The 117,973-nt window shown below is 36.8% G+C and overlaps 4 protein-coding genes across 8 annotated transcripts; 3 read left to right on the forward strand and 1 right to left on the reverse strand.

The window, feature by feature from the left end:
• Positions 1-13,798: 13,798 nt before the first annotated feature.
• Positions 13,799-14,587, forward strand: LOC129235632 (uncharacterized). Of its 2 annotated transcripts, none has more exons than XM_054869577.1 (3): positions 13,799-13,919; positions 13,982-14,104; positions 14,190-14,587. In XM_054869577.1, exons 2-3 carry the CDS (start codon positions 14,020-14,022, stop codon positions 14,408-14,410), a joined length of 306 nt encoding a protein of 101 aa, XP_054725552.1. In that variant the 5' UTR covers positions 13,799-13,919; positions 13,982-14,019; the 3' UTR covers positions 14,411-14,587. The 2 variants fall into 2 exon arrangements, with proteins under 2 accessions (XP_054725552.1, XP_054725553.1); XM_054869578.1 differs by having other exon boundaries at positions 14,017-14,104.
• Positions 14,588-18,570: 3,983 nt separating this feature from the next.
• LOC129235854 (mitogen-activated protein kinase kinase kinase 4) lies at positions 18,571-69,975 on the reverse strand. Of its 4 annotated transcripts, none has more exons than XM_054869906.1 (15): positions 49,160-49,420; positions 47,695-47,902; positions 30,919-31,125; positions 27,693-28,200; positions 26,390-26,627; positions 26,049-26,322; positions 25,748-25,984; positions 25,539-25,679; positions 22,801-23,329; positions 21,293-22,738; positions 21,041-21,232; positions 19,612-19,900; positions 19,392-19,498; positions 19,136-19,315; positions 18,571-19,075 (listed from the first exon to the last, which is right to left on the reverse strand). In XM_054869906.1, the coding sequence occupies exons 2-15, from the start codon at positions 47,706-47,708 to the stop codon at positions 18,989-18,991; spliced, it is 4,449 nt and encodes a 1,482-aa protein (XP_054725881.1). In that variant the 5' UTR covers positions 47,709-47,902; positions 49,160-49,420; the 3' UTR covers positions 18,571-18,988. The 4 variants fall into 4 exon arrangements, with proteins under 4 accessions (XP_054725881.1, XP_054725882.1, XP_054725880.1 ...); XM_054869907.1 differs by lacking the exon at positions 49,160-49,420 and adding an exon at positions 48,742-48,913; XM_054869905.1 differs by lacking the exons at positions 47,695-47,902; positions 49,160-49,420 and adding an exon at positions 69,538-69,975.
• A 5,155-nt stretch (positions 69,976-75,130) lies between these two features.
• LOC129236916 (homeobox protein rough) lies at positions 75,131-97,776 on the forward strand. The gene is made up of 4 exons (XM_054871220.1): positions 75,131-75,462; positions 75,606-75,748; positions 93,250-93,484; positions 97,290-97,776. Exons 1-4 carry the CDS (start codon positions 75,131-75,133, stop codon positions 97,765-97,767), a joined length of 1,188 nt encoding a protein of 395 aa, XP_054727195.1. The 3' UTR covers positions 97,768-97,776.
• A 7,415-nt stretch (positions 97,777-105,191) lies between these two features.
• On the forward strand, positions 105,192-110,540 carry LOC129235856 (ribonucleoprotein RB97D). Its single transcript, XM_054869909.1, has 6 exons — positions 105,192-105,383; positions 105,446-105,678; positions 107,882-108,126; positions 108,183-108,803; positions 108,865-109,050; positions 109,459-110,540. Exons 1-5 carry the CDS (start codon positions 105,294-105,296, stop codon positions 109,014-109,016), a joined length of 1,341 nt encoding a protein of 446 aa, XP_054725884.1. The 5' UTR covers positions 105,192-105,293; the 3' UTR covers positions 109,017-109,050; positions 109,459-110,540.
• Positions 110,541-117,973: the final 7,433 nt, after the last annotated feature.

Raw genomic sequence — 117,973 nt, forward strand, 5'->3', positions numbered from 1 at the left:
CTTACGCAGAATCTTTCTCTCGAACACTCAAAGCGTCGCTTCATCGGATGTTGTCATCGTCCAAGCTTCTGCACCATACGTCAGGACGGGCATGATGAGAGCCTTGTAGAGTGTTAGTTTTGTTCGTCGAAAGAGGACTTTATTGCTCAGTTGCCTACTTAGTCCAAAGTAGCACTTGTTGGCAAGAGAGATTCTACGTTGGATTTCAAGGCTGACATTGTTATAGGTGTTAATGCTGGTTCCCAAATACACGAAGTCTTTTACAACCTCAAAATTATAACTGTCTACAGTGACGTGGGTGCCGATACGCGAGTGCGCCGACTGTTTGTTTGAAGACAGGAGGTACTTCGTTTTGTCCTCGTTCACCACCAGACCCATTCGCTTTGCCTCTTTATCCAGTTTGGAGAAGGCAGAACTAACAGCGCGGTTGTTAAGGCCGATGATATCGATATCATCGGCATACGCCAACAATTGTACGCTCTTATAAAATATTGTGCCTGAGCGATTAAGTTCTGCGGCTCGTACGATGCTCTCCAACATCAGGTTAAAGAAGTCACACGACAGTGAGTCACCCTGTCTGAAACCTCGTTTGGTATCAAACGGCTCGGAGAGGTCCTTCCCAATTCTGACGGCGCTGCTGGTGTTGAGCAACGTCATCTTACATAGCCGTATTAGTTTTGCGGGGATACCAAATTCAGACAAAGCGGCATACAGGTAACTCCTTTCTGTACTGTCGAATGCAGCTTTGAAGTCGACGAAAAGATGGTGTGTGTCGATTCTCCTTTCGCGGGTCTTTTCCAAGATTTGGCGTATTGAGAATATTTGGCCGATGGTAGACTTTCCAGGTCTGAAGCCACACTGATAAGGTCCAATCAGTTGGTTGACGGTGAGCTTCAGCCTTTCACACAATACGCTCGCTAGAACCTTATAGGCGATATTTAGAAGACTAATCCCGCGGTAATTGGCACAAATTGCAGGATCGCCCTTCTTATGGATTGGGCAGAGCACACTTAAATTCCAATCGGCAGGCATGCTTTCATCCGACCATATTTTGCATAGGAGCTGATGCATGCACCTTACCAGCTCCTCGCCGCCATGTTTGAATAGCTCAGCCGGCAATCCGTCGGCGCCCGCGGCTTTGTTGTTCTTTAGCCGTGATATTGCTATTCTCACCTCGTCATGATCGGGTAGCGGAATGACAATTCCGTCCTCAACTATTGGGGTGTCGGGATCTTCACTTTCTCGGTGACATGCGCAGCTGTCACTGTTTAATAGGTTCGAGAAGTGTTCCCTCCATAATTTAAGATTGCTCTGTACGTCAGTCACCAGTTCGCCGTCTTTGTTCTTACAGGAAAACGCCCCGGTCTTGAAACCTTCTGTAAGCCGCCGAGTTTTCTGGTAGAATTTTCGGGCGTTGTTCCTATTGGCCAGCATCTCAAGCTCCTCGCACTCACGTATTTCGGCCTCTCGTTTCTTCTGTCGGATAATACGTCTCTCTTCCTTTTTCAGCTCTCTGTAGCGATCCCACATGGCTCGCGTTGCGCCCGATCGCAGCGTGGCTCTATAGGCGGCATCTTTTCTTTCTGCGGCAGCATGACACTCCTCGTCGTACCAATTGTTTTTTCGGGCTCGCCGGAATCCGATTTCTTCTTCGGCGGCGGTACGTAGGGAACGAGAAATGTTGCTCCATTGCTCGCGTATGCCGATTTGTTGGGCAGTGCTTTCGGAGAGCAGGAGTGAGAGTCGAGTGGCGAATCTTCTGGCTGTCTGTTGTGATTGCAGCTTTTCGATGTCGAACATTCTTTGCGTAGGTAAATGCACGTTTTTTGCTGCACAGAGGCGGGTGCGCAGTTTGGCTGCAACAAGGTAATGATCCGAGTCGATGTTGGGTCCTCGGATCGTACGTACATCTAATACACTAGAAGCGTGTCTTCCATCTATCACAACATGATCGATCTGGTTTCGCGTTTTTCGATCAGGAGACAGCCAGGTAGCTTGGTGTATTTTCTTATGCTGGAATCTGGTGCTGCAGACTACCATGTTTCGGGCCCCGGCGAAGTCGATCAGCCTCTGTCCGTTACCGGATGTTTCGTTGTGCAGGCTGAATTTTCCGACTGTGGGACCAAAAATTCCCTCCTTGCCCACCCTGGCGTTGAAGTCGCCAAGCACGATTTTTATGTCGTGGCGGGGGCAGCGCTCATAGGAACGTTCCAGGCGCTCATAGAAGGAATCTTTGGTCGCATCGTCCTTCTCTTCCGTCGGGGCGTGGGCGCAAATTAGCGATATGTTGAAAAATCTGGCTTTGATGCGGATTGTTGCGAGACGCTCGTCCACCGGAGTGAACGACAGTACTTGGCGACGAAGTCTCTCTCCCACAACAAATCCGACACCGAATTTGCGCTCCTTTACATGGCAGCTGTAGTAGACGTCGTAAGGTCCTATGGTTTTCTTTCCTTGCCCCGTCCATCGCATCTCTTGGATGGCAGTGATGTCAGCCTTTACTCTCACGAGGACATCAACCAGCCGGGCAGAGGCACCTTCCCCATTAAGGGACCGGACATTCCAGGTGCATGCCCTCAAATCATATTCCTTATTTCGTTTGCAGGGGTCGTCATCAGTAAAGGCAGTTCTCATCCGAGGCTTTTTTAATCTTTTCATTGGGGGGGATTTTTAAGTGGCGGGTCCCAAACCCAGCGCACAACCAGCTATCCTGGAATGTTTCGCCTTCTCACGTTAGCTCACTCCCGAACGGGTGTTCGGAAGCTAACCAGAGGATACGTGGGCTAATCCCGGACGTTGTGAGCTGCTTGAACCATATGTAGAAGAATCGTCCTGGCCACTCCCAAGTGAATGGCGATCAGTAACTTTCCCCACTTGCGTGGACTTCTACACATGGAACCATGCTCTCTGCTTAGCTACATAAATTATGTCTATTCCCTTAACTCCATAGTGAAGCATACGACCACACGGATAGGGCTATGCCGATATTAGTGAGCCAGACACTATATTTACATATATGTTTTGAGAGAAAATCGCTCGTGCTTGAGTAATAAAACTTTAGGAAAGGTAAAGAACTAATTAAAATTGTATAAATACGAAAACTGAAAAATGTGTTAAAAAAATTGAAAAACAACTGTAAAAACAACAACTATAAACCTATAGTCAATTATATTGTATGGACAAGTTATAGAAAAATATATATATACATAGATATATTTTGAACTGCATGTTTTGCACAAATCGTTTAAACGCTTGTCAGCACAAAAGTGTAGCAATGTTTTGGAGGAATACCACATACTTGCATATGAAAAAATGGAAGTATCCAAATTAAATGCAAAAAGTATTTAGACTCCAAAAATGAATTTACTTTGGTTAGGCAATGCGTTGGAGTTATTTAAGAAGTGAAGAGGGGAGAAGAGAAGAGAATGTGAAGACATACATACATGCGTACATATAAACATGTTTTCTACTCTCTACTTTCATTTTACTATTGTTATCTTGTACTTATAAGTACATACATATATCTTTGTTGATGAAAAAATTTTTATTATATACAAATATATCTACAGATTTATATTATATATGAATGTTACACTTATATGTACATCCAAAAAACGAATTTAATAATACATACGCATATTGTATGGAACTCTAACAGTTTGGATTCTACATAAAAATCTGTGAAAAAATGCCACTAGAGAATAGCTCTGTAGTCAATTTCGAGATGAGAATAAAAAAGACCTAAAACCAAAATAATTTCTGAAATACCATGATTCAATAATTAAAAGGCTTTGTAAAGTTTCAGAACTGATTTCGGAAGCTACTTAATCCATTAATACAATTTGGAAGTAAGGGAAGAAGTGATGTTTATAATTTTGTAAAATATACATTTTTTAAAAATTAGTTCAATAATTCACTCAGTTTTATTTAGATTTACTTTTTTTTACATGTGGTCGCATTGCCCGCTATTGCAGTTGTTGTTGATATTCTACTGCTAGCGTTAAGAAGAGTTGAGAGAAGAACATTTAATATTCTTGCATTAACTTAAAAGGAGCAGAAAAACAAAAAGAAACAAACACCAAACTTAAAAATGTTCGCATTTTGGGTATAAAAAAGCACTAAATTTATTGTGAAGAGCAATTGGCTGGCAACACTGCACAACTTGGCGAACGTGACGTCGCGCACTCTCTGATGGGCGCAATCTTGTTTCTATCAGTCTTGGGTTACATCAGACAAACAACTGATTCTTTCAAATTCACTAAGAGCCGGTTAACGGTCTAATATTGGCCGCACCTTATAATAGTAATTTTATGTTATTTTATTAATGATACTCAATAATTTCCATTCTCGTAAATTTGTGATGTGTCAACCCAAGTGAATGTAGGTTCATTGCACGAACAATCGGTCAAATTGAGTTTTCGTAGTATGTATCCGGCAATGTACTCAGGGCGAACAGAGAGTCGTCGGAAACCATGATTCAATTATTAAAGGTTTGCTTACTAGTGACATTCGATTTTTGACACTCCCTTACAAAAGGTTGTATTTAAGAAGGTGAATAAAGTGGAAAATATTAAATCCTTTTTGGTAAAAATGGTAGCAAAAAAGTATTTTCTTACTTAAATGGAAAGAAACTGCGAACGGTTTAAAAAATAAATGTTTATTAATATTTGAATGTAAATAATGGTACAAATAGAAGTTATTTGCGGAAATTGCCAAATCTCATATTAAAACAAGAAATTATTTCACTTAATCCCAGATTTTATTTTGTGAATTAATTATTAAATTTAAAACCGATCACGAAGTTGCTAAGCTTCACCAATATGAAAGTATTTTGTTAAAAAGAAATAAATAATTGACACGTACAATTCTGTTGGGTGTTTGGCCGAGATCCTCCTCCTATTTGTAACGCGCGTCTTCCACAAATGGAAGAAGGTTCAGTTTTAAGCAGATGGTATTTTATGAGGAGCTTTTTCATGCTGGTACTTTGTTTTGCTAAGCCTTCTCTGGACACTTTATTCAATGTTAGCGATCGCGTCGGGAATATCCAATTATTCTCCCTGTTGTAACTCTTTGAGAAATGCTAGCTCTTTGCAAAGTATGAATTCCGTCTAAATCACCACATCATAAGAAATAAAGCTTTCTAAATTCTCCACTCATTGATTTCGGATTGCGTCAATTACTCTACTATCTTCTGACTTAAGCGGTCTGTATTTCATGTCATACTACCACAGTCATGAACATACCGATGAAAACTCTTTAGCAAGTTGTTGCTCGTAAGCAGACCATTTTGAAAATGAAATGTTTTTTCTACAAATTTTACTTTTCCTCCACTTTTACTCAAAATTTCTTGAGCTATCAACCCAGTGTCTTGCTAAGGGAGCTGATTTGTCAAGAGAGAACGAGAAAGCTGCTTACTGAGCAAAGCTTTTATCATTGAATCATGGTCGGAAACTACCTCAGTTTCGTCAGCCTCAACATTGCCTGGATCAACTCTAAGTAATTAGAAAACTTAGCGTTGAAAACATAGAACCATTCGTTCACCGTATCAATAAACTCTGCCCTTTCCATTGGCTGATACATGTCGGCGCCCGAACGTATAACACCTTCGGCCTGCACTTCCACGGGTGGTGTGTAAAAACAACTTCACCTTTTGGGTGCCTGCATGGTGGGCAGTTAAATTCAGCTCCGTTAGCTTGAGCGTTATTCGAGCAACGGCCAATGGCGTGTATGCAAATAGCTGAGCGATAGATCTTGCTTTTAAAAGCGTGCCTTTGCATAAATAACCATTGTCAATTTTTTTAAATTGGTTTACTTTCACTTCGTTTATTTGAGGACATGGAAAAAATTAACGCCTTCAAAACGCCGCTTGGTTTTGACATATTTAGTCTATTAACAGATTCATACCAAAAATTAATAAATATCAAAAATATACGCATCTTTGTTGAAATCCCCCCGAAGATGGGCAAAACAATATTGCCTGCTAACTTTTTTAGCAAGAGTTTTCATTTTTATGCTTTTGAGTACTTTGCCCTTATAAATTGCTCTGAAATAAAAAGTAGATTTTCCAAGAGGTCATTCAGGATTTATTAAGCAGCTCAAGATGGCCGACACAGTGTCAAAATTAGGAATCTGGCATACCTTTTAATAATTGCTTCATGTGTAAGCACTTTGTTAATTGTAAAAAAAGTATGATTACTTCACAGCGCCATCTTGCAATTATTTAAATAAAGAATAGGTATCAAAAATAAATTATTCGTACCAAAAAAAATCTCCAAGTACAAGTTTGTATAAAAAATAAAATTTCCATCAAAAGGCGGCGCAAAATTAATCACCCTAACGCAAGGTTTATAATTTCTGCAAATGACACTTGTGAACTAAACACCTTTAGTACACAATCAGTGCGTAAAAATGAAAATAAAGATTTCCAACACGCAAAATAATTTTTTTATTTAGTAAAAAAGTTATTCTAAAGCAAAATTTGTTTATCAACATGATTGAGTAAATATCAATCTTCATCTTAACTTCGCGCCAATTAAGCATAGCTTCTTTTAAAATTTGAGGGTTTGGAAATTGACTTTAGAGCGATGTTCTAAGGGGATTTTTTCATGTAGAGTTTGAGCATGCTAGGAATAATGTCGAAAAAAATTGGCCCGCCCTATTCTATATACATAAAAACTACGTAAAATTTGCGTTTTTTAGGTAATTTATTTGTATGTTTCCGTTATTGCAAAATTCTATTTTAAAAATTGACAATGAAAATCATCGAAAGAAAACTAAAGTATTATTATGTAATATTAGAAAACTGAACTTGTTGCATAAATATGACAAATTGTTGTTAAAAATTAATTTCGAAATAAAAAAAAATGTATATTATGTGCTAAGCAAATACAAAACAATAACAATTCTGAAGTTAAAAACTTTTCTGTTTACTAAAAAAAATCTGAAAACCAAAGGCATCTGACTGAAAGTTACTCAAAATTAATTAAATCACATACTTTTGAATATCCACTATTTATTAACACACATATTTTGAATTTTTTTTTAATAACATTTTGAAAACTGTACAAGTTAAAAAAAAATATTACAATGCCTTATGATAAAGGGATCGGCGTCCGTACGCCCACGATGTAGAGAATACAGAAGGAACGCCTTTCGAAAGCCGCTACTTTACTTTGGACAAATTTGACAACATAAATAAGAATATATGGGCATACAAACTGACTAAGAAGAATGCTGCAAGAATATTATTTACCTATAAAGGAATTTTACGTAGCTGTCATCAGAAATATAACCAGGAAACTATACATATTTTACTTCACAAATGTGTGATGCGGCAATCAACAGATTTATCGAAATTCCCCTTAGAATTCCCGTAGAATTGTTGTATAACTTACGAGAAGTGCAACAAAATGGCGCCTCTAAGCGCTAATTTACTTCTATGTACTCACTTGGAAAGCATTACAAGCAACCAAGGCGAATTTATTACAGATGACAGCAAACACACATAAGTAAAACCCTACATGTATTTGTTGTTGCGTTTGGTCCAAGCATCACGTCAAAATCAGTAATCAAATGTAAACATACGAATGTAAACATACCAATCCATACAAACAAAGCATATCATTTTGACGTAAGCCATACCTACGGCGAAAAATTCAGCTGGGTGAATGCTGTCACCTTAATAAATCCACCTTGCAAGCAACCAAGTATTAAATTAATCTACAATATATACATAATATATACAATATATTCTCCAATTCTCCACAAAGCGAAAAGCGAATTGCATTTGTTGTCCACTTACATTTTTTTTATTGTAAAATTATACCATTTGTTTATTTCGTATGTTTAACGTCGGTTGAGGGAATACAGCGCATTCTGTGGACCGCTACTCGGCTCTCAGTGAGTTTGCCAAAATCAGTTGTTGTATTGAGAGAGAGTTAAATGAATACGGACCCATTTTCTCTGATTTTATTGATGATAGAATGTGTGCTGCCTTACGAGATAGAAAAATCAAATTTATTCCCATATTGTATTCCAAGCAAATTCCCATTCTAAACTTCAAAAGCATAAAAGCATGTTGGCAAAATAACTAATTTCTCCTGATTTCTGGAAATTTTGTCAATTGGGTTGCTATTCTTAATGTAAGTATGTATAAATACTAACAGCCTAAAGGCAGGCTACGCTGAGCTGTATGACAATTTGCACTGGTTATTTGTTTTTGTGTGTAAATAGTTGTACATGCGAGTAATTAGTTGAGAACATGCTCTCCAGGAAAACCTAGCTGTAATATTAACATTTGGAACTTGCTAATTGATTGCCTACCTTCTGTACATACGCCCCTGTGTGTCTGCTCAAATGTGTGTAAAGAATGATTTCAACTCCAGCGGATTGCCACGTTATATTTTGATAAACTGCAACATTTTTTAAAATGTTTCGAATGCAAACTACTTACTGTACATTTATACATAAACATACATGCATACATACACACATACACACATATACTACAAATTGTTACAGTTCTTATTAAAATAGACTTGAGAGAAAACCATACATATCGGCATAAAATAATGCGAGTAAATATATATATATATATATATATATATATACAAGTGCATACATACATATACATATGCGTCAAATAAGAGAAAAATGTTAATAAAATATTAAGAGACATATTTATAGCGTGAACTTATTGAATTATGTATGTATTTAGGATAACTCTTAGTAGATTGTTGTACGTGTAGCTGATGGAACTATTTAAACTGTTTAGATGTTTTTAGAAAAAAAAAGTTATTAAAAATGTAAAAGAAAATAATAGTTCCACTAAGGGCAAATATTTGATATGTTTTTGCTTGTTGGAGAAAATGTACATTGACGTGCAGAACTGAAACATAGCGTAACACTTCGCATTTCAGCAACCCTATCTACGCCAAGTTTTTATGAATTACATATTTTTATTATAAAATCTTGTTGATGGCGCACCTGTACTGTAGTCTCTCCCTCTCTCATACAAATATGAGTTTACTCAAATTTCATATTGATCATCAACGCTACACAATGCGAAGCTAGCCCGAACATTTCCCAATTTAGCAGGGAAGAAGTTAAAACCAATGCTGACCATACAATTTTTTTTTTTTTTTTTTTTGTCAGACCCACATTAACTAAGCCACAGCCGACCGAAATAAAGTGAATCTTTAAGAATGTATTTTAAAACATTATTTTTTCTACATTTGAATTTTCAATACCATGTTATTTGCTATTAAATAGTTACTTTTTCGTTCTTATTATCGTAAAAACGTATTTTTAGTTTCTTAAACCATAATTTTATTTCCATTGGGTTTTTATTACTAATACATTTTTCTTTTTTCTATTCTATTTTATCTATTTTATTTCAAATATTTCTTTTTCAAATATTTATTTATATGTAGGCTTGCCACAGCATCTCCAAATAGCCAAATCTGATAGCAAAATTCATCAGGTAGCATAGACGCAAACGCCTTTCACACTGATATAAATTACATTGTTAGAAGTCAAGTTAATAAAGCGAATCAAAAAGCGTATTGCTGCAGCAAAATCGCCCATGTTGCCAAAATTGTTGTCAAAAAGTAGATACAATGTCAAAAATTTGGCAATTGGAAGTGGATTCCACCACCTCACAACGTGAGCGCAATCAAAAATTTGTGGAAATATGTCAAATAACAGTATACCAAGTATTCAAGTCTGCCCAATGGCGCAATCGACCCTCTCGATTTTCTGAGAGAGACAGCCACTGGAAATATTGATAACTTGTATAAATTTCTGAAAGAGACTGATCCATTATCAGCCTACATTTAATTAAGAGACTGCCGAAGGCCTCTGTTGCAAGAGCTGCTAAAAAATTATTTATTCAAGAATTTATTATTTTACATACAGTTTAAAATATTAATAAATCCGCCCAATGCCGTGAATAAACTGTAAAAGCATATAAAGGATCTAAGCGAATCTATTTTTCTTCCAATAAGCCCAACCCCATCCAGGTATTAAAGAAAACAAAAGCAAATTGGAGTTAATAAAATTTATCCCATTAATGAACATTTTTTAAAAATACAATAAAAACAAGCATTAATGCAAAACTGTAAAATAGTTTTTGCTACTGTTAGCTTAACATCCAAGCGGCTTGACAGAGAGATTAGCGGTAAATGGAAATAAGAATACAACAACAAGAATACATATTTGAAGAGATAATGTCTGCTCAAATGAGAAGTGTTAAATTATCATGTAACAGTGCTGCTCAACAGTGTAAATATTACACATGAATTGAATTGAAATTTATTGTTTTATAACAGCATATTGTATGAGAGAAAACATACAAGTGAAATGCTAAATAAAATATACCCAATACTAGTGCATATATGTATGTATATGTATGAACCTTATGTTACTTACACATGCATATACATACATAGGTATTACATGCGATGGTGCACAAATGTCTGTTGTACGCACCAATGCATGTTTAGCATAAAAACCTACCTAAATCGATACATATCACTTAGCTATATTCAGAAAACATACAAATGTAATCCAATATATCATAATTATAATATTATGTATACTATTAATTGGTTATTGTGTTCATTGTTACTAACTATGTACGTTATATTGTAGAAAAATTATGTATGTAAGTAATCTATTAAACTATGTAAAAGCAAAATGTTAGCAAAAATTACACTAAAAAAATTAGAAAGTCTTATGCGTGCATATGTTTGTTATTTGTCCATGCGCGAGTTTTAACATAACAATATGGGTATTTAATCTATTCTATACATTAGTTAACCTACACATACCTACATACATATGTATATGAATGTAATTATGTTAGAACCTGTTTGTGTTATCAGTCTGTTGTCCAATCCCTGTTGTATTTCCCTGTTACAGCAGACTGTTATAAATTGGTAAAACATGTTTTGAATTTAGTTCCATGTAACGCTTAACTTATGAAATGTACTACTGAAGTATTCAATACATATTTACATACATAAATGCTTATTTCCCTTCGTGTTATGTGTATCAAGAATAAATACATATTATACTTTAAAAACACTACAACTATTACATTTTTGATTTAACAAATTTTTAGGTCATTTCTGATACTCTGTAAAGTGCAAGGCTGCTAAACCGTAATGCTGTTACCTCTGAATGTAAAGCGATGCCGAATACGAGCGTCAATACGACTACAAATATGCTTAGAAATACGATTGTGATCACCTCTTCGAGAGATAACAGGGTCGGGAAACTTTTCCCGTAAAAGATCAATGGTTTCGTTGCTTGTGTCACACGTAGCGCCGTCTTGTTGAAAATAAACGTTGTCCAGATCAATACCATCCATAAAAAATCGGTAATCATCTCTCGATAGCGCAATCCATTCATTCATAACACCTGTTATTGGAAAACCCCCTACAACACACGAATGCAACACTTGTTTTTACTAAAAGCTTGATACAGTAATAAAAGAGCAGATGAATAGCAAAAATGATAGAATACAAAATTGCGCCATCCCAAGCCATGTCGCACAGTGTAATCAGCGGCTAAAAATACTGAAATTTTAAATATATGTATATTCTACTTTCTCTTAGGAAAAAAGAAATATGAAATATAGTTTGGATTGGCCTACTGCAACGGCACCCACCCCTAGTTGGCGAAAGCGTTAAGATTTATCCGATTTTGATTAAATTTGGTTTTTGCGTATAAAAGTTTTCTAAAAAAGCATAAATCTCAAATATAGTGAAGATTGGTCCATAGGCAAGCTCACCACCCACACAAAATGTGGCTTGCAGTTAATTGCAAACGCATTGAAAAACTCGCTGCAGACGTACTGCAATCACATAGCTTTGAAATGAACTTCAAGCCGAATTTTATGGAATTAAGCTTCTATTACATTTCTAAGTGCACTACTACAAATCGCTTCGATTTATAGGAAGTGGCGCAAAATTAGTCATCAAATTTTGTTTTTGAAAAACTTTTTTACTAAATCAAATATATTTGTAATAAATTTTTAGGGATGCAAATCTTTTTTACTAAATAAAGTAAATTTATAATAAATTTTGAGTAATGCAAATCTTTTTTACGAAATAAAATAAATTTATAATAAATTTTGAGTGAGGGAAATCTCCGCTCCATTGCTTGTCTGTTTGTATCCTGAAGCTGTGTAGCTCATAAGTGTCAAATATGATTGATATATGACGCCATTTGCAAAAATTATGAGGCTTCCGATTGGGTCATTAATATTGCGCCACCTTTTACATACTGTCCTTTAGCAAATGCCACTGTTCTTGTTATGTTAAGCTTTTCATTTGCCCTCTTTATTTGGCCTTAGTGCCCTTTCTTATGAGGAACGGAAAATTATAGGCCAAGGGGAGAGAAAGGCTAAGGAGTACATGTATGCAGTTTTAATTACAGAAAAATTAAGGGGAGTTGTGGGCTTTGTGCATCACCTTTCCACAGCGTAAAACGGTCAATAAGGAATATTACCTGCAAGTTATGCGCAATTTGTGCGAAGCAATCCGCCAAAAACGCCCGGATTTGTGCAAGAACAAAAATTGGCTCTTGCATCACGATAACGCCCCTGTTCACACATAGTTGCTTGTGCGCTACTTTTTGGCTAAAAACAACACACAAATGATGCCACAGCCAATGTATTCCCCAGATCTGAGCACCTGTGACTTTTTCTTGTTCCCGAAAGTGAAGACGCTACACTACGATTAACGAGATAAAGACGTTCGATGCCGTTCGAGGAGCTGAACAAGTTAAAAAAAAAATGAATTGAATGAATGAAGAATGGAAAAAAACGTTGGCACAAGTGCATAATATCTCATGGGGATTACTTTGAAAGGGACAAAATAGATATTATTGAATAAATAAATAATTTTTGAAAAACACAAAACTCGCGATACTTTTTGAACACACCTCGTATGTATGTATGTAATATTACTGAACTAACAATTTTTATCAGTGCACGCGTTACACTGAGCGACATCAGCAGAGAGAATCAGCAAACGAAAAGAAGATCAGAAATAAGCGAAAGCAAGTAGAAAACCAAGAATGATTGAAAACAAGGCCATTCCAGGACGTGATGTCAGCACAGTAACAAAATAAATGAAAACACGAAGAAGAAAAAAACGAAAACAAGGAAAAACTGCTTTGGAGGCTCTTTACCGTTGAACCTGTCAACAGTTTAAAACGCGGTTCTTGATTTTAATTATTTTAGGTATTTCATTTTAAAATCAAAATATTCACTGATTCAATCACAACCAAGTAAAAGTTTGTTTATTTTCAGAGATAACGTCACTCAAACCTTGTGATTCTATCAGAATTCAAATTGCGAATAGGGCTCTTTTGATGGATTGATGAATAGGCTAAAGCAGAAGTATCTGTTAATGAATCTGAAGTAGGTGCACTGCGATGTTTGAATTGTATTTGAATGTCGGAAACGGAACAGAAGGAAGTAGCGGGTCCCAGAAAGATGCCACTAATTTAGGCCACAAATTGAACCAACAAATTCCGAAATAATTTTAAACATATTTCCAGATCTCAGTTTGAGTCTGTAATAAAAAGATTTCCTTTTTTTAAGCAGATCTGGTAGCGAATTCAGACTTATGTGTTCAAAGTAGAATATTTGACGTTTTTCTTTAAAGAAACATGAAAAAATAACAATTTGGATATAAAGAAGAGTTTCCAATTTTTTAGCTTTTAATTTAACTACTCATAAGCAAACAAATTTTAATTAATAAATTAGCAAAGAACTACTCACCAGTGAAGTCATTGCATTATCAAAGATCAAACTTCCTTTCAAATAAAGAACATTAAATGATAATCCAAATACTAACCAATATTCTTTTATTATCTCAACAGTTATTAGAACTATAGCCAACTCATCGGTAATTAATTAAAACTTTATCGCTATTCTGATATGTTAATATATTTATATTTCTCCGAATAGATAAAAAGTTTAAAATTTTGTATATAAAACGACAGGCGATGCCTTTAACTTATGCAGTTAAGAAATTACAAGGAAGGAAACCAGTTAACTACATTTCAAAACGAAAATCATCCAAAATGAAAGGTAAATTTATTCCATACCAAACATCAATACAAAGAAAATTTTTGTTTTAAGTACTTCAAAATCTTTCCTTTCACTTCTTTGCTAGTATTCCAAGTGCTTTTCAGCCTGATGTTGGCCCTGTTGTTGGTAGCTCCTACCATTTACGCCGAGGTATACACCGTTCCAACTGCAGCTCCGACACCGCCGACAATCACTACATCAACTGCTGGCAGTAATGATGGCCCACCAAGTGTCTCCTTAACCGAAAAGGCAGCGTCAGTCTCCACCAGCATCCCCTTGTATGGCACTACTGCGAAGTCATCTTAGATAAATCCTGGCTATTCGCAGTTTTACATATCTACTTATTTATGGACCAATCAGAAATACTAAAATTGTGTCCCTTGTGTATGTAAATAGCTAAATGTGATGAGGAAAGAGTTTACAGTTGTGAAATATGCGATACGAAAATAATGAGTGAAAATAAAATGCAACATTTTAACTAAATTTAAATTATCTTATTACTTCCGTCAAAACTTCTGCACACTTTTTAAACAAAATTTCAGAAATTCTATTATATTTTCGCTCTCCAGGGTTCATGACTTCACAGGCCAGTACATGCATTGGAAGAACATTTGCTCTACGAGTTGAACTCACTGCTGGACTCATTTTATATAGATATGCCTCGAGTACTAATAGAATAACAATATGTATACGTTAGGCCGGGTCGATTTAAAAATCGCTCGTTGCTCTGTGAAAATCGTATTCTAGGGATCAAAATAAGTACCTTTGCCGAAGGAACCATACCTCTAAAACGAATTCTGATGTCTCCCAATTTCAAAATATCACCATTTCTGGCCTTTACATGAAAAAATCAGCTAAATGGCTTTGTTTTTTCTTTATTTTTATTTATTTATAATAATATTTTGTATTTATTTATTCATAATAATATCTATTTTTTCTCTTAAGAAATTTATTTAGTCAGAACACATGTAAATGAAAAAATTAATTTAAGTGAGTTATAGAAAAGAAACTAAAAAGTTCGACCCAAATTGGGGGACATCAGAATTCGTTTTAGAGGTATGGTTTCTTCGGCCAAAGTTTCTTATTTTGATCCCTAAAATATTATTTTCACAGAGCAATGGGCGATTTTTTTGCCTCCCCACAAGTCGATCCGGCCTAATGTACATAGTAGGTTGCTCAAATAAGTTTTGCGTTCGATAAGAGAGGGTGTTGCTAATAGCCTAAACTTTTTTCTTAGGTTCGTATGTGAGGTTTCATCTCTATCTGCCAATTCATTCTTCGTTTACAAGTCATTTAGTAATGAATTTGGAAAGTTTAAAAGCAAAGGAAATTTATGAACGAATGTTGAAAGTTTATAAAGACTATTTGCCATCAGTTAATATAGCAAAAATACGCCCAAAAGCATCAACAACACCAGAAATCGTAGAAAAAATACAGGATTCTGTATTTGAAAATCGTCGAGTGACTGAAAGAGATTTAGTAGAAGTCCCAGGCTTCTCATTGGGCTGTGTAAGCAATATTTTGACTGCAGTATGCGGTTTTAGAAAGTTGTGTATACAATCGGTGCCGCATTCGCTAAAAATGGAACGAAAACACATTGGAATGCGACTTTCTCAGCAACATTTAGAGCGTTTCCGAAAGTGGATTTTGCGCGTCGATTTATCATGGATGAGAATTCGGTCTATCATAATGATCCTTAATCAAAACAAGAGGCAGAAGAGTGGTGTGCACCTGGTTTTTCGGCTCCCAAACGAGTTCGTGTCCAGAAATCGGCCAAGAAGGTGTTAGCATCAGTTTTTTGAGATGCGAAAGGGATTTTAGTTGTGAATTACATGAAAACTGGTAAAATAATAAATTCTGAATATTATTGCAACAGCAACAAAAACGTTTTAGACCAGTTGAAGAGAAAAATTTGTGGAAAAGACCCAGTTTCGCAAAAGAAATTAATCTTTTGCCTCAGGACAATCCATCGTGTCATAAGAGCATTTGGCGATAGCTAAAATCTATGAATTACAGTTCGAATTGTTGGGGCATCCACGGTATGCACCAAATTTGGACTTAGCGACTTCCATCTGTTCCGGACCTAAATAAATTCATGCGTAAAAAGCGTTCTTCATCAAATGATGTGGTCAGAGCAGCTGTGGGAGCATATTTTGCAGCCCTTCCAGACTCTCTTTTCAGGGATGGAATTCATGAATTGGAATCTGGTTGAAACAAGTGTATTGAGGTCCAGGGAGACTATACTCAATAATAAAGTGTACTTCAAACCATAAACATACAAACCATTTCTTATCGAACCGCAAAACTTATTGAACAACCTAGTAAAGGGCTGAGCATATAACCAACTGAATTTTACCCTTTTCACTTATTTTCATATTACAGGTTGGTTGAAAAAACAAGTATGTGAATTTTTAAATAATTTTCGTTTTTTATTCAATATTAACTCTTTCGGCGGCCGCGATTGTTGTTGTTCCTTTTGTAGCAGCTTACCAAAACCCTGTCAATGCGATGTAGTCACGTTTCATCTGCCGTCTTTGTCTAACGCATCTAACGGTAGACCCAGAAAACGTGCTGCTTCGACAGGTTGGGTCTAAAGGGAGAGGGGTGTTAGGTGAGTAGGTTTGATGGGGCACGTGGATAGGTGGTTAGTATCGTGCCTTCACATGCTGAGCATACATACCTATATTGGGTATGTCGGGGTCGATTCTGGTAGGATAAGTAGGAGTTTAACCTGCTACAATATCCCGAACGCAATTAGGCCGGGTCTCGTAAGGCGGCCGCGGTAGACGAATGGGTTGATGCGTAACTACCATTCGTCAGCGCCTAGGCACGAAACCCCAAATGATAGGAGAAGTTTTTACTAATAGCGATCATCCATTAAAAGAAAATGAGAGATGTTTACACACCGCCCTTAAGGCCCCTTTCTGGTCTAGAATTTTGAAAAAATCGCTTTTTTTTAGAGCGAGAACGTGAAAAAATCCGTTTTTTTGTTTTTCCAATAAACAGATAAAATATCTAGAAAACAATTTTTTTTGTAAATCTGCTACCCACCATAGCGACATATGTATCTCTTGATGAATAATCGACCGAAACGCATCGATCAGACGTACCTGAGCAGCCCAATCAGTTACGCCAGTTATGGTCATTGAAATAAATTTTTTTTGTAAATAAAGAATTGATCTAATGAATAAAAACGATTTTCAATTGATACCGATTGTTTTTTTTTTTTTTCAATTTTCAACGCCTTCAATTTTCACGTTACTAGACGAGAAAGGTGCTTTAAGACTTTTGTGCCCTCTACTCATCACAGTACCTCATCCAATTCCAGCCTTCTCAATACTCCTAAGATGGAGTTGGGTTGGGCTGAAAGACTAGACAGCTTTTGTAGAAGTCATGTATTTGCACGCGCATCCTCTGCCATTATGCCTGCCTTTTAGGCTCCCTGCTTACGTAAAATGTTAGATTTCCTAAAATTCCAACGGATTTTTCGAGATGTTAAGACGCTTCGAAATCCTATGTCCCTTAAGGGGTTAGGCCAGGGAAAATAAAGACTATTTTGGCACTATTTTTCAGTGAGGCAATGAAATGAATCAGAAAACTGCAAAATTTCTTTTGAAGTATCTCGTGAATAACTTTACTAATGTTGGCTTCCAATGCCTCAATCGAAGCTGGTTTACACACAAAGCATTTAGAATTTACATACCCCCACAAATAAAAGTCCAAAAAGTCCGTGATTTCACACGGTCTTGGTGGCCAATCTACTGGTCCGAGACGAGGGATAAATTGCTCACCGAAATGATGATGCAGTAAATCTATTATTTCACAGGCTGTAAAGCAAGTAGCGCCGTCTTGTTGGAACCAAATCTGGAACCCTGTGGAGATCACTGGCTTCTATTTCCGGCATCAGAAAGTCGTTTATCATGGCGCAATAGTGTTCGCCATTCACTGTTACATTGGCGCCAGCCTCGTCTTTGAAGAAATATGGGTCGATAATTCCTCTAGCTCATTGGCCGCACCAAACGATTGTGTCTTTGTTTTCAATGGATGTAAAGGCTGTTCTGGAATGGCTGCCGGTTGCTCTCTTCAGCCCAAATACGGCAATTTTGCTTATTGACATAGCCATTAAGCCAAAAATGGGCCTCATCGCTGAACACCATAAATTGACCTGAACGCGTGATGAACACTTTTCCCAAAACGTCGATTTTCGTACTACAATTGTACGATTTGTAAGCGTTGTTGAGGCGTAAATTATTCCATGATGAAATGTCAATGAATACCCAAAAAAAGTATGTATTTAGTTTGGCAGTAGTCACGCGTGATCTGTCAAAAACACCCTATTGGAAGAAGTACCTCAACAAAATGGTGCAGAAGCGCTAGTTGGATTCTGGAAGAATCACCACTTTAACCAACCAACCATTCTCCAATCTAATCACCCTTTCCATTATAAAAGAAATAATTCGACCATATATTGCCTGCAGGCAGAACTTTTACAAGTATATTTATATTTGATTAAGTTGCACATTTAATGTGTATTCTTTACAGATACATACAATTTCGTATTTTATACTATCAAAATCTTAACGTTAACATAGTCAAACACACACAAATATTTAGTTCTAACATGTTAAGGCGCATCTTAAGTCACTGTTAACATTTTCTTATCTAAGTGCTAAAATAAATATAAATGTATGTATAGATGATGTACCCTTTATAAGTGTGTTTCTACATGGAAGCTTTGCATAATTTGACGCTGAAAGAGTTCTCCTTTTATAATACAACTGCATATATACGCACTAAACTTTCACAAAGGTATGTATTGTATGCAAGCACAAATGCATCTAACGCACTAAGTAGCAAGGTCACTGTGATCGTCATTACGACGCGTTATCTCAAATTGACGTTACGCCGAAATGAGCGTCGTATCTGCTCTTGCGCGTGGTCGCAACAGTTCTGTTCATCGCCATGGCCATACTGCAAAATCAAATAACATTTTAATGGTCTAAATTCCAGCTAAGCTGTAAACTTGGGTACCTTGCAGAAGTTTTGCTCCCGTAATTCTACGGCGGTCAAACGATCTTTTGGATCGTGTTGCAAGCATTTGTCTATGAAATCATGTCCCTCCTGTGAAAGACTTTCGGGCGCTTCCGGTTTCTCACCCATTCCCACTTTAAACATAATTTGGAAATTCGAGTCAAATTGTGCCCATGGACGCTGAAATTGGCAATAAATATTAGTCAATGCGATTTCTATATGTTATTAGTTTTGAAAAAGCGCGCGAGTTGCTTACTTGTCCCGATGCCATTTCAACCACCACACAGCCCACAGACCAGATATCCGCAGCACGACCATGGCCGTCACTATTGGTTTTGGTAAATATCTCTGGCGCCATATAAGCTGTAGACACGAAAAGTAAATATAAAAACAATAGAGTAGCAAATGTTTTTATAATTTTGATTTTATTTTTTGTTCCAATAACTCCCGTTTTTTACCGATATTCTGTCCCTTACCTTGTGTGCCCACATAGCCTTGAAGTTCACCCGGCACGGTGGTGTGCGCCTGTATTTTAACCGCTGAACCGAAATCGCCTAGTTTTAAACTATTACTTCCATCCACCAAAAATATATTTGCACTCTTTATATCCCGATGCACAATGCCGTGCCGATGCAATTCAGCAACACCTGATAGTAGTTGTACTGTGAAGCGCCGAATTAAACCCTCAGGTAGGCCGCCTGATAATTCGACCAATGCTTCCAAAGTACCCTCAGAACATAGTTCCATAAAAATGAGAAGTTCTTCCTGTAAAAAGTTAGCAATAAAGCAAACAACGAATTTTGTTAAGCTTCATAACACAAAAAAATATTAAATCAGCGATATGAATTATTGGATTGGGGAATAAGTTCATAGCGTTTTCATATTTTCTTTTATTTTACAACTATCAAATTTGTTTGATGTTTGACAAAAGGTTCGATAGAACTCTTTCTGCTCTACAAAACTATGTTAATTATATTTTTGAGTTATTAAATTTTGTATTATTTTTAAGGCTTAGAAATGGAATACCCAGGAGGAAGAAAACAACATTTCTGACACCTGCTCTGCTTTTCGCCGAGGTCAAAAAGCTGCCGAAGCAGCCCGGGACATTTGCGACGTGTATGGAGTAGATGTCATAGACAAGTCTACAGCACGGAAATGGTGTGCAAAGTTCAAAAATGGCGACTTTGACGTCGATGACACGTCCGGCAGCGGAACGTCTTCTGAATTCGATGAACGTTTCAAATCACTTTTGAAGGACAACGGTCGCCAAAACAGTCGTAAACTGCCGGAAAAGATGAACTGCGATCATAAAACGATTCTCAATCACCTTCACTCAATGGAATTTACCGAAAAATTGGGAACCTGGGTGCAACACGCGGTTATAAACAGCGCTTTTGAGATGAGAAATGGTGCCTTTACATCAATATGAAACAAAGAAAGGAGTGAGTGGTTCCCATGAAATTCATTTATTTGACTAACCTGCTAAAAAATAAATTTTAAGAAAAATGTATAAAATATCTCCATATTACAGAAAATACCGATACGTCTGACTTTTTATTTATTTATGTAATTCAAATTATCAGTAATTAAAGTACTTTTGAATGCAAATTTTTGTCTCCCTTTATTTGCCAATGGAAAGTTGTGAGCCAAACAAACAAGGAAGTTCGATCTCCAGAACTTTATTCGCATTTACAAAAACAGTCATGCCTAACTAGCCCACATCTATATTACATTAAGCTGTTGCTTCCTACAAAAACTCATCTTATCGAAAATACACGTACTTTGTGTACGAGTACCACAAAAATCGTCTGAGCTAAAATCATACATTTTAAGATTTTCTTCATTCGGCGGCAGTTATTCATATAGCACAATAGTTAAACCATTATAGACATATTAGACACTCACCCTGTGCACTTCGATGCCATAGTAACGCACCAGATTCTTATGTTTAATACCTTCCAAAATCTTTAACTCTTCAGCGACATTTTTGAGCGCACGCGTCTCACCTGGCTGTATGGCGATTTCTTTCATAGCCATCAGTTCGCCAGTATTATTGTTAACTGCCGTATACACTTTTCCAAAACGGCCTTGGCCAATCTACAGTGGATAGAGATCTTTTTTTAATAAACCTAATCACTACTTTTCATTACTACTCACTTTAATGCCGCGGTGCCAATGGAAATTCACGCTACGTGCACGTATCTGCACCTTATCACAGGTATTCAATGCCTTCACATGGCCAATTAGATTGCGTTCACGCAGATTTTCCTCAATTTCCAAATCCAAACGATTCACAGCATCACGCACACGCACCTGCCGTGGTGCTAAGGAAGAGTTGCTACCATTAGTGGGCGATTTTGAGATGGGTGGAGATTGTGGCACGATTAGGCGCAATTCGTTAAGTTTTTCCGTAGCGCTGCCATTACTATCGGCCAAGTCATGACCTTCTGCGTCCGTGTATTCCGGCGTACCGTCGGCCGCATTTCGCAAAACTTCCTCCTTCAAACTGAATTGCGGATGTAAGAATTTATTGTACTGTGGCGAACTTAATGGCGTATTCGGGGTGGTGCCGGTGCCCACGGACATTGGGGTACGTGTGGGCGTACGAGAGCGGCTTGTAGCCGGCGACGATGTTTTTCGTGTACGCGGTGAGGCTTTTTTGCGCGCTATCTTCTCCGGCTCAGATGTTATGCCAATCACGTGTGATATGCAGCAGTCCATTTGTTTCTTTAGCTCTTCAAATTGTCGCTCATCCAGATGGCGCGTAATCTGCGGATCACATGCAAGAATGAGGAACTCTAAGCCTTGCGACGCCCAACGAGGACGCATTCCACGTCCACGCTCGCAACGCTCCATTACGAAATGCATCCACATTTTCGCAAAATCAATAATACCCAACGCCAAGTCCACCTCACACGACTCATCTTTCTTCGCCATTATGCGCTGCTCAAACAGCCGAATTACATCTTTGTTATATTCAAAGCCAAATTTATAGCCCTGATGCAAAATCTCACGTGTGCGCGAGAGTACGGCTTGCCTGTCTTGATCATCCAAATCACTCAACTTTTCGGGACCGCAACGTTCCTGTACACGCTCGATTATTTTCGAAAATTTGTTGCGCACATCCAAAACATCCTTTTGTAGCAACTTAAAGGATTCCTTGATTTCCGCACACACAAAGTCTTCCTGCTGATTAATCACATCATCTTCGTAGTGTTCCCGATGGAAGTCAGTCGTTTCGACATCGCGACAAAACATCTTCGCAAAGAAAAGCACCTTCACCGAACACTCGCGTTCCACAGTGAAGAGCGATTGCGTCTCTCTACAGATAGTCAGCAGTTGCCACTTCAAATCACTTTCCCCATGTTGTGCCGTGTCATCGATTTGAATGTCCAGTTCAGAGGCGCGACTAACCAAACGATCCGATATGCTGCGCAATAAATTACGAATTATCGTGCAAAACTTCTTTGCAGCAATCGTGTGCATGCCATTTATCATGGGACTGATGAGTTTGGTAAACATCCATTCTTTTTCCAAAGCAGATTTCTTGTAGCCCTCCGGGCCTGATTGCAACACCAATTGGTCGATGTAATCCAAATATAACTGAAATTAATATTTTCAAAATAAACTTTAACCAAATAAAAAAATACAAGTTACTGCATTACCTCAAATACTTTTCGTACTGTCTTGTCAAAATGATTCAGTATGCCCATATATCGCTCCAATTCTACTTCATTTTCTACCAGCGCCGTGGTTATGTGACGCTGATAGCGTTCGCGATGTGTCAATGCCAACGTCAAGCCTTCGCGTAACTCCTTCATGAGTTGCTCTAAACTAAGTGGATTTGGCTTCGAGGGGCGTGTTTCCAAGCGCATACGCAAAAACTCATGCATAAATTGCAAAGGAATGCCGCTGAGAAACACAAAAGAGGGAATGTACGTAGGCAAATTGATGGACTTGGCCTCGTCACTCCAATAACCAAAGCGGCGCAATTCGTCCATTTGTTCACGACTGATTTTCGGCTCCAAACGAGGCACATCCTCATCAATTCGCTCAGTCTCGAAGTCATAGTCCTCCGTACCAGGCTTCTCCAGCGAAATGTGTGCTTTGTATAACACAACATTGTGCAATTTATTCAGGAACGACAAAGCTTTGGCTAGACCCCGAGACTTTAGTACGTTTTCAATAAACTTCCTAAGCGCAAACAAAAAATGAAAGTTATCGATTATAGTAATAAGCATTAAGATTGCAATGTAACGGGTGTTTTTTAGTTGCATGAGAACTAATGATATCGATAGCTATGGTTTGACAGCTCAGAATGGCAAGATTAGGTTAGGTTGAAGCGGTGGTCCTGTTGTACACAGGTTCATAGCCCATTGTGATGCCACATAGGCAGCTTGTTCTTATCTCTCCTAAAACCAGCGTGTGCTTTTCAAAAATTTTAGAATACCATATGCCTGGTTTCTGCAGAACAGAAATCTTCCTATTCATTAAAAAATTGTCTACCTAGAATGGTAAACCTACGTCTGTATAAAGCAGCACAATGGCACAGAAGTTGCGAGATCGTCTCCTACTCTTCCTCATCTGTATAGCTTTTAGGCAGTGCCCCGTTATAACTGTGGTACGATTGAGCTTATTTTGGCTTAGCAGATATTCTGTGCGTTTAGCATTGAGAATCGACCAAATTGTCGGACGATTTTTCAGGTAGTTTCATTACGCCATCTGTCGTTCGCTGATCTTACGATTTCTTCAAGGATAAATAGCTTACATGTTTGTAAGGGTATGCCTATGTCAGTGTCTATTACTCATCGGTCAATTTGGTGTCACGTCTCGCTAGTTCATCGGCTCTGCAGTTAGCCTCAACGTCGCGATGGGCAGGAACCCATGTTACCCTTAGGTAAAATGACTCAGCCATCGCTTTAAGAGATGTGCGGCATTTCATGGCTATCTTGGAGGTTCTCGGCAAATTATGTTGACATTTCTGTTCAGTAAGGTTTGGCAAATCATCATGAATCGTTTAACGCCAGAACAACCCTTCCGAATTGCGCAAATTTACTTTGAAAAAATAAATCTGTACGCGAAGTTCGTAGAGCACTGGCGGGCATCATCGCTCTTTATTCCTTTCGAAGTGAGAAAGGAGCTGCCGTTACGGCGAATAGCGAGTGTTATCGGGCCAAACTGACTGAATTTTTGTTTCCAAAAATTAATCAGCTAAACATCGACGACATTTTTTTCCAATAATACGGCGCAACTTGCCATACAGCGCGCTTAACAATCGAATTTCCGTGAATGAAACACTAAAATGGTAGGAAAAGTTTTTCCTGATAGCGGTCGCCCCTCGGCAGGCAATGGCAAACCTCCGAGAATATTTCTGCCTTATAAAAAGTCTCTCATAAAAAATTTCTGCCGTTCGGAATCAGCTTAAAACTGTAGCTTCCTCTATTTGTGGAACAACATCAAGACTTACATCACAAATAGGAGGATGAGCTCGGCCAAACACCCAAAAAGGGTTTTATATATAAAGGGTGATCAGATTGGAGGTACTTTTTTCAATCGGGTTTTTTGACAGAACACGCGTGACTACTGCCTATTTTTTATTTATTTCAGTAATCATTGGCATTTCATCGTGGAAAGATTTACGCCTCAACAACGTTTACAAATCGTACAATTGTATTACGAAAATCGACGCTCTGTGAAAAGCATTCATCGCGTGCTTAGGCCAACTTATAATGTCCAGCCCATTAGTGGCTTAATGGCTACATCAATACTTGTCGTATTTGAGCTGAGGAGAGCGACTTGCAGCCATTCAAGAGCATTCATTACATCCATTGAAATCAATCGTTTATAGCGACCTTTGGGTTGGAGGAATCATCGGCAATCGGCCCATATTTCTTCTAGACTGGCGTCAATGTAACAGTGAATAGCGAACGTTTTCGCACCATAATAATTGGCTTTTGATGCCGGAATTTGAAGCCGGTGATCTCTACAACAAGACGGCGCTAGTTGCCTTACAAACACAATCCATACAATGGATTTACTGCGTCGTCGTTTCGGTGAGCAATTTATCTCGTGCCTCGCACCAGTGGATTGGCCACCAAGATTCTATGAAATCACACTTTTGAACTTTTATTTGTGGGGGTATGTAAATTCTAAATGCTTTGCGTATAAACCAGCTTCGATTGAGGCTTCGAGTTACGGCGCAGTTGCGGCCAATATTTGAAAGAGATTATCTTTAAAAAATAAATGTCATAAACAGTTCTACACACAAATAATAAAGTTTGCCCAATCAATTTAAGTATTGGTGGTTTTATTTCAATTTAAAATCCGATACCTCTAAACTGATCACCCTTTATTATCATTTTAAGTTCTCAAGCTCTTAAAAAAACACCCGATATAAGCTTACCTATATAACGCTGAAGAGTTAGCATCATTGCAGCTAGTTAACGGTTCAACACTGAATATATTAATGTCGTGCATTGAACTTTTACGTAAAAGCGAGCCACATGGCTCCAACGACAAGTGACTAACTTCAGTTGAGGTAGATCTGCAAATTAAACAAGCGGTAAAAGGATTAATAACCAATTTAGATATCCCATACAGGAAGTGACCTACTCGTTGCTACTTGACGTTTCACCGGGCACTTGCGCGATATCATTCAACATGAACTGTACCTTAGGCGGTGTAAAAATTGACGAAAGCTTGCGTTGAGGCGTAGCTTGACTAGAACTAGTTTTAGTTGAATCAACAGAATTCACGCCAGAGTCATCGTTTTCCACACCAGAGGAGGTGCCGCTGTCCGTGCCCGCATATGATGTCTGCACCGGCCAAGAAAACTTTTCACTCTGTAATCTGAAATTACCATTTCCTTTAGTACGCTTATAAAAAGATATTGAATATTATTCATTCTTGGTACCGTGCCAATATTTTGCCAAAGATGCATAGCTTTAAATGATTCTGACGTGTTATATTATACCACAGGCACATAGCCTTAATGCGGCCAACAAAGTTTTCGTTTTTGTAAATTGGATGAAAAGCTCCCATGACCTGCGAGGAAGGGTACAGCGCTTCTGCGGCTTCCAAACGAGTCAGGAGTTCTTCCACCTCTTTCATGGCGATCTCCTGCTGATCCATGCATTCTTTGCAGTAGAGAGACATGCAGCCAGTGCACACTCTTCCAGGTTGTGGTGCTATAAGACAAAAGCAACAAAAATTAAATATTTCTTCTTATTTGAAGCAAGAGCAACAATATCTTACAACTCGCATTGCTGTCCGTACTAATGCCGCTATCCATGCTCACTTCACTCATGGCACGTTGGTAGCGCGGCTGAAATTTGTAGTTTATGATTTGTGAAAGCAGTTCGGGCACGGCTTGGCGCGCGGTGAATAAATATTTGTCCTGTTGTTCCATCGTACGATCTGCTTGCCACGCTTGTAACTCCAGCCAAATGAGATCTTTCAATTCTGCTTGCCAGGTGTGCTCCTCATGCGAAAGCTGGAAAGAGAAAAAATTATGAGTTTACAATAACTGAAGAAAATTTGCGAATTTTACCAATTAGAGACAGAGGAAAAGCTTCAATGTAAAAAAATTAGTAAAAATACTTTCCCAGAGTTAAAAGCTAGACTTTCGACATTCGACTGCCCGCTATACGAAACCTCCAGAAATCACTTTTTTCATTGCATGCGTGAGTGCATTTTGAAAGTGCAAGCCTTGGAAAGTGGGCTCCTTGAAAGAGTCGCAGTGAGCACAATGGAAATTTCAGCCCGGAAATAGATGCAAATATGTACGTTAGTTCACAATTTTTCTCAAAAAGATCGTAGTGCTGCAAAAGCACTATGGAATAAAATTTGTTGCCGGCAGTGAAGTCTTTATGGAACATGTTGGAGATTGTAGAACGATCGGTCACCAATGATCTCAAGTAAACTTTAAAAAGTGGAAAAACAGGTGGATAAAAGGAATTCGCATAGAATACCAAAGCTGAATGAGAGAAAACTGGCTTAAAAACTAAAAACATTACACGGAATTGTGACGGCAACGCGCCTTGGTGAAAAGAATTCAGAAGATGTGGCCAAGATCAGACCGTTAACCGGCTCTCAGCGAATTTGGAAGAAAGGCCAAACCTGGTAATCTCTCATGACCCATGCAAAGTGTCACTGTGATGTCATTGGCTTCTTTCAAGTTAAGCGCCAATATTGGGCAGCAAAGTTTCGGTCATCGCCGTTGCCGCAATGCCAATTCAAATTAAATTTATTAATAGCTCATTGATTCTTATAGGTCATTGCATTTTAGGTATAAAACGAAGTTATTTGCACATTTTATATTACTCATACAGAATAAGTTAATCTAAGTGAACCTCGTTGCGCCTTGTTGAGAGGCGCAATCTACAAGTATAGCGTTTTAAAAGGGGCAGAAGATTAAGAATATCTTATCTTTACTGTAGATTTTTGAATTGTTTTCCGCGCTTCCGAGACAGTTTAGACTGAAAACTTAACCGATAATAACAAATTTGCTTGGGAAATTAAATAGAGATATTTATGTGTTATATATTTCATTCCATACCTTGGCATCCTGACGATCGACACTGCCTAATTTGATAAGATTGGCAAAAGTCTCGTGAAACTCTTTTCGTATGTTCAAGCCTGGTGTGCGTTCACTACGCAACTGTTGTACAAATGCCGACGCTGGCGCCGATGCACGATATCCGATCGGCCTTGAGGACACACACATATATCTATTGCACGACTCCACCACCTTCGAGGAACCGCGCAGACATACATCAGAATTTAGGGGCGTACATTTGTCCATCGACTCTAGATGATTTGAATTTTCTGGTATACCTAAGCCACGCGGATGATAACTGGCTGACGTTGTGGCAATCATGGAATTCTTAAGCTCTCGCTCGGCATCTCGCAACAGATCCTGTGCTCGCTTGCTGGTTCGCTTGTTCTCCTCATTGACGAACATTTCATTGAGTAAAGCACAGTCCATAGTGTTGCGTCGAAGTACACGTGAACGGGCCATACGTGTCATGCCTTTCTTGGGTGTGCTCGGCATGGGATCTATTGATCTATGTATATAGGTAATAGATATAATAGAAAAAATTGTGAAAAAAGTATGTACAGTGTTGTGTAAAACAAAAGCAAAAAAAAGTTCAAAATTTGAATAGTCGTTTTTATAAAAGAAAAAAACATTTACCAAACAGGCGAGACGTACAGTTGCGAACACGAACATAGCAGTACAAAAAAAATATTTGACTTTTTCGAAAAAATTGTAATCTATGATGTGATTAGAAAGCTTTTATTATTACCTCGAAATATTATTCCATTTTTTAACTGTACACACATTTAAATAAATTCTATAACGAAAAACGAAACTTTTTATAACAAAAGATAGAAGACCAATTTTATAGAAAAATGAAAGAAAAACTGAATTTACAAAGTTTGCAGATAAAAAATTGTAACTAATATTGAGTTGAATTTCTCTAATTTTGTATTACGGCAGCACAGCGGCGGGGCATTGAGTCCCCCAATTGCTCACATCACTGTGTCGGAATCCTCAGCCACGCATCATTAACAATTTCCCGAAGTTGTTGATTGTTAGGTTAGGTTAGGTTAGGTTGAAGCGGTTGTCCTGTGGGACACACTCAGGCTCATAGCCCATTGTGATTGTTGATTGTTAGTCGTTTGGCTCTTTTGAATTCCCCCTACAGATTTTCTATAGGATGGAGATCGGCGGACTGAGCTAGCCAGTATCAAGCAGCTGAGTAGCTTCCGAACATCCCTTCGAGAGCGAGCTAATATGAGAAGGCAAAGGAATCCAGGATATCTGGTTGTGCGTCGGATTTGGGACCTGCCACGTAAAAATTCCCCCCAATGAAAACGAAAACACACCTCTTAAATTCACCTCTTTTTTTAATTTTATGGCTGACTTCATGAGATTCTCTTTGAAACACCTTACAATTCTACGATCGTCTCGCAAGGAAATTTTTCGTTTCCCTCCTCGTTTTTTCGGTATTTCCACAAGATTAATTTCTGTTTGAGATAATTTTTGCTAAACATGAAATCTTCCATTTGCTCCCAATTTGCGAATTCGCTTTTCAAAACGGAAAGTCTCAAAGCTCAATAGTTTGAAAATTATAAGATCAAGTGATCAATAATTTGCAAACTTCTTAAAAAGTGTAATTTAAAAAAACGCAGTTCATTTTAAGGAACCCCCATGTCGAGGGTCGTTTGGAAATTCCGTGAAAAATCAGAGAAATGGCACTACTAGCGCCTATCGAGGTTATGTTTAGTTAGTAGCACCCCTTGGAAGATCACAACCAATTTTCAGGCAGATCGGTATATTTCTTTGCGTTTGGCGTTTTGAATCAAAATAGTCGAGTGATTTTCCTTTTGCACCAGCTCTCGCCTCAGCAGTTGTAGTCGCAAAATTAATTGAAATAGGGCACCAACTCATTACTCGTTTCACATCCCCTCTATTCTCCGGACTTGGCTGACTCGCATGCTTCGGACTACTATTTGCTCCCCAAATAGAGAAAACGGCTGGCGGGAAAAAGATTTTATTCAAAAAAGGGGGGAATTGTAAAAACAAATGGCTATTTTTCAGACTTGGGTAAATCCTATTATTCGGAAGGCGATCAACAAACTAGAACAGCGTTGGACGAAGTGTATAAGCCTAAAATCGAAAAATCGAAAAATAAAAAAAGATAAAATTGTTTTTATTTTCCCACGAACTTTTCAAACGACCCTCGTAGTATGTGCACGACGAATTGAAAACATTTAATTTAATTTAAAGTATGCAGATTTTTTTTTTTGGTATTTAATTTTATTGTTTTTATTATTTTTTTTTTGTAGTTAATTTTATTTTTTTTATTTATTATTATTTTTTATTTTTTTTTTTTTGTTTTTGTTTTTAGTTTTTTTGTCTTGTGTTTCTAAAAGTATAGGGCAACAAAAATAATCAAACTCAATGTTTCAAACTTTGTATGAAATTCACAAAAAAATTAAAATTATCTAACAAAAAAACAGCAAAATTTCCAACCTTTTGCTTAGAACTTTTGGAAAAATTCTGGGTATGCAGTTTTGTAGACCTTTCATTATTATTTTCGCAAGTTTCAGGTGGCTAAAAATACCCATTGATTGTTGACAATTTTTTTTTCGCTGAAATGTTGAGTGTTTTCTTCGATATGCAAGACTCCCGAACATGTGTTTTATATGTAAGAAAATGTTTAACTCGGCGATTTTTGAGGGACTTCAAATTTATACTTTTTGTACTAAAATTGAGTGGACACATTTTGAAGTTTTCTAAATATTCAGATTAAAAATAAAAATAGGAAATTTAGTAAATGTATTAAATTTGTGAACTTCGTACTTTAACTCGACTTTAAAACGGCACATCTTGAAATTTTCTAAATATTCAGATTAAAAATTAGAACATTTTTATGTTAATTTTTGTAAATTTATTAAATTTTTGTGAACTTCGTACAAATTTTCAAGCTTTGAGTTAAATGATTTTTGTTGTAGAATGCAAAAATATTATTTAAAAAAAATGTATTAAAAAAATTTATATAAAAAAATATTTAAAACTTGATAATTCCTCGACCTCCTATTGTTATGAACACAGCTGTATGCACTTGATATCAACTCTTCATATTTTCGTAAAACTGTTTCTCGAAGAAAGCATAACACAAATTTGGACTGAACTAAATTTGTTACTTTTGTTTGCACGCCACTGAATATATACGTGTGTTTAGTTTATATTGAAAAGCACTGGCATGTTTACTTACGATCCAACGGAGGCGACAGCATGTGCTTTTTTGCGCTCCCAATCACGACTTTTGATCTTCATCCTTGTACGCGGTGGTGTAGTGCCGTACTCTTCAAAACGCGCCGCCAAATCATCGGGATGTGGCGAAAGCAGCTCTTCATCCAATTCAACAGGACGATAGCTATTCACACCTCTATTCAGCGAGGGCTTTATACGAAATTCAACTCTGAAAGTGATAAATTTATAATCAAATTATTAGTTGAAAAATTACAAACAAAAATTAAATACAATATAAATTTGACTTTAATCGCTAGGTACTGCTCTCCCTCCCAACTGTCAGGTACCTCCTGAACTGGATACATATTTCATTTACTATATATAAATGAATAGAATGCACCAACATCCATATATACGAGTATACCTAAGTCGAAATTCAAAGCTTTTCTCCATAAAAAATTATATCTATAATTCAACAGGCGTTAATTGTGTGATTTTGAATATGCCTGTGTGTGCGTATGTGTATATGCACTGCAAATTTCCCAAAGCATGATGGTTTCATTTTATGCTTGTTGATATAAATCACTTCTAATTTGCATATGGGATGGCGCAAGCCACATTGTGGATCGGCCCTTCAGCTTTTATCTTATCGCGTACCGGTGTTCCTGTCGCAAATTATTGCTGATAAGCGTATTTGGGTACATATCGTATATAATCAGGGCGTATCGCAGTGTGGCTGTGATTTATATTTACAAATACTTACATCTATCCGGTCGTCACGCCTATAATTATACCTCAATATTGCTTTTAAATGAATTAAGCAACAATTTTGATTGACATAAAATAATTATATCACGATTTTATGGTTTTCGATAAATCTCTATCTTTCACTCATGCATGTACGCATAAGTATGTGCGTGCATACAGACAAATGTACATAGATTGGATATACCCTTCAGACAAATCTGCTTTGTTAGCTGCATGAGCACTACCGATATCGATAACTATGGCTCAACAGCTGAAAATGACAAACTGTGTTGATATTTCCATTCGGTAAGGTTTGGCAACTCACCATGAATCGTTTGGAGCCGAGCAACGCTTCCGAATTGTGGAAATTTACTTTGAAAAAAAAAATCTGTTCGCGAAGTTCATAGAGCACTGGCGGCATCTTCGGTATTTATTTCTATCGGCCCATACAGCGCGCAAAACAATCGATTTATTGTAACTCGTAACCGCATCGAGCATATTCCGGATATTATATTCAAAAAATAAATGCCATGAAATTATTTATTTTATTTTCATATTTAGTCTATGAAACAATAATTTCTTACAGACTAATTAACTTGACACCCTTCCCGGGATTACTTTCTGCATTACTTCGGGAGAGCCCAAAACGGCATCCATACAGGACCAATTCTATTCACCCACGTCTGGATCCTCCGTATTTGAAGCCAGCTCTCATGCTATAGGCTCATCTTCTTCTGTCTCTATCTGTGCGGCTTCGCTTTATTGCGCTTTGTCGAGGTCTATCTTTTTTTCCATAGTACGTCCACGATGAATCTCTTTACCGCGTTCCAGCTGTCCTCGCGTTCGAGCATTTTACTGATTATGTTGCTCGGCGCGATGTCGCCAATTTACTTAATCAGAGCATCTCTTTCCGCGAGCCATCTGTTACAACTCAAATACGTGTGTTCAGCTTTAAGGCTCGGCGCTTTGCAGGCTTTAAATATCTTTAGGTATAGGAATCTCCGGAGGATGGTTCCATGTGTAGAAGTCCACGCAAGTGGGGAAAGTTACTGATCGCCATTCACTTGGGAATGGCCAGGACGATTCTTCTGCATATGGTTCAAGCAGCTCACAAGGAAAGAAAACCATAGGACCTTGCGACGTCTACTACAGCTGACATGTAAAGGCGCACAAATTCGGTGTCGGATTTGTTGTGGGAGAGAGACTTCGTCGCCAAGTACTGTTGTTCACTCCGGTGGACGAGCGTCTCGCAACAATCCGCATCAAAGCCCGTTTTTTAAACATATCGCTAATTTGCGCCCACGCCCCGATGGAAGAAAAGGACGATGCAACCAAAGATTCTTTCTATGAGCGCCTGGAACGTTCCTATGAGCGCTGCCCCCGCCACGACATAAAAATCGTGCTTGGCGACTTCAACGCCAGGGTGGGAAAGGAAGGAATTTTTGGTCCCACGGTCGGAAAATTCAGCCTGCACAACGAAACATCCGGTAACGGACAGAGGCTGATCGACTTCGCCGGGGCCCGAAACATGGTGGTCTGCAGCACCAGATTCCAGCATAAGAAGATTCACCCAGCCACCTGGCTGTCTCCTGATCGAAAAACACGAAACCAGATTATGTTGTGATAGATGGAAGACACGCTTCTAGTGTATTAGATGGACGTACGATCCGAGGTCCCAACATCGACTCGGAACACTACCTTGTTGCAGCCAAACTGCGCACACGCCTCTGTGCAGCAAAAAACGTGCATCTACCTACGCAAAGAATGTTCGGCATCGAAAAGCTGCAATCACAACAGACCGCCAGAAGATTCGCCACTCGACTCTCACTCCTGCTCTCAGAGAGTACTGCCCAACAAACCGGCATCCACGAACAATGGAGCAACATTTCTCGTTCTCTACGTACCGCCGCCGAAAAAGAAATCGGATTCCGGCGAGCCCGAAAAAACAATTGGTACGACGAGGAATGTCATGCTGCCGCAGAAAGAAAGGATGCCGCCTATAGAGCCACGCTGCGATCGGGCGCAACGCGAGCCATGTGGGATCGCTACAGAGAGCTCCAAAAGGAAGAGATACGTATTATCCGAAAGAAGAAACGAGAGGCCGAAATACGTGAGTGCGAAGAGCTTGAGATGCTGGCCAACAGGAACAACGCCCGAAAATTCTACCAGAAATTTCGGCGGCTTACAGAAGGTTTTAAGACCGGGGCGTTTTCCTGTAAGAACAAAGACGGCGAACTGGTGACTGACGTACGGAGCAATCTTAAATTATGGAGGGAACACTTCTCGAACCTATTAAACAGTGACAGCTGCGCATGTCACCGAAAAATTGAAGATCCCGATACCCCAATCGTTGACGACGGAATTGTCGTTCCGCTACCCGATCATGACGATGTGAGAATAGCGATAACGCGGCTAAAGAACAACAAAGCCGCGGGCGCCGACGGACTGCCGGCTGAGCTATTCAAACATGGCGGCGAGGAGCTGGTAAGGTACATGCATCAGCTTCTATGCAAAATATGGTCGGATGAAAGCATGCCTGCCGATTGGAATTTAAGTGTGCTCTGCCCAATCCATAAGCAGGGCGATCCTGCAATTTGTGCCAATTACCGCGGGATTAGTCTTCTAAATATCGCCTATAAGGTTCTAGCGAGCGTATTGTGTGAAAGGCTGAAGCCCACCGTCAACCAACTGATTGGACCTTATCAGTGTGGCTTCAGACCTGGAAAGTCTACCATCGACCAAATATTCTCAATACGCCAAATCTTGGAAAAGACCCATGAAAGGAGAATCGACACACACCATCTTTTCGTCGACTTCAAAGCTGCATTCGACAGTACGGAAAGGAGTTACCTGTATGCCGCGATGTCTGAATTTGGTATCCCCGCAAAACTAATACGGCTATATAAGATGACGTTGCTCAACACCAGTAGCGCCGTCAGAATTGGGAAGGACCTCTCCGAGCCGTTTGATACCAAACGAGGTTTCAGACAGGGTGACTCGCTGTCGTGTGACTTCTTTAACCTGATGTTGGAGAGCATCGTACGAGCCGCAGAACTTAATCGCTCAGGCACAATTTTTTATAAGTGCGTACAATTGCTGGCGTATGCCGATGATATTGACATCATCCAAACTGAATAAATAGGCAAAGCGAATGGGTCTGGTGGTGAACGAGGACAAAACGAAGTACCTCCTGTCTTCAAACAAACAGTCGGCGCACTCGCGTATCGGCTCCCACGTCACTGTAGACAGTTATAATTTCAAGGTTGTAAAAGACTTCGTCTATTTAGGAACCAGCATTAACACTGATAACAATGTCAGCCTTGAAATCCAACGTAGAATCTCTCTTGCCAACAAGTGCTACTTTGGACTAAGTAGGCAACTGAGCAGTAAAGTCCTCTCTCGACGCACAAAACTAACACTCTACAAGACTCTCATCATGCCCGTCCTTACGTATGGCGCAGAAGCTTGGACGATGACAACATCCGATGAAGCGACGCTTGGAGTGTTCGAGAGAAAGATTCTGCGTAAAATTTTTGGACCTTTGCACGTTGGCAACAGCGAATATCGCAGACGATGGAACGATGAGCTGTATGAGCTTTACGACGACATAGACATAGCGCAGCGAATAAAGATCCTGCGGCTACGTTGGCTGGGTCATGTCGTCCGAATGGATACAAACGCTCCGGCTTTGAAAGTATTCGATGCGGTACCAGCTGGTGGTAGCAGAGGAAGAGGGCGGCCTCCTCTGCGTTGGAAAGATCAGGTGGAAAAGGACTTGGCTTCACTTGGTGTGTCCAACTGGCGCCGGTTAGCACGAGAAAGAAACGACTGGCGCGCTTTGTTAAACTCGGCCAAAATCGCATAAGCGGTTATAGCGCCAATTAAGAAGAAGATAGGGATCTCCGGAAGTATCCGTGGCCCGAGAGGAACTGGGTTAAGAAGTAATTCACTTCTCCGAAGTTCCTTTGGACCCATTATTAATGGAATAAGTTTCGTCGTCCATCTGCCACTCTGTTCAGTCTCCCATCGGCTTTGCCCCCGCAGCATGTTTTGGCATCTCCGTTCCGCGACGAAAGTGATGACGAAGAAACACGTGCGCCGTCCCACCCATATATTCGTTCCCAGTCTATGAGGGCGTCGGGTATCTCCCCGCTGATAACGAAGACTGCAGCGCCAGTAGTTAAACAGCCTCCAGTGCGTTGCGCTTGGTTTTGCAGTTTTGCACAATTCTCCATACTTCACTGCCATACCGGAAAATCGAGTTTGCGGCCGCCATGATTAGACTTCTTTTGCTCTGTGTTGGTCCACCAATGTTTGCCATTAGTCTACTTAGCATTCCCGTGACCTTTGCTTCTGTGGTAGCCGCATGCAGTATCTGGGCCCAGAAAGTAAGCCTGCAGTCAAGTTAAATACTCAGGTATTTCACTAATTTTTGGGTCACTAAGCAATGGACCCACAGTACTACCTTGTGGTACGCCAAAGGTGGCGAAAAAAGATTCGAGTGTGACAATGCACCGCCTTTGATTCGAATAGAATTTAAGCCAATGCAGAAAAGTGGAATGAAATTCCAGGCAAGCGAGTTAGTCGACCAACACCATCTGCGAAACTTTGTCGAAGGCTTTAGAAAAGTAAATGCAGCCAACTTGACAGAGAATACTGCGATACAATACTCACTAAAGACAGCCAAATTTGTAAGTATAGAACGACCCGATACAAATCCGTGATAGGTGATAACTGCACAGTTGACGCTACTCGCCAGTAGTTGCCTACTAGTTCTAAATAGAACACTTTATGCACTAAAGAGTTCAGATTTTTTATGAAGGGTATATTATTTGTCCTACTTAAGTACACGCACATCTATGTACGCATCTACATATTATGTACTTCTGTATGTATGTACGGATATTTATGCTTTTGAAGGTGCCTAACTGTCAGTACTTAATATTACATTACATCAGATTGCGAAGAGTTTCATCAGAAATGTGATATAAAAACGCAGTCGAGTTGGGTCATACAATATTTTTTTTTCGATTAAATATGAAATCTTGTTCGCAACAGGCAGGCAAAACTATTCAAAATAAAACACCGCCAAATAGCCCACATAAACTTGCGCACTGATAGCCAACTTCATCTCTTCCTCCTTGACAAGCTCTATCTATAGAAACAGAATAACGCTCAATAGGCGTTGAAACGCCTAAAACAACTATTAAAAATTTGTTTATCACATGTTAATGTTCTTAATTTGAAGGACCATCTGAATCGTAATGTATTTTGGTTCAGTTCATATTTTAAAATTTTTTATTTTTATTCTTAATTTTTATTCTTAATTTCCTTCACATCCCTCTTACATAAAACCAATTTTCTTCTATGGGATCTTTTAAGTTCGAGCTTCATTTTTAGTAGTGTTTGCCTTTAACGGCTGTCACAATTCGATAGCGAATATGAAAGGCCTTCTGAATCGTACTGTTTGGTTCAGTTTCAAGGTTTCATATTTTTTCCGAAATGAAATTAAAAATTTTGAATGAAGAAATGTTCTTAATGTCACGTGCTCTTCACATGCCTCTTAAATAAAAAATATAAAAAATAGCATCATGTATTGCATCCGAACAGTAACGAACGTTGAGTTAGTGCTCAAAACGCCTCCCAACGAAATACTTAAAACTAGTACCGGGAGGATCGGTACTTTGACGTTAGGAGGTTTAGTTCGTGTTAAAGACCCACACTGACGGTTAGGCGTACGCTGCTCTCTCTTCGTAAAACAAACAACAACACAACTGTTCAGTGAAGTGGTCTTAACTTCTGCATAAAAGGACAAACCACACCCAGAAATCTTACTATGTCTGCACAACTACATTCCACTATGATTTTGAAACTATTAAGAGTTCCTACTGAGCTGTGTGAATGGGTTAAGGCTATGTCAAAACCTAATTATAGAAGCCTTCGATTCGCCACTTCTCTGCTTGCTGCGTTTGGGCTTTGCTCGCTTGACGAAAAATTTCCATATCAATTGAAAAGAACGAGAACATAAAGGGTGTCGAGAGATCACGAGCATTACAAGTAAAGTGGTGCCGTACCATAGCCATTACCATAACCATAGCAATCAGCTGTTATGATCAAAGATAGGGGCTTCACTATGAAAGATTATAGATGCCGCACCATAGCGTCGTAGCCATAACCGTAGCCGTATGTATCTATTGAATTTTGTTTTTTCCCCATAACCATAAGCAGCTGTGAATTACTTTCCTTTTGTTTTGATATTTGCGATAAAAATTTAAATATTAATTAACGACGTAAAATTAATTGACTTACTGGAAAATTATCCGTTTTTTATGACAAAATGCAAATGTTGTTATTAATTCTACTTCAAAAATCAGCTATTTATGGTTACGGCATCACTAATCGACAAATGATGTAATGTTGTGGCTATGGTTAGGGTTACGATTATGGCGTTATGCCTACGGCGCCACTAATTGCAACTTAACGAGTTGAAGCAATAAATGCAGACTACTAATACTCATTAGGTGCTTCCAAATAAATGTAATTTTGCGCATCTCTTTTCCAGTGCTGCCGACATATGCCAGCTCCTTCATCTATGCGTCACTTCATAAATCTTGGCAAATTGAGGACGTCTCATAAATATAAAATGCTGCCGCAAGTAACAGCCCTATGCAGAGCTGTTCCAATACGACCAATTTACTTTCAGCATAGAATCGGCTCAAGTGCGTGCGTTAGCCATTTTTAAACAGAAAGCCATTACACCGGATGTCTGTGTACCAACAGGACTGCCTCAGTTGAAGTCGTTTCTTCTATGTAAACAGGTACCGTCCGATCCTACGAGCCCAAGTGCGAGCCCAATAAAGACTGCTCAAACATTTCCTGCGACAGCTTATCTTTAAGCTTATTACTTAAAAAACAATTAATACATTTATACATTTACATATAATATTACAACAGTAAGACGAACTAAATCATTGCAAACCGAGTAATTAGTTGAATTAACTCGTCACTTAGGGATATTATCATTTACTTCCTAATTACTCTATCAAGGAAGAAGCAAACAATCTAGAATTTATTAATAAATTTAATTGTGGTAATTGAAGTCGAAGCGCAAAAACCCGATGATTCATCCTTGGTGCAGCTGATTAATTGAATTGGCCCAATTCGATTATTCATTTAATACTTGCCGTATTTGATAATATTAATGTATGACAAACCGGCAGTACATTCAATGTTTGGATATGGAAATTTGTCCGAGAAAAGTTCTAGAATAATAGCCGATGCTGATTTAGCCAGTCGAAGTGCTGGCCAAGATGGCAGAAAAGTGGCTACGTAGGACCCAAAAACACCACAATTGGAACACAGTTTATTAAATTTAAACGACTTCCACGTAAATTCTTTGCAATTTTGTTTATCATAACATTTGCCGAGCAGATCACGGTATCTCTCAAAGGGTTCATGAAATGGTGAACTTAGCGCGTACGCTGCGTACGTACTACAGGTATGACAACTGCACTATCGCATGGCAACACGCTCTATGCACCTCAGTAGTCTGCGCTAGCAAATCTTATGAGAAATCAATCTCAAATGAATAAACACGTAAACGAGCTCAACAGAAGCTTAGGTAACACTCACGCCATCCTCGGATCCCTCACACTCACTAGACTATCAGATTAGACAAGATATAAGTGATTTTCTCATACTGATTTTCTCATATTGTTCCATCAATAGCCGCTATTATTTATCGACGGCTACTTAAGAAAGACTGATTTCATAAATTGAGCTAAATTATATTTCTAAAGAATTATGCATCAATCGAAACGCACTTTTTAGATGAAGGGAAATTAATCATATTCAAAGTAGTTTAATATAAAACAGAAAAATTAAATCCAAAAATGGCAATATTTGCATTACTGCATTCATAAAAAAAACAAGTGCATACATATACAGGGTTTGATTGAAAAGTAATGAGCCCGCCCGCGCGGAGCGTCTGCCAAGCGATCAACCGAATCGGCTGATCGTTGGGTCTTACCCTTCCACTACAAACCAGTCCCAGTTCGCCGGCAACAGCGCGAGAAAGCTGTTTTAAAAGTGTGTTGGGATTTTGCAGTGGCGAAAATGCAGCGATCGTTGGAGCAACGTTACTCGATCAAATTTTGCGTAAAGCTACCATAAACAGTTTGTACCTCCAGGAAGAACTGTAAACGCGGCAATTTATAAAGAAGTGCTCCTTCGGCTGAAAAAACGCGTCGCCCGGGTTCGGCCCGACCTCGTCAACAATTGGACCCTTCATCACTACAATGCGCCGGCGCACATCGCCTTCCTCTGCACCTCTGCATTGGCCAAGATGGGGGTTCCGGTGCTTTCCCACCCTCCCTACAGCCCAGGCCTGTCCCCTCCGGACTTCTTCTCTTTCCCGCGCCTGAAAAGAAAGCTGAAGGGGAGGCGTTTCGACTCCATCGAGGCGATCGAAAAAACTGTGACAGCCGAATTGAACGCGATTCCGGCGGATGAGTTTAAAAAATGTTTCCTGCAGTGGAAGGACCGCTACCAGCGATGTATTGACGCTCAAGGGTCCTATTTTGAAGAATATTAGTTACATAAGCCAAAAGGTTCAATAAAACAGCTTAAAAAAATAAAGCTAATTACTTTTCAATCAAACCCTGTATATGGTATGCCACCTAAATGTATGCTTTAATAATGATGATTAATTCAAAAATCGTCTAAGCAGCGATTTAAGGTTGAAAGGCTAATATGTAGATAAAGCAGAGCATGAAATCAAAAGTAAAAATAAAAATGAGGATTCGAAAAGATGAAGATAAAAATGAAGGTGAATATGTAACGAACGAAAAGAATAATGATCAAAGATAAAGATAAATATGAAGATGAAGATGAAGATGAAGATGAAGATGAAGAGAAAGATGAAGATGAAGATGAAGATGAAGATGAAGATGAAGATAAAGATAAAGATAAAGATAAAGATAAAGATAAAGATAAAGATAAAGATAAAGATAAAGATAAAGATAAAGATAAAGATAAAGATAAAGATAAAGATAAAGATAAAGATAAAGATAAAGATAAAGATAAAGATAAAGATAAAGATAAAGATAAAGATAAAGATAAAGATAAAGATAAAGATAAAGATAAAGATAAAGATAAAGATAAAGATAAAGATAAAGATAAAGATAAAGATAAAGATAAAGATAAAGATAAAGATAAAGATAAAGATAAAGATAAAGATAAAGATAAAGATAAAGATAAAGATAAAGATAAAGATAAAGATAAAGATAAAGATAAAGATAAAGATAAAGATAAAGATAAAGATAAAGATAAAGATAAAGATAAAGATAAAGATAAAGATAAAGATAAAGATAAAGATAAAGATAAAGATAAAGATAAAGATAAAGATAAAGATAAAGATAAAGATAAAGATAAAGATAAAGATAAAGATAAAGATAAAGATAAAGATAAAGATAAAGATAAAGATAAAGATAAAGATAAAGATAAAGATAAAGATAAAGATAAAGATAAAGATAAAGATAAAGATAAAGATAAAGATAAAGATAAAGATAAAGATAAAGATAAAGATAAAGATAAAGATAAAGATAAAGATAAAGATAAAGATAAAGATAAAGATAAAGATAAAGATAAAGATAAAGATAAAGATAAAGATAAAGATAAAGATAAAGATAAAGATAAAGATAAAGATAAAGATAAAGATAAAGATAAAGATAAAGATAAAGATAAAGATAAAGATAAAGATAAAGATAAAGATAAAGATAAAGATAAAGATAAAGATAAAGATAAAGATAAAGATAAAGATAAAGATAAAGATAAAGATAAAGATAAAGATAAAGATAAAGATAAAGATAAAGATAAAGATAAAGATAAAGATAAAGATAAAGATAAAGATAAAGATAAAGATAAAGATAAAGATAAAGATAAAGATAAAGATAAAGATAAAGATAAAGATAAAGATAAAGATAAAGATAAAGATAAAGATAAAGATAAAGATAAAGATAAAGATAAAGATAAAGATAAAGATAAAGATAAAGATAAAGATAAAGATAAAGATAAAGATAAAGATAAAGATAAAGATAAAGATAAAGATAAAGATAAAGATAAAGATAAAGATAAAGATAAAGATAAAGATAAAGATAAAGATAAAGATAAAGATAAAGATAAAGATAAAGATAAAGATAAAGATAAAGATAAAGATAAAGATAAAGATAAAGATAAAGATAAAGATAAAGATAAAGATAAAGATAAAGATAAAGATAAAGATAAAGATAAAGATAAAGATAAAGATAAAGATAAAGATAAAGATAAAGATAAAGATAAAGATAAAGATAAAGATAAAGATAAAGATAAAGATAAAGATAAAGATAAAGATAAAGATAAAGATAAAGATAAAGATAAAGATAAAGATAAAGATAAAGATAAAGATAAAGATAAAGATAAAGATAAAGATAAAGATAAAGATAAAGATAAAGATAAAGATAAAGATAAAGATAAAGATAAAGATAAAGATAAAGATAAAGATAAAGATAAAGATAAAGATAAAGATAAAGATAAAGATAAAGATAAAGATAAAGATAAAGATAAAGATAAAGATAAAGATAAAGATAAAGATAAAGATAAAGATAAAGATAAAGATAAAGATAAAGATAAAGATAAAGATAAAGATAAAGATAAAGATAAAGATAAAGATAAAGATAAAGATAAAGATAAAGATAAAGATAAAGATAAAGATAAAGATAAAGATAAAGATAAAGATAAAGATAAAGATAAAGATAAAGATAAAGATAAAGATAAAGATAAAGATAAAGATAAAGATAAAGATAAAGATAAAGATAAAGATAAAGATAAAGATAAAGATAAAGATAAAGATAAAGATAAAGATAAAGATAAAGATAAAGATAAAGATAAAGATAAAGATAAAGATAAAGATAAAGATAAAGATAAAGATAAAGATAAAGATAAAGATAAAGATAAAGATAAAGATAAAGATAAAGATAAAGATAAAGATAAAGATAAAGATAAAGATAAAGATAAAGATAAAGATAAAGATAAAGATAAAGATAAAGATAAAGATAAAGATAAAGATAAAGATAAAGATAAAGATAAAGATAAAGATAAAGATAAAGATAAAGATAAAGATAAAGATAAAGATAAAGATAAAGATAAAGATAAAGATAAAGATAAAGATAAAGATAAAGATAAAGATAAAGATAAAGATAAAGATAAAGATAAAGATAAAGATAAAGATAAAGATAAAGATAAAGATAAAGATAAAGATAAAGATAAAGATAAAGATAAAGATAAAGATAAAGATAAAGATAAAGATAAAGATAAAGATAAAGATAAAGATAAAGATAAAGATAAAGATAAAGATAAAGATAAAGATAAAGATAAAGATAAAGATAAAGATAAAGATAAAGATAAAGATAAAGATAAAGATAAAGATAAAGATAAAGATAAAGATAAAGATAAAGATAAAGATAAAGATAAAGATAAAGATAAAGATAAAGATAAAGATAAAGATAAAGATAGCGATAAATATAATGAGACTTCAATAAAAACAACTCATTGCAATGGGAATCGTACTACTAATAAAACCACTAATTGCATACATTTTCGTAGTGAAATTGGGAATGTTTGTCTTGATGTTATACTACAAATGGAGTCAGTATTATGCCGATCAAGAAGAGCCAACGGTTTTGTGAGGAGCATTTTCGTGACAGAAATACACTTGGAGATTTGTCATGCCTTGCAGAGGCATTAAAAAAAAAATACAACATTTTCTATAACATGAAGCTTCATGACCATAATGGGTTTCGGACCGAATGGGAGTCACGTCGGCATCCCCGTAGTATGAGTTGGATTTCATAAAAACCTTTTCACCTACCAAACACTGTTAGAAAAACATATTTCCACAATGTGATGGATCATATCCCCAGTGGGCTATGAAGCCAAGACTCTGCGATTGGTAGTCACGCACAAACTCGCTCGCATATGGCAACCGCGAAAGGACAAATACAAGATTGTTCAATAAGTTTCGTGGTTCGGTAAGAAAAACACAATTTTATGATTTGAAATACACTTTTTTATTCAGTATAATCGCCTTGAACATCAATGCACTTGTTCCAACGAGATTCCAATTCAATCCGTCCCTGAAGAGAGAATCTGGATGGGCTGAAAATACACTTCCACAGCTGTTATGACCTCATCATCTGGACAACAGATGGAAGTCGCTGGGAGCCAAATCTGGTGAATACAGTGGATGCTCCAACAACTTGAACTTTAATTTATGGATTATTTCAGCCATCGCCAAATGCTTTTGTAACACAATGGGTTGTCCTGATGCAAAAGATTTTTTTCTTTTGCAAAACTGGGTATTTTCAACAACTTTTCTCTTCAACTGGTCTAAAAGGTTTTTTTTCGTGTTGCAATAACATTCAGAATTTATTGCTTTACCAGTTTGCAAGTAATCCACAAACAAAATTTCTTTCCTATCCCAAAAAAAACTGATGCTAACATCTTCTTGGCCGATTCCTGAACACGAACTCATTGTGGAGCAGAAGAACCAGGTTCACAACACTCTATTGCCACTTGTTTTGATTTATGATCATGGTGATAGACCCGAGTATCATCTGTAGTGATGAATCGACGCATAAAATCCACTTTATCATTTCGTAAACGCTCTAAATATTGCTGAAAAAGTCGCACCCGTTGTGCACACAGCTCCCTGAAACCCAATACTCCAGTCAAATTATTGCTTACACTGCCCAATAAGATGCCTAAGGCTTCTAATAAACTCTTAGTCACTAAAAGATTTTCCAATTCGATGTTCTCTATTTTTTCTACGTTTTTTAGTGTTGTTGCTGTTTTCGACGTTCTTGTTGTGAATCGTCTTGAACGCAACGCATCTTTCTACTGTACTACCTGATGCCGAAAAGTCCCTATACACTTTAAGAATTCGTTCATAAATTTCTTTCGCATTTAAACCTTCCAAAAATTAAATTTAATCACTGCACGATACTTGATTTTTTCCATTGTAGAAAATACTGTGACACGTCGATACTAAATGGTTTGTAAACAAAGAATGAACTGACAGATTGAACTGAAACTTCACATACATACGTTTATATGAGGAGTGTATCAACATAACAAACTATAAATTAGGCTGGTAGCAATTCCCAATCTTATCGAACCGCAAAATTTATTGAACAACCTAGTATTATGAATACCAAAAATATTATTTTCATTTTGTTTTTCAATACCACTCAGTTTTGTAAAAAAATTAATATAGCCCTTGCCTTTTTTCGCATTAGGGCGATTTATTTGCTTTACCGAAAAAATGTTAAGTGTACGAAAAGAGCAATAAATTGTTCTTAAATCTCCCATGAAACCTGCAAAAAACTTAAGATTTATTGAAATGAGTGTATGGCAATAGATATTTATCGCTTGCATTGTTTCTGAGTGGTTTAATTAAGGGCTGTCAAAATAACCGGGTTTACCTATATACTGGAGGTGATAATAAAAATAAGTATATTGTGAAATCAAATTAAAATTTTCACAACGTTAGCATTATTTAATAGCCAGACTTCTCATACGAAATTAGCATATTTTTAGACTCTTTTAGGTGATAAAGAATACACCGCACGAAAAAATTATAAGAGCGTTTGCTTTTAATTCAAAAGTGTACAATGAAAATTATTACGTTACAATTATTATGATATAAGGACTTTTAGTCGCTTAATCTCGTTCTCATATTTATGTCACCACTTCGTTCATGCTTCCAAAGCAACAAACGAATTTTTGGCAGCAAAAAAAATAACGATTTTAGAATCACCTGCCTCCAGCCCTGACCTTAACCCAATCGAAATGTATGGTCAATACTTTCTAAATTGGTTTTCAAAAATGGAACACAGTTTGATAGCGCTAAAAGCCTTATAAGGGCGTTTAATGTCGAATTTCCAAAAAAAAATGTATCAAAATATTATAAAAAACTTAATCAACTCGATGCCTCAACGACTTCAACAAGTTAAAATCAAAGGATGAGCCAACACAAATAACTAAGCTCCAAATTATGAGTAGCACCAAGAATTCTATAGGGTTGGGGAATAAGTTCGTAAAGTTTTCACCGAAGACTTTAATTTAAACAAAAAACAATAATTATATCAATAAGTTAATCAATTACATATATATTCGCCGTTGCTACTTACAACCTCTTCCCACCTATCGACCAATTTGTTGATGCCGTTCCGCCAAGAATCGCCTGGTCTGGTGTCAAAGAAGTTGTTGAGCCAGATTCTAAGGAACTCTTTGTTATCAAAGGTAACGCCCTTCATATGGTTTGACAGGCAGCGGAAAAGATTGTAATCGGTCGGTGCAAGATCCGGAGAATACAACGGATGCTGAAGGACCTCCCATTCGAGCTATTGGGGACGATTTGTGCAACATGGGGCCTGGCGTTGTCGTAAAAGAATATGGTTTGACCATGTCGAACAGTTCTTTTTAGTCAAATAGCCTAATTCACGCGGTGTAGCTGGGCAATGTAGAGCTCCTTGCTGACCGTGGTTTTCTTTTCGAGCATTTCCCAGTGCACCATGCGCTCCCAGTCCCATCAAACACATGATCTTCTTTGGATGAAGATCGGACTTGACTGTCGGCTTTGGCGTATCTCCACCTACTCCTTTCTTTGCTTCATATTGATGTATAGGCACCGTTTCTCATCTCCCGTGACGAGTCGGTACAAAAAGCGCTGTTTATGACCGCGTGTTGCTCGATGGCGGGCGAGATGCTCAGAAGCAATTTGAAGGCGATTTTGTTTGTTTTTTCGTTGAGCTCGTGAAGCACCCAGGCTCCTAATTTTTCGATAAATCCCATTGAATGAAGGTGATTGAGAATTATTTTATGATCACAGTTCCTCTTTTCCGGCAGCTCACGACTGGTTTGGCGACAAATCATTGTAAAATAAAGAAAATACAAAAACGCTATGAACTTATTCCCCAAATCAGTATTTGTTTATTTTAATATAATAACATTGGTCTTATACTTTTTTTGTTCTGAAGATGTTACTTTTCTTAATAATTAATTTAAGTTTCGTGAAATGTGTACTTATTTATTACATTTATCTTAAAAGTTTAAATATTAAAAACATAAATTGTTAGCCCAAAGCTGATAATAAAAATATAAGAAATTTAGTTGATTTTATAATTTTTTCGTGTGGTGTATTCATTTGAAAACAGCCTTTGAAGCTCTTCAGACCCTCAGTACGTATACAAGCGCATTTTTCTTTTTCTCTAAAGGTCTTATATAAACAGAATGTGTATAGAAGAAGAAGAAGTATAGGTAGAATAAAAGTTTAATAGTAAAGGATTAAGAGTTTAACTAGAAGTACTTCGGTTAGGTAAAAGTTATGCAGGCATTGCGCTTTCTGGAATGACGTGAAGCTATTCGTCTACAATCTGCTTATTGCTTGGATCTGAAGAGGTTAATGAGCCACATATTGCACATACATACAGAAAAAACTTCAATTTGTTGTTATCGACGATTTTTATGTTTCAACTGTCTATGTATGTATGTACAAACATATGTATGTTGGTTGTTTGATGTAGCGTATTTGATAACAATTTAAAGTATGTTTTCGCATTGACATAATCCAGGTAGACACATACTTATCTACTTATAAGAACGAATGGAACAGTTTGAGTATGAAACTCATTATAGTTGTTACTTCCATTCGAAAAAGTGCGAGTAAACCCCACTTTTTAATTAAGTTGCTTTGATTGGCATGGCTTTGCGATATAAAACACACACGCACACACAAGCACATTTTCGCAAGTACTCGGATTTGAGTATATATTACATATGTACATATGTACATATATCACGTAGGAGTAAAATCATTTCGACAAAACGTCACGCTTGTGTTCTATAAAAATTATATACTCCGGATACAAGTAGTCACATTATGCCCAAGAATGTTTATATGTATCGAACCTTTGCCCCAATTTTATAGGTAAATATGCATACTTATAGTACTTACTTTTTGCGCCTCATTTTGTAGTCACTTTATCGCATAAAGTTTTTGTTTTTATTTTTTATAAATCGAATGAAAATTACCAGCGCCGCAACACTCAATTCAACTCAAAATGCTGTTGTAATTCAATTTCGCAATTTTTCTTTTTGATTTGAATCGAAATCAACTATTTATTCTTTCACTACATACGGATAAGACAAAAGGACAGCAACAACTGGAATGGAAACTGCAAACTGAATGCCGCAACGCAACAAATTTGTATGTGCGTATGTGTATGCATTTTACATGCATATATATGTATGTATGGAAGTGTAGGTGCATCTGCATTTGCGAAGTATGAAAGGCGGTGTAAGTTTTATACGCAAACATGCAAATACAAACACACATACACACACATATTATTCAAATAAATATATGCGCACAAATGTTAATAAAAGCGGTGGTTTAGGGAAAAAGATAGGCCTTTTTTGTTTTTGTTATTTTGTTCACTACACAATCACATGCTGACTTCGCGCATCGCATATAAAGTACGCGAACGGTAATAACAGTATGCCGAAAAAATTAACAAAATCAACAAAAAAAAAAGACGGGGGACGACGTGTATGGCCCAAATTCACCATGTCCGTACACGATCGACAGCAATGCCGCGCCACTACCTAAAGGTGCTAGCCCAATGCCGGTTTGCTTTACTGGCTTTGCTCGCTTTACCCTACTATGAAAGCTTCTATGGCCAAATGGTAGATTTGAATGCTGTCAGAATAACATAATAATCGACATCAAACGAAGCGAATAATGAAATTGAAATGTTAAAGGCTGACACAGTGCTGTTGAATAGAACATTGCGCTATTCGAAACTTTAAAGTGCTTCACGGGGCGTTACAGTACATTTTTATCATTTTTTTAGATTTGTGGAAGCAAAGCAAGCGTACGTTGAGCCAGCACCTTTAGACGCAACGCGCACAGCTAGTCGGCCAGTCAACCAGCCAGCCAGCCAAGCAAAAGTTCTTTATTATTATTTATTTATTGTTATTTTTGGAAGATCACACGACTCACACGAGCGAGCACACGAGCACTGAGGTGGTCACAATTATTAGCCCGTTCACTTAAGTGGGGAGCAAAGCTAAGTGCGCTGCCAATGTGAAGCGACGACGTCAAGTTCATTTCGTCAACCAATACGACAGCACAAATAAATATTCTCTTGTTATAAATTAATTATTGTCACTTTTTTAAATTGCAATAGATACATATTATATTTGAAAAAAAAAAAATTCAACAGCAAACTAAAAATGCACCGGAAAATTAGTGGCCACTCAAACACATACATAACAGGCAACTGTCACTGAACTGAACTGGACTGACAGCCAGCCGAAAGCATGAGCAAACGCACGACTCGTGCTGCCGCTGGGATGGGGTAAATCAAAGCTGCACATCGTATGTATGTACGTTACGTCGCGAAAGCCACTTCACTTACAATGATACGACTACCAACGTAGGCATACACATAAACACACAAATCCATGCACAAGATAAGCGCACCGACTACGATCTGCAAGTTCAGGTCCAATTTGTTGGGCAGTAGCGCACGGACGGGTGGGCAAAGAGCGCACAATACGAGCACATAACACAACACTCGTAGCAACATAAGCGTATCAGAAAAACAAAAACATTAATATGTATGTATTAATATTAATAAGCAGCAGCAGCACACAAAACGTACTACCGGCGCACTAACAACACAACTGCATTTTTCGAATAAACACCGTCAACTGAGGTTATTCCCTAAGTAAGCCCAATGTTTTGAGGCAGACAAGGCCGATAAAAATTGGGAGAATTTCATTTCTTTCGTCAAGAGCACACGTCGTTTGGCGCTCTTTGTGCTCTTTGGCCAACAAGCTAAAGGGAGTGCCATCAGCTGGCTTCTTTTTAAATCGAATATAATTTCAACACCCAACATCTGTTTCCCACTCAAAAAAGCAACAAAAAGTTAACATCGTATTTCCATAGCACAAAAACAAATCGCTATACGCTTAAACAACGTTTCGAGATATTCATATGAGTCTGGTAGTAACTGAAGATGAGACTTGGCTATTTGAGTATAATGCCGAGACTTGTAAACAAAAGGTGGCCAAACAAAGCGAGAATATCCAAGTCGCGACTGAAGGCAATGTAACACATGGGCTGAAAAGTCCCGGGCCTAACTGAGAAAACACGTTTTTTGTTCAAAATTAGCTAACGTACAGTCTGTGTCAGAAAAAAGGAACCACGATTATTATTGGAGTATAAAAGATATATATTTAAAATTTTTTTTTTACATGAAAGTATGTACAAAACTACGAGTCGCAATTACTCAATAAGCCGTGTAGTCTCCATCGTTGTCGAGAATAGCCTGGCATCTTCTTCATGCTTTGAACCAGCTTTTCTGCGTAGCTCATCGACAAAGAGGACTAGATTTTGCGAACTTGTCGCACGAGTTACTTTAAATCAAGGACTGGTCCTTTCGGCAAGATGCGTTTTCATAGTTCCCCACACATTTTTAATGGGGTTGGTGTCTGGGGACTGGGAAGGCCAGTCCAATACTGTGACGCCATTTTCTTGTTTTGTGGTTTTCAATGTGTTTTTCTGAGATCAGTGGTTTTGATGATGTGGGACGGTAGAATATGTTCGATCTCTTCAGTCGACGTTCGATCGTGTTGATACTCACATCTATTCCCTTTTTAGCAAAAACTGATTGTGCTTGGCGTAGTCACAAAGAAGGATCCCGCTTAAAAAGTTGGACGATCACTTTATCCTGCTTTTTCGTTGTCACTCGCTTCAAGCCACGCTCGGAAAAGTCATCAACATTTTTGTAAACTTTATACCGCTGATTCCACATCACAACAAACTTTTTTGACTTTTTAAATCACTTTTGCAGCCGCAACGTTAGATAATTTCAGCCCTTTCGAATGCGTGCATAAAAATAGCGCCTCGAAAATCTTCGCGTACTTCTCACTCATTTTTGTTTCGTTGCGTTTACGGGAAAGTTTCGAACGACACTAACCTGAGTTAGGACTGGTGTCGTAGCCCTTGAGTGGGACTATTATGCAGCAAAAAGCAGAACGAAATATATTATATCTTGAAGTAAAAAACCGGTTATTTTCTTCTGACACAGACTGTAATTTCCGTCAAGAACAATGCAATAATTCCTGCGCTGCTCTAACATTTCAATATCACTGTAACGATTTATCTATTGAGTCAAATTAGACCTCTCCATTCGACCGAAATTTCTTACCGGCGAGCATTTTTTAGGTCTGCGAACAGCCAGTAATCGCTGGGTGCCAATTCTGGTAAATACAATGGATGTGGAAGCAATTCGAAGTTCAACTCATGTAGTTTTGCCATTATTTTGATTCACGTGTGACGTTCTTGTTTTTGGTCAACAGTGAGCAAAGTCGGCACCCACTTTGACCAGAACTTTCTCATAGTCAAATACTCTCGTAATATAAAGCCAATACATTCTTTTGACATCTTTACGATGTCAGCTAACTAACGAAACTTCACTTTTCGATATTTCAAATCGATTTTGTGGATCATCGGTGTCTCTACGACTACTTTTGATGTCAGCAAATTATCGTTTTATTGTTGTTTCTGATGGAGCGGAGCCCCCATAACACTGTTGAAGCCATTGTTTCATTTGAACGGTATTTTTTCCATCAAGAACCAGTGTAAAATTAAAACACGAAATTATTTTTGATTCACTGTTTCGAAAATAACAAAAAGAGCGTCACTCTTACCACAATAACTAACGAACAAATCAATAAAGTTGATATTGGACCAGCTTTTAAGGTTAGTTCTAAATGAGAAAGAGGTGAATGCGATAAAACTAGCGCTATCGATAGGTTAGGTCCGAGACTTTTCAGCCCACGTGTTATATATATTTGGCGTCTTGTTGTTGTTTCACAAATGGGGGCGGGACCTACAGTTTTAAGCCGACTCCGAACGGCAGATGATTTTTGTGAGCAGGTTTTTCATTGCCAAAATACACTCGGAGCTTGGGCATTGTCTGCCAAAAGGCGGCCGCTATTAGATACAACTTTTTCTATCATTTGGGGTTTCATGCATGAAGATTTGAAGCTGTGCACTTCCAAATAGTAGACACGCACCAAGCCATTCGAATACGGCGGGCTGAAGGCAATATTGCTCGTCTTTGCCATTCACCGAGACAGTTCTATATTGACGTCCTGGAGCGACTGCGGTCATGTATTCCGTGTGCAGCACAAACTCGCCGAAAACAGCTGAAACGCACAGACTTATTGCTGCCCCCTTCTTTAGTTTCGACAGGAACCTCTGTGACTTTTTCTTATTTCCTAATATTAAGTCTCACCTCAAGAGAACCGAGGTGCTGAATGGCTCGACTTGGTAACATTGGAATCGTTTTGTAGAGTTTGAACGGGCCTATTGGAAAGGCCAATAAAAAAATTGTTCTCGTAATTTAATATTTCTTTATTTCATTTGCAAATTTCAAATTCGCCACACCTCGTAGTATGCATATGTGTCACTAAAAGAGGGCGCGCTCCTTAAAATATTAAATCAGCTCAAAAAGTGGGGCCTCTTTATCATTTGAGGCTCTGATTAGGCTTTGCAACACATTAACGAGAAAATTTCATCAAAAAAATTATTATTATTATTATTATTATTATTAAAATAATTTGGCTTGATAAAACTTCAAGAAACTCCTTTTCTCTCGTTAAAAGTGAACGAATGGTGTGAATTCCATGCCAAAGGTAGGATTAGACCACATTTTTTCTCGATAAAAATAATTTCCATTTTACGATGATTTTGTTGGAAGTCTATTTTCGGACTTAATTAGTTGGACTTGGCATTAGTGACATATGGTTGTTCCACAATATGTTGCCACGGATGGTTAAACGATTGCCCCGTTTAAAGCGAAGTTCGGTAATCGCTTAGCCTCGAAAACTGGTCCGGTCGAATCGTCTCCTCTTCGCTCCTGCGAGTTAACGTCGTTTGAGTGGTTTTTGTGAAGTTATATTCAGTTATTAGCTTAATAGTGTTGAAGGAGCACAGAAACCAATTCCGAACACGAAATTATTAACTGTACGGCCAACATGAAAGAAAGACTGATGGAAAATTAACAGCAAAGAATCGTTCTATGCAAACATGCTGGCGGTATCGAATTGCATACTTAAATTTAACAGATACATATATACACCAGTAGTAAAATTCACTAACTTTAAACGATTCAATAATTTTTATTTTAGTTTAAAATATTTGCCGTTTGCATTCTGCCATTCACAAACTTCTGTTAGCTAACACTAAACAGCTGTATTCTTCTATTTACTCAAGCTGTTAGAAAGTGGCATCTCTGTCAAATTAAATATCAAAACGAGCGTATAACGTATGCATACTAGCCAAGCTGTTAAATCCACTCTTGAGTGTTTTTTCAATTATACCCTATGATCAAAAAGTACCGGGAAGGTGATATTGACTGTTTTCTTTGATTGCCAAGGCGTAGTGCACCATGAGTACCTTCCATCGGGCCAGACAGTCAATAAAGAATATCATATATCCGTTTGAAGCGTTTGAGAAATGCTGTTCGTTGCAAACGGCCGGAAATGTGAGCAAACAATTCTTGGATTTTGCATGACTATAACACGCCATTGCACCGAGTCCAAATTGTGCTGGATTATTTGACCAAACACCAAGTAAATACCATCGTGCAAGCACCGTATTCACCTTATATGGCCTCGTACGACTTCTTTTTGTTTCCCAAGTTGAAGTTAACACGACTTGGTGGAAGGAGATTTCAGTCGATAGAGGAGATCAAAGAGAATGCAACGAAGGAGCTGAAAGTCATCCCTTCGTCGGCCTACCAGGGGTGCATGGAGGACTGGGTTAAACGTTGGCACATGTGTGTTGCTTCAGACGGGTCATATTTTGAAGGAGATAAAATAAATTTGCCTGAAATTTAACTCTTTTTTTTTATTTAAATATTCCCGGTACTTTCTGGTGTTTCGCAAAGCGTTTTCATTAAAATAATTATTACCATATTTCAAAACTTAATGTTTGCTTAATACTTCTTGAATTTTTCTTTACGATGACAGTGACAGCTCCTAATAGTGCTGAGCAGCAGAAACCAAAATTTCTTTTGCACTTTGCCGCTTCACTTGATCGCAAAGCATGGAGCAGTTGAGTACATCCGTTACGCAACTTATGCTATGACTAACGGACGACTGCTTCATGGATATTCGCCATAGCTCACCTACGAGTTGTTGATAACATTCAGTTGACTGTCAAGCTGCAAAATTAGGTAATCATCCAACTCTGGAGTTAACCGGAATAACTTTTGGAACTTCCTTGCAGTCAAATGGAAAGGAGTGTCCACATCTCGGAGCAAACGTCGATCTACTGTCTGGGGCCTCACTACCGCCTCTCCGCGCAATAAGTCATAAGCCAAATACTCGAAAGACATATTCGCGCTTTTTTAATAACTTTTTGATAAAGTTATTTCACCGTTTTAATTAAAACCGCTAATACTTATTTTCAAAATTGTTGTCGTTTAGTTTGCGATAATCGACTTGCTAACCACAGCTAACAGCTGATTTAGCCTTATGGATTTGTGTTATGAAAAGGGTTACCAAATGGCAAACTCGTTATAAATGTCGTTAACGAAAGATAACAAAGCGAATATCGTTAAAATATTAGTTTGGGGAAAAATAAATCCATTATTATTCATCCATTCTCGATAAATGACTGTAGTGATCGACATCTGGAAAGTATCGACAAACAATTTGAAGTTTATGCTCGTTTTCAAGGTGACATTTCACTCTAATATGTCAATGAATTCCACTACACGAACAATTGTCAGCCTTATAACTCAATTATTACGTGTAATATTTAAAAATTTAATTGTTCTGATCCTATTGGAAGCCCCTTTATGAATATGCTTGTATAATATTATACTTAATTGTATTTTTAGTATCTCTTAGCGTTGATATGCGAATTCGAGAAAGAGAGTTTACCAATAAGAAATTGAGTAATTGCGGAGCGTAACAATGAGAGCCGCTGCTAAACAATAAATGAAAAGAGCGCTTTTGTATTTGGTTAGGTTATCATCACATAGAATAGATTTATCAAAAAAGCGCTACTGTTTTGTATACCCACGCGCACTTGTCTATAAGGGTATGATGATTTTATTCACATAAAATAATATGTGGCAGCACAAAGAAATCGAGATAGTTATAGATATTTAGAATATAATAAGATGCTCTAGATGATGAGAGGAGTCGATTTAGCTATGCCTGTCCGTCCGCCCAGCCGCACGCTAAGCCGGCCAAAAACTAATATATGCCAGTGAAACTTGGTAGACACACACATTGCGCTTCATCCAAGGTAGGTTAGGTAGTGCTGGCTGATCTGTAGAAAGATCTCACTTAGACCTCTAGGATGCGTTGTGTTGCCAGTGCTATGTAATTTGAGTCGAATTTTTATTTTATGTAATTCTTGATGCACGTCTTCGCAAGTTTTAGCGAGCCTCCTCATAAAAATATCTGCCGTTCGGAGTCGGCTTAAAACTGTAGATCCCTCCATTTGTGGAACAACATCAAGATACCACAAATAGGAGGAGGAGCTCGGCCAAGCATCTAATAGAAGTGTATGCGGCAATTATTGTTTTTTTTTATATAAAGTTCTGTCCGAACCGAATTTAGCACTTCCTTACTTGTTTTTTTATATAAGTATATATTTTTTTTTTGTACTGAAAAGGGCTGCACACATTCTCTACTGCGATATTTAAAGTATTTACTTTACTAGGAGATATGCATATATTTGTGTGTATTTGTATATTCGCATCAAATTTAATTTTAGAATAACTTTTTTGCTAAATAAAAAAATGATTTTGCTGATGTAAATTTTTATTTTGACCTTTACACGCACCTTTGCTTGTCTATTTTACTGCAGCTGTTTAGTTCACTAGCGTCAAATATGATTGACGTACGACACCATTTGCAAAACTTATAAATCTTCCGATAGGGTGATTATTTTTGCGCCATGTATGTATGCATGAAACGTTGCCGACGCTTTAGGAAATATTTATGGAATTTCAAATAGGGGTAAACCGGTGTTTCAATAAACATCTCAAACGATTATACAAGGGGACTTACAAAAGTTCGCTAAGTTGCATGGAAAAAGCTTACGAAAATATTTTTAATTTGTAATTGCTTAATTTCATTATTTCTTATAAGTATATTTTCCACAGAAGCACCATTAATTTCAATACATTTCTTTAATTTGTATGTCCCCTTTTGAAATTAACCCCGAAAAACACATTTTTGTAGCTTTTCAAGTTCTACATTTACTGCATTAGTTACGTGTGCTTTGCTGCCTTTTTTTCTATTTCCGAACTAATTTTCAAACACTTTTGGTGAGCAGTTTTCAGGATAACATTTAGCAGCTACTGCTTGAAAAATATCTAGGGGAATAGCAGCTACAAGTTTTACTTTAGCGAAGTAACCCGAGATCATCAATTTCGTTGCCGACTTTTGCTGCCTGGCTTTACCAACTGAATTTGCTCCTAGTAGGCTTCATGCGGTCAACTGCTAATAATTAGTTTCCGGATCATACTTAAGGGGGGATCCTCATGTAGAAGTCTCAAAAAATCGATTTTTTGTTTTTCGATAACTTGAAAATATACAATAGTATCTTAGGAATATACTGTGAAATTTTCATCTCGAAATTCTCAATATTATAGCTTCTACAGCCCACTAACTAGGTAGAGAGCGGTCCGCGCGCTCCTGTACCTCAACTTTAAACTCAATTATTTCGAAACGACTTTTTTAAAAACTGCTCGTGTTGTAACTCAAAAAGTTATAGACCGATTTGTTTGAAATTTGGTGAGGCCTTTTTGTATGTTACTACCGGAAGGATGAACCAAAAACTTTAGACATTTCGAGTTGATAAATTACTTTTTGGGGGTTAAAAATGTCAATAAAATAGCCCTAAATTCTGACTTTTTTTTTGAAAGGCTTATTTCATTATTAATTTTATACTTTTTTTTAATTTTAAAAGTTCATTCTTTCCGTTAATATTTCATAAAAAGAAATCACTTTTATTTTTTTGTTTCAGATCGATAGATTAAGAGTGATAAATGGATCAGTTTGGGACCTCGCGCCGTAGGCAGCCGACAAGAAATGATGCTGAGCCGCCATTTTGAAAAAAAAATAAAAAAAAAATTTTTTTTGTACTCTTAAAAGGTTAAATAAAGTTGTGTTACAGTTTCTAATTAATATATAATAATTATTTTATCACCTTTAAAAATATGTTTAAAAAATGACCGATTTTGAGGCTTCTACATGGACTTCCCCCCTTAAAAAACCAAACTACGTCACTTTCCGGTCATATTAAAGTTGCTAGACTCTCTGTTTACGCACCTTCTTAGGAAATCGAGCAGTTTTCTTCATGTAATGTAAGTTATTTCGCACCATTTGCAATACTGCCATTACATACAAGCTAAATTCACTATTATTTCTTGTGTTAAAAGCAAATCAGCGGTATAAGTTCCTACCATCGGTGCAACGCACCTACCGCACAGCATCGGGGCCTGCTGTTCAAGTGATAAGCGATTCAATACCGATAGATTACTAACCTTTGAGAAGAAAAAGTTGTGGGCATTAAAGAACGAGAGGATGAAAGAAGGAATTAGCAAACTTGAAGCGCACAACGAGACACGAAACGCGCGGCAGTTGGACGTCTAGACTAATAAAAAACGTCGGTACTGGTACAGCAGAAATTTCGCTTAAGCCAATTTTTATACAACACAAATGCTTTCGGGACATGGGTATTTCCAGTAATATACATGTATATATATATATATATAATAATTGGTGCGTATACCCTTTTTGGGTGTTTGGCCGAGTTCCTCCTCCTATTTGTGGTGTGCGTCTTGATGTTGTTCCACAAATGGAGGGGCCTACAGTTTCAAGCCGACTCCGAACGGCAGATATTTTTATGAGGAGCTTTTTCATGGCAGAGATTCGAACCTGCGCTCTTCCTGTGACTTCCGTAGTCACGCACCAACCCACTCGGCTACGACGGCCGCCAAGTAATACCTGTTCAAAATAGGGAAAAAGACTACTTTTTCCACTAGAAATGTAATCGGCAAGATGCTAACCAGTGAGAGAACGGGGAAAATCATCAGTGGTTTCGCGGAAAAAATTCTCCAGATGTAAAATCGACTCCTGGATGCAGGCACACAAGCATAGATCTTATAATGAGGAAGATGGAACGCCACTTTGAAGTAATGCGAAAGCGATTGCAGGGTGGACGACGGTCCCAGATGAAGTGGAGTTTCTTAGTTTTTGCGACGGCTACATTGAGGATGATCAATTTTGGCCTTCATCAGGGCCACATTTATCTTATCGGTCGAAGATTTTGGGCGTCCATTCCGAGGCAAGGCCTCTATTGAAATCTGAAGTCTTTGATGCAACTCACATCTTAAGAGTAGCTGTGTTTGCTAATTAATTTGGAATTGGAGTTAAAAAATTCTACAGTCTTAAATTGACGTCGAAAGCCGTTATTCGTAAGACAAATTTCTTGCTGCGTTGGTAGCAGAATTTCTACCGAGTTTCAACAGTCATTTAACGTTTTTTCGTCTCCACTCTTACTGCTTCAATTTCAAATTTAGAAAGAAATATCATAATATTAATGCCAAATGAATGCCATTTTTGGATTTTTTAAAACCATATGAACTATCATCAATTCAACGAACTTTTGTCAGTCCCATGGTATGACCATATATGGATGATATGTAACAAACCTTTGAAAAAATGGTTTGTAGTGCATGCAAATATCTTTTATTATTATTGGAGGTGAGTAAAAATGAGTTAGATGTCTATGTATGTATGTATGTGCGCACACATACATATTTAAAATGTGACTGTGAATTAATAAATACAATAACATTGCACGAAATAGAACTATGAAGCCTGTAATTAGCCTGCATATTTTACTAATTACAACTAAACGTACTTAATAAAATTTTCGAAGTGTTTAACTTTTTGCAAAAAATAATTCCAAAGTTTGGGGGCAGTTATAGCTCCATGATAACATCTAAAAAATAAAATAAATAATTGGCGTATACACTTCTGTTAGGTGTTTGGCCGAACCCCTCCTCTTATTTGCTGTTGATTAACATCTACTCTTCTCTAAATGGGAAGAGTATTGTGCAAAGAGCTTCAACCGCCGGTTGGCGCTTTCAATTAATTATTTCAGAAGCAAATGCGCTAGAATTTTTCACATTCGCGATCAAATTTGTCCACTGTGCTCAACTAAAGGGTGATCAGATTGGAGGTAATTTTTCCTATTGGGTTTTTTCGACAGATCACGCGTGACAATTGTCAAACTAAATGCATGATTTTTTGATTATTCATTAGCATCATCATGAAAAATCTTACGCCTCAAAGGTTTACGAATCGTACCATTGCATTACGAAAATCGACGCTCTGTGCAAAGTGTTCATGGCGCACTCAGGCCAATTTATGAGGTACAGCGACGAGCCCCATTTTGGCTTAATAGCTTCGTCTATAAGCAAAATATTGGATATTTGGACTGAAAAGCAACCTTAAAGCCATTAAAGAACAGCCTTTACATCCATTGTAAACAACCAGCCTATGAGTTGGAGGAATTATCAGCCGACATTTCTTCAAAGACGAGGCTGGCGGTAATGTAACAGTGAATGATGAACGCTGTCGCGCCATAATAAACGACTTTCTGATAACGGAAATTGAAGCTTGTGATCTCCATAACATTTGGGCGCGTCTTGCCATACAGCCCGTGAAACTATAGATTTACAGCATCGTCGTTTCGGTAAGCAATTTGTCTCGTGCCTCGCGCCAGTGGATTGGCCACGAAGATCGTGTGAAATCACACTTTTGTACTTTTATTTGAGGGTGTATGTAAGGTCTAAATGCTTTGTGTATAAACCAGCTTCGATTGAGGCATTGGAAGCCAACATTACTAAAGTTATTCATGAGATACCAACCGTCCACCAGCGAGTCATTCAAAATTGGTGTTTACGGGTGGCCGAATTACGACGCAATTGCGGCCAACATTTAAAAGGAATTATCTTTAAAAAATAAATGTATTGAATGGTTCTACACAAAAATAGTAAAGGTTGCCCAATAAATTTGAAATTTCGTTGTTTTATTTCAATTTAAAATCCAATACCTTTAAAAATGATTAGAATGAGAAAAAAAGACGAAATGTTTTGTCTATAGTTTTAAAACGATATTTTTTTGCAATCGGATTCCTGAAAAGTAAACCTTTCTTATAGTTGGTCCAGCAGGGCACCCTGCAAGAAGAAGGAATCCACATTTTGTATTACATTACTATGAAAATAATTAATTTTACAGTTTTGGAAATGAACTTCAAAAGAAAGTTTGCAATTTTCTAATTCATTTCATTGCCTCACTGAAAAATAGTCCCAAAACAGTCCGTATTTTTACTGGCCTAACCCTTTAAAGAACATAGGATTTCTTGAAAAATCCGTTGGAATTTTAGAAAATTTAACAACCAAACCTAAATCCAGCTGGGATTGGATGAGGTACTGTGATGAGTAGAGGACACAAAAATCTTAATGGCGGGGGTTTCGTGCCTAGGCGCTGACGAATGGTAGTTACGCATCAACCCATTCGTCTACCGCGGCCGCCTTACGAGACCCGGCCTAATTGCGTTCGGGATATTGTAGCAGGTTAAACTTCTACTTATCCAGAATCGACCCCGACATACCCAATATACCTATGTATGCTCAGCATGTGAAGGCACGATATTAACCACCTATCCACGTGCCCCATCAAACCTACTCACCTAACACCCCTCTCCCTTTAGACCCAACCAGTCGAAGCAGCACGTTTTCTGGGTCTACCGTTAGATGCGTTAGACAAAGACGGCAGATGAAACGTGACTACATCGCATTGACAGGGTTTTAGTAAGCTGCTACAAAAGGAACAACAACAATCGCGGCCGCCGAAAGAGTTAATATTGAATAAAAAACGAAAATTATTTAAAAATTCACATACTTGTTTTTTCAACCAACCTGTAATATGAAAATAAGTAAAAAGGGTAATATTCAGTTGGTTATATGCTCAGCCATTTACTAGGTTGTTCAATAAGTTTTGCGGTTCGATAAGAAATGGTTTGTATGTTTATGGTTTGAAGTACACTTTATTATTTAGTATAGTCTCCCTGGACCTCAATACACTTGTTCCAACCAGATTCCAATTCATGAATTCCATCCCTGAAAAGAGAGTCTGGAAGGGCTGCAAAATATGCTCCCACAGCTGCTCTGACCACATCATTTGATTAAGAACGCTTTCTACGCATGAATTTATTTAGGTCCGGAACAGATGGAAATCGCTAAGTCCAAATTTGGTGCATACCGTGGATGCCCCAACAATTCGAACAGTAATTCATAGATTTTAGCCATCACCAAATGCTCTTATGTCACGATGGATTGTCCTGAGGCAAAAGATTAATTTCTTTTGCGAAACTGGGTCTTTTCCACAAATTTTTCTCTTCAACTGGTCTAAAACGTTTTTGTTGCTGTTGCAATAATATTCAGAATTTATTAATTTACCAGTTTTCATGTAATCCACAACTAAAATCCCTTTCGCATCTCAAAAAACTGATGCTAACACCTTCTTGGCCGATTTCTGGACACGAACTCGTTTGGGAGCCGAAACACCAGGTGCACACCACTCTTCCGCCTCTTGTTTTGATTAAGGATCATTATGATAGACCGAACTCTCATCCATGATAAATCGACGCGCAAAATCCACTTTCGGAAATGCTCTATGTGTTTTCGTTCCATTTTTAGCGAATGCGGCACCGATTGTATACACAACTTTCTGAAACCGCATACTTAGTCAAAATATTGCTTATACAGCCCAATGAGAAGCCTGGGCCTTCTACTAAATCTCTTTCAGTCACTCGACTATTTTAAAATACAAAATCCTGTATTTTTTCTACGATTTCTGGTGGTGTTGATGCTTTTGGGCGTATTTTTGCTATATTAACTGATGGCGAAAGGTCTTTATAAACTTTCAACATTCGTTCATAAATTTCTTTTGCTTTTAAACTTTCCAAATTCATTACTAAATGACTTGTAAACGAAGAATGAATTGGCAGATTGAGATGAAACCTCACATACCAACATAAGAAAAAAATGTAGGCTAGTAACAGCACCCTCTCTTATCGAACACAAAACTTATTTGAGCAACCTACTATATACATTAGGCCGGATCGATTTGTGGGGAGGCAAAAAAATCGCCCATTGCTCTGTGAAAATCATATTCTAGCGATCAAAATAAGAAACTTTGCCGAAGAAACCATACCTCTAAAACGAATTCTGATGTCCCCCAATTTGGGTCGAACTTTGTAGTTTCTTTTCTATAACTCACTTAAATTAATTTTTTCATTTACATATGTTCTGAGTAAATAAATTTCTTAAGAAAAAAATAGATATTTTTATAAATAAATAATAAATATTATTATAAATAAATAAAAATAAAGAAAAAACATAGCCATTTAGCTGATTTTTTCATGTAAAGGCCAAAAATGGTGATATTTTTAAATTGGGGGACATCAGAATTCGTTTTAGAGGTATGGTTCCTTCGGCAAAGTTTCTTATTTTGATCCCTAGAATACGATTTTCACAGAGCAGTGAGCGATTTTTAAATCGACCCGCCCTAATGCACATGGAATGCATTTTCTAAGGCACTTAAATATTTTGGTTTTGTATAAAACGTGCATACGGACATACTTATGTAGGCATATCTATATGTGCGTGTGTTTAGTTCGTTTTTTGTTGTAATAAGACTTTCATGTGTTATTATATACTCTTAAATATATACTTATATACATATTATATACTCTTATGTACATACATACATATGTCATCGCTTTCAACCTATCGATCACCATAGGTACAATAGCAAATTAACAGCCACTAAATTTGAGGACAAAAACACAAAACCCAGTGAAAAAAACCAAAAATCAATGAAATCCATTCAAAGATTATGCAAATGTACACATACGAGTACTTACCAGCACGTGTATGTGTGAATGTGTGCATGTATGTTTGCATGTATTGCAAAGACGCGGCAGAACTTGACTTAAGGCAAAGTGTTAAAGACGCAAAGGGCCAACAAAATAAATGCTAATCGAATAGCATACCAAAGTGGATAGCGGCTATAGCAGCAGTGAAATAAAAGCAAATCAAAAAGAAATGGTAGTTAAAAATCTGGGAAAATAAACCTACCGAATGAGGTTAATAAAACGGAATTGTTATGGAAATAATGTTGACTGACAATAGCAGAGAAAGAGCAGAATTAGTCGTTATAAATTCAGGGGTATAATTAAATTTTTTTAAAGACAAATTTTATTAATATACTCGTACTATTTGTACCAATAACATAAAATCTGAACTTGCTACATAAAAAATACTCACTTTCTACGAAAACTGTGTATGAAGTGTTTTCACGTGAAAATGTTCGGGATATAAATAAAGAAAAAAACGTGCGATTTTAAGTGGAAACGATCGCATAAATAATACGTTTTTTAATCGCTTATGATGACTTTGGCCAAGAAAATTGAAGTCTGCCGACAAAAGTGGCAGCAGTGACACTCTTTCATTGTTTATATTGTTTTTAGTTTTATTTTTAAAAGTCTTAGAAAACCTATGAATGCGTACTATAGCGCATATTAGCGTGTCATTAATATTAGCCATCAACATAAAACGAAAAAAACAAATAAGAATAACTATTGTAATATTGCCAATTGTTCCGGAGAAAATTTTGTCACACGTGGACGTTTGCGAGAATGTTAAATGAAAACGAAATGCAAAAAGCTCGCAAAACGCTGACACGCAGTACAGAAACGGCGCGCAATGCGCTGAAAATCAAACATATTCATGTATATACCTAAATGTGTATGAGTACACATGCGCCGGAAATAATAAGAGCATAGCAAAATATAAAGTATTTATCGGTTATTCAGTGGTTTAAATGCTTGTCCGAAATAATGCGTAACTGAGGAAAACGGATATTTGAAACTTTACCTGCACTTTTTTATATCTAACCAAACAATAAGGAAATGTGTAAAAAGACAAAATGGAAATGCAAAAAAGTCGGCAATAAAAATGAATTTCCCAAACGGGGTCATAGCTTTTGGTATAAATATTGTTAGACGATTGTTTCGTCGATCTGAATTTTTCGCAAACTAAGATAAACCAAAAAAAATTCAAGTTTTCACATTCACTTTCAAATATTTAAAAGGTAATTTTAGAATAAATCAATAAAATTGTTTATGAAATAAAGTAAAAAATACGGAGCTATTTTTCTATAGGAAAAAAATATACTTGGCTAGCTGAAGCAAATAGCGGAAGTAAACGGTTTTTGAAAGTTTTTGACGGATTTCTTGAGCAAACAACACCTGATGAAGTATCCGTAGTTGTTGTTGTAAAAGTTGTTGTATAAAAAATGTCTCATAAATTTTTGGGGAATGCTGCTGAAGTGACAGTCCTTGGGGTCAGTTTCAAATTTTTGTTGTGCTCGGTAAAGTACAACCGACTGTCGGAGGAACAAAAGTATAAATGGTCTTTTTTTTTGTCGGGACAACTAGCAAGTAAGACACTTATACACAATTAAGTCCATTGCATTGCACTCAGATTTCCTTTAAATTTTTTTTTAAATCTACTCGTCCTCCGAAGAAAACTGAGTAGATCTCGTGATGCCAAGCAGCCAAGGTGGTCACTTCTTAACACATAAGGTCCAATGACCTCAAGCTTGATTCGAACGGGGCAGACGCACGTGAAGTGATCCGCCGTCTCATCCTCCTCTCCACAAGCTGGACAGAGTACACTGTCTGAGATGCCTACCTTTTCCATATGCTTCGCCCACAGAAAGTGGGCCGTCATCAGTCCAACCGGCTGTCTGCAGTCCCTTCTGCTTACTGACATAAGGATTTGCGACAGTTGGTCGGACATTACAGGTAACATCAGTTTAGTCCCTCTGCAGACTCTCTCAGCCTGCCAAGCTCGTTACCCACGATACCCACGAGTCCGGGGCCCTTGTTAGCATCAGGCTACTATGTCTACCGACATAGTTTAGCCTGGATTTACAGGACTCGACTACCGCTTTGCGGTATATCACACATATAGATCTGCCTCTCCATCTGTTTTCCACAACAAAAGTATTCGCTTCATGATCAGCGTACACCTCAGCTTGAAACACAGATGCATGCATTCCAAGAGCAAATTGCAGTTTTGTTCTGCTGGATTTCACGTAGACCCCAGAGCCGTGCTCGGTCCTGGAGCCATCCGTAAAAATGCGAAAACAGAGTTTGCCGGGCTCATTTTCAGAGTTTGACCACAATTGAGCCTCTGGCAGCACCACACTGCATCTCTTTTTAAGTTTATTATTTAGATTTATTGGAAAAAGTAGTCAAAAAGTGGACGGATCGAATGGGTTTAGGTACATATACCGGATATCATATTCAAAAAATAAATGCCATAAATAACTACCGGATTATAAAAAAAAAATTCATTCCTACATTATTTCTGTTTTGTAATATAATTTTAAGTTCTCAAGCTCTTAAAAACACCCGATACAAGGTGGCACAAAATTAATCACCCTATCAGAGATTTTTTAGTTTTTGCATATTTCGTCGTACGTCAACCACATTTGACAATTGTGAACTAGACAGATGCAGCATACAAACAGACAAGCAATGAAGCTCGTAAAGATCAACATAATAATTTACATCACTTAAAATCATTTATTTTTATTTAGTAGAAAAGTTATTCAAAACCAAAAGTGAGGATTAATAAAATATAATTGGTACTACACCCTGTTGGAGCTGAGCTCTTTCTCCTACTTGTGGTGTGCGTCTTTATGTTTTCCACAAATGGCGATATTCGTTTAAAAAAAAAGTACTGTGACAGTTTGGTGTTACAGCGTTCAAAAATAAAGGTAAAAAAGAGAAATTCGATACATTTTTCAGTAACACTACGACCAAGGTGAAAAATTAGAGCGGGTGGCTAAAAAATATCATGCTGTGTATGAGCATCGAATGCAACAACAACAAAATGATTCCAATGATTCCATTCTCGTAAATCTATAGTCGAAAATGTTGGTCAAAGCATGAAAATCGTCGGGTCTGACTCGCACGTATTCCATTGCCTATGTTGAATTGAAGATTAGTCAGAAAATTGTTTTGAATCATTGGCACAAGAATAATAAAAATTATATTAATTTCATCGTCGAAAAGTGAAAAAAGCGTTGAAAACATTTTACTTCACCTAGCAATTCATCAAACAATGAAAGAAATGAACAGCTTTACAAATAGGCGTCGAAGATATGTAAGTGAAGGTGTAAGAATAGTGAAGATTTGAGTAAAGAAATATGAATAAATTGAATTAAAATGATTTCTATGGCAGCTACAGATGTGAGCTTTTGGGTTTTTTTTTTTCAAATTTCTGCACAAACAATAGTCCACAGATGTAGGATTGTGAAAGTATACAGGTTCATTTCTGGAGACAACCCTGTCACTGAACACTTTCTTCAACAAATCAATGGTTTCACGCGCAGCATGTGCCGCAGCCCTATTGAAACCAACGCTTTTCTAAACCAAATCCACATAATTTTGAAAATATGGACTAATTAGAGGGTTGGCTTTAGCGTTTGTGCCTTTTTTTGCGATATCTCTTTCTCTTTTACTCATTCGGAAAGCAAGTGTAGCACAACGTGCCGAAAAAAAGTTCGGTCCATACCACTGAATCTGAAGTATTTTTGCAAGTCAATTTAAAATTTTTTTTTTGTTGTTGAGCCTTCTTCAATTTTTCGTCATATCTTCGGCATTCACAGTCGGACTTTAAAGATATATCGATGTTTTTGTCTCGAGCGACAATTTTTTTATTCCAAAATTCATTGTCCTGAAGCACACTGCTCTAGTTCTTACCTACTAGATCTCAGTTCCTACCTTCCTTACATACCATCCTTATGCCAGTAAATTAAAGCCAAAAATCATTCAACTTTTGTTAAGGAACTATTTAGATTCGAGAGCAATTTCGATTTTTTTTTTTTTTTTGCTGAACCCCACCTTTTCACATTCTTTGTTATAAAGGGTTTTCCAATAACGAGAGATGTTTAAAACAATTTTTTATGGCCGGAATTGGATGGTATTGATCTGGTCAACGTTTATTTTCAACAAGACAGCGCTACGTGCCACACAAGCAACGAAACCACGGGCCCACGTGAAAGAGAAGGTCTACCCCAACAGCCCAGGGTCGATTCAAGACCTCAAAGATGGAATTCGTGAGGCTATCGAGGGCATAGGGCAGCCACTTTGCAATTTGGTTATGGAAAATTTCATGAAAAGGATATTGTCCTATAAGCGTGGTCGTGGTGGTCATTTCCACTATTAACGGCATTCCTTCCTCTTTGTAATAAAATAAACATCCGATCATTTATATTAAAAAATAGCATTTTTCTTTGAATATCAAAATAACACCCTTTATTTTCGGCACTTCCTTTTTTTAAATTTAAAATTTTTTTCTACAGAGGCTTAGAAAGAAATAAAAGACGGATCGAGTTCATGTTGTTTTGGGATATAAGAAAAATTTTAGTTAGACAAAAAATTTGTTACCTCTATCAGTTATGCTAAATGAAAAACCTTGGTGGGCAATGCCGTGAATAATAAATCTTCTTCTTCTTGGCCGACGCGATTTTGGCCAAAGCGCACCAGTCGTTTCTTTCTCGTGCTAACCGGCGCCAGTTGGACACACCAAGTGAAGCCAAGCCCTTCTCTGCCTGATCTCACCAATGCAGAGGAGGCATTCCTCTTCCTCTGCTACCAACAACTGGTACCGCATCGAATGCGTTCAGAGAAGAGGCGTTTGTATCCATTCGGACGACATGAGACAGCCAACGTAGCCGCTGGAGCTTTATTCGCTGCACACATCATGCCAACGCCTGCGATACTCGCCGTCACGTGCAAAGGCCCAAAAATCTTGCGCAGAATCTTTCTCTCAAACACTCCAAGGGACGCCTTATCGGATGTTGTCATCATCCAAGCTTCTAATCCACACAATAGGACGGGTATGATGAGTATTTCATAAATTGAGATATTACAAGTACAAAAAAGTTTCTTTTGAGACAGACAAAGTAAGCAGTAAAGCTTTTCGATTTTATATAAATATTTCATTTCGTACTTCACTCTAGGCCACGCTTTCGGATAGTAGCTTCCAATGGGCCGTTGCTTGAAATTTTATAATAAGCTGACTTCTTAAATGTCATTTTTCAATTTATTACAGCGACGCGAATAGCAACTGTGAAGCATTGCATTTAAGAAAAGAAGAAGAAAAACTTACGCTTATGATGCGTCGTATCAATGATTTCATGCGTGCATTTAGAAATATCAAACGATTACGATTCATAGACTTGTACTGTTTGGGAAAACTTGACTTTCTGCTCAGGCAGGGCCACTGACGTTTAGGCAGTCAACGCTGCATATCTCAACATATACCAAATATACTCTTAAATTTCTATAACTCAGCTAATTTATTGCAAATCAAGAAGAAAAATAAAACTGCACCTATAATATTGACCGTGAGTGTACAAATGTATTCTACTGAGAAGAAACCGCAGGCAAACCACCGCCATAAGTGCGCATTCTTCACACAAGCAACGCCATATCATATCTTTCCTCAAAACGCGCAAAACTGATAAAAAAAAGACGTGTGCAAAGCTGGCAGAAAATTAAATAAGTACGACGCACACACATGCACATAGGCATGTGTACGTCGGCTGCATACTACGGGCTTGGGACTACTGGCCAATAACACTTTTCTTATTTATTAAATATCAAGTACGCTGTTGTAATCGTTTAAACTACTCAGCTGACCAAAAAAGTACCATGAAATGGAAGAGAAATTTATTGGCTTACTTTATTGTGCACACTTACATATATTTTACAAAATTTTATTTGACTTTGGTTTCCCCCCCTTGCGAATACCCACATACACACATAGGTACAAATGTATGTACATGAATATGTAAGTTATATTCCGGTTTTATCAAATAACGAAGAAATTAGGCATCGCTCAGATGTCCGCGGCAGACGCAGCACGGAATGAATTTCTTTTTCTTTTTACAGTTTGCAAATTAGTTTTATTATTATATTTCATATTTAGTTTAGAGTTATGGTAAATTGTTTTGAGCATAAACTGTTTTGTTAAAGTTGGAGTTGATATAAGATGAGAAAAATGCTAATTACACTTTTGTAGGCGAAAAATTTATTAACGTTCTAGTAAATTTTGTCGGTTAGGGGCGAACCTACTGAGTTGATCGGTTCCCATCAGAGCTCTGTACCACCTGAAATTTTCGAGATAATCGATTTTTCCTCAGCTTTTTCCCCTAAAAATCGCAAACAACGTTTAAACTTCAGGCAGAATAATGAATGATACGGGTATCAAACGAAAGAAATAAGTCGTGGCTTTTTAAGGTAAGATTTTTAACTTAAATTTAAATAAATTAAATATACGACTTTAATAAAAACAATTTCGTGTGAAGAAGCCGACAATGTTATTAATATTAAAATAAAAGCTAAAAACCATTTTTAAACAACCTTTTAAATTAAAAATAAAGAGTCTATCTGCTGTTGACACTTTCAAAACTCCAGACATTTTTATTCCCTATCATATTACCAACATTTCGGCAAAAAACAAATTTCTTCTTTTTTTTGTTTTGTAACCGCAATCGCAATCGCTGCTTCGTACGATGTTTTTGTAATTTGTTTGCTTACCTTGAGACATCGTCATCTGTCTCCGGCTTAACAACGTTAACGAATTTACATTCTTCATTTTTTTCTACGTCAACTCCAACGTCGCCGATGTTACTGTTGCTAATCAATGAGCTTTCATCAATGGGTTTTCGTCGCAACAACAGTCCATTATCTAATTTTGCTAAATTTATTCTAGATCGCAACCTTCTTGTTCGTTGCTCAGACATTTTTGTATTATTTATGGTTTATAAACCCTTTCACACTTTTAATGCCACTTCTTCTGAATAATCGGAAATTTAGCCTGTTTAATTTTTTTACACTTTCATAAAACTTATCACACAATTATTTAAATTTATCCGCTAAAACAATTGACTTTCAAATCTTGCATTTCAATTTTTAGGCGAGCTAGTGCAGTACATAAACACAACCAACACAATTAAATTTCTTTCAGCTACTGAAATTAAACATTGGTTGCATGAAAGACGAAACGAGTTGGAAAGAGATACAGAGTGGCTTTGTCAGAGGAAATTGTGTGGGAAAATGTTGCTATATAATTTAATGCCCGTATAGAATGTAAAGTTACTGAATGTATAATATGTGTATTAATTTTAATTAAATTAATAGGTATATTCCATAATCATTCAATTTTTTTATAAAAATACACATAAAAGTCATCAAAGTATTAATTTCATCGTGCATGAAAGTTGTTTTGGCTTATTTATTTATTTTTCTACTACCCTGTTCTTGCATTTATTTTTTAGCACCACTCTGTGTTCGGTTACACTTTTCAGTGCGCAGCTGTTTCCGTGGCAATAACCCAACAAACCTAAATATTATTGTAAATTTAATTTAACAATACGGTTAGAAAGAAATATTTAACTTGAGTTCTTTTGATTGCTTTCAAGTTTGTCGTGGTACTGTGTTAACTTCCGAAGGTAAATATTACTTTTATACACTCATTATCTCATCCATTCTATCTCATGGGAGTTTTTTTAAGAGCTTGAGGGCATAAAATGATAATACAAAACATAAATATAAATTGTTATTGTAATCTGGTAGGTAAAATCATGGCTACGAGTTACGTGGCACATTCGTTCAGTTCAATAAACGGATTGTTAAGCGCGCTGTATGACAAACTGCGCCATCTTGTTGGAACCAAATGTCTTCGGTGTTTAGCTGATTAATTTTTGGAAATAAAAATTCAGTCAGCAAGGTCCGATAGCGTTCGCCATTCAACGTAGCGGCAGCTCCTTCCTCATTTTCAAAGCAATAAGGACCAATAATGCCGCCAATGCTCTATGAAGTTCGCGCACAGATTTATTTTTATCAAAGTAAATTTCTACAGATTTGGAAGGGTTGTTCCAGCGTTGAACGACTCATGTTGCCTTACCAAACATGTAGGCGGTTAGGGTTGTTTCCCAGATAATCCATCTAACTTATTTCCAGATTCAAAATTATGACCCTGTTAAAATTTATTTTAATACCTTCCATTTGGCACCTATAATAGAAATTATGTATTTATGTATATTTAGTAATTCTATGTATTGTACAAGGCGGCCGCCGTAGCCGAATGGGTTGGTGCGTGATTACCATTCTGAATTCACAGAGAGGTCGTTGGTTCGAATCTCGGTGAAAGCAAAATTAATAAAAACATTTTTCTAATAACGGTCGCCCCTCGGCAGGCAATGGCAAACCTCCGAGTGTATTTCTGCCATGAAAAAGCTCCTCATAAAAATATCTGCCGTTCGGAGTCGGCTTGAAACTATAGGTCCCTCCATTTGTAGAACAACATCAAGACGCACACCACAAATACGAGGAGGAGCTCGGCCAAACACTTAACAGAAGTGTACGCGCCAATTATTTATTTTTATTTTTTTTATTATGTATTGTACAACAACCAGAAAGTCTGCGACATTTAATTTTGCAAATCATCAAAACCGAATAAATTAGTCATACGAGCCCATAGGCACATAAAATCATCAATACAAAAATTAATGCAAGCAACTACCTGATTTATTAATACACCCTGTATGGGATGTGACGTTTATGTTCACTAAATTCATAAAGAAACATTGGCCGGAAAGACTAAAAAGGTCCTATTTCCGCCAGTCTCCTCACACCTAAGCTAACAAAGCAATTAAAAAGCATAAAACTAGAAAAACATACTTATTATGCCTTAATAATATAAGTATGCATATGTATGTACATATTTGTGTTTCATTGCAGATTGAAGCATATTTACAGTCCACTTATGTGTTTTAAAGAAAAGCTCAATCGCAAAGGACAAATCCGTGGAAATGATGGAAAAGCGGTTAAAATAATAGCAATAATAGTGCTAATCATAATGAGTCGAAATTATACAGAGAGCACCAACTGCATATTTTATCCTTCAAAGTGGGAGGAGCCAATATTTAATTGGAAGGCTTACGCAAACATACATAAGCTAAAGCGTGTACGTGCACAATGCGTGCTGGTAGATGTAGCATACACAAAGGTGTTCGTATGCACACGTTGAACGGTGGATACCAGTACACTGTAAATATTTTAAAAACAATAAACTCGTATTTAGAACAAAGGATAGATTTAGGACTTTTAGTCACTGTATAAATACGTACCAGTGGATTTTGTGTCACTCATATTGGAGTGTTTAAGATATTATGTCAAATTACGTATTTCAAACTGTTGGCGTTGGTTTAATTGGATTAAGCAAGTAAATAATTCAAAAATAAGCTCTTCTCTTGTTGGGTGGATATTGTATAACAACTAGAAAGTCTGCGACATTTAATTTTGGAATTCTTCGGACACCGCACCAATGGAGGTTCCACTGTACTTACCAGTTTCTTATATGAATAAAATACCTTTATGTTACCTCGTTCAAACAAAAATGTGTATTTATTTTTTCATTTTATTTCCATATGTATATACACTTAAAGTAATTTGAAAGATCCAAATCTTGAAGTCCAAAGCAGTATTACTTTAGCGATATCAATCCATTCGAATTGCAACAGAATCCGATGAACAACAAATTAAGCAGAAAATGACATTTCCTCAAAGAATTTGACCTTCTTCGACGCATTTGATCCCGCTCTTATCAAAATATTAGCCGAAAGTTTTCGAAGATAGCGCTGCATTAGTTTTAGTTTATATAATAATTTTATTGCTATGTACAATTTTATGAAATAAAATTAAAAAAAATAACATTTCAAATTTAAAATAATATAAAATAAATAAAAGTAATATTACATTTGAAGTCATAAACTAAATCTAAAAAAATTGGGATCATTACTGAATAAACTGACTTTGTTTTGTTATAATTATTAATAAATGGGGAAGAATTCTGCTGCTACTCGCTTAATTTCGTTTTTCACTTCAACTGAATTTCAAACGTGGTAGTCTATCATCCCTGCCGAATGCTGCTAAGGAAGCCCATGTGACGTGGCAACCGAAGTTACTCTCACAATTTTTTTTTTCACCGTAGCGAATGGCCAAGCCTGGTAATCTATCAAGCCCTAAACAGAGTTGTAACAGGTAACGGGTTGACGGGTGGTGAACAGGTCATCTGATTCCGTAGGAAGATTCGGTCAGTTGGATGCAATTGCGACGGGACGGTTTTGAGCTGACATTTTGTAGTTACAATAAATTAATTTGTTAGTGAAATCATTTCGTTTGCTATACTTGTGAGCGCATGCCAAAATTAACAACATTGAAACACTGCTGCGTCAAAATTATGGACACAATAAACACATTATGCACTTCATTTACCGCTTTCCCAATCTCCTTGGTCTTTCTTCTGCATGTTTCAGTATTCTTTCAGAGATAAATCGTAGACACACTTATATTTTCGCACTTCCTCTATCAGTAACTCGTTGAAGCTCAATTTTACAAAAAAAAAAACAACTTCTTTTTAAATTACTGACATTTTGCGGGTGATCAGAAAAGCAAGCCTGAGTCTTCAACCCAGCGGAGAAAATAGAAATGAATCGAAGGAAAAGGCCTTCCTCTTCCTCTGCTACCCCCGGCCGGTACAGCATCGAATACTTTCAAAGTCGGAGCGTTTATTTCCATTCGGCCAACATAGCCGCTGGATTTTTATTCGCTGCGCTATGTCTACATATGTCGTCGTAAAGCTCATACAGCTCATTGTGCCATCGCCTGCGATACTCGCCGTCCCCAACGTTCAATGGTCGACTACTATTAGTTAGTTTAAGCCTGGCATGGCTCTCTATGACTTCTACCTATTGGGAAAATTGCATTTGGTCGTGAAAGGAAAACATTTTGCGTCAGTAGAGGGCATCCGAAAGGCTTGTACCGACATGCTGAAGGTCATTCCGGTCAATGATCTGAAACACTCTTTCGAAAAGCTTTTAGATCGCGCAAAACAGTGTATCGAAGCCAGAGGGAACTATTTTGAATAAATAAACTCGAAGCTATCAGAACAAAGCTCCTGTCGTTTCTATTTTAGCTCAGCCTTATTTATTTTGGACTTCACCTTGTATAATCAGTAGGTTAGGTTACGTTATAATGATAGTCGGTCTGTACAACCAACTCTTTTATACCTTACAGGGCCGTTGTGATACCACTGTGTGTCATGAAAACCTCATTCTTTTTTTTCTTGGTGGAACCATTTTGAGGTTCTTATGAAGCGCAGGATTGGTTCCATCGCCCCCAGACAGTTCCGTAAGAGAATTAAAAGAATATTTACATGGAAAACCTGCTCTGATTTTGGCAAAGGCTGGACAATTGCAAAGAAAGTAGTTAACTTTTTCTTCCTCTTCCCCATCTCTATAACTTCTATAATATTCATGGGAGAAAACTCCTAGTCTCAATGAGTAAGAAACTGGTGTATTCACCTATAATAAATAAATGAAATAAAAGTAATAGAACATGAACGCTTTTTAACCTCAACGCTGTGGCAAAAAAAAGTTTAGTGCTATGATTTTTTTCAGTGATCCTCCTTTAGCTATTCATCCTAATTAGGGATGAAGCTGTCTTGCGACAGCCAATCACAAGTCAACTACTGATAAACAGCAAGGCACATACACATATACAAACATTTCCTACGCCAACAAATACCTACGCACATATACATGCATCTGTATTTACTACTCATCAACATACGTTGATATCCGATTTTTTTTTTTTTTTAGCCAATTTTAATTTAACGTTGCAAGTAATTCGAAGCTTCCTCGATGGCTATTTAGCCAGTGTTGTATTTTTATTGTAGTGGCCCGAAGGTCTACAGCGCCACTTGTGAACTTGTGAGTATAGTGGTGGCATCGCTCGTAGGTGTGCCAGCTCGCCACCAGGTGACACCAATACTAAGGCTATGTGCGCTAACTGACCACTACATACTGGGTTCTAGGTTCTTTTGCGTGAAATTTTGCCTGAAGAATTTCTTTTATTGGCCACAGTAGGTACGCGCGAGTAGTGGAGGTAAAGACTCTCACTTATAGTGACAGGATACGAGCGGACCGCAAATAGTTAGTTTTATAGTAGTTTGAAAGCCGAAGTACTTAAGCGTGCCTGGTTATCAGCTCATTCAATTTTCAAAGCTCTAATAGCGCAGTTGATACGTTGCGGGCGGTTAGTGCAGCGGCTCATCTACAATCAAATAATGCTTCCGATTAATCAAAATCAAACGCCTTTGCCGCAACACCAACAACTTAGTAATAAGATTTCTACGACGACAGATGTGGTCACCAATGGTAAAACTCCACACAATCGTCCATCGTCGCCGCGTCAATTTTTTGAACGTCTTTACGGCCATCTCGAAACGAATGAAACTGCATCGAATGCTGATCGAAGTGCCAGTTCGACACAAAATTTAGTTTCAAGTGAAAGTGATAAAAATTGTGTCACCGATTTGAGTGCAACAGTTTGTGATACCACTTATCAAAGCGATGATGGCAGTCTCTCCTCGCCGGAAATATCCATCAACGATGAGAGGTGCGATTCTATGCGATTTGTGCATGCAGCAAAACAAGTGAATTAATTTTCTAAGCAAAATTTTTGAATATTCAAAATGGATTTCGTTATAATAAAAATTAAGCGATTGTGTGTTTAGTTAAATAAAGAATACATTTTTTTAGATCAACAAATGCCTGTTCGACGTATGATCCCTACGGAGCGCACGAATATAATAAAGCTTGCTATGACACAAGGACGGTAATGCCAAGCATTCCCTTTGGATTTCCTAGTGAACCGCACTTCACCGCCGGTTTTACGGCGTTCTGTAAGTAAATGCTTAAGTTTCCCAAATTTGTGGCCTTCAATTGTGAACTTTCAAATTTCAATCATTATTTCCATAATTTTTGTCATGGTAGTGCAAAATGTACACAAAAATTACGCTGAAATGGGAAAACATAGGAAAATAGATAGTTGCCGTAACTTTATAAAATTCCAAATTTCTAAGAAACATCAGAGATTTCTGAATTATTCTCAAGGAAATTTACCAAAACCAAAAATGCGTTAACAAATTTTTCGTATACTCGTACAAATTGGGTTTCAACGAATTTAATGGATGATGGTCAATCTCTGCGCTACTTTTACTATCGTAAGATATCGCCAAAAATAACATAAAATAAATTAAAGATATGTACATACACTCTATATACGAGATCGCGCAAAATTAATCATCCAATTTGGTTTTTAAATAACTTTTTTACTAAAAAGAAAAGTGAGTTTGAATGATGGAAAACTTTGTTTTGACCTTTACGCGCTCCAACGCTTGTCTGTTTGTATACTGCAACTGTCTAGTCCACAAATGTCAAATATGATACACGTACGGCGCCATTTGCAAAAATTATAACATCTTCCGATAGGGTGATTAATTTTGTGCCACCTTGTACAAGAACTTTAATTCAAAGTAAGTCCGCATTCACATCAGAAACTTTTTTCCCTTGTTCACTCCTCTCTCGGGAGCATAGGGCCTCGACAAGACTCAGTCTTGCGTTGGTTTCGTCAGTCTATTTTGATTTCTGACAGGGTAGGTGATTAGCTTGCCGCATCAGAAAATTGGATGGACCTTAGTACTGCCACAAAAAATTTCAAAACTTTATAATAGTATTTACCATTATGAGTTAACCTAATCGTCTTTTTACGCGGTCTTTTTGTACACGATTTTTTTTTTTTTTTTAAATTTTTTTGAGTATAGTTATAGCATCCGAATTTATGCTGCGAAAAAAAACTCGGATTAGCCGGTCTGCTGCTATCACCTTTAATAGATTCGTCTTGCTTTTCAGCTGTGATTACACTAATTTACAGCTAAGGAAAAACTCAATGTCCGCACTATCAGGTTCCCATGTAATATCAGTCGCCGAGCCCAAAAATCTCAGATTTTTGCTCTGTCACGTTTTCTGTCATATTCTGAGATATCGCTAAATACGGTTTCAGGTTAAAGAAAAAATGTAGATCTTGAAAATTTCGAATATCTGGAGAATTCGCTAGACGACCATAATTTTCCATTAATATTAAACATTTTCAAGATATAGACAAAGTTAAAAAATATATTTTGTTTTTTTTGCAAAAATATGAATATTTTCGATTAAAAAAATATATAATATTAGAAAACGAGTTTAAAATTTTTTTTTAACTTTTGCTGATACTCACACCTCTTCACATTTATATCCCATCCCAAGTGAGGAGAGCTATACTCAGGACAAGCAATGCTACCATTGTCTCAGGCGTTCATCAAATCGCAGAAAGATTGATATTCTTTATGAACTAACCCCGTAGATCTCAATGCCATGGAACGTGATGCTATCCATGTTCAGTTTTGTCAAACGCTTCAAGAGTGAACTAAGTAATAAGAAAGCTTGAGAAGGGTTATCTAAAACCTACAAGGTAAACCAGAAGATGATAGCATTGCATATGGACGGATCCCTTACCGAGGAAGCAACAGGGACAGATGTCTATGGACGGGGGAAAGATACTTGGAAGGGCTAGGCAAGAATTCAAATATTTTTTTTTTAACCTTGAACGCAACTTTAACAACAGAAGCATAGCTATCTTTACTGAGCCAGGCAGCAATAAAGACTCGTCACTTTTTTCCAGGTTACATCAAAACTGATGCTGAAATGTCTTGATAAACTAAATATCTTAGACCACAACAGCCAGGTGCGGTTCCTATGGGTTCCAGGTCTCAAATGAATTACTTAAACTTCAATTACTAGAATAGATGAATAGATGAAGCAACTGACGGAAATAAAAATATGTTGGCAGCACTGAAAAGCAGCCAAAAATTGCATTCGTTTGAGTATTAGTAATTGAATAATAGTATATTAATGAGTATTAGTAAGACCGGGTTCATACAGGCCAACTTTTGTTACCTCAACTCGTTTCTAATGATGCTCGAGTTCTGTCTGCACCCTTTGTGTTTTCGTTATTGGGCAATATCAGGAAAACTAAATAACAGGAAAAAATTATATGAATTTTTAGACTTAGCAGGTTCCTCTTCTGCAGGCATATGAAGGCTATACCCCGTCGGTAGTCTCAATTACTCCCACTGTATTTATAGGTGGTTCCACAGTAGACATCGGAAAAGTTACAGAAGTGTTATATTAACCTACTATCGTCTTGTCTTCGGTATGGTACTGTATTGAGTGTTTCACTCAAATGTCTGTGCTTATCGTCGGTTCGTCAGAAACGCCCGCCTTCTCTGTTGCTGCATCGCTTTGCGTTCCCAATCTATATGGCGAAGACGCGTTATGATCTTACCTGTGAACGTTTGGGCTGCCTCCCACTTACCGCTGGTTGCGCATATATCTCGTAAGAGAGTGCTGGAGGATAGCTCGTTCCTCTCTGAAGCGGTCCCAATAAAACATGATGTGTTCTGCGTTTTCGTCAGTATTCGGGCAGCTTGGACAGAAAGGACTGTCTGGCAACTTAAAATGGTGCAGGTATTCCTGAAAACACCCATGTCCGCTGAGCAACTGCGAAAGGAGATAGTCGGTGCCTCCATGTTTTCAATATGTTAATATGAGTGAAGTTAATATGAGCCGTCTTCAGTTCTGATATGTAACCATAGATCACATGACTGTTAGGCTGTTAGACACCATAGCGCCGATCACGGTGGGTTCTCGGTTCATTAGCGGTCTGGTGAAATGTTATCATGTTGACATATTTCGACCTGGCTGAACTCAAGATTCAATCTTGTATTAGAGTAATAGCACCCACACCAGGAACCATGCCGTTCCAAGTGCGATTTCGTCCACATAAATATTTATTTGCAACTGGCCGTGACTAGACGCGGGATCTAACTGAACCTTGACTCTTATGGATAGTATGAATGTGCACATTTTTTCTTACTCGATAATATTTTGCCTGACCGAGGACAAACCGAGAGCGAACCGTCATACGAGAGGTGCCTTTTATATGTCGGGATTTGGCAACCCTGGTGTTGCAATCTACCAACTGACAGCTGTATCGCAAAGTTTGACAATTTTTGGCTTTTACGTACTCAGAATGTTTTGAAATACCAGCGCTATTTGTGTTGTTTACAGTAACTTAAAAGATTCATCTCGGTCCAAAAATGGAATTAAATTATTATTTTTTACAACTTTCGACGTGGATTAACTCAGCAACATTGCATGGATGAACTTAATTCATTTTTTGGCGATGAAGCTCCATCAAGGACCAGAGGTTATCGATGGTATGGTGAATTCAATCGTGGTCGTAGTTCACTCCAAGACGAATTTCGTGAAGGTCGTACAAAATCAGTTGTTGTTCCGAAAACCATTGATGCTGCGCGCGAACTGATATTGCAAGATCGTCATGTGACCTATCGTGAGATTGAGACAATCTTAGGCATTAGTGGGACCAGCATACATTCAATATTGCATAAGCATTTGACTGTCAAAAAAATTTGTTCGCGGTGGATCCCACACAATTTGTCAATCGCTCAAAAAAAGGTTCGTGTCGATTGGTCGAAGGAAATGCTCAAAAAATACGATCGCGGGGCTTCAAAACACGTCTATGACATCGTGACAGGTGATGAATCATGGATTTACGCGTATGAGCCCGAAAGTAAACAGCAGTCGACTGTATGGGTGTTTCAAGATGAGCCAAATCCAACAAAAGTAGTTCGCGCACGAAGCACTTCCAAGCAAATGATCGCCTGTTTTTTCGGAAAAACTGGACATGTCGCAACCGTACCACTAGAACAACGCAGAACAGTAAATTCTGAGTGGTACACAACCATTTGTTTGCCAGTTGTCTTCCAAGAAATTAGGAAAACCAATCGCAAAAGACGGATCCCTCTTCAACAGAACAATGCGAGCTCTCACACATCGGCTCAAACAACTGCATTTTTGAGCACCCAAAACATCGAATTAATGGGTCATCCGCCGTATAGTCCTGACTTGGCACCGAATGACTTCTTTTTATTCCCGTACGTAAAAAACAAACTGAGAGGTCAACGTTTTTCGACACCTGAAGAAGCGGTTGCGGCATTCAGAATGCATGTTTTGGAGGTACCTCATTCAGAGTGGCAAAAGTGCTTCGACAATTGGTTCAAACGCATGCAAAAGTGTATAGATCTTCATGGAGAATATTTTGAAAAACAATAAAGTGATTTTCGATGATTAAAATTTGTTTTCGTTCTCTAATCCCGACATATAAAAGGCACCCCTCGTATGACAGATTGGCTCTTAAGTAGTCACAGCTTCACAATTTGATTTCGTCGGATGCAAAATACTTGTGGCCGAGTTGGCAAGTAAGTATCTTAAAACAAAAGAAGTTGAATCCAAAGGAACTTAAAAACAGAGAAATGGATATAGGCAGCGTTGACTTTCTGTCTAGTTTTAAATAATTTTTAGTACTTTTAAATGTCAGCAATTCTTTTTGCTATTTAAAATAGTAACGTTATAAAATATTAAAATTCACTCTCCTCCGAATTTTTTTCATAAAACGAGGAATTTCGTAATTTAGAGTTTTCAAGTTACCCTATGATCAGAAAGTGCCGCGAATGTTTAATTTAAACGAACCGGAGGCGTAGTGCACCATGAGTGCCTTCCATCGGGCCAGACAGTCAATAAAGAATATTAGAGATGCTGTACGTCGCAAACGGGCGGGAATGTGGGCAAACAATTCTTGGATTTTGCATGTTGATAACGCGCCATCGCACCGAGCCCAAATTGTGTTAGATTATTTCACCAAACACCAAGTAAATACCATCGTGCAAGCACCGTATTCACCTGATATGGTCTCGTGCGACTTCTTTTTGTTTCCCCAAGTTGAAGTTACCACGACTTCGTGGAAGGAGATTTCAGTCGATAGAGGAGATCGAAGAGAATGCGACGAAGGCCTACTGGGAGGGCATGGAGGAGGGTTAAACGTTGGCACATGTGTGTTGCTCCAGACGGGTCATATTTTGAAGGAGATAAAATAAATTTGCTTGAAATTTAACTCTATTTTGTTTTATTTAAACATTCCCGATACCTTCTGATTATAGGATATACACATAAAAATATACTGGGCATATCTTAAACTATTTTCAAAGCTTTTAGTCTACTAAAATTATTATTATATTATTTTTATTACTCATTTACAAGTCCAAATTTAGTATTGAAAACTTAAAATAAATTAAATAGAAATATATCAATAAAAAACAAATCGTTCATGTAATAATTCGTTATAACTATCACTTTGTACTTAATTCGCATAATACACATACACACCCATATGTACAGGATTCAATTAGACTATGACTACATTTGAGGGAGAAGTAAAAATTTAACAATGATCTTAAAATTTTACAATTTTTTTTACTTTTGCGGCTATGGATCTTTTTTCGAAGCAATCGTACTATTGTCACTGTCTTTCTTATATGCGATATTTCTCAACTCCAAACTTAAAAACATTTTCAGATTTGGATCAGTTATTTTACTCAATATTATTTGCCTTGCCTTTTCGTCGTTGCCTTCGAAAACTTTTGACAGAGTCTCTGCATATTCAATCCAAACACAATTTGCACAGCCAGACATGCAGCATGTTGTGGGTTCGGGCGGTATCTAACAGCAAACGAAATACTTTATTAATATTTTTTTTCAAAGCTTATTTAATTAGTTATCTACCTCAATATCACTCGATTTATTACTAAATATACGAAGCAGATTTTTTAGAAATGTTTTTGAGGGTTGTATTAAAAGACCTCGTGCGCAGGGCTGACAACAGGCAGGTCGCATTTCTGTGCGGAAAAATAAAAAAAATGGATCAAAATATTTGCACTAAATTTAAACAATTAAAATAAATATATGTAAATATGCAATAACTAAAAATCGTAATAAATTTTGAGGTGCTAATAGTGCGAAGTAATAGTATTAGAGCAAGAGGAGCGAGAGCAGTAGCGGTAGCTGGAGCACACATGAATAATTTCACAAATAGCGCTGCGGCCAACTCCAAATTCTTTGCTACTACTCCAATTGAATTTTTTTTTACTATTGCTCTGAGCTACTCGCAGTAACGAACCGTAACTTGGAGCGGTTCACCTGAATAAATTATTTTTTGCTTCCTTATTGTTGTTGGCGTTTATAGCTTTTTGGAAATAATTTCCGTTACATTATATGTATTAGCTATAATTATTTCACCTCAATAGAGGCACACAGTTTGCTTACGTTATTTGCACATTAAAGCTGTGAAAAGAGTCATTACGTTTGGTCGAAAACTTCTTAATTCTAATAAAGTGGGAAAGCAGAAAGATTTAACAGATCGCGAAAAAAGACAAATTGATGTTTTGACCTCAGAGAGACTTTCAAATAACCATGGATCTGTACGTGAAACAAGGTGCCTCCTATGGTAAGACCTACAAAGGCAGGACTGCGATAGCTTTAACAACGAAGGTAACCCGCAAAATCCTTAGGATTGCGTTCCGTCCTTTCAACCACCATTCGAAGGTCTATCCTAAAAGCGCTACATCTGAAACATAAACAATTACAAAAAAAAGCACATTTGAATAAACTTCGCAAGGAATGCCACCTCGATTTTCCAAGGGACCACATAGCTTGGAGCTCTGTTACAAAATACGGTCCCGGTGAATGGAAAAAAGTAGTATTTAGTGATAAAAAGAAATTCAATTGGATACAATTACTATTTCCCTGACTTCAGAAAGGAGGGCAGATACTTGGTTCGACATCACAGCCATGAAAGTGGTGTTATGATATGGGGAGCAATATCGGACTATGGCGTGTTAGAATTGAAAATTTGTAGACTGCAAAATGACGGGAAACAGCTATAAAGCTCAATTGGGATCGTCTTTTCCCCAAGATTCGTGAAACATTTGGATCAAGTGTGGTCAGAACTCGGATTACGTGCCAAAACCTTGAAACTTTACCATGGGCACCGTATTCAAGAGTTCTGAACATTAGTGAGAATATATGAGGACGGCTTGCTCGTACGGTATATGGACAAGCTTTATTAGAATAGGCAACAATTTGAGGACAAAAATGGTTAAATTCGAATCATTAAAACGGCCTGTTCTGAAATTTAATTAGGTTATCTGAAGAATTTGTACAAATCCATTCTTCGTCTAATTTATAAAAAAGGTGGCAGCACAAACTTTTAAGCTTTAATTAATAAATTTAAAAAAACCTATTTTTTCCTTGTTCACTCCTCTCGGGAGCATGGGACCCCGACAAGCCTCAGTCTTGCGTTGGTTTCGTTAATCTATATTTGTTATTATTTTTCCTGATTGGTTAGTGCCTCTATTAAAGTGAACCGGACTGCATTTTGCTTTTATACTTACTAGCTATGTGAGAAAAATTTTGTTTAAAAATATGAGAGGATTGCGATTTTGCGTTTCCAAACAAAAGTTAAGCTTCCGAATGAAATGTTAACCCATTACTCTCTTGTACAGTTTAATATAATACCCACGAAATAAAGTTTCCGCAAAGCCGGGTAGATTCTTTGCAGATTCCTGCGTTCACATTTTTTATATTTTTTTTTTATTCATCTTTATTAAAATTTTTAAGTCAAAATTTTTCCGAATTATGAGCCTTTGACTCAAAGGATGTAGCCTAGAGAAAAACACATTTTAGGTGTTTGCGGTACAGTACGCATTGGGTTGCGCCAAAAATTCAAAATAGAAGTATTAATACATTTTTCCCACCTTAGTCCTTTGATTATGTCGTTTTCAAGGTATTATTATTCATTTATTCTCTCACAAAACTCTAGAAGTATCAAGCGATTGACTACCGTTGGTAGGAAAAATAAAGGGGCTTTCAAAAGATTAGCCTAGATTTTGGGTTAAAATAAAATATGTAAAATTTTAGATTCCAAATTTTTATTCAAAATACGGCTACTAAAAATTAGATGTGACAAATCATCATCGTTTCCTTTATCTCTCATCGGAGCACGGGTTTTCGTTATTTCTGTAAAGTATGTGAGCTACCTGCCTACAGGCAAAATCCGCCAAATAGTCGCTTCATGAATACCTAATTGTTGAGAACGTCGCGATATGGATGTTGAAGGTTATGAGGCAAGACTTTGCACTACAGAATGTCCAATTTTTGGTTTGCTAGTTCTTTTTATTTATTATTCGCTACTGACATCCAGGCGACACTTTTAAAGAACCCTTTGGTTGGTTGGTTGGTTTAAGGGTGACCCCGCATCGGAGTGCCACATAGACCGCAAGTTGGGTCCGTTGTGTTGCCCTGGAGCTCATTATGTTACATGATTTCCCCACCTAACCGAGATTTTTATTGTGGATTTTGGTCAAAGATATTAATTCGTTTCGAGAATTTGATGAGAGATTCGATTTTCAGGTTCGAGAGTACTGAAAGATTGTCAATTGTTGGAGAGCCAAGAAGAGCGAGGCGACTTCTGGCTAGACCGGGACAACTGCACAGCAAATGTCTGCTCGATACTTCCTCATCTTCGTCCTCACAGTATCTGCACAGGTCGTTTTGAGGAACCCCGAGCCGACGTGCGTGAGTGCCCAACAGGCAGTGGCCGGTGATAAGAGATATTATATGCCTTAGTTCGTGTTTCGAAAGACTTATAAGGGTTTTTGTCTGTTTCAGATTGTAGGATGGCCAGATTTGTCTGGTCGTAACGCAAGTAGTTTCCACTCGCCACCTCCGATCAGCAATGCTGTGAAATTCTCGATCAATGAGTAATTTACATGTTGAGAGCGGAATGTGGATTGTGGGTAAGTTACTAACATTTGATTGCGCAGCTCCAGCTCTTGCGAGCTCATCAGCTTTGCAGTTACCTTCGAATCCACTGTGACCCGGTATCCAGATAACTTGGACAGAATTCTGAACACTTATCTCGTTAAGAGATAAGAGACAGGATCGAACCACATCTGAGTGGGTATAAGAGGAGCTGAGTGCTCGAACGGCCGCTTGACTGTCGGTGAAAAAGCGGATATCCTCTAGTGATATTCTATTTTCTAAGAGAGTTTTCGCAGCATACCAGATAGCGCATACTTCCGCTTGGAATACGCTACAGTAGTCGGGTAATCTAAATGATAGATTGATGTGAGGGGATTTGGAAAAGATTCCAAATCCCACTTTACCGTCTTGTTTTGAACCATCTGTATATATAATCAGTGGGCCATCGATTTCGGTTAGATTTGTCTTCCATTCTTCCCTAGTTGGGAGTGAACAGGAGAATAGCAAGGGTGGTGATGGAAGACTTACATGATAGTCTATGTCGGAAGAGATAACAGTGTTCCTGTTCAGTATGGCCGAATGGCCAAGATACTTATTCCATTTCGATATAGCATTCATGCGTGTCGCTGCTTTCGCTGCAATCGCTTTGCCAGCCAGATCGATAGGGAACAAGTGAAGCATCGTATTTAAAGCCTTAGTAGGTGTTGTACTTAAGCATCCTGTTATCAGGAGGCAGGCTGTTCTTTGAACTCGATCAATTGTGGCTACTCTGCACCGTTTTTCGAGTGCTGTCCACCATACAACCACACCGTAGAAGAGTATCGGTTTGATGATCGAGGTATATATCCAATAAATGATCCGAGGTGAAAAACCCCAGGTTTTGCCTATAGCTTTCTTACAAGTATAGAGAGCTATGAAAGCTTTTTTACATCTGTTTTCGATGTTCAATTTCCAACTCAACTTCCTATCTAGAATAACTCCTAGATATTTAGCTGAGTCAGATAGGAGTAATGATTCCCCTTTTAAAGTTATTGTTTGCAGTGGAGGAGATTGTTGTTTCCTATTGAAGAGAACAAGATCTGTCTTTGCTGGATTCGCATTTAGTCCGCATTCGGTGCACCATTTTGACAGAATATTGATTGAGCGTTGCATGAGCTCAGTGAGGGTATTCAGGTGTTTGCCTGACACGCAGAGAGCAATATCATCTGCATAGGCTACAACCTTGCAGCCTGCTTTTTCGAGATTTCGAAGCAAACTGTTTACAGCGAGATTCCAGAGAAGGGGTGAAAGTACTCCGCCTTGAGGGGTGCCTTTGACGGCGTACATTCTCATGCGGCTTAGCCCAAGCTCTGAAGTGATTATTCTATTTTGGAGCATTTGTTCGATCATCTTTCGGATGGAGTAATTAATACCCAATTTGGCAATTTCAGATAAAATAGCGTTGGGTTCAATATTATTAAAAGCACCTTCTATGTCCATAAATGCGACAAGAGAGTACTCCTTATTGTGAAGGGAAGTTTCCACTGTTTGCACCAGTGAATGAAGTGCCGTTTCAGTCGATTTCCCTTTAGTGTAGGCATGTTGTGCCTCAGAGATCAACTTAGTATCAAGTTGGGTTTTGATTTGCTCATCTAAGACTTTTTCAAAAGCCTTTAAGCAAAAAGAGGTTAGGCTAATGGGCCTGAAGTCGTTTGCTTTGCAGTGTGAAGGTTTCCCCGTTTTCGGAATGAATACTACCTTCGATTTCTTCCAAGTTGTCGGAAGGTAAGAGAGATTTAAACACTTGTTAAAGATCCTTGTTAACCAAGGCAGTAGAATTTCCAGTCCTTCTTGAAGTTCTGCTGGAATGATGTTGTCAGGACCTGGTGATTTAAATTTTTTAAAGCTTAGTATTGCTGTAGAGATACTATTAGAGCTGATTAGATCTGATCTATTCCCATAATTACTCTGAGGAGTGCTGGGAAGTGCAGGTAGGTTGGCAACACAGCCTGGAAAGTGAGATTCTAGAAGTATTCTAAGAGTGTGGTCAGTTGAAGTAGTCCAAGTTCCATCTTGAGTCATGATAAAACTGGGAGAGACTGGGTTTGATGCAAGAATCTTGCGTAGTCTGCTTACTTCTGAGGTGTTCTCTAATTCTTGAGTGTATGATCGCCAGGATGTGCGTTTTGCACTTCTGACAGCTTTCTTAAAGTCTTTGAGACATTGTCGATATTCTTCCCATTCGTCTGTAATTTTAGATTGGTTAAAGAGTTTCCGAGTTCGATTGCGAAGTTCTGAGATTTCTGGAGTCCACCAAAAAGGTTTATGCTTACCTCCTGTTTTTGTCAGGGGACAAGATTGTCGTGCTGCGCTTTGACACGTCTTCGTTATCATGTTGACAGCGTTTTCGATATCGTTTTTATTTGCCATTTCAAACTGCCTGATATCAGGAAGTCCATTGGCAAGATGTTCTTTATATTTGATCCAATTCATACGTTTTTTGTTAAGGTACTTCATGGGTTTTGCCGTTTCGGCTTTTAAGGTGAATGTTATATATTGGTGGTCGGAAAAAGAGTGCTGTTTATCAACGCTCCAGTCCTGCACCAGTTGTGTACATGATTCGCTAGCAAGAGTAATATCGAGTACCTCTCTTCTAGACGAGTTAAGAAACGTAGGGACATCACCTCTATTACATATATCAAGCTTATTCGCTAGAATATAATCAAAAAGTTGCTCACCTCGTGTGTTGTTGTTTGTACTGCCCCAAACAATGTGATGTGCATTAGCGTCTGCTCCAATGATGATGCGTTTCTGGTTCAGATGCGCCGTATTGACGAGCCTCCTCACTGCTTCAGGAGGAGGCGCCTCCGCTGCGTCGTAAGGCATGTAAGCCGCCACAATCCAAATCGGGCCGTGGACTGCTTCAACCTCTATGGCAGTGGTGTCAGCATTGCTAAAGGGAAGAAGAAAAGCATTAATATGTTTTCGAATGAGAATACAAGAGCGCGATCTGACGTTAGCCTCACCTTGAAACAAGGTGTAGTGCCTATCTTTCAGGCCGCATATCTTGTTGTTTGATATCCAAGGTTCTTGGATGAGAATGATGTCTTCTCTGAGGTCAGAGAGACGAAGAATGAGGGCTGCCGAGGCAGCCTTAGAGTGGTGCAGATTAATCTGCAGCACTTTTAGACGGGCATTTGATGACTGTGGCGTTCGCGTCATCACCGCTATCTAAGAGACTATCCTCGTCCTCGAGTTGAATGTTGAATAAGTTTCCCACAAGTTCGCTGTTTGATTCCGAATCGGACTCAATCGTCGAAACTTGTGAGAGAGGCTTATCGACATCCATCTCGGGGGCCGCCGTACTCTCTTCGCTGGGTGCGAGGAGATTTTTCGGCTGATAGGTCCAAATGGTAATGGTAGTGAACCCGAATGCCACAATCCCCTTGCGGTCGTCCAGTGCTTGAACGCTTTCCTGGTCCAGGAGCAGCGTGACATGTCTGGAGTTTCCTGAAGGCTCTTCCACCTTAACTACCCTCCAGTTTTCGGTGGGTAGGTTCGGGTTTCCGATCTTCAGTAGCTCCAGGATGGTTTCCGGATCGGATGGCTCTACAGGAATTCTTGCTCTGCCGCGGGGTTTGTTGGGGATATCGCTCTTTTTGATAAGTTGGAGATTCGCTCCGGGCCATACCTCGCCGAGTCGGTCGAGGGCCTTGCCATACAGGCTGACCGAACGTTGATCCGAGCACGCGATCAACTTGACCCTTGCCTGGAACCATCCCGCGTCAGAGCAGAAAGGAAGGGGCCCTGGGTTCTGCTTCAGAACGTCCAGGTATCCCAACTGGAGTTTTCTCTCCACAATCTTCCAGTTTGATGGAGAGATGAAAAAAGAACCCTTTACTACTGAAAAATATTCCTGCAAAATATTATAGCAAAATGAGACAAATTAAATAGTTTTTCAAGTAAGTTTTTCTACAATATTTTTTCTTTTTATTTTTTTTTTTTATTTAAAATTATTATTTTTTTTTACTCAAATTAAATTTGTTTTATTTAAAATTATTATTTTTTCTTTATTTCTTATTTATAATTAAACTGTTTATTTAAACTTCTTTTTTATTTTTAATAAATTTTACAAAAAATTTTTTTTTTAATTTAATTGTATTTTTTTTATAAACTTTGTTTCATTTCATTTAATATAATTTTTTTCCTTTCATTTTTTTTAATATTTTTTTTTATTTCATTTTCATTTTGTTCATAAAACTGTTTATTTAAACTTCTTTTTTATTTTTAATAAATTTTCCAATTTTTTTTTTTTTTATTTAATTTTATTTTTTTTTTATAAACTTTGTTTCATTTCATTTAATATAATTTTTTTCATTTCATTTTTTTTAGTATAACATTTTTTCTACATTATATATATATATTTTATTAAATTTGTTTTATTTAAAATAATTTTTTTTATTTCAAATAATTTTTTTTATTTAAAATATTTTTTTTTATTTAAACTATTTCAAATTATTTTTTTTTACTAACTTTTTTTCATTTCATTTAATATTTTTTTTATTTAATTTTTTTACTACCATTTTTTCATTTCTTTTTATTTTGTTTATAAAACTTTTTCTTAATATTTTTTTTATTTAATTTTTTTACTACCATTTTTTCATTTCTTTTTATTTTGTTTATAAAACTTTTTCATTTCATTTTTTTTTTACTACGACATTTTTCTATTTTTTTTTCTTCATATATACTTTTTTTAATAAAATTTGTTTTATTTAAAATAATTTTTTTTTATTTTATAACTTTTTACTATAATTTTTTTCATTTATTTTTATTAAAGTTTTTTCTCAGTTCATTTTCTACTGTATTTTTTAAAATTAATTTTGTTTAATAAAAAATAAATAATTAAAAAAAAATTTTTTTATTTAAAATACATATAAACATATAGTTCAGCAAGATTTAGGCAATCTATTCGCTTGAAGTGTCTAAACTAAGCTGTCTTTTAATATAAAGAAATGTTTTATGTCACCTTTTCAAAATCTCTGAATGTTATTGCATCCTCTTACACTCTATCAAATGTTGTTCTTTCTAAAGTTAAAGAGTTTTCGAATCTAGGCGTGAAATTAGACTCTGCTTTTACATTCGCAAATCATGATATTCAGATATTGACGCAGGCTTATGCTAATTTAGCCTTTCAAAAGCGCCATGCGAGGGATTTTAAAGACCACTATACTAAAAAAAATTGTATATAACTCCCTAGTTCGTTCTAAGCTCGAATATGCAGTGCACGCTAATAAATGTCTCTCTCTTGCCAACAGACGCACCCTTACCCTTCAGCCTTTGATGTTTGTGGTTCTGTTGATTGCTTCGAAGTTCTTGAACATATTGGTTTTAATTTTCCCCTCAAAACTTTACGATTTTACTATCCATTTAACGTCAAAACAGTTAAATCGAACTGCTACAACTTTGCTCCTATTACGAGGACTGTTAGTGCAACGAAAAGTTGTGTACATTAAATTATAAAAGTCGGTTTTTATATATTTTACAATTAGTTGTTGCCTCCTTCATTTTCAAAATCCTATAATTTTCTGCTTAGAATTTCTTGTTTTTTTTAGCAAGTTCAAGTTTAAAGGCAACTTATTGCAGGATATTTCCATAACCAATCTTCTTCAATAGTTTTCGAATCCTTTGAAAAATATCTTTCATATAAAATCCGGAAGTCATGGAAGCAATAGTCTGCACAAGATTGTAGTGCGAATGATGGTGATGTAAAGTTTGGCAGTTATTCTTCGAGGTTGAACAAGTTTCAAGGTTGCTAGAATTCAGTACTGTCTTTCAAGCTTTTGGAATTTAATCTATTTCGGCGATAAATAAAAGGTGCCGCGAATATGTGTGAACAGTTTTTCTTTTTATTGGAAAGAGTAAGTTTTGCCGTTAAACATGCATTATATAAATACATATATAATTGGCGCGTACACCTTTTTTTTGATATCTTGATGTTGTTTCACAGGTGGAGGGACCTACAGTTTTAAGCCGACTCCGAAAGCAAATGGTTTTTTTTTATGAGGAGTTTTTTCATGGCAGAAATACACTCGGAGGTTTGCCATTGCCTGCCGAGCGGCGGAAAAAATGTTTTCTTAATTTTGGTGTTTCAACGAGATTCGAATATACGTGCTCTCTTGATATGCATTACAAAATCATTTAAATACTTCCGGGCCTCTCAGCGCCTACCAGCCCACTCTGTCGACCACGTTTTTCATGACATTTTCGAGAGTTTTCTGCATTCATTCCACCTATGGTAACTTAGATTTTAAGTTGAAAGTAACTTTCATATAAACTTTGACAGTTATTTTTCGAGGCTGGAAAATTGTCGAGGCTATTGGGATTTTCGAGGTTTTCTCAAGTTTAAGTTAACACCTCTTTTATGTTTTATGAGTAACTTTTACCTTTTCACTCATCACTATTTTCACGGTCTCTTTGTTGTATGATGCTTTTCAGTTCTACTTTCAAGAAACTTCTTAACACCGGATCTGAAACTCTATTCAAGATAATTTCTCTTGCACTCTCATCATAACCATTCATCACATCCGCAATTTTGTACGCATATTCGACCCAAACGCAGCTCGTACAGCCAGCCAGACAACATTGCTTTGGTGTAGGTGGTAACTGTAAATAGCTCAGCTGAAAAGTTTGTCTTCTCAAAACAATAGCAAACAGCAATTAACCCACCTTAATGTCTTCTGGTTTCTGTGTGAGTAGTCGCGTCTGATGATTAATCAACTTTTTTGGCAACGCTTTCAGCCATACAGGTTTTGTGAGAGTTCCTCGAAAGACCGGATACATTTCTAGGCAAATAAGGAAATATGTATATTATAACAAAAACGGTTATAAAGAGAAAGCGATCATTTGCAAATCAGTAAATGTGTCTTTATGAATATGCAAAATTTTCTCACAAACAATTTTGCACAGGTGTGATATGAGCACACAAAAAAATTGTTAACTTCTCTAAGAAAAAAATTATATTAAAAAATATAATAGTAATCAGATAAAAAAGCTATGGGCAAAAATTTGTTACGAGGATATGCACACGTGTGTATGTGTGTGTAAAACAAATATCAGCACTTGCCTAAAAAATACGAGTATATCAAATTTCACAACAAACTGGTTAAATGTGAATGGGGGCGCAAAGTAGAGGAAAAAATCGGAAAAGGATTACAAAAAAATGTGGCTAAATATTTAAGCCAATGCATGCGGTTTTTTCTCTTACGCTTTGCGGTAAAACCGGTTAGTAGCGAGACTTTTTTCCGACATGTTTGTATGCACACACATACATCCATACATATATACGCGTGTAAGTGTAGTAAGCAGGTATTTGCGCCTACACCGCTGCAATGATTACCGCCAATGTTAGAAGGATTCGAAAAAAAGCAAAACTAAGAACGGATTAAAAACTCATTACACACAAAAACAAAATTAAAACATTGTAACTGATATGAAAAGGAAACCTAAAAAACACATCCAGGATTTGCAGCAAACACGCTGACTGTGCGCTGGGAAGCAGATCAAATTACGAAAAAAAAACAAGAACGCAAACTTGGCGCACCTTAAAAAAAACAGCGCAAACATAATGTGAATGAATAGTGTAATTGGGCGTTAATAGTTTTTTTCAGTCAGAGTATTTAAGTGTGGCAAAAACTTTACATATTGTCAACTACTTTTGTGATTCACCAATGCTGCTCTACAAGGAATTATAATAAAATTATACTCCGCCATATTTATATTCCACTAAAATTATGCTTAAATCTTTTTTACAAAACGCTTCAATGTATGAGTAGGATTTTTAATAGCAAGGAGTGTAGAAATTGTAATAATGCACAGGCGACGTAGACAATGAATTCGACAGCCCAGCTGCTTGTATTGTGTGAAAATTCCCGGATCAGGAGCGGCGGCAAAGCATGATCAGGCAACCAAAGGGAGAAAAAGCAAGCATTAAAAATACTTATTGTGAAAATATTCCGTGCGCAGCAAAACTAATGCGACGCACTTGTGCCTGCGACGAGGCAGGGGGAGGCGTTGGCGGCTGGCATGCTCGACTGGTTGAATAAGGGCTTAATTAGTTGTTTCATGATTCTCATTGGGCTGCACGCACAACGCGCAAAACAATCATTTACGACCAATAGACAACCGCAATACAAACACACAAATTCTATCGAAGGATGTTGCTGCTGCCGGAAAACATTAAATCATTTTTTAAATATGTTTTGATTACGTGAAAGAGAGATTAATTTCCATTTGATATCTTCATTGTGGACATCCTGTAGTCGGTGCGTGTACTTTCCATAACTAAGCAACAACAACAAAATATTCAAATAAATAAAAAGCAGGGTGGTTCACAAGTGTAGCGAAATAATTCACATAGCAAAATATACACATACATACACACACACAGCTGTATTATTGTGCATATGCCGATTATTTTTTCATTGTTACTTAATATCAGTTACACATGTAATGTGAATATTTGTGTACACAAGCAAGTGTTATAAGTTGAGCTTAACTTTTTTATTTCAATTTGTTGTTTGAATGATTACTTTGCTTTCGGAAGAATAAAAATGTTTTTTTTTCTTTTTTATATTTCCTTTTGCTGCAGTGGCTCGACGTAGACGGAAGGAAGGTCGCCAACGCCGTCAACGCACCACTTTTAGCACCGAGCAGACTTTGCGGCTGGAAGTGGAGTTTCATCGAAACGAATACATTTCGCGGAATCGTCGATTTGAATTGGCTGAAACGTTGCGCCTTACCGAGACGCAGATAAAAATTTGGTTTCAAAATCGGCGTGCGAAGGATAAACGGATTGAGAAGGCTCAAATTGATCAGCAGTATAGGTAAGTGGGGCAACTATTGCTCCTGGTATTTTTTTTTATTTAATAGCAGTAAATAAACAACAATAAGTTATTGTTCAAATAGAGTTACTTTATATCTATATTAGTTTGGAGAAAAAGAAGTTCATTATTTTCTCGGTAGATGGCTGTCAAAATGTCGATATCTCGTAAACTATCGATCAAACAAATTTAAGTTTATGCTTGTTATCGAGGTGACTCTAAAAACATTAGTTTGCTGTTTTTTGTTTGCTCCATTCAGTAATGAGTTACAGGGTGTTAATAATGAAAGTCAGCAAAAAGAAAATTCGGTACATTTTACGGGCAAATGCAAGCCAGGCCGCTGAAATTGTGACTGGTTGTTATAGTTTTTACAGCTAATTACGTCCAATTTTGGTTTTGTCGATCCCGTTCAGGCATTTTTGACATTAAATATGTACCTCGCCCAGGCAGGCCCATCCCCGAAAATGTCGATAAATTCACAGAAATAATCGAAGTTGATCGGCATCTTAGTACTCGTAGCAATGCCCAGGAGCTATAGATCGAGCATAAAATAGTTTTAAACCATTTGCACAAAGCTGGATTAAAAAAGAAGATCGTTGTTTGGCTGTCACACCAATTAACACCAAAAAACATGATGGATTAAATTTCTATATGCGAAACTTTGGCCAAACGGAATGAAATCGACCCATTTCTTAAACGGGTGGTGACTGGGGATGACAAATGGGTTACATACGACAATATTGTGCGAAAACGATCGTGGGCAAAATGTGATGAGTAGTTCAAACTGTGGCCAAACCAGGACTAACGGCCAGAAAGATTCTACTGTGTATTTGGTGGGACTTGAAATGAATAATTTATTATGAGTTGCTTCCGTATGGCCAAACACTAAATTCAGATCTCTACTATCAACAACTGCACCGTTTAAAGGTAGCAATTTACCAGAAAAGGCCAGTATTGGCCAAGAGAAGAGATGTTGTGTTCCATCAAGACTACGCAAGGCCACACTCGTCTGTAGTGACTCGCCAAAAACTCCGGGAGCTTGGTTGAGAAGTTTTAGTACATCCACCATATAGTCCGAACCTGGCACCAAGCGATTACCACCTTTTTCTCTCAATGCAAAACTTCCTGAGTGATAAGAAATTGGTATCAAAAAAAGATTGTGAAAATCGATTACTAGAGTTGTTCGCCAATAAGTACCAATACTTCTATGAGAGAGGCATTATGAAGCTACCTTTAATATGGCAACAAATTATACAACAAAACGGTCCATATCTAATCCAAATCTAACAATCCGAAACATCTTAAATAAAGCTTTGAATTTGACGCTAAAATAATGAATTTCTTTTTCTCCAAACTAATATTATTTCGTTGTTGTCTGAACCAAGGCTGATTGATTACCAGTTTTGACCATCTGAAGCAAAAATGTGAGAATAATTTCAGCTTCCACGTCACCGCCACGTCAGCCAATCAGTTGATTCCTTCAAAAACGCTGAGGGCCGATTAATGTTGGCCACACCACTAAATTCTGTACATAGTGACAAAATTCGTTAGAAATAGACATATCAGCCGAGTTTGGTTTAAAATTTTTTTTTAATTTTCAATGTTATCGTTCTTGGCTACAAATTGTAAACCGGCGAAAGGTCAGAAATTCACAAAGACCAGATTCCAAAAAACAAAAGAAAATTTGTTTGTTTGCAAAAAGTTCAATCGTATGCTTTCGGATCATATGTTTTGCTGATGAAATATTTTTCCAGCACGCAATTAACTTCTCTCTTGCGTCGAACTTCCACTTTGCTCTCTCAATATTTGAGTTATGGATAATTTTTTGATGTTAACGCGCATCTACTTGCAAAAATTAGGAATGACTGTTACAAGATTTTGTGTTAGCGAATACATCTATTTATTTTTAAGGGATCCGCACAAAATGTAGTCTAGTAATGGAGGCAAATCTGACAGCTTTTAGGCGGCCAATGAAAATCTTTACTTTGGATGAGTATTCGATTTCCCTTTTTCGATTTTAATATTTCCTAACTTTGTAAAACTAACCATACACTAAATTTCTGACACATCATTGATCGTATTTCGACTATCACGATAAAAAAAACTGTTCGTCCAAATTTCAAACGCTAGATTGACCACCTCCTACGTTCATTTTGTATTCCACCATTCTGAGTGCTCTTTAGTCTCTCACACAATACGCTGGATAAAACCTGATATATGTATATGTTATGCTCGCTAAGATAATTCGTAATACAAGTAAAGTCCAAAATAAACAAGACTGGCGTCATATAAATGTTTTTGATGGCGCCACCTTTTTAATGAGTTAATGCGCTGAAGCTACATCCCTAGCTGACTGAAAGTGAAAGCTTGGTGACATTCGGTTCAGTAGAAGCGAAGTTATTGCGTCTAAAGTGTCAGATTGTTTGTGTCATCAGTACAAAAATTATTTTCAAATAAAGAGCTAATATCAAATTTGGTTTTAAAATCGGTAAAAGGTTTACCGAAACATTTGAATTGGTGAAATTTGAGTTTATGGCGATGATTGTCTTATCTCGGGACAGAGTTTATGAGTGCTTTATACGTTTCAGAGATTGTTGTGAGGATATAAACGTTGGGTTTAAGAAACGTTTCATTCCGCACAAATTATCTGAGGACGAAAAATTGCTCAGAATTCAACATTTGAAAGACCTCATTAAAGGGGAGAGGAGAAAAAGATGAAAACTTCCCTTACAGCATTGTAACTGGTGATGAAACGTGGTGTTTTCAACATGAACCTAAAACTAAGCGTCAAAGTGCCGAATGGAAGACCCCAGTCGAGCTCAAAGTTCGCGTTTGGAGAAGTCAAAAATCTAATCGATGCTCATTTGTTTTTACGATTCAAGGGAATTTTTCACAAGGAGTTCAGGCCAATGGGCCAAACCGGCAATGCAATTTTTTATCTAGGCATTTTAAAGCGTTTGTTGCATCGCATTCGTCGAGTTTGCTCTGAATACCGCGAAGGAGGAAGCTGGCGCTTATTGCATGATAATGCACCATCTCATCGATTCACTCTTGTGACTGATTTTTTTAGTAGAAATCGTTTTTGAGCCATCAATCACTCACCGTATTCGCCTGATATGGCTCCCTGTGACTTGTACCTATTCGGAAAATTGCATTTGGCCATGAAAGGAAAACGTTTTGCGTCAGTAGATGGCATCCTTGTACCGACATCCTAAAAGACATTCCGGTCAATGACCTGAAACACTCTTTCGAAAAGCATTTAGATCGCGCAAAACAGTGTATCCAGGCCAGAGGGGACTATTTTGAATAAATAAACTCGAAGCTATCAGAACAAAGCTCCTGTCGTTTCTACTTTAGCTCAGTCTATTGTAGGCTCCTCCTCTGGACTGGAAAAAACACACTGAAATTCATATCCGCATAGGTTGCACCTTACCAATTTCTCGCGGACATCAAATTCAATTCTATTTGAAAAGCAGAAGCCGGTGTTGGAATAAAAAATATTGCGGTATATCGGTCCCTCTTCCACTGACAGTAAATTTTTTTTTCAGTTACGAGTATTCCTTGAAGCATAAAATAAACGGAAGTAAAAACTGTCATCTTTAAAATTATTGTTTACAATAAAATTAACACGAAATTAATTTTACGACATTTATGCGCACACTTAAGACTAATTAGCCCTAAGCAGACAATTCTATTTTATAAATATACACGCACATACATATTTGTTATAAACAACATAGCAAACGAACGTCCATTTTTCTAACCCTCTTTATTTCATTTTTTTCTTCTTGATTATTTTACATTTCAGAAACTTTGTCGTGGCCAATGGTTTCATGACCACAATAATGGGACACACAGCAAGCTATCCACCTCCCATGCCAATGATAACAAATATTCACCAGAGTTTTTACCAACAACACGGCCACAGCGGCAATAACGTTTTACAACCAACAACAACTAGACCGCCACCACCACCACCAGCGCTACAATCAACGAGTCAGCAGCAAACACGCAACTCGATAACACCGCATACAGTTACACCTTCGCTGCATGGCACTAGCAATAACAATGTCAGTGTAACTACCCAGTCATTTAACACCAATTTCCATCCACAAGCAACGACACATTCCGAGATGCAGCCACAGTCGCGCACGCCGCTGCTCACCACAAATCATCATGAACGCATTGATGTCCATTACGGCAGTTTAAATGAGCGCACTTTTTACAAACACACACACGGGAACGCTGAAGGTAGCGGCTTGAATTCGCTCATCGATTCGTGTTAGCCAATTGTGAGAGTGGATCTGTGCGCTCTAATTACTTTGCAAATAAATTTTTCACGGTTTTTTTTTTTTTTTGAGTTAGAATAAAATTTTCTTGTTTCAGTAATATGTATTGTAATTTTCTGAAGATTTTTAATTAAAACTTTAAATTATGATTATTACACATTTTTCATTTTTCAATACTGCAATTGATAAAAAAACTCAGAAACCTTGAAACCTGCATTGTGGTTGTGGTAAATGGCTTTTATTTAGACATATTTGGTAAGTAAAAATATTACGGCTGTCATATGTCCCTGAATTCGAACGTTCGTGAAACTTTAAAATTAAAAAAAAAGTATTTTCTAATACCGGGCACTTCTTAGCAGGCAAAGGCAAGCCTCCGAGTGCATTTCTGTTATGGAAAAGGCAGCATAGTAGGGCTTTGACAGTTCAGCTGCCATTAAATCTCCACAGTGCAATAATACTTCTTCTAAAATACCGGCCAAGCGGCAAACCACGAATAGTGTCCTGAACTCAGCGAAATTCTTAGAATCTGCATCACGTGCAGGCTAACAATAGATGGACCACAAAGCCCACTTGTGAGATAACTAGACAGGTCTGAACTAGAATGGATGAAAGCAGATCTTTGCTTTGCAGATTAATACTTTACTGCTTGGTAACATCACCGGACACACACTGCCTAATAGAAACACATGGGAGGTGTATGGATTTCGCGCTAATGACTTTTGTCACAGCTGCAGCAACGAGGAGAAAGAGGTTGAAGATTGTTGAACACTCTCTCTGTCACTATCTCGTCTTCGGCGAAACGCAACACATATAGCTGCTTAAAACTCACTTCTTTGGATTTTTGGCAGACTTAAAATCCTCTATTTTATTAGAGGGATAAAGTGGCTCCACCACATTTGGAGCTAGAGGGGGAGACTTAAGAAGGAGAAATACATTATGTTCTCGGTAGATTACTGTAATGATACCTCGTAAAGTATCGGTCAAACAATTTCAAGTTTATGCTCGTTGCGAAGGTGACATTTCACACTGAAAAATACTTTTGCTGTTTTTGTTTGTTCCAATCAGTTGTGAGTTACAGGGTGTTAACAATGGAAGACAACAAAGAGAAAATTCGGCACATTTTACAGTTTTTCTATGATAAAGGCGAAAATGAAAACCAGGCCGCTGAAATTGTGAACGGTGTTTATGGTGGCGATACTGTAACGGCTAATTACGTGAAATTTTGGTTTTGCCGATTACGTTCACGATAAAAATCCATTCGATAAAATCACAGAAATAATCAAAGTTGATCGGCAGATTAGTAGTCGTAGCATTGCCTAGGAGCTAAAGATCGACCCATAAAACACTTTTAAACCATTGTGCAAAAATTGTACGCAAAAATAGAGGATTTCTTTTTCCTTAAACTAATACTTTTTATCGTATTTTTTTTATGGGCTTATCACTTTTACCAAATTTTAATAAAATTTTTCTTTTTTGAAATTTACCGTTCATGTAAGGTGGGCGTGGAAAATTTTTTTTTGTTGCCATTTTCTTTCGTATAGAAAACTTCAATCATTTGCTTTGTATGGAAGAAAAGGAGTGGCGCATCAGCGAAAAAATATTTTAAATCAGCGGGACTTTGTAGTCACTTGAAACTTGCACTTTGTTATACTAAAATTCAATAGGTTACAAAACTGAAAACCTAGAAAATTCACAAAAATTCTGGTTAAATAGTTGCAAGTTTTGATAAAAGCTTGAAAAATATTGTACAAAGTTTGGTTTTTGTTATAGTAGTAAGTATATTTTTATACAATAGAAAAAAATAGTGGTGTGTGTTTATAATTTTGCAACGGGCTATATACAAGGTGGCGAAAAATTCATCAATTTTGTGTTTGAAGAACTTTTTTATTAAATAAAAAGATGTTGTCTGTAAAGTCGGTTTACTGACGATAGTTTAACGTAACAACGTCATAAGAAAATACTGATGGAATGGTTGCATTTTTCAAAAGAAAATTTTAATTTTATTTGTTTGATATTTTGTATGGATATAGGGAAGAAGGTAAATGGAATCGCAATGGAATTGCTCAAATTACATTTACACAAACGTGAAAAATTACGAAACATTTATCAAATTCACGAAAGATATGTTCAATTTCGATTGTGCATCAGACGTTAATAAGTCAACAACACTAAGAGGCACCATCATCGATTTGACTTTTTCAAGACACATTACACTCAAAACACTCCCTTTCATTTCCTACTTTTCCTATCATTCTCAACAGAGAAATGGTTCATTACCATGCACACACGAAGAAGGCATATGCAAATACAAATATGTGAATTTATATACATACATATGCGCATATACATACATACGTATATATGCTCACTCAAGTAGAAGACAGCCAGATGTCGAACATTGCCGAACGCGGGGCTGATTGTGCCTCTTTGTCGTTCGTTCCGCGCTCTCGCTTGCAGTTCAAGCAAGGTAACGACGCATGAGCAAGATGACGTCAGCTTTTTTGGTGCGTGCACCGGGCTACATCGAATTATAAGACGTTATCACGTCAAAAAGAATGATGTTGAGTGATGGAAACCTTTATTTTGACGTTTACTCTATTGCTCCTCCATTGCTTTTCTGTTTGTATACTGCAACTGCAGAGAACGTTAACATTAATGTGTTTCATTACCATTAATGTATACATTAACGCTCTCTGGCTGCGGTTAGACTTCATTTGTGGCAATTCGTAGCTCGTGAGACTTCTGTGTGTGTGTGTGTGTGTGTTAAATATGATTGACTAACTACGCAAATTGCAAAAAATATAAATTTTCCGTTTGGGTGATTAATTTTGCACCACCATGTATTGGAAAAAATCCTAGAGGTACGAAGTAATAGTGGCTAAGGCAAATAAATGCCAACATTTATTTCGATTAATTTGTGCTGTTACATACAACTGTTATGTGGGCAAAATTATAATACCCTTGAGCATATGTGAGCGCGCGAGTATAAAAAATCTGCATGAACTTTTAGTACCCTCATTTCTCTCACGCTCTGTTAATATTTCCTTACCATGAAATTCTCCAAATGCTACGGCAGTGATTGTTGGAAACCAGCTCCTTATCGGGAACTAGCCCAGAAATGTTGAGTTGGAGCTGCTATAGTAGCGAGATATTAAAGAATCGAACATTTTTTTTCTAATTTTCTTCCCCATGTTTCCAGTCTTTTGGCGGCATACCATACATGTAGATATATGCGTATGTAGGCTGAATATAAACGCAAAGCGAGCAAATAAAAATGAATATTTGTTTTCTTTTAAATAATGTGCGCGGAAAATCAGTCAAGGATAATGCAAGGTTTATTACCTTCTTCGCTGTGCATTCAATCATTGTTTATTCCTGAATGAGTTTTTTGTGCAAGTACTCAAAACGGACACAGCGACTGCCCAATAACAAATACAATGGGTCAATGGCAAGCTTAAGATTTATGCAGAATGGGAAATTGTACTATTATACCATTATATCTACCGTTATACCTGCCTACATTCACCAACATATTACAATGTGATGAGGTGGGGTGAGATATGCAACACTGTTTTCGTTGTTCAAGGAACATATCAGAAAAAAAAGAATTTTTGGATATGTATACACTGTATCTTATAGAGGAAAAAAATACAAAATTTTTGCATAATTAGTTTTTCAAATTTTCATTTTTTACAATATTTTTTCAATTTTCCGAATATTTGTATAAATGGCTATAAATCTTGAAGAGGGGCTTCTTTAAGAGTGGTTTTCGAATTTAGTTTTATTTCTGTCTACAGTAATTACGTCACGCCAATGTTACGCTTATTTTTCCATTTCCATCTGCCAAATCTTATATTCGCGGGTCGATTCTTTTCAAAATGCCGTGGATAAACAACTAGCACTATTGCAAAAAAACAAAATTTTAGCGTTTACTTACGAAAAAAAAACTTTTCGTAAAATAAACCGTCTAAATCAAGGCGAATCTAATAAAGGTGATATCGGTAAATCAGCTGCCTTTTTTTCTTTCGCCGTGGCTGTCAGCTCAGAGCGAAACAATCATTCTTTGTTTTCTACTTTGTCAACACTTTTCTTTGACAATCAAAAGTAAAAAATATTTATGAATAATTTAATGAATTCGCATTGGTTTAAATCATTAAATTACAAATCCTACACAGAAGGCATAGCCTACGTGATATTAGGCCTGAGTGTAACCTACGTTATCCGTAAATCCCTTAAATGCCATAACCGTAAATTTAATTGTTTTCTTCTTTGAAGAAAAGATGTTTAACCAAACGAACCTGAAGGTTTTATGGGATGGGGAGACCTGAAGGTTTTATGGGAGGGGGAGACGAGGGGAAAGGGAGGGGGATCGGGTACTTTTTACCCCGGGCCCGAAGTTTTCAAAGGGGCCCGGACTCGAGAGTAATTCGAATTATATGAATTAGACATAATTGGGAAGGGCCCGCATTTGCAATTGTCCCCCGGGCCCGGATATGCTCTCTACGGCCCTGGGGATAATGGCGGTATTTATGAAAAAAGCCATAAAATTTTTCAAATATACATACATTTTGAGGGTGAATCACAAATGGTATTAGACGCTGTTAGCACACTCGAAAATATCTCCATTTCATTTCTCATCCACACACGGGAGTACATACAATTTTTAATGCGCATCCGGTGAAAACCTTTGTTTTCCAGCAAAACTATACAGTCTATATGTGATACACACTTTGCTTTGGTTCGTAAGCCGCAACATTTCTCTTCTGAAATGGCCATTAAATTTCTCCAGACCGAAATATAATGGAAAATATTAGAATTTGAATTATGGAAAATATAAAGTGTTCCGTTAAACATACTAAACCGGATACCATCTTAGTCGAAGGACCAGTTCGTTCGCCAGAGTCGTTTGACCATGTCTCGAGCTTATGCAGACAACTTCGCAGTTTGTAATAGAACTCAACAATGCCTGTTAACATTCTCAGTCCCACAGTGGTAATTACAGCCTCTCAATCCAATCCTTCAGCTACTTCGTCCTGTTTTGTGGTCCGGGATTCATAAGAGCTGAATTGGATTGTACGCCCCTAGAGAATTAAGTTTCTTTATGCAGTCCAGAGCTAATGAGGATATTACCTCAAACAATGAAAATATTTTAAGTGCAGCTCGACTATAAATTAAAATGACGATGCGCTCATTACAAAACTGTTTCTGCACACAAACTAATAGCATATACTTCCGCTTGATAGACGCCCGGAAAGTTATCGAACGTCTCAAACCAGTCTATTTAACATATATGCAGTTGAGTTATAGACTTTTATGTCAACGAACAAACCTAATATTATACGAGGCCCCTTCAATAAGTCTGTAGAAAAAGATAGAAAATGAAACTAGTTTATCTTCTCTTAGTTTTATCCACTTTTCCAGGTTTTTCCCCAACTTTTTTAATACATCTAAAATTTTATATTTCGGAAAATCCTCAAAATAGGTTTCTGTTTGGACGATGTCCTCCCCATTTGATGTGAGCTGTTATCCACTTAACTCTCTTTTAAATTTGAAAAAAAAAGACACCAGGGGCCAAGTTCGGTGAATACTGTCGAGTTATTAATAATTCAAATTTAATTCCATAATTTTGGCCAGAGTGCAATTTTACACTTTTTGATTCTTCTAAATAAGCAAAAGTTTCTTGCTTCCATCGATAATAGAATTAATACCTCGCGCATCTATGGTAAATGGCGCTTGGTCTCTATCCTAAGAACATATTGAATACCCCTCGTATTAACTACTGGATCTTAGCGACCAAGTGTGGCGACGATATTCAATAAGCCTTAACTAGACGATACCATTTCACGATAAGTCCAAATCTTTGATTTATCAGAACATTTATCGCCTTTGAATTGCATACTTATCGCGCGTTTAAGCTTTTTCTAAATGAGCACCAATACTATTTTTTTATATTTCACTCTCTTCATTACACAACACATTTGCATTAATTTTCGTTTGGTAAAGATTTTAAGTACATTAGCCGAACACTAATTATGTACAGCTGATAACAAAACTAAATGCTTCACATAATATTCAACCTTATTATTATTTTTACCTTAATATTTATCCACAAAAATAACTTTTCTAAGCCGCGATTCTTATTTGCAAAAACAAAAGCAGCAATCTTATCAGCAAAAACATAGCAACAGCTGATGCTAATGCCGCAATACACTGTGGTGAGTTACTGTACAGTAACTCCCGAAAACATCCTAATATTAGTAGCTGCTATGACAGTAACTCACATAACTTTCTCATTCCTGCAGATACTTTGTTCGAACCTGAAAATGTTGTAAGTATATTTTTATGTACATTTGTTTTGAAGTTAAAATATTAAATCATCAATTATGGTTACGTGAAATGCTTCAATGATAAATTCATTCGTTTATTCATGGCAACATGGCGAAACAGCTGAGGCACGCTTATAGTTACATATTTTTTATAAATTTTTAATTTATAAACTAAATTTTTTACTTAAAGACATCGCTATAGTTTTAGAGAGCAAGTAAAAGACTAAGTAGTTTACTATTTTATACCGCAAGATCGAAGGCGCCACATGTACGAGTTGAAGTAAACGTCAGTCAATTTTACGCCTACCGCTGACCTTTTAACATATATTTAGAAGAGTTAATTTCAATATACATATATTTTTTAAAATGCGAGAATTTCCCACAAATTTCACAAATCCCTCGTCCGAAGATCAAAGTGGTTGGCTTTGTTTTCTTTGTTTTGATTAATTTTTGCTCGTTTTTCAGAAAACTCAAATGGTGTGGAACCCGCTCGAAAAATTAACTTTTTTTATATGTCCGTTTCTACGTGACTTCCTCTCATTGGGAAAACACTCTCATGAACTAATGAAATCTCTTAATCAAATTGGAATTTTTGTTTGGTTTTACAAACCGCTTGAGTGGTTAATTCGCGCTTGATAATCTAAGAAACACAAAGCAAGGCCTACACGACGCTATTGGTTGAATTAACTGATTAACCGTTCAATTCATACATATTAGCTTGGGAAATAGTGGGAGAATAAAAAGTTAAAATGGTAAAAATGATAGTTCAACGTTATGGTCACATTTTCAAGTTTAGTTTAGGCCTTGCATAAGAAAACTCTGTGTTTTGGATTTCCCTGAGGCGAACTCATAGATGTTGACTTCGCTAGAGCAACAATAGCATTTACATATATTTTTTTACAATTTGGTGGTTAGATTGCACAAATTTCATGAGTATGTAAATAAACAAATAAGGCAGCATCAAAGAATCAAGTCATTTTGACAATCTAGAGACAAAATCGCAACATCAACTGCTCTATTGCCACCAACTTGGAAGCATTAGCCTGGGTGGCAAGGCTGATTTCCTTTTTATCTTGTATTTACTCGCCATTTTGTTTCACTCTGTATCGATAGCTGAAAATTTTCTGTATTTGGCATAGTTAATAAACTTGGTCTCAGAATTTATTATAATTTTTTAAGCTTATTACATCAGAGAAAATGTCTTCAAAAATGAAATTAGATAATTCTACATCTGGAAGTGCCAATATTCCGGAGGAATCAAGGAATGCGAATAAACCGACAGATGAAGTACGTACATACATATGTATATAATACAAGTGTCTGACAATTATTAATAAATTTATTTTCAGGAGGATATATGTGAGTTGGAACATTTGCGTAAATTATTTATTGGTGGTTTAGCACCACACACAACTGAAGCAAGTCTAAAGGAATTTTATGGAAAATGGGGTACAGTTGTGGATGCCGTGGTAATGCGCGATCCAACAACTAAACGCTCACGAGGTTTCGGTTTTATAACTTACACAAGAGCATGCAGTGTTGATGAAGCTCAAAAAAACAGACCCCACGTTATCGATAGCAAGTAAGTGTAAGAATATGACATGATTAAAGTATGTTGAGGAATGTACCGGTTTAAACAGATGTTGAGATAGGATTTGTTACATTTTATAGTAGGTTAGATGTCACACATCTACTATTCCAACATATTTAAAAATACATTCAACCCTTAGAGGTGGCTAATTTTTTGCGAAATGGTTAAAACCAAAAAAAAAAAAATTGCATTAAGAGTCCATATTTCTACAACTTAAATTGAACACCTGGGCTCGTAAGTTAGGCATATTTTATTCAATATTTGTACAAAAAGATTCTCTGAATTTGAGAGAGAAAATAGTGAATGTCAAGATATCATCGAAAGTAGTGAGAGTCGTGAAATTATTTTAAAAAACGTATAATAATTAAAAACCTTTCCCAAGAGACTTGAAGTGAAAGTGAAAAAAAATCGTATAATTTCAAAGAAGACATTCTTTATATAACAACATATCAATCCAATTTTCTAAGGTTATGAGCAAGTATAATCTTATCAAAATTATATAATGTACAGCTTTATATAGTTCAAAGAAATAATGTTTCCTTTCACTTTGACACTCGCACAAGCTGGATCGTGGAAACGCCGGGACAATTTCACTGTAATAAATACATATTGTATATATTGTGGAAGGAGTAAATTTCTATCCATTTTTTCTAACACGTTTCTGATAGAATTTGAGATTTAAATAAATTATTTTAAATATCGCCAGATTTCTGAAGCCGTTTATGCTTTTAAAATAAACCTAAGTTTGTGAAAAGTCATTGAAGATTTAGTGTAATAATAGAAAAATACCACGATTTATTGTTTCTTATTATTTATTTGTAGAAAAACGTTATAAATTAAATTTACAAAATATGAATATCTTTGATTGTAAAGTATTATGATATAGCGTAGACCAGGGGTGCAGTTGGCTGGCCTTTGCTCACTTTTAAATTCAATAGCTGCATAAAGCGGTGAAAACCATAACGCTTAGAACGCTTGAGACGGAATTCTAGCCTTTCAACAAGCACAGCATTTTTTGGAAGAACAACATTCAAAATAATCAAACCATGACTTGCGCAAGTGCCGCCTGCCTACCGTTGTTTGTGTCAAAGCAAACGGCTAAAATCGATCGCCATTCATGCACTTCTGGCTCGAAATTGCTTAGCTCATACAAATGTGAATTTTTCGACACTTTCGCCTGATTATTAATACTACGTTACATACAGGATGCGTCAAACGATAGCACATCAACACATTTCGATCTGCAAGGTCAAACATTACAAGATTTGGCCATCTAAAGCAAAATAGTCAGAGTAAATACGGCTGCTACGTCATAATAGTAGAATTGTGCCCGCTCATTTCATAAGTATTTTTACGCTCTTCCAATCAATCGTTGTTCAGAACGCAAGGAAGCATGAACAGTGGCGTTGATGTTTTCTTATATCAGAAACACTAGTCCTCTTCTATTCGCCACATATCTGCTGGACTAACTTCAAAAATTTGCATGCAAAAGCAACAACAAAGTTATGGAGTAAGATTCGCCGATAGCAAGTACAGTTATGCGTCATAGATCTGGTATAACTCACTATTTTACAAACAAATGTAATTTTAGCTCGCTCTATTCCAGCGTTGCTAAGATTTGTTCATTTATACCAGTTGGTTCATCTATTTGCCAATTGCTAACGCTTGCCGAAAAGAAGAGGCCTATGTCAAGAAATCAGCTGTTTCCTTCAAATTCGCTGAGAGCCGGTTAATGGGCTGAGGTTGCCCACACCTTCTGAATGAGTTTTCTGTGCACATAAAAAAAAATGTTTCTTGTTGTTAGCTTTTATAAGACGAAATAAGATGAATAACTCCAGGCAGGTGTATGATTTATACAGAAGTTTGTTCTAAAAATGCGGTGATAAAATATGTGAGCCCGCTTATTCCCACATGAAGCAAAATGAATGCCGAAATAAGCAAAAAAAAATGTAAGACTTGCACTTACCTCAAGAGCCGATTTGGAATTATTGGTGTACTGAGAATTTTAGTAATTTTTACTTTTTTTTACTATTATAATTTTATTAGGCACTTCTGCTGTGGGCAAAGGACATTTAGCTTTTGAATTTTCCATCAAGTCATAATTTGCTCTTTTATGTAATTAGAAAGATATTTATGCATTGCGTTAGTCAAAAATCGTAAATTATAACTTGTCGCATTAAATTGTTTCTTTTAGAACTGTCGACCCCAAACGTGCGCTACCACGTCCTGAACGCGAGGCGCGCGAAACAAATATTTCCGTCAAAAAACTATTCGTTGGAGGTTTGAAGGATAATCATGACGAGCAATCACTCGAAGAATATTTCACCAAATTCGGTAATGTTATATCGGTTAAGATCCTTACGGACAAAACAACAGGAAAACGTCGGGGATTTGCGTTTATCGAATATGATGATTACGACTCTGTTGACAAAGCGATATGTAAGCGATTAGTTTCAATCTTTCAATTTACCACTTATTATTTCTGCTTTTCGTAGTGCAAAAAGTGCATACCATTAAGTATGTAGTCGTTGATGTTAAGAAGTCGGTGTACAAGCAGGAAAAACAGCAAGGGAATGATGGAACCAATGACGCTCAAAATAATGTCAACAGAAATGGACAAAAGCAAAATAACGCCCGTCCACCAGCACCGCAGCAGCCAATGCCACCTTACCCACAGGGACCACCGGCACCTTATCCACAGTGTGCACCATACAATTATTGGGGACCACCACAACACCCAGCGCCACCACCATACGCACCATATCCACAACCACCTGCAAACGGTTGGGGTAACCAACAAGGCTGGAATGGTTGGAACGCAGGACCACCACCGCCACAGGGTTGCGCTCCACCTAATAACTGGTATCCGCCGAACCAATGGCAACCCCAGAATGCTCCTATGCCGGGTCCACAACCACCAAGTGGGCCAGCACCGCCCGCAAACTGGAATGCACCACCTAATGGTCCACCAACAAGTGGACCCCCACAACAACAAGGACCGCCTCCCAACTTCGGTACTGGCTATCAGCAAAATTATGGCGGTGGTCCTACTAAACATAACCCACCGAATACTAATCGTACGCATCCTTATGGCCCACCACAAAATTCTAATTATGGTATGAATTACTGCAGCATAAAAAAGATTTTAGTATGCAAAGTATTTATTGAACTTTACAGCTAATGGAAATCAACAACCACCACCACAAGGTTACAATGGTTATGGCCCAAACAAACCGCCCACAGCGGCTATGCCGCCAGGTAATAATGGTCCGCCAGCAGGACCACCAGTCAACCAGACTGCACAAATGGCAAATAAGTTTAGGCGCTGAAAGGTTGCGTTGTAGTGCCCTGATAATGGAAAAGGTAATTCGTTTTTTATAAACTCGTCAAGTTTTTAGGGTTTCAAATTAGCTAGTACACTAATATATTTATTATAATAAGGTTCACATATAAGATATTTAAGGATGGTTGCTGACTTATTTAGATAGATGCCAAATTGTCATGAAACAGATGCATAAATAACGCAAATATTCAATTACGTTATCAAGTCACATAGCAGCATATTTTTAGGTCACCATTTATTTCAGTTTCTTGCGTTAAGTCATTTCTACATCATTGCGAGTCATAACTTGCTTAAGTAGATTAGTAAGTCAGCTTAACTTATCTTTTTCTCGTAAGAAATATTATTAGAATATTAAACAAATATACATTTGTATGCAAAAATTTAAATAATAAAATATTTAATTTTTAATTTAATTTTCTTTAATTTAGGAATAATACAACAAGCTCAATATAGAAGAAATGCTTATTATTAAACACTGAAGGGCTTACCAGATTTGTCTATCACACTAATAGGTCAATGCATAAAAGGACAATTATGCTAAAATAAGATATCAGCATATGATATATGTATGTGTGTACCATAGAAATAGGCAAATATATGTTCAAGCACTTCCCTAAGTAGTGTAACTTATGTTATAACGTTGTTATTAGATCTAATTAAACACCTTATAAATCAGAGCTTACGGAATTTTTGTAATTTATTGCAAAGCCATTTCCAATCGCTTTCGGAATATGTATGGAACATTTTTTAAGTTTATCTGAAATACATACATATGTAAAGTATGCGTAAGTTCTACATTAAACTACAATATGTAAATGAAAATGTATGCATTAAGTCTTTCTTGTCAGTGCACCTGTGTGGCAAAACTAGTATGTAGGTAAGTTTATTATTTTATGACTATATAAAGATTATGATATAAAGGAATCGTAAATATGGTTTAGTTTAAAAAGTATAATGCATTATTGGTTTCGGCATATCTATGTATAAGAATCAAAACTATATTATTGTACCTAAATTAGTGTATATATGACTGTTCCTGCGAAGATATTAAAGGATTTAATGAATGCATACTACAAATGTACAATAAGGCAAAGTTTCGTAGAAGACGCTTTGTGCTTTGTATAGATTTTAAAAATTGTCAATAGACTACGACACATTGGTTGCGTTTATACAGTTAGCAGTTTTACATTGCAGTTAAAAAATATACATATATTTACATTAAAAAAATGCAAGTTATTTATATAAGTTTATAGTTTAAGTACCGATTTTAACAGAACCTGCTAAACTCTATTTCACAGTTATATCTTATTTAGGCAAAATATACCAAGAAAGTCTACATAGTTTTATCTTGAATTATTATAAAGAATTAGTTTAAACGTGTAGCGCATTTTACCAACACAAGTAATAAAAAACAAAACTAGAATTTACTTCAGTTGATTTTATGTATTTTGAAAAACCTAGCCTATGTATGTTTTCTAGTTATATCAAATAAAGTAAATATAATACAATACATGATACAGTTTTTATGCATTTATTTTATTAGATACCTATGATAACAACATATTTGTAAATATTTAATGTGTACAGGTAAATAAAACTAAGTCTATTGTAAACACAAATAATTTGTCCCTAACTATTTCATAGGAAATTAATTAAATAATAACGTCTAATAATTTTTGTCTCCTGCATGCTATGTACTATTCTCATCTCATTTTATGGCTCGAGACAACTACACAAGTTTCAGTAATGTCTAGAGAGCAACAACGCAAGGCGCAAGATGCTGAGGCAACGCCAATAATCGCAACAACTGCGAGGATTTGCTCAGTTTCATAGATGGTCATCGTGTACGCGCGCAATTTGGGGTAAGTGTTGCCCACTACATAGCTTAAAAATTATTTTTATAAAATTACTATGTATGCAATACAGATTAGAAGAAAAAATAAAATAAAGATGAAAACAATAAGAAATTAGTGATTTTATTAATTTTAAATGCGTGATTTTATCACGGAACGTTTTCATGCGGCTAGTACAGGCTACAAGACCAGCGGACCTCAAGATAATGACCATGGCAGCCGGTTCTAGGTTACCGGAATGACTCGGGTTTTCCCCGACCAAGGGCTTCCGCCCCAGTAAATGAGCCCTGTCTAGTGAACCGTTTATAATGACCATCTAAAACCCCGTTCCCACGACAGTTGGTTCTACGTTATCGAAACTACCCGAATTTATATCGGGCCAAGGACTGTCACTCCAGCAGCATTCCCCGTATATAAATATGGGGAATGTTTATGCTGCTACAACAACAACAACCATCTATAACCCCCTCCGCCTCTGGATCCAACCTGTCGAAACAGCAAGTTTCCTGGGCGTACCGTTCGATGAGCTAAATGAAGGCGACCGGTGATTTACCCCACACTGACAGGGCAAAGTTACTGCTACAACAACAACTACATAAATGAATGAACCGTTTCCATGACAGTCGGTTCTACGTAACCAAAACGACCCGAATATATATCCGGCCAAGGACTGTCACTTCAGCAGCATTCGCCGTGTAGGTATGGGGAATGTTTACGATGCTACAACAACAACAATATAAATGAAGAAAATACGAAATACATGACACGATTCTTTTATGATATTCACATTAGAATCGAAAGTTATATTTTTAAAGGGTTAGGGGTAGTCAGAATTTTCAAAAAATTGAACTTTTTTTGCATTTTCTTAAATTATAATATCTTAAAAATATTGTGTAACAATTTGAAGTGATTCCGACAAACACTTTTCGAGTTATTCAACAATTAACAAAGGGCGCTCGGACACTTTGGAGCGCTACGTAGGCAACAGCAAATCGATATTTTGGAAGCTGCTATGATGGCTGAAGAATTATATGGCCCAGGAATAGATGATACAGTGTAAGTAATTAAATAATTCGTATAAATAATACATAAATCGATAGGAAAACTTTAAATGCGTTTTTCTCTAAACTATTTTTTTGAACTGGTGATCACTGTAACTTAAAAACCGCTTGATAGATTTCAATAAAATTTATACTGCTTTTAAAAAACGTAAAAAACTCGTACCTGATCGAAGGACCTTTTTTTCAATCATTTGAGCAATTAATTGTCAGGTTTTTTCTCGAAAATCTGAAAAATATTTCCTGAGTCCGCCATATTGTTAATGTTGAGAAAAAAAAAAAAATATATATATATATAATTGGCGCGTACACCCGTTTTGGGTGTTTGGCCGAGCTCCTCCTCCTATTTGTGGTGTGCGTCTTGATGTGGTTCCACAAATGGAGGGACCTACAGTTTCAAGCCGACTCCGAACGGCAGATATTTTTTTGAGGAGCTTTTTCATGGCAGAATGCCTTCGATCAGGCACCAGATAATCTGTTAATGAAACTAATTTCTTTTGTTCGATTGATTTTATATGAATCTCCAAGGACTTGTGATGATCACCGCAAGATACTTCTCGAGAAACGGGCTCCACACAAACTGCGATAACTTTTACAATTATTAATTTTTTTTTGGAATTTAGCTAAAGTCAAGTTAAAATATGATGTATTAATGCTATGTTTTTATTTTTGTAAAATAAAGCAATTGATTAGCAAAAAAAAATTATTGAAAATCATAATTTTTTCGGGCCTCTGACTACCTCTAACCACTGAAGCTCTTGCAAGAATTCAAATACTTAGTATTAAATAAGGATCCGTCCTTATCAATACAAGATCGTATTCAGGCAGCTAACAGAGTTTGCTTTGGTCATATTAAACTTATGAAGTCTTTATTGATATCAAAGGAACAAAAGCTCCAGATGTACAAAACTATTATGTAATAAGATCGGTTTTCATCTACGACTGTGAAACATGGGTCCTTTAAGTTAATGACATGAATTTACTGATGCGAATTGTAAGAAAAATTCTCTGAAAAATATTCAGCCCTATACGATTAAAAGACTGTACAGACCACAACCACGGGTCAGTGTTTTAATCGCATGAAGAAATGTAAGTCGTTGCATTTTATAAAGTCGCAAAGATTACGGTGGTATGGACACGTCCTCGGAATGAGCAGCGAAAGAGCAACCAAAAAAGTTTTTAAAGAAAATCCAGAAGGAGAGGCTGGCCAGGGCGACGATGGTTGCAAGACGTAGAAGACGATATACGAAAGATGAGACTCTCACAGCATAGAGTGAAAGCGGGCTGTCGAGAAACATGCAGGCGTATTGTAGACGACTGTAATGCCAATATGATGATCTAACCGCAGATTGGGCGCACATTTTTTTCGTACCGAATCTTATTTATCGGAAGAAGTTACCCTCTCTTGAGTGAAAACCTCTCTTATAGGGCCGTCACAATGGGTCCGTTGCGGCAACGAATTTAACTAACAGCAAAAAAGATTATTATATAGAATGTTTATACTGGTACAACAACAACATGTGTATTTGAGTCGAAGGCGCCAACCGGAATGAAAAAAAAGTGACAACTTTCAACTTTTGCTGGACGAAAATTCCGGTGAAAATGAAGTCTGTTTAAAGAAGAACTATTTTTATCGATGGTGTTTTTTATTTATATCAAATGAAATGCAGAAAATAAATGGAATTTAAATTATTTAAGTCAATTCAAATGCACCTTTATGTTTTTGATAAAAGCTTGAAAGAGTAAAGAAAAGGTAGACTTAACCAAACGTCTGAAGTGACAGACACAAAAAGATATGGTTGTCCTCGCGTGGTTCGAACCAGTGCAGCCATCAAAGCTGCTAGAGAAAGAATTCGCAGAAATCCCCTTAGAAAGCAGAAAATCATGTCCAGGGAAATTAATGTATGGACCAGACCCATGTCAAGACTAATTAGAGATGATCTCCACATGAAAACCTTCCGTCGCTCAACTGATCATCTTTTGACAGCGTGTTTGATAAAATTTATACTCGACAGAGCTTCTTCGGTGGCACACGGTGAACGTGCATGAAAATGTTCTTTTCACAGATGAGGAAATGTTTTTAATAATCAAAACGAAAAAATCTATGCTACAACTTCTAAAGATGCAAAAAAACGTTATTCCAAGGTAGGGTTGCCAGATATATATTGGCCTGAGCCTGGACATATGAACAATATATCTGGACAAAGTTAATTGAAATCGCTTGATTTATCTGTACAAAAATTTTAATTTATTCTGCTTTAAATATATTGCGTACAACAGTTAGTTTCCTTTTTGATAACGTTTTTTTCTGTAACATATAAAGCAAAAAATAATATATTTACATGTATTTTATAACTGCTATGTGCAGAGATACATACATACATTCGGTAAGGTGCGACAAATAAAAAATAAATAAAAACATACAAACATTTCAAAGCTTTAGTAAACCATTTTTAAAAATATTTTTCCAGTTCTCGATTTTTTAAAATTAGTTGTTTTTATATTTATTTTAAATATACTGGATTTTCAAAAGTTCCTTGTGTTTCTCTCACAAATTAAACATTAACAAAAGTTTAAATAATTTCAAATAAGCCCGTCTAAGAAACGGATAAAGTTTTTTCGACCTTCTTAAAGGATAAGACATTTGAAGAATTAAATATTAATTATACCAAGAGTAGAAGAGAGTACCAAACTTACTTTAATTCCGCATATATTTGTTATTGTTACTGACAGTTTGCACCATATTTTTACCACTTGGGGTATTTAATAAATCAATAAACAATCATTATCAAAATTAAGCCTTATAACAAGTTCTGCTTTTATGAGATCTAAAGACATACGATTTCTTTCCTTCGTATAAAGGCTATTGAATAAGCTAAATATCTTCTCGCAATAAGCATTACTTATTGGTATCGAAAAGACAAAAGACACTACTTTTTTTGAATTTTTCATCTCGTCGTTTGATTTTTTGAAAAAAAACTGACCATATTTTGTCATTTGATAGGGTTTTTGGTAATTGATCATGCACTGAATAATTGATCAATTCTGAATAGATATCATCCATGTTGATATTTCATTCTAAATCGAATCGTTTTACAGCTACTCCTAGTTCCTCCCATGACAATAACTTGTATTTAAGATAAAAATATGACAATACCATTTTGATAGAGTTGTCATTATAATCATAGTGTGATTCCAAATATTTCACAGCAGTCTTTAAAAAATTTTCAACTTCGGCTTTAAAATCTTTGCCATCTTGTTCTGGAAGATTTTTTAAAATAGATCTAGCTCTGTTTCCATAAAAGTTATCTTTGATTCTGCTTTTCAAACTGTCTAATAATTTTCGCATTACACGGTCAACGTCAACTATAGTGCATTCATCAATTTCCAACATTAATACTGCTGTCTGAAACGCTTGGATTACATTGTGAACAAAAAATAAATAAGCCTCTGAAATGCTTTCTTCAAAACATTCTTCATTTTCTTGGCTTATGTCATCCACCACTTGTTCGCTGGTAACAAAATCCCAAAATTCCTTTCGAGTTTTTTGTTCTCCTTTTAATAAAAAATACCTTTTTACAGCCGGCCAGTTATATATATTAGTAAATTAACCGTTCTAAAGCCGGTGACAATGAAAGCCAACGAAAGGGCACATGGTGTAAGAGGCTTTTATATTCAAGGTTCGCAAACTCGAAACAAGCTTTTAGTTTATTGGAAGTAATAGCTGAGGAACTAAATTCATTATAAATCTTTATTACTATGTTTTCAACATCGACAGATAAAGAATTAAGAGCGTGCTTTAAACAATTATTAATTACATGACAGTTGCAGTTTGCTTTTAAAACATTATTATTGAGCTCTTACAGTTTTTTGAATTGTGCACACTGTAATTGACTGCCGCGTTATCTGCGCTAAACGACGAAACCTGTCTCAGATGCAGATTATTGGATGCTGTGATCCGTTTAATACAGGGTGGCTGATGAATTTTGCTACATTAAGAAACTCAAATAACTTTTTTTTTAGGGTATGGAATTCATTTATTTTTTTTTCAAGTTGAAGGTCATTAAATTTTATTAAATGTAGCTTAACTAGTTTTAAAAATAATTGAATTTAAATGCCCCCCATGCTCGTTGACACAAGTGCGGCATCTTAGTAAAAAGTTGTTCATTGCTGCTTTGAGAGTTGCGACAGGAATAGCCGCAATTGTTGCCCGAATGGATTGTTTTAGTTCATCCAAATTTGTTGGCTTTGTTTTATAAACTTCTTGTTTACATAAACCCCACAAGAAAAAGTCAGGTGCAGTAAGGTCAGGCGACCTGGGGGGCCAACGAAATTCGGAGTTTCTTGAAATCAGTTTATTGGGAAATTTTCGTCGCAACTCTGTCATAACAGTCTGGGCTATGTGAGACGTTGCCCCATCTTGTTGAAACCACACAGAGTTGAAAGGAATTCTCTTTCGGCGTAGTTCTGGATAGAAAAATTCTTTCAGCATTTTCAAATAACGGTCTCCAGTAACCGTAACGGTGTGACCATTTTCTTCAAAAAAATAAGGCCCGACAATGCAGCGTGAAGAAACCGCACACCACACTGTCACGCGAAGAGGGTGCAATTCCGTCTCGTGGAGTATCTGTGGGTTAGAAGTACTCCATATTCGACAATTTTGTTTGTTCACATTGCCGTTTAAATCGAAATGGGCCTCATCAGACATGAAAAGGCAGTTTAACATGTTTTGGTCTTCTTCCACCATTTGCAAGATCTTCTGGCAAAATTCCAAGCGAATCGGCAAGTCTGCTGCATTCAGTTTGTTAACCATTTGAATTTTGTAGGGAAATAAGTCTAAATCTTTGTGCATTATTGTTTGCAAAGACTGTCGGCTGACACCAAGTTGAGCAGATAAGCTTCTTGTTGAAACCCTTGGATTGCTTTGTATAGCTGCAGCTACAGCAGCGATCGTTTCCTCCGTCCGAACTGGTGGGTTTCGATGATAAGGCCTTCTTGCGACTGTTCCTTGCTCAGCAAAATTATTCACCAGTCTCATTATGGTACATCTGCTCGGGGGATCGCCGCCAAACATCCGCCTGTACTCTCTCTGTACCAAAACTACGGACTCCAGTGCGTGATAGCGGCGGACTATCCAAATTCTTGTTTGCGTGTCCCAGTTATCCATTTTAATAAATTTTAAAGATCAATCTGCAAATTAAAACAAAAATGGAACAGATAACTTAAAAAGAAAAAAAGTTATTCAATTTTTTTTTGGTAGCGGCTTTCATCAGCCACCCTGTATTTCCAAAAATATCTTTAGATGAACCGTTAAAATCTTCATAGAAATCTAGTAACGAATCCCAACGTTAGGATTAAAGTACCGAACTGTGTATGCATAAACCTTTTGGTTTCCAATGCTGGCTGCATCATTAGCAATCGAAAAGTAATAACTGTTTTGGATATTGGCGACTATTTTTTCTTGAGCGTATGGGGCTAAAACGTGTCGTGCAATTGTCGCAGCTTTTGTGCAATCACATGAAATATTCGCTGCTATTTTACTATCAAAAAAAATACTTCGGCAAAGCCTAATGTGACAATCCATGCTAATATAACTTAAACCATAAATAACGTTGTGAAATACCGATATGAGTTCAGCTTGTGATGTTAATAGTACGTCTGTACTTTCTCTGCCCTTCACAATAAATTTATCCAGGCAGCAAGCCTTCTTTTGAAACATCTGAATTAGCTGATAGAATTTAACGCCGGAAAATATCACTTGTTAATTCACTGGCAATTTTTATAAAGTTTTTGGCCTCAATGTGCATACACAGAAAAAACAAAAATGTCGACTTTATTTTTTCTAATTTTTTTCCTTAGAAAAAGGTGCAAAATTTGTATGATTTTTCATGTCAAAAACAAATTCCAAAAATGTTAAATTTAAATTTTTTGACAAAAAAAGATGTGTTTCTAGCATTTTAAAATTCAAAATCCACATTTTTTGTTTTTTCTGTATATTGATTTCGTCTGGACATGATTTTAAAAATCTGGAA

The sequence above is a fragment of the Anastrepha obliqua genome, chromosome 1 (assembly GCF_027943255.1).
Source record: "Anastrepha obliqua isolate idAnaObli1 chromosome 1, idAnaObli1_1.0, whole genome shotgun sequence".
Taxonomy (NCBI): domain Eukaryota; kingdom Metazoa; phylum Arthropoda; class Insecta; order Diptera; family Tephritidae; genus Anastrepha; species Anastrepha obliqua.

What these genes read in the sequence shown, in the direction of transcription:
- LOC129235632 (XM_054869577.1), top strand. Translation starts at nt 14,020, where the DNA reads ATGCCTTTAACTTATGCAGTTAAGAAATTACAAGGAAGGAAACCAGTT. An exon ending in AAAATCATCCAAAATGAAAG is followed by an intron (nt 14,105 to 14,189) that starts GTAAATTTATTC and finishes CTTCTTTGCTAG; the next exon opens with TATTCCAAGTGCTTTTCAGC.
- LOC129235854 (XM_054869905.1), bottom strand. Translation starts at nt 69,743, where the DNA reads ATGTCTGAGCAACGAACAAGAAGGTTGCGATCTAGAATAAATTTAGCA. An exon ending in ACAGATGACGATGTCTCAAG is followed by an intron (nt 31,126 to 69,537) that starts GTAAGCAAACAA and finishes TATCACTTTCAG; the next exon opens with AGTTGAATTTCGTATAAAGC. An exon ending in TTGAAATGGCATCGGGACAA is followed by an intron (nt 19,316 to 19,391) that starts GTAAGCAACTCG and finishes TGCCAATTTCAG; the next exon opens with CGTCCATGGGCACAATTTGA.
- LOC129236916 (XM_054871220.1), top strand. Translation starts at nt 75,131, where the DNA reads ATGCTTCCGATTAATCAAAATCAAACGCCTTTGCCGCAACACCAACAA. An exon ending in ATATCCATCAACGATGAGAG is followed by an intron (nt 75,463 to 75,605) that starts GTGCGATTCTAT and finishes ACATTTTTTTAG; the next exon opens with ATCAACAAATGCCTGTTCGA. An exon ending in CGCCGGTTTTACGGCGTTCT is followed by an intron (nt 75,749 to 93,249) that starts GTAAGTAAATGC and finishes CTTTTGCTGCAG; the next exon opens with TGGCTCGACGTAGACGGAAG.
- LOC129235856 (XM_054869909.1), top strand. Translation starts at nt 105,294, where the DNA reads ATGTCTTCAAAAATGAAATTAGATAATTCTACATCTGGAAGTGCCAAT. An exon ending in CGAATAAACCGACAGATGAA is followed by an intron (nt 105,384 to 105,445) that starts GTACGTACATAC and finishes ATTTATTTTCAG; the next exon opens with GAGGATATATGTGAGTTGGA. An exon ending in CCCCACGTTATCGATAGCAA is followed by an intron (nt 105,679 to 107,881) that starts GTAAGTGTAAGA and finishes TGTTTCTTTTAG; the next exon opens with AACTGTCGACCCCAAACGTG.